The sequence below is a fragment of the Labeo rohita genome, chromosome 12 (genome assembly GCF_022985175.1).
Source record: "Labeo rohita strain BAU-BD-2019 chromosome 12, IGBB_LRoh.1.0, whole genome shotgun sequence".
Classification (NCBI taxonomy): Eukaryota; Metazoa; Chordata; class Actinopteri; order Cypriniformes; family Cyprinidae; genus Labeo; species Labeo rohita.
In genome coordinates this window covers 23860394-24004572 of record NC_066880.1, presented here as the reverse complement: position 1 = coordinate 24004572, position 144179 = coordinate 23860394, and the positions used below count along the sequence as shown (strand labels likewise).

The 144179-nt window shown below is 35.0% G+C and overlaps 8 protein-coding genes and 1 non-coding gene across 18 annotated transcripts in view; 8 read left to right on the top strand and 1 right to left on the bottom strand.

Annotated features, from left to right (window-relative positions):
- The window catches only part of LOC127174353 (cytochrome b-c1 complex subunit 2, mitochondrial), a 9709-nt gene extending 7307 nt beyond the window's left edge, over positions 1-2402 (top strand). For both annotated transcript variants that reach the window (XM_051124752.1, XM_051124753.1), the window contains exons 8-14: positions 189-246; positions 340-435; positions 1058-1257; positions 1358-1438; positions 1599-1675; positions 1757-1910; positions 2180-2402. In XM_051124752.1, coding sequence (XP_050980709.1) covers positions 189-246; positions 340-435; positions 1058-1257; positions 1358-1438; positions 1599-1675; positions 1757-1910; positions 2180-2263 — 750 coding nt within the window. In that variant the 3' untranslated portion in view covers positions 2264-2402. The remainder of the gene's footprint in view (positions 1-188; positions 247-339; positions 436-1057; positions 1258-1357; positions 1439-1598; positions 1676-1756; positions 1911-2179) is intronic.
- A 2227-nt stretch (positions 2403-4629) lies between these two features.
- mosmob (modulator of smoothened b) lies at positions 4630-10239 on the top strand. 2 transcript variants are annotated; one of them, XM_051124841.1, is made up of 4 exons: positions 4630-5363; positions 5507-5738; positions 9407-9619; positions 9712-10239. In XM_051124841.1, exons 2-4 carry the CDS (start codon positions 5627-5629, stop codon positions 9894-9896), a joined length of 510 nt encoding a protein of 169 aa, XP_050980798.1. In that variant the 5' UTR covers positions 4630-5363; positions 5507-5626; the 3' UTR covers positions 9897-10239. The 2 variants fall into 2 exon arrangements, with proteins under 2 accessions (XP_050980798.1, XP_050980797.1); XM_051124840.1 differs by having other exon boundaries at positions 4630-5409.
- Positions 10240-17155: 6916 nt separating this feature from the next.
- On the bottom strand, positions 17156-17237 carry trnal-uag (transfer RNA leucine (anticodon UAG)). Its single transcript has one exon. It is a non-coding gene; the product is annotated as a tRNA-Leu (tRNA).
- An 855-nt stretch (positions 17238-18092) lies between these two features.
- Positions 18093-34996, top strand: eef2k (eukaryotic elongation factor 2 kinase). 5 transcript variants are annotated; one of them, XM_051123910.1, is made up of 19 exons: positions 18094-18411; positions 18773-19063; positions 19936-20001; positions 21247-21347; positions 22873-22933; positions 23049-23086; positions 24784-24955; positions 25036-25185; positions 25274-25406; positions 25480-25607; positions 27375-27567; positions 28612-28649; positions 28757-28834; positions 29209-29265; positions 30159-30293; positions 33504-33692; positions 33778-33902; positions 33989-34167; positions 34288-34996. In XM_051123910.1, exons 2-19 carry the CDS (start codon positions 18800-18802, stop codon positions 34395-34397), a joined length of 2217 nt encoding a protein of 738 aa, XP_050979867.1. In that variant the 5' UTR covers positions 18094-18411; positions 18773-18799; the 3' UTR covers positions 34398-34996. The 5 variants fall into 5 exon arrangements, with proteins under 5 accessions (XP_050979870.1, XP_050979867.1, XP_050979868.1 ...); XM_051123909.1 differs by having other exon boundaries at positions 18096-18411; positions 27372-27567; XM_051123911.1 differs by lacking the exon at positions 29209-29265 and having other exon boundaries at positions 27372-27567.
- A 2550-nt stretch (positions 34997-37546) lies between these two features.
- mki67 (marker of proliferation Ki-67) lies at positions 37547-50039 on the top strand. Its single transcript, XM_051124598.1, has 16 exons — positions 37547-37895; positions 38371-38474; positions 39856-39937; positions 40061-40176; positions 40291-40360; positions 40474-40543; positions 40650-41387; positions 41522-41754; positions 41840-42446; positions 42551-42672; positions 42794-42968; positions 43052-43174; positions 43258-44207; positions 44435-44480; positions 45548-47884; positions 49491-50039. The coding sequence occupies exons 2-16, from the start codon at positions 38386-38388 to the stop codon at positions 49580-49582; spliced, it is 5850 nt and encodes a 1949-aa protein (XP_050980555.1). The 5' UTR covers positions 37547-37895; positions 38371-38385; the 3' UTR covers positions 49583-50039.
- A 1390-nt stretch (positions 50040-51429) lies between these two features.
- On the top strand, positions 51430-60875 carry ndc80 (NDC80 kinetochore complex component). The gene is made up of 17 exons (XM_051123687.1): positions 51430-51636; positions 52041-52149; positions 53123-53203; positions 53337-53463; positions 54814-54986; positions 55126-55228; positions 55626-55715; positions 55836-55929; positions 57261-57361; positions 57814-57958; positions 58050-58255; positions 59307-59453; positions 59550-59639; positions 59820-59912; positions 60024-60154; positions 60243-60345; positions 60568-60875. The coding sequence occupies exons 2-17, from the start codon at positions 52061-52063 to the stop codon at positions 60691-60693; spliced, it is 1899 nt and encodes a 632-aa protein (XP_050979644.1). The 5' UTR covers positions 51430-51636; positions 52041-52060; the 3' UTR covers positions 60694-60875.
- A 780-nt stretch (positions 60876-61655) lies between these two features.
- Positions 61656-69038, top strand: tut1 (terminal uridylyl transferase 1, U6 snRNA-specific). 2 transcript variants are annotated; one of them, XM_051123577.1, is made up of 10 exons: positions 61656-61958; positions 62293-62483; positions 62602-62808; positions 62898-63012; positions 63354-63478; positions 63577-63803; positions 63932-64041; positions 65160-65282; positions 65455-65547; positions 67623-69038. In XM_051123577.1, the coding sequence occupies exons 1-10, from the start codon at positions 61883-61885 to the stop codon at positions 68750-68752; spliced, it is 2397 nt and encodes a 798-aa protein (XP_050979534.1). In that variant the 5' UTR covers positions 61656-61882; the 3' UTR covers positions 68753-69038. The 2 variants fall into 2 exon arrangements, with proteins under 2 accessions (XP_050979534.1, XP_050979533.1); XM_051123576.1 differs by having other exon boundaries at positions 63574-63803.
- Positions 69039-83322: 14284 nt separating this feature from the next.
- pyyb (peptide YYb) lies at positions 83323-87251 on the top strand. The gene is made up of 4 exons (XM_051124550.1): positions 83323-83374; positions 83668-83855; positions 86697-86774; positions 86945-87251. Exons 2-4 carry the CDS (start codon positions 83668-83670, stop codon positions 86964-86966), a joined length of 288 nt encoding a protein of 95 aa, XP_050980507.1. The 5' UTR covers positions 83323-83374; the 3' UTR covers positions 86967-87251.
- A 1089-nt stretch (positions 87252-88340) lies between these two features.
- mpp2b (MAGUK p55 scaffold protein 2b) lies at positions 88341-139921 on the top strand. Of its 3 annotated transcripts, XM_051124800.1 has the most exons (14): positions 88341-88476; positions 88571-88722; positions 100452-100532; positions 123941-124041; positions 126063-126215; positions 126317-126472; positions 127356-127583; positions 131528-131659; positions 132250-132352; positions 135031-135099; positions 135445-135606; positions 136392-136594; positions 138755-138883; positions 138973-139921. In XM_051124800.1, the coding sequence occupies exons 3-14, from the start codon at positions 100502-100504 to the stop codon at positions 139147-139149; spliced, it is 1644 nt and encodes a 547-aa protein (XP_050980757.1). In that variant the 5' UTR covers positions 88341-88476; positions 88571-88722; positions 100452-100501; the 3' UTR covers positions 139150-139921. The 3 variants fall into 3 exon arrangements, with proteins under 3 accessions (XP_050980757.1, XP_050980754.1, XP_050980756.1); XM_051124797.1 differs by lacking the exons at positions 88341-88476; positions 88571-88722; positions 100452-100532 and adding an exon at positions 112481-112913; XM_051124799.1 differs by lacking the exons at positions 88341-88476; positions 88571-88722; positions 100452-100532 and adding an exon at positions 112483-112913 and having other exon boundaries at positions 135046-135099.
- The last annotated feature ends 4258 nt before the right edge of the window (positions 139922-144179 follow it).

The following is a 144179-nucleotide window of genomic DNA, read 5'->3' as shown; positions in this document are numbered from 1 at the left end:
TTGAAAAAGAGCTGTAGAATAGTAAAGCACCAAGTTATTACATTGCATGACCACTGTAAACAACTGTAAATAACAGTCCTGCACCTGCACAAATAAATCTACTAATGGTACAACAAATAGTTGTGTATTAGACATTGCAAATAAGTCACCTTTTAAGGTTCTCTGTATTATTTTGTCCTTTTTCACAGATGCACACCTTTGTTCAGAACAACTTCACAAGTGCAAGAATGGCCCTGGTTGGTCTTGGTATGTTATGAAATTGTCCCCTTATCAAAGGAGAGGATTTAACGTGGCCTGAAAAAGGATATTAAGTCATTTGTACCGTATGTTATTGTGTAGGTGTGGATCATGTCGTGCTTAAGCAGGTTGGGGAGCAATTCCTGAACATCCGCAGTGGAACAGGCACCATTGGTTCCAAAGCTGTGTACCGTGGAGGTAGTGTGGTCATTAATACTAGAACAGTATTGATATTAAGAGTATTAAAATACAAAATAAAAAAACCCAGTACATTTACCTGACATCTAGTTGAGGTCAAAAGTTTACATACACCTATTATCATTATTACTATTGTTGTTGGTGTTGTTTTTATTAATACTACTAATAAAAATGAAAAATATTATTATTATTGTCCTCTTCTTAATCCTCAAACCTCCCCTTGTTCCTGATTAAATTAGTTTGTTTATAATGTTATTATTGCTACTATTATTATTATTATTATTAATAGTAACACCCTAATATTAACACCCTCCATCCTCCACTTATTAATACTGTTGTTATCATCATTATTATTATTGTCATCATCATTATTAATGTTTTCTATTAATAATTTCTTTCTTTTGTACTTTTCTACATGTTCCTTTGTTTATAATCTCAACACCACTTACACAAACACACGCCCACACAAATCGTGTTGGTTGTCAAGTATGCTTTGTTGACCTTTTGTATTTGATTCATCACCTGTAAATAGTATATTTGTTGGCAATAAAATAAATAAATAAATAAATAAATAAATAAAGACTTGTTTTTAATCATGCATAATGTGTTCTGTGTTCTCCAGGTGAGCTGAGGCATCAGTCTGGAGGAGGACTGGTTCATGCCGTCGTTGCGAGCGAAGGTGCAAGTGCAACATCAGCTGATGCCACTGCATTCAGCGTACTGCAGCATGTGCTTGGAGCAGGACCTCGTGTCAAGAGAGGCTCCAACACTACCAGCAAACTGAGTCAGGGCATCTCAAATGTCACCGCTCAGCCCTTTGATGTGAGTACCACCTATGTGACCTTCAGCTTAAAAAAGACTTTATACAAAGGACTTTTTGTAAGTGTTGCTTTTTTTTTTTTTTTATCTTGCTTTGTTGCAGGCGTCTGCCTTCAATGCCAACTACACTGATTCTGGACTGTTTGGAGTTTACACCATCTGCCAGGCTAACTCTGCCAAAGATGTATGTGTGATTTACATTATGTTCTGGTTTTAACATAAATGTATTATTTATTCTATGTATTGTTGTTAAATCTAATCCAGAATCAAATAAAGCTTGTGGTGTTACCCGTGAAAGTAAAAGATTAAGCATGTGTTCCTAAAGTGTTAATTTTTGTGTTCAGGTAATCAAAGCAGCAGTCAGTCAAGTGAATGACATTGCACAAGGAAACCTTGCAGCAGCTGACCTCAGCAGAGCTAAGTGAGTTCAGCAGTACGTTTTATATTTTATTCATTACATGTTTTAATGTAATATTAATGAATTGTCTTTTTGTCTGATCAGGAATCAATTGACGGCGGAATACCTGATGTCTGTTGAGAGTTCTGAGGGTTTAATGGAAGCTATTGGTTCACAAGTGCTTGCAGAGGGTACCTACCATTCCCCCGAGGCTGTGACCCAGAAAATCAATGCTGTGTCTTCAGCTGATGTTGTCAACGTAAGCAACTATTGTTTCTTAGAGTTATGGTAACCCAGTGTAAAGGCCCGGAGATGGCAATAATTTAGAGAATCATGGTGTACGTAATTCCTATATTATCATTTGTGTTATTTATAGCTGACTGTACTGTAAGGCTATTTTGAAAACATATTCTGACAAATAGTAATAATAAGTAGGTAATGTTGACTTTTGATATATCTGTTAGCATATCTGAGTTTTAAGGCTTTTGGAGTGCAGTTTTAACAAAATTCGTCTCATTTGTTTTTCAGGTTGCAAAGAAATTCATGTCTGGCAAAAAGACTATGGCCTCCAGTGGACATTTGGTCAACACACCTTTTGTTGATGAAATCTGAACACATCTGTATTCCCACACATTTTATCTTTAGACAGTGTCTAACTCTTTGTTTCATTATAATGAAATCAGGACGCTTGATTATATTTTATTGTTCCTGTCCAAAAAAACATAAATAAAAATAATAAGGTTGTCATCAACAGTTGGTCTTGATATTTGTAATATTATATAAAGTGGAGTAATCTGAGAGAAGAACTCAGCACTTGTCCAGTTGAAATGTATAGATGTAAATTAATAAAGTATCTTACCAACATCAACAAACATTTATGAAACAAGTTCTGATTTGTGAGATGCATATATGCATATATTGAGATGCATGTTTTGTTTGTTAAACTGCTTTAAATTACTTTGTTTTCCACATCAATCTACATTCCATACACCATAATATTAAAAACAAATTTATTAAAAAAGAAAAAATTAAATGGTTTCACTACTTGAGCTCCCTGATCATATGTGGAGATAGGAGAAATCACTGCAACACTCCATCTATCTGGGCTTTATGGCAGTGTGGCAAGACTCAATCCTCCAGTGAAAAGATATGAAAACAGACTTGGAATTTGAAAACAAACAAAAAAACACACCTGAGGGACCCTCAGACTGTGAGAGAAACAAGATTCTCCGGTCTGATTAACCTCAATTCCAAGCATCATGTTTGAAGGAAACAAGGCACTGCTCATCACCTGCACAGTACCCTCCCAACAGTAAAGTGTGCCGGTAGCAGCCACATCCTGGGCTTGAACGCAATCAGACATTTCTGGAGAAACCTGAAAATGTGGGTATGCCCCTATCCAACCTGACAGAGCTTGAGAGGTAAAGAGGTGAGGAGAAGAATGGCAGATAATTGCCAAAAACTGATGTGCAAAGTTTGTTGCATCATCCAAAAAGACCTGAGGCTGTAAAGGTGCTTCAGGTAAGTACTGAGTTAAGTGTATGAATACTTATGCAATATATTTATTTACAAGGTATAGCTCCAAAAAACTGAAGTGGTAAAAACACACTTTTTGCAAGTGCAATTTGTATATAAGAAAAATACTGATTTTAAAATACTGATACATTGATCATAAAAGACTGGAAAAACATGTCTGGAAAAAATGAGTGATTCACAGTCAAAAAGCTGAGGAACACTTTCAGGAAAAGTTGGTTTACTTTTGTGCAATGTTTATTAATTGTAAGATCACAGAGAGAAATGTTTATTCATAATATACAATGAACAGCACACATGGTTTAAATCACTGGTCTCAAACTCAATTCCTAATAGGCCACAGCTCTGTACAGTTTAGCTCCAACCCTAATCAAGCAAACCTGATCCATCTAATCAAGGTCTAGAGGTCAGCTAATCAAGAGCTGCGGCCCTCCAGGAATTGAGTTTGAGACCTCTGGTTCAAATTAAGCAAAGGTCAGGTAAAAGGGTCATTCCATGAAATCTGTCCCTTTCCACTTGGAAAAACAGAAAAATAAAATGCATTTAAATAAATATTTTTTAAATATCCTTGAAATAAAGACTCCTTAAAATGACAAGAAATTGTATTGTGCCAACTCAGGCTATGTCATTTTTTACTTTATGACTATTTTTCTACCCTTAGGTTTTGTTATTTTTGTCAACTCTGTTACCGACACAAGCATTACTAGATACTATAGTTTAATTAGAACTCATATGCCACTGAATGATATAGGCATTAATATAATAATATACAGAGGCAATAATATACAGAGGGTGACCTTTAAAATGTCTGAATTTGACACATACAATCTTTAAAAACAGGGTCAAACCTAATTAATGTCATCCCTGTTACCCACACGTCAAAACCTGTTCCTCTAAAAACTAACAGGTTGACAGTACCAGATTTGATGATATCAAAGAAATGTACTGATTGCTAGCTAATAGTCAAGTTCACAAAGCACATATGTACAGGATTTTACTTGATATTCATTATATTAAATGTAAGGGGAAAAAATGTTTAAATTTGCATTTACATCACATGGTAACAGGACTGACACTGCATGATGCACCCCCTCAGTCAAGCCTCATAAATCATCAAAAATAGAACATTATAGAGGAGTGAGAGAATGTTGGAATCCTGGTGGACAGATGATGTAACCTAGAAATGATGTCACTTGAATGTACATTATTTTAGAAGGATAACAGAGTAACAGGGCTGACATGAAATCAGTGGACACCAATAAAATGATTTATTTTTTATAGAAAAAATGCATACTTACGCCAAAAACATTGCTTAACAATGAGACTATATTTAGATCAATATGCGAATGTGATTTTAATATAACTTGGACTTTTTTGCAAATTAAAAGTTCTGCTGAATAAGAAAAATTTAGTTAAGGACAGACCAAAAACCCTACGCAGTATTGATGGAAGCATTGTTATGTTTTTAAATTGCACATTTATTTGTTGTTATATTAAATCTAAGTTTGATTATTTCTTGGGGATGCAAAAGGCACCGATTTTGTGGAATGACCCAAAAATATACAAACGCCCTTGTCCAACAATATATAGTTAATAAAATACTGCATTCTTTAATAGCCTTGTTGCGTTTACTACCGTGTTTAAAATGTATAAAATAAAAATAAATATTTTAATCTCTTATTATTGATCAATGATATATACATTGCTTCTACCTAGTCGTAAACATATATTTACAGTATAGTTTATTACATTCTGTGTCTGTTCATATTAAGTCTTTTTTGAAAAAAACGTTTTGTTTACTGACGTTTCAAGTGAGAGCGCACAACTGTCAAAGCAGGTTGGTGACGTCATGCGTTGCGTCATGTTCTCCTGCCCCCTCCGTTATTCCTTACAAAGAGAAAACATCTCGCGAGCAGGCTTGTGTTTTGAAAGGTTCGCGGACGCTGTTTTACGGTATATTAGTTTAAATTGAAACGCGGAAGAACCTAAGACAAGGAGGACAACTGTAGTTATCGTTACAGCACGACGTTCGCCAGCAAATCCGATACTGATGCGCGAACAGACTCCTGCGCTGTGGAATCGTTTTCCCTTTTCAATGATATCCATAAATCAAGAGGGAAGATCCAGCACGGATGTAACACATAGGAATACTTGGGATTTTCCACACAGCCTTGCTCAAGTATGGGCTCACCTTTCAGGGTGTTATTAGTGGAGTACGCTGAGGGGTAATGTTTCATAATGGGATGATGTTCAATGCTGAATGTCATACTGCTGGTGTTTGCATCATAATCCCTCAACTGACATTCATATGTTATCTTCCAGAACTGCATGAAGAGCATCTCCATGAGGTTCCCTCTGAAAAGAGGGAGTGAAAGTTGCATCCATCTCATACAATCCCAAACATCAAACAGACCTAAACTCATGTAGTTCACAGACTGAAGTATGAAAATGGATAAACTCACCATTATTTCAGGATGTCTCTTTCTCGCAGCAGATATCTTCGCAATTGCAAGTATTGCAAATCCAGACTGGATCAATACGGGCGGTCAGGAGGGTAAGAAACTTCATGTTCTGTCAAATACCATGGTAACTCTTTAGGTAGAGGACACGTGTATCTGCATGTGCAATGTTTTTATAACTATTGAGTATGAAATACAATTCAAATCCATTCTGTCTGGCTCTAATGTATTTATTTATGCAATAAACAAGCATTTCCGGCTGTGGTTGTTGGACATAATGTACTCAAACAAGATAGGACAATATTATTGTCCTTTCTCTACACAACCATTTATGGGTACAACATATAAATATATAAAAGCATCTGGCATTAGCTGATAAAAGCCAGCGATTAAATGTTTTGCATTAGTGAGATGTGCAGAAGAACGCTTTTAAGGGAAATGTGTTGTTGATTACTCAGTGTGTTTGTTGCTGTATTAATGAAGTCTGTTGGGAATTGCTTTCCACAGAGATGAGATCTACCAGCAGCTAATTAGTTGGAAAATCGTTCTGTTATGTAAACGTGGGAATAATATTAATAGAATGCTGTTGCTGCAAATTATCTTAGAATGGATCCTCACATTTTCCACTCCACCTTAATGCAAAAACTTAAAAAAAAAAAAAAATCCTTTTATGACTTTTAACACATTAGGGGCCCCAGCAGGGTCTGCATTCGTTAGTTTTTTTGAAGAAGAGCTTTTTTGTTTTTTTTTGACAATTTATTATGAGAATCTCCTCCTAATCAAATGTGACACAAAACAGCTGTTTACCAGCCGTTACTTTATTTTTTGTCCCAAGGAGATGTAGCAGAGAACAAAAAGTACAATGCTCTCTGAATGCTGAAAACATTCACAGCACATTGTGAAGAATAATGAACACTTGAGTTACTCCACAATATAACAGATAAAAATCTGTCTATCTATCTATTTATCTATCTATCCTGTATAATTGTCCATTGTCTCTGACAACCTATGTAGCTGTGCTATGTTCATCTCTGTCCTATCACTCAATCTTTCCTCCTTTTCCCATAATGAAATAATTCAAATCAATATTTCATGTCCTTAGAATTAGCCATAAAAGTAGCCATGTAATAAACTTTGCATTGGGCATATACACATTTGTATTGGAAAATGTACACTACCAGTCAAAAGTTTTTGAACAGTAAGATTTTTAATGTTTTTTAAAGAAGTCTCTTCTGCTCACCAAGCCTGCATTTATTTGATCGAAAGTACAGCAAATACAGTACAATTTAGAAATATTTTTGCTATTTAGAACATTTTTTAGCAGAATTACTCCAGTCACATGATCCGTTAGAAATCATTGTAATATCTGATTTATTACTATTGAAAACAGCTGAGTAGAATTTTTTCAGGTTTCTTTAATGAATAGCAAGTTCAGAAGAACAGCATTTATCTGAAATCGATATCTTTATAAATAATAAATGTCTTTGATCAATTTAAAGCATCCTTGCTAAATGAAATTGTTAATTTCTATAATTTATTTTTCAAACATAAAATTATACTGACTCCAAGCTTTTGAATGGTATCGTGTATAAAGTTACAAAAGCTTTGTATTTCAGATAAATGCTGATCTTTGGATCTTTCTATTCATCAAAGAATCCTGAAAAAATGTACTCCACTGTTTAACGAATGATGATAATAAAAATAATAAAAATGTATCTTGAACATCAATTCAGCATATTAGAATGATTTCTGGAGGGTCATGTGACACTGAAGACTGGAATAATAATGCTGAAAAATTAGCTTTGCATCACAAGAATAAATAGAAATTTTAAATATATTCAAATAGAAAACTAAATAGTAAAAATTTACTGCTTTTGCTGTACTTTGGATCAAATAAATGCAGGCTTGGTGAGCAGAAGAGACTTAAAAAACTAGTTATACAGTTATTAAAAGTTATACTCTTATTTTACACAATGTTTACACATAAATATAAAATGAATAATAAAAAAAGATGGCTGATGGTGAATTTTGAGCCAAGTGGGTACACATGAGATAAAATCATAACTGTGCTTTATGGCTTCACTCTAAAGATGTGTATAGGGAAAGAACAGGATATCCTGTGGAGTGACTTTAAATGGAGTTTCCCACGGTAAAGCTGGATTTGGCAGTTTTTCAACTAATTACTCATATTTTTTGAAGAGTTGATGTCCAGCAGACCTCCATTACAGAGAGATACTGATATTAATCTTTTATGTAGTTTAATTAAAGCTTACCCCTAAAACCTACTATATCATATTTGATACACAAATTTCTAAGTCCTCTAAACATGATCAAATTTTAAAAAATTATACTTCTTTAGTAAAAAAAATTGTACTTCTGTAGTAAAAGCCTTTTGTTCATCTCTCAGTCACCATTGTATTTCATTGCATTATATGTTTTGCCCTCACAATAAAAAATACAGGGTTTTGATCATAAAACTAAGGCTTTAGAGATGTCTGCTTAAATTAAATGTGACCCTGGACCACAAAACCAGTCTTAAGTCGCTGGGGTATATTTGTAGCAATAGCCAAAAATACATTGTATGGGTCAAAATTATTTATTTTTCTTTTATGCCAAAAATCATAAGGATAATAAGTAAAGATCATGTTCCATGAAGATATTTTGTAAAATTCCTACTGTAAATATATCAAAACTTAATTTTTGATTAGTAATATGCATTATTAAGAACTTAATTTGGTCAACTTTAAAGCCGATTCTCTCAATATTTTGATTTTTTTTTTTTTTTGTACCCTCAGATTCCACATATTCAAATAGTTGTGTCTCGGCCAAATATTGTCCTATCCTAACAAACCATACATCAGTGAAAAGCTTATTTAGCTTATTCAGCTTTCAGATGATGTATAAATCTCAATTTTGAAAATTTGACCCTTATGACTGGTTTTGTGGTCCAGGGTCACAAATAACAAAGTTACAGGCTAGGCTTAATTCTAATGTCCTGAGTCACTAAACTTGCAAAGACAGAATGATTTTAGATATACTTTAATCCATTGTTGGTGTATTTTTAGAAGTAGACTGTGTAGCACTTTAGTGGATGACTCAGTTTAGTGTGGAATCCTGAATATTATAGGAGGAGACTCCTTATTTTTGAAAACTCTCAGTTCTTCATGTCCTTGTCCATGTTCCAAGAAGGAATTCACATCAATCATGATCCTTTTTTTCTTACTGTTAGTGGTGATGTAGCATCATAGTTAAAGCCATGGATTGAAGTGGTTGTAGAACTGCAATGCAAGTATTGATATCATCATTATGCCTATTTGTAAAGTACTTACTTTTGTGATAGTTCACCCTATATGATTCTGCTGTATATACAAAAAGGATATTTTGAAGAATATTGTTAACCAATCAGTTTTGGTTTCTATTGACTTCCGTTGTATTTTTTATCCATACAATGGACGTCAAAGGGAACTGAAACGGTTTGGTTACCAACATTTTTTAAATATTGTGTTCCACATCAAAAAAAGATGCCAAACTGGTTTGGAATAACAGGAGGTTGAGTAAACAATAGTAGCATTTTATTTTGAGAACAACTATCCTATTAAAAGAACATGATATTCAAAAATGAAAACTTACTCTTTATTTACTCACTCTGTGTCATTCCTGTATGCTGTTTTATCATCTTCTAGTCCAAGATGTGTTATATGGTGCTAAATGAAGACTTGTTTTCGCTATACAGTCACAAATTTTTTGTGTGTTTTGCACCTAGGAGCTCTGACGGTGGGTCTAGTCAAGCAATGCCAGACCATCCATGGTCGAAACAGGGTATGTATCTCCCCAAGCCTTCCTCCAGAATGGATCACTACCCTGTTCTTCATCATCTTAGGCATCATCTCGCTCTCTATCACATGTGGCCTGCTTGTGATCTCACACTGGCGGCGAGAGGCTACAAAATACGCCCGCTGGATCGCCTTCATGGGAAGTATGTTACCTTAAGGAAATTCGATATGCACAAATAATCCAAATCTCTTTAGTGTTTTAAACAAAACTTGTGTTATTTTGTGTTTTTTGCAGTGGTCCTCTTCTGCATGGCCGCTCTAATATTTCCAGTTGGATTTTACATCAATCAAGTTGGAGGACAACCTTACAAATTACCCAATAATACGGTTGTTGGGTCCTCATATGTACTGTTTGTTTTATCAATATTTTTCACAATAGTTGGACTTCTTTTTGCGGGTAAAGTCTGTCTGCCTGGCTGACAAATCTGGCTGTTTTTTTTCCTGAAGATTTTTTATGCTACGTATTTGACTTTTTCAATGCTGGTGTGGTTCAGCTGATGACAAAGGAATGGTTCCACTTTAAAGGGATGACTCACTCACACAAAAGGGCCTTTTTGCAGTGGATGTTTTATTAGAATGATATTGTGGTCATTAAAAGACTTACATAAGCATTAATGTACAATCAGTCAGCCATTCAGGCTAAATAAATCATCCTTGTATCATCCTGAGGTGATTTATTTTTGAATAATGACTGGCAGACTGTACAATATCCTGCTTATGGCAAGGCTACTCACCAAATAAATAAATATATGGACAAATAACATTGATTTGAGTTGAGGTGATTTTATAACATTTTACCTGCATATTACTGTAAACAGTCGACTAAAATATACTCAATCTCAGGTCATCCAATATGTAGATGAGTTTGTTTCGTCGTCTGAACAGATTTGAAGAAATATAGTATTACATCACTTGCTCACCAGTGGATCCTCTGCAGTGAATGGGTGCCGTCAGAAGGAGAGTCCAGACGGCTGATAAAAACATCACAATAATCCACATGACTCCAGTTCATCAATTAACATCTTGTGGAATGAAAACTGTGTTTGTACTTTCTCCAGATTTCCTACACACTAATGAATAAGAAAAATCATCTGAATTATGTACACTTACTGTACTCATGGTAATTTTCTATCCTCATTTTTCAATTCGGAAGTAAGCTGTTTTCTGGTAATGTGTTAGACTTATAAGCCATCGTACGGAATAACAAAGTGCAGTAAACAGTAAAACAGTTTGCATTACAAACCACTGTGTTCATAATTAAGATAATACATTACAATAATATGTGACCCTGGACCACAAAACCAGTCTTAAGTCGCTGGGGTATATTTGTAGCAATAGCCAAAAATACATTGTATGGGTCAAAATTATTGATTTTTCTTTTATGCCAAAAATCATTAGGAAATTAAGTAAAGATCATGTTCCATGAATATATTTTGTAAAATTCCTACTGTAAATGTATGAAAACTTAATTTTTGATTAGTCATATACATTGTTAAAAACATTATTTGAAGAACTTTAAAGGCAATTTTCCTGATTTTTAAATAGTTGTATCTCTGCCAAATATTGTCCTATCCTAACAAGCAACCATCAATGGAAAGCCTATTTATTTAGCTTTCATATGACTGGTTTTGTGATCTGGGGTCACATATGGTAAGACATACCAGTTTGCAATGTCAAGCAGCAAAACGAGCTGTTTTGTAAAGCTACAAACAGTTGGAAACAGATGAGACCGGAAGCCAGACACATTAAATTTACAAATGGCCGTGCCTGCTCTTACAGAAAAAAAGAGCAGTGATGCCCAGGTTGCTTTTTTGTGGTTGGATGGTTAAGGGAATTACTTAGTATCTTACTTAGCATCAGTGTAATTTACATTAAACTCAGAGAGATCGTGCTGTAGCTTCACAATCGTGCACGTCGGTACTAATGAATAACAACGATGCTAACGCTAGACATACACCTGTACACCTTCTAAATACATCTTCAAAGCTTCCGTTATGGAAAAAAGCCCGCCCATTGCAATGTATGTACAGGCTAACTACTAAAATACTGCAAAAAATTGCCCATTGCCATTGGTGATGGTGTATATCAGGACATGTCAGACCGCTGGGTGGCGCAATTGACCAATTCTCTGTATTATTTCTCCCTTCTTATAGCTACATGGTGAGTAGAAAGGTAAAGTCTGTCTGTTACTTTAAAGAATGTCATTACCAAACACCATTTTTTTACACTTTTGGGAGTTATTCAGTAACATTTAGCTTTAGCGTGCGTACAACAGTTCAGAAATGTGCTAGCTAACGATGTGCTGATTAGCTTTTTTGAGCTAGGTTCAAAAGTACCTAAAATTGTCACTATACCGTCACGATCAAAACATTTGGTGAATAAAATAAAATGTCATCATTGTTTCAAACGTGAACACATTGGTCTTTATTTAGAGGACATAAACAAAATATTAGTACAGTTATGCATTTTTTTGTATTTTAGTGTTTTAGTATGTGGGTCGCTACCAAAACATTGCTGTCACTAACTAAAATGTGCTGTCACGACCAAAACATGGAATGTTTTGTCAAAAATAAAGTATACTGAATCATCAGTTAAGTTGTTAGTTAGTGTTAGTGTTAGTGTGACCCCCTTGTCATCCAAGATGTTTGTGTATTTCTTTAAAGAAACTGTTCCTTGAGGAAAAAAATTCAGTAACGTTCTCCATATAATGGACTTCTATGGTGCCTGGAACTTCCAAAATGCAGTTCAAATGCAGCTTCAAAGTGCTCTGAATGATCCCAGCTGAGGAAGAAGCAAAACGATCTGTTATTTTCTAAGAAAATGTATAATTTATATACTTTCTAACCTAAAATGCTTGTCTTGTCTAGCTCTGCGGTGTGCATCCGAACTCTGTGTAATCCGGGTCAATACAGCTGGATTATGTCGGAAAAACTCCCATCTCATTTTCTCCTCCAACTTCAAAATTGTCCTACATCGCTGTTTTACCTTTTTTTGGTAAAGGATATTTGACCCTCCTTACACGTTTGGTGAATGTGAATTTACCAACTACAACATGTTAAAACATTTCAATCAACCAGTCAGAATTGAGGAATAACTTTTCAGGAAATGTCAGTTTTAGGCTTATGATTTTCTACACCCTTGTTAATCAGCTATCATTTCTATCTGATATTAGGAATAAATTATGGCTAGGGTTAGGTTTAGGGGGAGGGATTGGGTTAAGTCTATACTTTTGGAGAGTAATGTTGATCCAGGAACATGTCTTACTTTGCAAAATCACGGCGACCCATAAAGCTCTAGCAAGCAGAAATACATCTTGCCATTTTGTTGTTCACTTCAGTGTTTAGACATTTAAATTTTGCATGTGAAAAGCTATGTTGTCTGTTGTCTAAAGAAACATCAGTGCACCAGAGACCAGTCAATAAGAAAGTGTACCGTACAATACGTGTTTCAATAAATCATAATTCTGAAGGTTCTTGACAGCAGCAGCACCAATTTTATTAGCAAATATTTGTGCTACATGAAAACCAGGAGCCAAGAGCATTAAAAAAGCCCATATAGTATTTAAATTATTTAAAGTCTTTAAATTCAGTACTCTGACACAGAGACACACACTCTCAACCAATCAGCTTCTGCAGGCAAGTCATCATCTTCAGAAAGTAGAGATCACAACAGATGACAGAAGAGTCACCAATAAGTAAGATTTTAAATGAATGCAAAGCAACATATACTGTATACTTCAGTTAACCATGAGAAATAGCTGTCAGATAAGATATTTTCAAACTGAATCCTTAAAAATGTAAATCAAAATTAACGCACATCAGTGTGTAAAACAACATCTCTCCAATATCAACTCAATGCTTCTGCAAGCATGTCACTGTCAAGAAAGAAGAGACCATGGTAGATGACAAGAGTCAGTCACAAATAAGATTTTAAATGAAAGCAAACAAAGAAAACCCATTCAGTAAAATAAGACTAGGTTTAAGTATAGGTACTGTATAAGCAGTTGTCAAAAGTTATTTCCTTACAAACTGAAGTGAATCCTTGAATTTGTAAATCACATTTACATTTGTACACACACATCAGCATGTGATACAACATCTCTACTATATCAAGTCAAGATTTCTACAGGTAAGTAATTATCATCAGAAAGATGAGACCAAAACAGATGACAGAAGAGTCACCAGCAGGTAAGATTTTTAATAACTGAAGTTTAAAGTGCTTCCACAGGGAATGGGCAATGCTGTCAGTTCACGCCAGTTACGCACTTGGAGTTAGGACTAGGGTATGTCCTGTAAGGTTGTGGTCATTGAGACACAGGGCGCACCCTAGGTTACCAAAAAATGACAAATAATTAAAGAACAAAATCCCAACCATTTTGCTAACAAATATAAATCTGAAATTAACTAAGCAAATTGTACAAAAACTATATAAAACAAAATCTTTGACAAATTGGCCTTTATTTTGATTGGATTGGTTCCTAGCACCGGGTGCAAAACTGCAGACTGTTACAATCTGCATCCAGGAAACCTGTAAACGCCTGTTTATTTAGGGAGAGGCCACCCTTACGGGCCAGGGAAGCTCTGCTGAACGAGGCATCGGTTTACTGTCCGGATTTGTCATGGCACATTGTGCTGCGCCAGACCGCATCCAGTGTAGACAGCATCAATGATCATAATGGTTTCTACACCGGACGCAGTATTTGTTATGATCTGTCGCACTTTACTGCAACAGTCTGCATCCAGGAAACCTGTAAGCGCCTGTGCATTTAGGGAGAGGCCACCCTTACAGGCCAGGGAAGCTCTGGATGGGGTGGCGAGCAATGGACCAACAGCGCAACTCTGTACATTGCACACCTTGGTCACCTGGAAAATTTGGGCAAGGTTGTGAGTTTACCCCAGAGGAAACACTTGGAGTTAGGACTAGAGTGTGTCCTGTAAGGTTGTGGTGGGTGGGACATAGGGCGCATCCTAGGTGCCAAAAAAACCCCAGACAAATAAATTTTTTCAAAAGAAAATCCTAACCAATTTGCTAACAAATATGAATCTGAAATTAACTAAGCAAATTGTACAAATAATCTGTGACAAATTGACCTTTCTTTTGGTCGGACTGGTTCCTAGCACCTGTGCAGAGCTCTGGGCGGGACAGATCAGCTTTGTGTCCATAGTGCAGTCTGTTATAGTCTGCATCCAGGAAACCTGTAAGCGCCTGTGCATTAGGCCAGGGAAGCTCTGCTAAACGAGGCATCGGTTTACTGTCCGGGATTTGTCGTGTCATATTGCGTTGTGCCGTGCCGCACCGTATCCAGTGTAGATAGCATCAATGATTATAATGGTGTCTACACCGGAGGCAACATTTGTTGTGTGTCGTGTCGTGTCGTGTTTTCACCAAATGGACAAGTTGAAATGAGAAGTGACATACTGTACTCGGTCAGCTGCAGTGTTGGTCTACCTCTATCAGTGTGAAGTGAATTGGCCTTAAAAATAAAATAAAAATCACAAATAAAATTCTAATCATTACTTGCTGTGAAAGATTTTTTATAATTTTTTTCTATACTTTTACAAAAAGTGCTTACTGAAAAAAAGAAAAAGAAAATAAATTGCTTACTTTAAATGATTTTTAATCTTAGTCAAAGAAGTCAATTTAATTTGTTCACTATGTTTCTTATAAGTAACCAATTATCATAAATTATCAAGTTAAATTACACTGATGTTAATTAAATTTAAACTGTTCACTAGGTGAGGTAATTTGCTTAGGTTGTCTGAAGCATATTAATGAATATATGATACATTTTGCTTATTGGAAACACTAATGAACTATAAAAATGAGCTGAAACTTCCTGAAATGGTTTCAATTATATAGATTTTATATAGATTCAAATTTACAATAAAAATAAATAAATTTACATTTAAATAAATTTAAATGTATAATATAATATAATATATAATGGTCTTGTGCTTATCAGAATCATTGATAAACTGTAAAAATGTATGAATGTGTAACTGCCTGAAATATATAAATGTAAGTAAACAGAAATTTAAATAAGCATAATATAATATAATATAATATAATATAATATAATATATATAATATAATATAATATATAGGATTCTCTCTGTTTAAAAATAAACAGTTGAATAAGAAATGTATATATTTAAACAAATATGAATTTATACTAGGTGAGTATAGGCAATTTGCTTTATTGCCTAGGTTTTGTGAATCATATTAATATAATATATAATGGTCTTGTGCTTATCAGAATCATTGATAAACTGTAAAAATGTATGAATGTGTAACTGCCTGAAATATATAAATGTAAGTAAACAGAAATTTAAATAAGCATAATATAATATAATATAATATAATATAATATAATATAATATAATATAATATAATATAATATAATATAATATATAGGATTCTCTCTGTTTAAAAATAAACAGTTGAATAAGAAATGTATATATTTAAACAAATATGAATTTATACTAGGTGAGTATAGGCAATTTGCTTTATTGCCTAGGTTTTGTGAATCATATTAATGAATATATGACAAATTCTGCTTGTTAGAAACACTGATGAACTAGAAAAAATTAGTTGAATCTTCCTGAAGTGTATTCATTTATGTACATTCAAATTTATAATTAAAATGAATTAATACATTTACATTTAAATAAATTCAAATGTATATTTCATGCAATATAATATAATTATAATATTATAATAATTATATTATAATAATATTAAAAATTCTATAATACTAGAAATATAATAAAATGTATGAGTTTAAATAATTTCAAATTGAAGTACATTTAAATGTAAATTGAATCAAATGTGTACAATATAATATAATATAATATAATGGTTTTCCCTTTGCTTATCAGAATCATTGATAAACTGTAAAAATATATGAATGTAAGTAAAGTGAAATTTAAATAAGTAAACTGAAACTTAACAATGTCCTTACTACCTTTCTGGGCCTTGAATGTGTCAGTTGCGTTGCTGTCTATGCAGAGTCAAAAAGCTCTTAAATTTCTTTAAAAATGTCTTAATTTATTTTCCGAAGATGAACAAAGGTCTAACATGTTTGGAACGACATAAGGGTGAGTAAGTAATGACAGAATTTTTATTTTTGGGTGAACTATCCCTTTAATGCACATTGCTGTACTCTAGCAAGATCACCTGTAGAAATGTGTACCTTGGATAATTTGCATACAAAATTTGTGGAAAAAGACAAGATATTTCCAACTCTGACTCTAAACCAATTCTGTAGAATAGCCTACCATTGTTAGAATCAAGTGAAGAGAAATAATGTACAGTATCCTTAAAAAGGGGAACAGGTTTGTATGTTATTAAATATGACAAACTGTGTGGCATTTAATTTACACTTTATATGTAAAGCTTCAGTTTTGTATGCTTTATAATATATTTATATTTTATGCAAATTTTATTTTGTAGATGGAAGATCCTTAAGACATACATTCAATTCAATTCAATTCAAATTTATTTGCGCTTTTCACGATACATATCGTTGCAAAGCAACTTTACACCAAATTAACGTTTTTTCAGTATATGTAGTAGTAGCTTACTAGTGTTGACTATGTCAAGTTGACGTACATATGGCAGAGATGTATGGTAAAGATCAATCAAACAGACAAAAGAACACCATATAGTCGAAAATATATTGGCAGCGGTGGGATTCGAACCCACGCCATCGAAATGACTGGAGCCTAAATCCAGCGCCTTAGACCACTCGGCCACGCTACCATAAGACTTCAGTCATAGACGGTTAGCCTTTTAAAAATGAGCCTTATAAGAAAACTAACATTAACATATATTAATAATGTCTATAAAGTTATGCTCAATTTTAGTTAATTTGCTTAAGTAACATCTCAGAATATTAGCAATTCGTAATACAAGTAGTTTGATACAAATATTCGACAGAACGAGTTAGCCTTTCGCTAATAAACACATCTCGCAAATGTCATCAAACTGAATCGTTTGAAATGTCTCAGAACAACTGTAAGCGTCACATTTGATGACGCTGACACTGGCAATAAAATGAAAACCACGAACTCGAAACTATCCACTCGGTGTGCAAGCCACATGATTCTGGATGGGCAGATCTGTCCTTTTTCACAGTGACTACGTGCAGCTAGTCCTCACCAGTGTGGATTCCTGCCCTGCCCCCGAGAACATGCGATTCTACTACGGCGAAGAGTCCTCTCATGAATATTAATGACGTAACGTACTTGCCTACTTCATTTGATTTTAGAATGTGGCCGCTTGAAGGCTTGGCTCATAAATATTAATGATCTCAACTGCTCCGTCCAGGAAACGTTAGCGCGAATACATTAATATTCATGAGGCATGCCCTCGCCTTAGTAGAATTCGTTACATTCCGGCTGAGATCGATAACAACATGAGCTCTCCCATAAAAGGCCATGTGATTGACTATGGCACATGCTCTCTATGAATAATAATTGGACGTTTTTGCCTTGTTTTCTTAATGCAAATCTATTTTGTGTGTTTAAAATATTATTTATATGTTGATTTTTACAAATTTAGATACCTATTATTTTTCTAAAATGAAATAAGCATGAATGTATTTTTGATAAAGCCCACTAGAGGGCTAAATATGCAGCGCTGTCGTTGTCCTGAGTTATGCGTGGTTGGAGCCTGGAGGAATCAACATAAGGGAACATTTGCTCGCGGTCCAGGACACGTAGTACACATTTGTGCAGAGGCACAGTAAACCTGTCACTGGCCAGTGAGCTTGAGACACAACCGCAGCTGAAACATCCGCTCAAACGCTGCAATTCATTGATGACTCGGTTTCCTTTTTAGAAAGGGTGTGATGGCGATTCGAGATAAGTGAGAGTATCTGTCTTCTGTTTTCGTAATGTCTTCAGTCTAGCAGCTGTATTCATCTTAACGTAAGGTATGCACCTTTGATTATTTTTGTGCTCTGTACCTTTAAGATGTTATGGTTATGCTTTGTTGTTATAAGTATTTATGTAACACATTGAATCAGAACTTAAAATGAATGATGGTGTAACTTGAATGTATTAAAATGAATTGCATTTGTTGATGTTTTGAGTGTTTTAGTATTTTACGGGTCAGTGGAATGCATAAACAGGAACAGGTTTATGTCGGACTGAGATTAGCGAATACCTTCACTTTGGATCAACCTGTTCTCGATCATTCATTTCCCAGTTCATCTACAACGTGTTTGCATTTTGTTACAATGCATCTGCTGATGCAGCAGTATTTGACACTTACTCCAATGTGCTTGTTTATAGTTTTGGTGCACAACACAGTGGGACATCATGGCTGAGGAGGAGCTCATGTTTAGTATGGAAGAGGTGGGAAGTCCTCGGGATGGACTTAGGAATGGATGTGCTAAGAGCAGAGTGGCTTTCCAAGATTCCAATGCAAGTGATGATGATGATGAAGAAGATGACCTCCGTATCTGCCCCATCTTCACTGACGATCCCGTAAGCCCAACCAAAGGCTTTTTTGACTACCCAAAGAACGTCGTTTGCAACCAGCAGCTTTCTAATTCATTGCCCAAAAACTCCTTCACGTACAGGGTGAGTCTCTCCCAGTTAATCTTAAGTTGTAAGCGCCTTACTGTAGTTTAAATGTAGTCATATGTACAATACAGCATGGTTTAGAGTGCCTCATTGCTTTTATAAAACGGTTACTACACAATAAAAACATTAATTACAACGTTATTGTATTAAGCAAATACATAAAGTAGCATTTCCTGGATAAATATAGTCTCTAACATGTAAACAAAGGCTATTTTTTGAACCAACCCCTCTTAGTACTATTTCTGTAGTACACAATATGTTTATCGTGTGTACTATCAGAATTGCATGCTATTTTTACAAAAGGTCCAAATTACATAGAAATTACATGTTATTAATATAGTCATAGTGATTGAAAACATTGCATAATGCTTAATATTTCACATGCTATTTCATACTTTTACAACAGCTACATTTCACATCAGAGATGCATATATTGTGTATTTTAACATGAATGTAATACTATATCATTACCAGAACTGGAATTATCGTTTTCATAAAGGTATTTTGATGTATATCCAAGAATGTCATTATCTTGTTCTTATCCACTTAAACAATGTCCTCTCTGTAATGGTAAAAGAGATTGTCTGTACCACACTGAACTAGTGAACAAATGTCTTTCTTATCCACAAAGCTTTCTGTGCTGTTACCAGAGGCAGCGGTGCACTAATGTACTGTATGCAAAAATTGTTTTTCTTCCATCTCTGTGACACACTCACTTCCATATATGGAGCTCTCTCAAGCTCTAATGATGATATGACTTCCTTAAAGTCTTGTACTGTAAATCATACTGTAAATACAGTAAGTCAGGTTGCTTTTATACTAACATGTTTGTGTTTAAACAAGTGGGTTTGTCTATTCCTTCAATTTAGAACAAAAATGAAAACGAGCAGGATGGGCAATCTGTCAGGTTTGGCTCTTTAACTGAGAAAGGCCGGGTATGTGTAGAAAAGTTTCAATTTTCACCCTTCACCTTTACTTTTGCTTTCTTTCCCAGATTTTATTAATCCATCTTACCCTGTGTCATTGTGGGATCTTGCCTGGAATGCATGCTTTTTCCATATATCTCCTGTCGCCTTATTTTCCCTTTCATTCCTTCTACTTTTGCTCGCTTTAAAGAGAAAGACATCTGTTAGGGATTCAAGGAATTTATGTCTGATACAGATGGCAATATTTCATATGTTATGGCTAATATGATGGCTAAAATTGTAAATCCAGTGCACTTTAATTTCTATTTTCTAAATGCATGTTAAAGATCTCTTTTTTAACTATTTATATGTGCACATATTTCATTTTTAAAAACGGTTTATAATGTACAGCAGAGAAAATGCAACTTTGTAGTGCTTTTTTAACCAAGCACTTAGCACTCGGTAATATATAATTAATTCAAGTGAAGTGAGTACTCTTTAGGAGATGCCTATGGATTATGAATATCTATGTCACGTTATGTCTTATGACACATGGGTAATGTTTCCATACTTTAGGGGTTCCCTGTAAAGAGAAGCCCACACTTTCCTAGTGTCTGGCGTATATTTGAACTCACTGTCTCACTGACCTTTCGAAAGGAAATAAATAATTGGCTGGATGTACATGTCCACAGGATCTACGTTTACTAGTTATTTTGAGATATGGTGTCATGTCTGCCGCACTTCAGGTTTACTTCACTGATGACACTTGTATCATGATGAGACTTGTACTACAGTATAGTAGTACAGTAAACTAGACGTCTTACAGCTGTTATTCAGAATTTGCAAAGCGCAAAGTTCAGGAAATAACCAAGCCCGGTGTTTGCTCCTGACAAATGCTTATCAGGATCACAGAACAGCAATTTGTTGTTGGAGTACCTGTCCAACAGGAACGGGAATCAAGGAATGTAACAATTCTGGTTCCGATTCTGATTTCTGAAGGGAACAGGGTGTCACGATAATAATTTTTATTTAAACTCCCTAGCCTAATGTCCTAAATTTTTTTCAGCATTGATTCAAGCTTTTCTTTGTGCTTTTATTTCTGCATGACCATTGACATACCTCTTTTCCTCCAGTAGCTTCTTTCTTTTCCCAACCATTGTTTTGTGCTTGCACACAGCCCTAAAATATAGTGTGGATCTCTGCCATCTTCAGTTCTTTAACCCATACAGACAGATGTGAATGTTTTTCGAACAACTTCAATTTTATCTTGCTCAGGCAACTTGGAAACATGCTATTCAGAAAGCCAAAGCCATGCCAGATCCTTGGGCTGAGTTCCATCTGGAGGAAATTGAGACAGAACGCTGCACTCGATACAGGTGAGGCCTTTTGAATTGTTAACCTACTATTCAAGCCAAGGAATGAAAGTTTGAATGCATCAAGTGGCAACACCTACACTGTAAAAAACAATTTGTTGAGTCAAATTATAATAATTTGTAACATGGCTGCCTTAAAATTTTAAGTTCAGTCAACCCAAAAAAGTTTATTCAAGTTGAAATGTTAAATTATACTAAGTGACAACTTAGATATTTGAGTTGAATCAACTTAAAATTTTAAGGCAGCTGGGTTACTTACTCATCTGGTAAGTTTAGCAAACAAATATCTAAGTTATTGCTTAGTACAACTTAACATTTCAAGTTGACTAAACTTATTTTAGTTGACTGAACTTAAAATTTTAAGGCAGCAGGGTAACAAATTATTTTAAGCTGACTCAACAAATTGTGTTTTTTATTTTTTACAGTGTAGGCAGTGTTGGAAAAGCTGATTTGAGTCTTTAGACAGCCGAGCCACAAGCTAGGTCAAGCTGTTCTTTGGGAAAAGCAGTATATTTAGCTACACTACAGACTAGCAACAAAAAGCAGCTACAGGGGTTAAAGGGTTAAAACATTCCAGTCTTTTGTTTGTCTTCAGAACACAGTTAAAGATATTTCTGTCCATCCAACCAAAACTTTGACTTGAGTTGAGTGGTTTAATCCAGAGGCAACTACTTCAGTGAAAATATATCACATATAAAAATTAGGGTTTTGAATAAATTAACAATTTTGGTTACAGTGACAGAATCCATCAAAATCTAGAATGTTACTGCACTATTTTGAAAACACCTTAGCTACTCTCATGTTACTGAAAAATGTGAAATTTGTAGCATTGCTGCTTTTAATTGGTGAGTCCCCAACTCTGCACACGAGATTGACCCTTGTGCCCTATCATCACTGAACTTTGGTTTTTATCACAATGCCACATCACTTGACACAACTCTAAATCAATCTCAGATGAATTCAGAACGTCATTGCATGTTAAATAAGGGACACTGAACATATAATGTCAGATGGATACAAACACAAGGGGTCCAATCCCAGTTTCAAGACTCTAAATTTAAGCATTTGTAACTTCACACCTCTAAAATATCCCTTGACTCTCAGCCAACGGCTGTGTGTGCCATTAAACAACTGTGTCTGATGGGTTGGTCCACATGGTACACAGTGTTCTGGGCCAGGGGGAAAAAAAAGCAGCACTTACTTGTGTAAATACTGGCTGTTCGCTTTAAGGACTGTGCCTATTGTGCAGTAGTTGCTTCATTAACTCTTTCATTGACTGTTCCAGTGAATACAAATAATTACTTATATATAAGTAATAATAATAATTATCCTCATAATGTAGAAGATACATTTTTAAGGGTAAAATGCATTTACATTGGATGAATTTGCATCTCTATGTAGTCACACATTTGAGGCTGATTTTCAGCTGCTGCTGTGGAAAAAGTTTGAGAACTACTTCCTGAGAATGAAAGGGAATAGAAAGCTATTTTTAAGATGATTCAAATGTAAATGTGTTTTTGCTCTTTAGATACAATGCAGTTACTGGTGAATGGGCAAAAGATGACATATTTATCAAGGTTTCCTCTCAGGTATTTGGCACCATAATACACTTGTTTTCTGTGATTGTAACACCAACATAAATATGATGATGCTGATTATTTATGTTTTTTTTTTTTTTTTAATTCATTTATATTTCTTTCACAGCCATTTGGGAAAGGGGCCATGAGGGAATGCTTTAGAGCGTAAGTCAAGCCAAATTAAAAATACATACCTTAGACTAGGTAAATATTAATTTTTATTAATGAGTATTGGTTTGAAGTGAAAAGTAAAATTGTACCATTTCTTGTCAATGTAATCACGTTTTTACACAGATTTTATTAATTTCTTTTTAATATAGTCTAGTTTTTACAGTTTTTATTACTTTCTTGTTAGTGTAGTTCAATTTTTCCACAGCTTTTATTACTTTCTGGTCAATGTAGTCAAATTTTTTCAGTTTTTATTAATTTCTTGTCAGTGTAGTCAAGTTTATTCACAGGTTTGGTTAATTTCTTGTCAATGTAGTCAAATTTTTCCAGTTTCTTATTAATTTCTTATAAATGTAGTCAAGCTTTTTTCCACAGTTTTTATTCTTTTCTTGTTAGTGTAGTCAAGTTTTTTCAGTTTTTTTTTTATTTCTTTTCAATGTAGTCACATTTTTTCAGTTTTTATTAATTTCTTATCAGTGTAGTCAAGTTTTTCCACAGTTTTTGTTAATTTTTTGTCAGTGTAGTCAGTTTTTCACATTTTTTGTTAATTTCATGTCAGTGTAGTCAAGTTTTCCAGTTTATCAATTTCTTGTCAGTGTAGTCACATTTTCCAGTTTTTATTAATTTCTTGTCAATGTAGTCAATTATATCAATTTTTAAATTAATTTCCTTTCAGTATATTCAAGTTTTTCAACAGTATTTGTTCATTTCTTGTAAATGTAGTTGTTTTTTCCAGTTTTTATTCACCTTTTAACTTTTTTCAGTAATTTCTTATTAATATAGTCTACTTTTTACAGTTTTTATTCTTTTCTTGTCAGTGTAGTCAAGTTTTTTCACAGTTTTTTAAATTTCTTTTCAATGTAGTCACATTTTTCCAGTTTTTATTAATGTAGTCAAGTTTTTCCACAGTTTTTGTTAATTTTTTGACAATGTAGTCAATTTTTCCTCAATTTTTGTTAATTTCTTGTTTTCCAGTTTTTATTAATTTCTTATCAATGTAGTCAAGTTTTTCCACAGTTTTTGTTAATTTTTTGTCAGTGTAGTCAATTTTTCCACAATTTCTGTTAATTTCATGTCAGTGTAGTCAAGTTTTCCAGTTTTAATTAATTTCTTAAAGTTTTTTTTTTATCAATGTCTTGTCAATGTTGTCAAGTTTTTCTACAGTTTTTATTAATTTCCTGTCAATATAGTCACATTTTTCACAGTTTTTATTCATTTCTTGTCAATGTAGTCAATTTTGTCCATTTTTATTAATTTCTCATCAGTGTATTCATGTTTTTCCACTTTTTGTTCATTTCTTGTAAATGATGTTGTTTTTCCAGTTTTTATTCACCTTTTAATTTTTTTCAGTTATTTAAAAAAAAATAATTAAAAGTACAAATCCATGTAAGTGTTTAATTGCTGTCAAAACTGCACATTATAACAATAAAATCATTAGAAATATGTTAGAATAGTTCTACTTGTCACACTGCATGATTATTACTGACACTTTTACTGAAGTCATATCACCACATTAACCAGCATGGTTTTAAAATGTTTAGTTATGCTTTATAAAATATACATCCCTTCTAGTTGGTACGTCCCTTTTTTAATGGTTTATCTTCCATTTTTCAAGTGATAGTTTTACAACTCTCATCTTGTGTTTTGAAGTGTTTTTTGCTGACCTGTAGCTTTCTGTTCACTTTCGTTTACAGGAAGAAGTTGTCAAACTTTTCCCACAGCAGCAACTGGAAATCAGCCTCCAACTACGTGGCTAAAAGTTACATGGAGACTGTGGACAGAGAGGTTTACTTTGAGGATGTGAGGTTACAAATGGAGGCTAAATTATGGGGTGAGGAGTTCAATCGCCACAGGCCACCCAAACAGGTACTTTATTGGTGGACGTACTTTGTGAACGAGGTTTGACCACTCAAACAATAATATATATGAAATTTGGTTGAAATTAGGTTGACATCATGCAGATGTGTGTTGTGGAAATGATTAGTCGCCCAGGGAGCCCTTTGTTTCACCTTGAACACTACATTGAGGGGAAGTACACAAAGTACAACTCCAACTCTGGTTTTGTGAGGGACGATAACATACGGCTTACACCTCAGGTATATTGCGAAGGATATAACAAATCTGAATTTTGTTGTTAAAGTTATGTGTTATTATTAATTGGCAATTATGTTTTTGTGGCTTTAGGCATTCAGTCACTTTACATTTGAGCGCTCTGGACACCAGCTGATAGTGGTGGACATTCAGGGTGTTGGGGACCTTTACACAGACCCTCAGATCCACACTGAGAAGGGGACCGACTTTGGAGATGGCAACCTAGGTATTTATCATTTTTGCGTAGAAATTTGAAGAATTTGATTTCACCGTTTGTCATGATTATCTATGTGTTTCAGGTGTGCGTGGCATGGCTCTTTTCTTCCACTCCCACCTGTGTAATAAGATCTGTAGGAGTATGGGCCTCACTCGCTTTGACCTTTCCCCTTCTGAAATTGCACAGTTGGACTGCACCAACAAATTGCTGGTTTGTACTGGATAAAAAAAAGTTTCTAATATAATCATAACCAGGGCTTGATGATAGGGTGGCCTGGGGTTAGTGTAAGAGATCTGGGCCAGCTGATGGAGCTGCTCAATAGGGACATTGTTATATTTATACAGTATAAAATGTTATAAAATGCCAACACAGGAGTTAGAAAAACCCAATAGGATTTTTTCATCAGCTTTTAGATTGTTAAAAAATAAGATCTGTGACCAACAAAAATGTATGATTCTTAGTTCTGTTCATCACAATAATCTTCACAAATGAACATAACTTTTAAGAATTTCGAAGCCTGAATACAACTGGCAGAAATAATAAGCTAAACAGCTGCTATGCACGAGCTACACCACAATCGCATGACTTAAACACTATTAAGCTCATTTTTCTGACTTTATTTAAAAACATTTTCTCTGAAAATTTGAGTTATAATAGTTTGTAGAAGAGTGATTATGAACACAATGGGGCGATTAGTGAATTAGTGAGTAGATACAGTTGAGGTCAAAAGTTTACATACACTTTGCAGTATCTGCAAAATGAGTATTTTACCAAAATAACAGGGATCATACAAAATGCATGTTATTTTTTTTTATTTAATACTGACTTGAATAAGATATTTAACATAAAAGATGTTAACATATATTTCACAAGAGAAAATAGTAGTTGAATTTATAAAAATGACCCCATTCAAAAGTTACACATGCTTGATTCTCAATACTGTGTTGTTGCCTTAATGATCCACAGCTGTGTTTTTGTTTAGTGATAGTTGTTCATGAGTCCCTTGTTTGTCCTGAACAGTTAAACTTCCCGCTGTTCTTCAGAAAAATCCTTCAGGTCCCTTAAATTCTTTGGTTTTTCAGCATTTTTGTGTATTTGAACCCTTTCTAACAATGACTGTATGATTTTGAGATCCATCTTTTCACCCTGAGGACAACTGAGGGACTCATATGCAACTATTACAGAAGGTTTAAACACTCACTGATGCTTCAGAAGGAAAAACGATGCATAAAGAACTAGGGGTGTAAACTTTTGAACAGAATGAATATGTGTACATTTTCGTTCTTTGCCTAAATATCATATTTTTTCCATTTAGTACTGCCCTTCAGAAGCTACAGAAGATACTTACATATTTCCCAGAAGAAAAAATAAATTAAATTTATCTTGATCTTCAAATTCAAAAAGTTTTCACCCCACTGGCTCTTAATGCATTGTGTTTTCTTTCTGAAGCATCAGTGAGTGTTTGAACCTTCTGTAATAGTTGCATGTGAGTCCCTCAGTTGTCCTCAGGGTGAAAAGATGGATCTCAAAATCATACAGTCATTGCTGGAAAGAGTTTAGATCAGTACTAAATAAAAAAAAAATAACAACAACAACAACCTCTCAACCTCCCAGTCCCAATTAGCCATTTGTTAGCAACCAACTTTTGCAAGATAATTAAAATATTGTATTACTTATTAAAAGCAGGTATTACTGTTGTATTGTATGATGTAGAACAAAACATCAAAATATCTTGAGCTTGTGTCTACCACAGCCATTTACCCAAAAACCCATTCAAAAATCTCTTTGATGTCAGGATGTTGCAACTGGAAGTGCTAAAATGCGAACTACAAAATATCATCCTACAGCACATGTATAGCTGAAATACTGATGCACCATTTTTCAATGGTTAACAAAAAAAATGCTATACTACAATATTATACTTTTGTTCTGGTAGTTTTTTGGTATAAAAAATAAATTCTTTTTTCTAAAAAGCAGTCAGCTCAGACTGTCCTCCGTGGATGTGAAGAGCATTGTGGTTCACCCAGGGTCCGGACAACCTCTCTCGGCCACATGCCTGTTCTCCTCTCCCGGCTTTCTGAGAATTCCTCGGTTGATGAAAGCAGTGACACAGACTCTGTTCCCTGTTCACCACTTAGTATGGGCGTCTCTGCAGGCCGATCACCCCTAGGTAATACTGTACTAACCCAATACTATGAGAATGCGCTTGAGTGGCAGACAAAACAATGAATGAATCTTTTTTTAGGGACTATTAGCTGTCAGGATGTTGCAACCATCTGGAAACACTTTTTAAAATATAAGTATTTGTACGATAAAGTACAAGTAGTCCCTGCACTTGTTGTCAGCTGGCCGAGAACTTAAGTGGGCCTTTGGCTGGCTGTTTTTGATGTTACTAAAATTACCAGCTCTTTTCAATAGGAAAATAAAAATAAATATTCAATGAATTTGGCTATTTTTAGAAAGGATGTACTCTATGCTTTTTGACACAAAGCACAACCATCTTTTTATATTTTGATACCAATATGGATAACAGAAAACTGCAGTGAAAATAAGGGTTGCTCTGAGCATGTATGTCTGCAGCAGTGTCACTTTTCTAAACATAGCCACATTTATCAGAAATTTCCCCACAGAAAGGTAACTATGGTAGTTAGGGTTTGTTTTCCCAAATGCTCATTTATCTTCCTCCCTAGAGTATAAGTACTGCTGATGGTATCTGTAGTTCACTTCATGAATATTAATTAGCTGGTGTTGAAGTTGCTAGGTGACCTGGGCCAGTGTGCACCAACCTTTTGTTGTTTTGATCAGTATTATAAGCACACACATCCTAACTAACATACACAAGGCTTAAGTGGAGTATATACTTGTTTGAAATATCAAAACAGTCATGTTGAATATTTAATACTTTGATTGGAAACCGCATTAACAAAAGTGTTCAAGAAATCATCAGCATCGCCTTGATTTGGTAGTACTGCATATTCTGTTCAATCAAAACACATTGAGTTGTTTAAGACATTTTCATTTTGCTCTATTCATGTGTACAAATGAAACCAACCACAACATATTTCATTTTCACATCTGTCTGAAATGTAAAGTTTGTTCTTGTATTTCATATTCATACAGATTTAGCAGTGCATTTTTTGTTTTTGGACAATTGAGCATTCATTTGTATTCAGTTCACCTGCTACTCTGTCTTTCTGTCTATGTGTGTTTGCAGGCTGGTCATATATGAATGAAATGAACACAGATCACAAGGTCAGTTTATAAAGAAGAACATATATCCGCCATTATATTTTGTGGGAAGCTGATTATAGCAGCAATGCAAAGCTGATTTGTACTGTAAACTGTACTTACATTAACAGGACTCAGAGAATGGAGGAGACAGTGGTTATCCCAGTGAGAAACGCAGTGAAGGAGACTCAGTTGAACATCACAGTCAGGTACCGATTATCATTTATAATCTTACAAAAAAATTATATTACAATTGTTATATATTTACAATATAAAATATGTTATATTATCCACAGAAATGAGAGTTTTTAATGGTTGAGCCATTTCTTTGAAAGTGTCAACATTAAACCCACACATTTTAAACTAAACTAAGAATTTGCAACTGTTGTATTTAAATATGAATTTGAAATTAGATGCTATTCTTGCTTGTTTTCTTTGTTACTCCCAAGCAAAGTTTCCTATCTGTTAAAGTGCATTATAAATGTCTTGTTGTGTGCTGTGCTTAAATGCATCATAAAATGCAGCAGTAATAGTTTTTGGGCTCCTGAGATATTTGATGGTAGGTTTTTACATCATCATTTAGGGACGTCCCTTCTACAACAGACATTACTCAGAATCGGATGAGGACAGTGTTCGCCGGGTAACTACGAAACTATTGATAAACTCCCTGTGTCTAATCATGATAGAGTCACCCATCACCCATTGATTTCTAATCTGTTTTCTTCTCATAGATCATAGATTTAGAGTGGTGCTGTCTTGTGATCCACCTTTTATCTAAACCTCTAAACCTTTTCATCTCATTCTTCTTTCATCTAAACTCTAACCTTTATCTCATCCCACTTTGAACTGGTGGCAAGCTCTCCTTTCCCATACTGTAATCCCATATGCAGCGTTCCCACAGTCAGAAGGAAAACCTTCTAATGTCAGGAAATTCAAATCTGAATTTAAATTCAGATTTTGAATGGCATGTAAAACTCATGTCAAAATTGAAATTTTCTAGTTGTGACAAACAGCTGCTGTTTATGAGTACATGAATGACTAGAGAAGTCGTGGAAGTCCTTTAGTCAAAATGTGTGGGAACCCTGCATGTGATTTCCTGCATGCATTGCTTTTCTTATGCAGCAACATTTGAATTGTTTATTTTTGTGGTTTTCCTCACAGATGTTAGTTCTGCTGCTTCCCATAGATATGTTTTATATATAAGACAAAAACAAACAAACAAACAAACAAAAAAAACGAGACCAACAAGAGACCAGTTACATGTAAAGCAGTTTGTCAAATGACAAACTGTTTTCACTGACAATAAAAGAACAATTTACAGATCAGCTGTCCACTTTATTTGATAATTTGAGATCACAACACCAATGTTGTGAGCTATGTATCATCTATATGCATAGCTTGGTTTTGGCCAAAAAAAAAAAGATGGACATAAGACATAGTTGACTTTTGGGCATGGGACAAGTCAATGATGTTGTAATGTTTTGCCTGTTATTACTCTGGGTGCTTAATAATACACTTTTTTGTTGTTCTCAGCTGACAGAAGAAAAATGGACTTTCTACCATTCATCTCGCTCCCACATACACAGACCCTCCTGTGTGGCAATGGAAGTGGAGAGACTTAACACTATGCTTCTTGAAAGGAAGATTGGTAAATCTATCCTAGGCAAGGTAAGAAATAGTGCCATGTGTTTACAAACCTGTTCCTGAAACTGACAAATAATTTTATCTTATCATGGTTATGTCATTCCTTGGTTTTGTCAACCAAAAATTAATATTCTGTCATTGTTTACTCATCCTTGTGTCAAACACATAAGACATCTTCGGGACACAAATTAGGATATTTTAGATCTGAGAGGTTACTGTCCCTCCAATTAAAGTCAATTGCAACCAAAACTTTGAAGATCCAAAAAGATCTTAAAGATGTCGTAAAACTAATCAGTTTATTCTAAGTCTTCTAAAGAGATTTAGTTCACTCCTGAATTAAAATTCCCTGTTAATTTACTCATACCCATGTCATCCAAGATGTTCATGTCTTTCTTACTTTAGTCGATAAGAAATAAAGGTTTTTGAGAAAAACATTCCAGAATTTTCCTCCATATAGTGGACTTCAGTGGTGGCCCAATGGGTTGAAAGTTTAAATGGCAGTTTCAATGCAGTTCCAAAGGGCTCTAAACAATCCAAGCCAAGGAATAAGGGTCTTTTCTTGTAAAACAATCTGTCATTTTCTACAAAAATGTTTTAAATCTATATACTTTTTAACGACAAATGCTCATCTTGCACAATTTTGTCAGCTATTTTCAGTTTTAGTCGTAGTCCTGTGTTAGTCACTGTCCTTGTTAGTTTTTATCATATTTTGTCAACCTTATTCTATTTTATTTTAGTCATTTTAGTCGACTAAAAAGTCTCAGCATATTAGTCTAGTCAATGAAATCTTCGTCGATTAAACTGATCAAAAAAAAAAAATACACTTTCACCAGTAAGCACAAAGCAATGTGGACTCATACACATGATTTGTTTTACCTCATCTAATGTACTGAGTTATTATAGGCTAATTTTTATATAAATTAATATTAAAGACTTACTGCACGCTCTGTGTCTACACTATGAAAACTGGTAAAACAAACGAAAAATATTGTAACAGTGAAATTCCTAATTGTAATTCCAGTAATTACAAATTGCAGTAGCCAGTGTTTCTCTATTAAAGGGGGGGCCCCCATCAGAGGCCCCTTTTCTAGAAGTTGATATGATTCTTTAGGGTCTTAATGAAATGCCTATAATATACTTTGGTTAAAAATTTTCAATGGTAGTGTAAAACAACACCCTTTTTACCTTGTCAAAATGAGCTCTGCAAAAATCGTCCCATTCTGAGGGATTGTTCCTTTAAATGCAGATGAGCTCTGCTCGCCCCGCCCATCTCTTCTCTCTGCTGCTCTGAGAAATTGTTTACTTTAGCTGCATTTAGTGCATTTAGCTGCGAAACTTGCTAACTAGCATGTTATTAGGAAAGGTGATTGCAGAGATTCATAAAAAACCCGTATACTCACTTGTGGTGTAGGTGAAGCTGGATCACGAATGATTTGCACAAACATAGATGCATTTATGTAGATCGGGAGGCGCATTCCCTTCACAAACAAACGTAATCTACTGCATCTTCAGCGGCTCAGATGTCGGGAGTAAATGACGACCACTATGTTCATCATTACATCCAGCAACACAACACCTCAATCACTCAATCTGAGATATTCTTGTCTAACTTACATCCCTGCTTCGGCATCAAAACAATAGAGGTCGGACTGTTACAGCTGACGCCACACCGACAAGCATCTTAGAATGGCTCGATTTGAAAAAAGGGGTATTATATTATTTTTACAGATTAATTAAAAACCACTGCATGGATTTTTATCATTATAGGGTAGATTTGTACATACACTGCCAACACACATTAATGTTCAAACAACATTTAAAAGTGAACTTTGCATCTGATGACCCCTTTAAAACAACAGTGGTTAAGTAAGTGTATTTATTCAGCAACCACAATCGCAAACAATATAGTCAAGATCTCATGACAGAAGACCTGGCTGAGTGACACTTTCAGTTAGATTGCTAAACTCCAGCTTGTTTGTCGGTGTTTTCAGATTGACAGTGGCGGCGATTCCACAATGAAGAGCATGCGCACTCATGCACATGGCTGCCAGATTACAAAAAATAAACAAAGCACTGGGCAGACAATGTATCATTGTAACAGAGAAGCTCTGATTCAGGGATTTGAACTCTGGCAACTGCACACATGAAAGCTTGGGTAATAGTGGCGTGTACAGAAATCTGCAATAATATTTTGTCCTCTTTTTTTTTTGATGAGAATAAAAAGAGATTTGGTAAAGCTTTTATTTTTTAAATACATTTTAGTCTTGTCTTTTATTGTCAACAAATTGCATGTTGATATAGACATACACTGCCCTCCGAAAGTTTGGAAACGCCCTGGAGAAGTGGGGTTTTGGACAATATTGGCATGAATCCTTTTTAATGTGTGATAATTTTGCACTGATAAGGGACAACACAAACTACGAAAACATATTTTATTACATAAACAGTTTATACATAGAAAAAACTTAAATTTTCAATTTAACAAAATATACACCATTAGCAGCTATTACAGCTCTGCATAATCTGGGCCTAAATTCATTGTATTCCAAACTTGATTGGCAATCAGTTGTTGAAGCTGTTAAGGTGAGCTGACCCAAAAATCTTTTAAAAACCTGGGCCAAGTTTAAACCAGCCATGTCTGACTTTGACATGTACATATTGCCATTATTATGTAATCAAAATTAAAATGATTATTGCTTGTCTTCAATGATAATGTCAAGTTAATTTAATGTATTTGCACCATGCTGATATCATCCAAAACCACACTTTGCCAGGGGTGTTTCCATACTTTTGGAGGGCAGTGTAGTTATCATTTATTGACCTTAATGTCCTCTTGTCTTTGTCTCGTTTTAGTCCTGGGAAAAAAGCTTGTCAACGAACATTTTTTGTCATAGTTTACCTAAACAAAATGAACACTGCTAATCATTTAAATACATTGGAAATGTCATGTGTGTTAGTTTTTTTTTTTGTCTGTGTACTCCGGTTCAGAAAAGAAGTGTAGGGTGAAAAGCTCCATCTCAATTTCTCCTCCAAACTACAATTTGGACCTTAAACCCATTGATCCCCATTGAAATCCACTATATGGAGAAAAATCCTAGAATGTTTTCCTCAAAAACCTTAATTTCTTTTCAACTGAAGAAAGAAAGACATTTTGGATGACATAGGGGTGGATACTTTTTAATTCTGCTTGCATGAATAAATATTTGAGCTTTCATGTTTACCACACCCTTTAAGGTACATCTAGCCATGGTACGCTACCACGAGGCCGGGCGTTTCTGTGAGAAGGATGCACCATGGGACCAGATTTCTGCAATGTACCATTTGGAAAGGGCTGCCATGTGCGGGGAGCTTGAGGCTATAGTTGCCCTTGGCCAATGTTACCTTCAGCTGCCACATCACATTCTACCGGAGATTGAATTAGAGGTGCTTTCATTTCCTAATTATCGTACGGTTGGTGTGGTGGTCGTGCTAATGCTTCCTCTGTCATGCCTGTATTGTTTCATCTCAGGCGTCTGAGGAAAACAGCAGGAAGGGTTTCCGCTTTCTGCTGCAGGCTGCTGAGGCAGGGGACCGGCCAAGTATGATTCTAGTAGCACGAGCATTTGACACGGGTTTGAACCTCCCTTCTGATAGGTGAGAAAGGCATTGATTGAATTTTTATCTGTATGGACCAAGATGTGTTAGGAACATAAATTTTATTTTGGACTTTGAAAATACAGGGCTATGGACTGGAAACACGCTGTCCAGTGGTATGATTCTGCCCTTAAGATGACAGACTACGACGAGGGGGGAGAATTTGATGGAATGCAGGATGAGCCACGCTACCTTCTGTTGGCACGATTGGCTGAGATGTACCAGGAGGGAGGGCACAACTTAGATGCAGACCCCCAAAGAGCAGGTGAGTGTATCTCGTAAAGTCAAATTGGCAGTTTTGGTTTTTGGATGTGTCCTGAATTTGTTGTAACATTTTAAATTGGGATTGTATGCACATGAGTCATGATGTGATTACATTTTGTAGGTGATCTTTTCACTGAAGCTGCTGATGCAGCTATGGAGGCCATGAAGGGGAGACTGGCTAATCAGTACTACATGAAAGCAGAGGAAGCATGGTCTATGATGGAAGAATGAAAGTGCTGGTGTGCAAAAAAAGCATGAACATGGTTCCTATTGTGCACCCAGCCCGTTTACATGCTGTTTTCAATGCCTTATGTTTTCTTCGGGTCCTTTTGACTTTTAGAGAAATAATGTTGATATTGGATCAGTTTTCTAATGAATGTGATAAGGGCATACGCTGATTCTATACTGAGGTGCTACATACACATACTCTTCTGGTTCATTTTTCCTTAAGAATAGTTGCACAGTGTCTGCATCCTGTTCAGGTTGCTTCATGGGAATATGTGCATTACCTGTCAATCATTTCTTTCTCTTGTTTCTGAAAGGACAACTGGACGTTTATTTAAAAAAACATGTTGTGACTGTTAAAAATGGCATTTAACTTCAGTAAAATATATTTGCTACTATTGTTAGATCTGATCATGTCTAAGAATATTAAGCATCAACAGCTATCGCTGTGAGATTTAAGATGTTTTGTGTTGACTGTCTAAAACTTTAATAATTCACCATAATGAAGGAGAGTAGATGTGAGTGTGATAATTTTTGGTGGTTATTTTTCAAATGAGAACAAGATTGATTACAAAGACACAAACAATAAAATAATTTGTAAAGAATTAAGTCTCATTAAACATTATGCTGTTGTCTTTAAATTCATACCAAGATATCATTGCACATAAATTAATGTTAAGAAATAACAAATTATATAAAATGGAATTTCAGGCATGGCAAGGACTAAAATAATTATAGTAATTTAAGTATATGATCAAATATAAATTATGATAATGTACAGACAGTTGGATATTATCACAAAACAAACCCTTCCCTGATAGCACACATACATCACTAAGACGTCTATTTGACGTCTACATTTACATCTGCAAGACGTATGTTTTAGATTGTGAAGACGAAGACATCTGTTAGATGTCTTTAAGATGTTTATTTAGAATGTGTGTAAAACTGACATCTTACAGACATCTGTCAGATGTTTGTACACCACACTGATCAAGTGATCTTTAACAGACATCTTAAAGATGTACAGGTGCATCTCAATAAATTAGAATGTCATGGAAAAGTTCATTTATTTCAGTAATTCAACTCAAATTGTGAAACTCGTGTATTAAATAAATTCAATGCACACAGACTGAAGTAGTTTAAGTCTTTGGTTCTTTTAATTGTGATGATTTTGGCTCACATTTAACAAAAACCCACTAATTCACTCATCTCAACAAATTAGAATATGGTGACATGCCAATTAGCTAATCAACTCAAAACACCTGCAAAAGTTTCCTGAGCCTTCAAAATGGTCTCACAGTTTGGTTCACTAGGCTACACAATCATGGGGAAGACTGCTGATCTGACAGTTGTCCAGAAGACAATCATTGACACCCTTCACAAGGAGGGTAAGCCACAAACATTCATTGCCAAAGAAGCTGGCTGTTCACAGAGTGCTGTATCCAAGCATGTTAACAGAAAGTTGAGTGGAAGGAAAAAGTGTGGAGGAAAAAGATGCACAACCAACCGAGAGAACGGCAGCCTTGAGAGGCTTGTCAAGCAAAATCGCTTCAAGAATTTGGGTGAACTTCACAAGGAATGGACTGAGGCTGGGGTCAAGGCATCAAGAGCCACCACGCACAGACGTGTCAAGGAATTTGGCTTAGTTGTCGTATTCCTCTTGTTAAGCCACTCCTGAACCACAAACAACATCAGAGGCGTCTTACCTGGGCTAAGGAGAAGAAGAAATGGACTGTTGCCCAGTGGTCCAAAGTCCTCTTTTTAGATAAGAGCAAGTTTTGTATTTCATTTGGAAACCAAGGTCCTAGAGTCTGGAGAAAGGGTGGAGAAGCTCATAGCCCAAGTTGCTTGAAGTCAAGTGTTAAGTTTCCACAGTCTTGTGATGATTTAGTGTGCATTGCCATCTGCTGGTGTTGGTCCACTGTGTTTTTTGAAAGTCACTGCACCCGTTTACTAAGAAATTTTAGAGCACTTCATGCTTCCTTCTGCTGACCAGCTTTTTAAAGATGCTGATTTCATTTTCCAGCAGGATTTGGCACCTGCCCACACTGCCAAAAGCACCAAAAGTTGGTTAAATGACCATGGTGTTGGTGTGCTTGACTGGCCAGCAAACTCACCAGACCTGAACCCCATAGAGAATCTATGGGGTATTGTCAAGAGGAAAATGAGAAACAAGACCAAAAAATGCAGATGAGCTGAAGGCCACTGTCAAAAAAACCTGGGCTTCCATACCACCTCAGCAGTACCACAGACTGATCACCTCCATGCCACACCAAACTGAGGCAGTAATTAAAGCAAAAGGAGCCCCTACCAAGTATTGAGTACATATACAGAAAATGAACATACTTTCCAGAAGGCCAACAATTCACTAAAAATGTTTTTTTCTATTAGTCTTATGAAGTACTCTAATTTGTTGAGACAGTGAACTGGTGGGTTTTTGTTAAATGTGAGCCAAAATCATCACAATTAAAAGAACCAAAGACTTAAACTACTTCAGTCTGTGTGCATTGAATTTATTTAACACACGAGTTTCACAATTTGAGTTGAATTACTGAAATAAACTTTTCCACAACATTCTAATTTACTGAGATGCACCTGTATGTGTGCCATCTGCCATGAAGTATCGGTACATTAAGTATAACCTTTGATTTATTTTATCTAATTTCTTTTATTATATATTTTACCCGCTTTGTATACAACAATGTTGGATTTGTTAATGTAAATTATACAATAATTTTTAAAAGAAATTAAAGAAAACAAGCTAAGTAGTTTTATAATGTGCACTACAATAAGGCAAGAAGTTGAAGAAATAATCAATTTAATTTTGTGCGGCTTAAATCGTATTTTTAAATGTCAGCATATTACGGATTGTGCGCATAAACACATCTCTAGTTTTCATAGCAGTGTTTCACTGCTTCCGCTGTTTTATCAGGTTAGGGCGGGTCGTGTCTAGTTTAAAAGAGCGGTTGCGCATTTAACGTGATTTAATTGGCCATCTCTCCTGTCGCGTTGCGTCAACATAAAATCCTATTGGCTATGAAAAGCAGCAAGTAATACCACTGGCCAACCAGAAGCCTTCGCGCGGAATTTTGAATAGTTTTCAAACATTGGTAGTTATCCGTCTTATACTCCTCCGCAGGTTGACAAAGAAAGTAGTCCTTGATTTTTATAATACATTACATGCTAAATTAACCTTTGAATACGGCTCCAATTAGCTTGATCCATCCATTATGTGATAATATGTTTTATTTGAGTAAATAACTGGTAGTTGTTTTGTTTTATGCGGAGGGATATATGCCCACAGCCACGACGGAAACACGCGCTGCCTGTGTCGATGGACACAGTGTGCTGATGTTTGGTAGTAAGTTAGTAGTTTGAGCTAGTAACGGCGGGAGCGACCGGGACGATAATCCTAATGCTGGATTAAGCTGCTTTTAATAATAAAACCAGGGTTTGACATCGATGGAATATATTTGATCGTTTTGATTTACGCAACCTCAGGTAAAGATGGGATCTTTTTCCATTTCAGTGATACAAATGAACTCCTCAAACATTATTGACATACTACGATGTCGACAGATCCGAAGTTACAGTTAACAAACAAAACATTGGTATCTTTAATTTCAGTGGATGTGATCACAAATATTGTGCAATTCCATTCTGTCACTAAAACTATTAAACGTGAATGTATACCCTGTGCTTTTTGCATATTATGGAGTGTTTTAAATGCCTTTCGCCATGTGCTGATCTCCTTTTCTCAAATTTGAATGTGAACGTAAATCATATGCTGAAATTATGCATTAATACAAGATTTATAGACGTGATGTTCTTTGTATAACGTTATTATGATGTATATAACAAGAAGTTCGATTTCCAAGAAATGTTAACTTACAGTAAAATATTGCATTTACGTCGAGGAAAATTCACACTAATCACGAGGTTGTTCTTTTTTTGTCTTTTGTGTTTGCTAAACAAGGTAAGTTGATTTGAAATGCCTTTGCTTGGGAAGATAGTAGTGATCAAGAGAAATGGAGGAGATGGCACTGAATTCCCCCTCACGACGTCTTGTCTGTTCGGAAGGTCAGTAACATTTTATAATCATGAATTGCATGCTTAAGGGATTTACTTATAATGCAGCCAAGTACATATAGTTGAGGGCTATGAAAAACAAATAACATTTGACTACTACTATAACACACAGAAACTGTCAGTGCAAGTAACATTAATGTGTACTTGCTTAACGTAAACATTTAGTTAAATTTATCTTCTAGATTTCAATCGACACAAAGAACTGTAAATGTATAGGACATGCGCTGTTCTGCTCATCTGATGCCAGGCGGGCTTTTCATTGATGTCAAATTTGACGCAAACAACCACCGCAGCCAATCAGAATACGCTATACTACATGACATGCATTCATGCTCCCTGTATAGATCGCGGGACAGCGTGTAACTCCTGTATGTCTGTTTATTAAAGTTACAGTTATGTTTTGCAAAATATCTGGTTGTCTTAGTTGTTGCAAGTTGTGGTTGGATGAGAAAATTGACTTGTGTTAATATTTCTCACATTTTCTATGCATATTTGTAATAGACAGGCAACTTTACAACACCAGATGTCAATGAAACTACTTCTATCACAAAAAAACATACTTAATATTTTGCATGCTACTGTACATTAAACAAGATATTACAGAAATATAAAGTGTAAAGATTTGTTAGTGAAACAGCACCTACACTACTAGTCAAAAGTTTTTTTTTTTTTTTTTTTTTAAGTCTCTTCTGCTCAACAAGCCTGCATTTATTTAATCCAAAGTAGTACAGCAAAACAGTAAAAATACTATTTACTATTTAAAACAACAGTTTTCTATTTAAATATATTTAAAAATATAATTTGTTCATGTGTTCAAAGCTAAATTTTCAGCATCATTACTCCAGTCACATGATCCTTCAGAAATCATTCTATTATTCTGATTTGCTGCTCAAAAAACACTTATGTTGAAAACAGTGGTGGTGATTACTGATCTTTGAGTAGTAAAGAGTTTAGTATAATTTTGCCACAAAAAGTTTTAGAACTTATATGTTAATGTAAAAAAAAATCATGTGTAATATAACTTGTTTATTTGTTTGCTGATTTTTATTGATTTTTCTTTGCTATACTTATTTACGTATTTTTTTTTAATTGTTTTTGCCATGAAAATAGCTACTGATGGCTACTCATGGCATGAAATAAAAACATACTACTACTACTCTTTGAAGAATAGACCGAACAGCATTTATCTGAAATAGGAATCTTTTGTTACATTATAAATGTCTTTATGATCACTTTATGAACAATTTAAAGCAGACTTACTAAATAAAAGTATTGATTTATTATGTGTTATACCACATATATCATATTTCACAATCACCAAAAGGCAAATGGGCATAGAAGTTTTAACGTGGAACTTCCTTACCTCTTTTAGGAAGCTGGACTGTGATATTCGGATTCAGCTGCCACAGGTGTCTAAAGAGCATTGTAAAATTGAGCTGAATGAGAACAAGGAGGTAATTATATTTTATTGTTGAACTGTAAGTTTAAATTTGTCTTGTTTTCGAAAAACTGTTTGCTTATGCAAACAAACACATGACATGCTGTTCATTTATTGTGACTTGTCTCTCCTATTTAAGCTCATTTTGACCAATTTGAGCTCTGTGAACCCCACACGTATAAACGGAGAAGTTCTTAATCAATCAGAACGTTTAAAGCATGGTGATCTCATCACAATCATTGATCGTTCTTTCAGGTGAGTCAGATGTTTATTACTATTATTTTAATTCTGGAAAAAAAAAGTTCACTGGAGAATCCTTGTTTGGTAGATTAATTTGTTTAATGTGGTTTATTCTTGTCAAAATGTCAGGTTTGAGTACCCACCTCAGAAGACACCGAAGAAGGGGCTGTCCACACCAGGAAAAGACAAAGCAGTTCAGGTGTGTACTTGATGCGAGTCTTGCAAGAAGGATAATAGTTTTTTTTTTTTTTTTTTTTTTTTTTGTTAATTTATCATTTATTTCTGTTAAATTGTGGTTCTTTTTTCTTGTAGGCTTTGCAAGAACAGCAGGAAAAAGGCACACCTGTTTCTCTAGACAAGAGGAAGTCAGATCATTCGTTTGGTTAGTGATCATGTTATTTTAGTAGTAGTAGTAGAAAGATGGTGATAATTAATATTTTTAAAATATGATTTCACATCAATAATTGTCACGTGTACTGTATTTACAGACACTTGTTTGAAAGATGGGTCCAATTTGCCACCATCTGTGGAACAAACAGTTGAGACTGAACCAGAAGATGGCAAACCTAAAAAGGACAGTATGTCACCTTTTTGTGAGCTCTACCAAATGGTCAAACAGGACCTTGTTGCAAAAACACCAAAGAAGTCTGAGCTACCGAAAACGCCCCTTGCAAGACCTCAGGTTGGTCACGAGAATGTCCCCACTTCAGATGTTAAAAGTACTCCTAAACAGGTCACAACCCCATCTACCAAGAAGCGAAGATCCTCGCAATCCAATTCTGATGATACAACTGGACCAGCTACACCTAAGCAGTCTTTGAATACAAATGTGGAAGAAAAACTCACTGAAGATGTGCCATCTGCAGTGTCTGCCACCCCCTCACTGACACAGAAGAGTGTAACTCCTGTCTCCCAGAAGAAGAGAACACCCTCGAAAACACCTCAGAAGTTCAGTGCTGGTGAGGTAGTCCAGCAGATTCTCTTAGAGCCACAGTCTGAAGAGAAAACTCCTAAATCCCCAAAAGGAAGGAGAAGTGGTGCCTTGGATCAAAGCCTTGCTCAGCAAATGCCTTCAGTCCAGCCTCAGACTCCAGGCTCGAAGGATAATAACGCCGAAGTGAAAATGTCACCAAGAACATCCCCAAGAGCAAATGCTGGCAAAAGGTTTCAAGTCCAAGACGTTCCGCCTGAAATTACGGCTACAAAATCAGCTTCTAAGAAGAAAGGTGAGACCGCTTGTTTTTCTCTGTGTGAATGGAAGTGTCTGGATGCCGTATCCACTATTTGTCATTTAGGAAAATGTTGCAGATATGTGTGGCTATTTAAGTCCTATTCATCATACTTTTGTTTTGTCCTACAGTTGACACTTCAGTTAATGAGCAATGTGATGGAAATGAATCACAAAATGAAGTAGCCTTTTTAAAAGCAAAGAAAAAGCGAGTGTCCTTTGGTGGTCAGTTGAGCCCGGAGCTGTTTGACAAACGCTTGCCCCCCAATTCCCCCCTTCGCCGTGGAGCAACCCCTCGACGCAGTTTGGGTCCTTCTCAAAAACCCCAGTCTCTCCTACGACGAGCATCCACCATTGGTCTTTTGGTAATGCTTAACACAGCTTTTTGAGGACTATTAAATCTTTGAAACATCTGAGGGCTTTTAATTCAGTATTTTCCTTCATTTTTAGGCTCTTCGACTTGAAGAAACTGTTTCAGAGGCTCAAAAAAGTTCTCCAAGGAAAGCTTCACCCAAACGGGCAGCATCACCAGCAAAGACTCCATCACCTGCCAAAAGGACACCAAGTGCGAAGGCTAAAACACCATCACCTGCCAAAAAATCACCAAGCCCCAGGGCTACAACACCATCACCTGCTAAAAGGTCACCGAGCACCAAGGCTAAAACTCCATCACCGAAACCTCAGAAGTCACCATCTGCTTTAACCAAGGCACCAACACCATCATCTACTCGTGCAACACCCAGAACGCCTGCATCTGCTAAGAGAGCCTCAACTTCAGCAATTGAGGCTGTCGGTGATGTGTCTTTAACTGCAACACCTAGGGTGCAGGGGCGGTTTTCCATCTCTCGTATCAGTACTCCATCACCTGTCCAGGACCAGGAGGACAAGCCTGAACCACAGTCAACAGACGTGCCCCAAAACTGCGTAACACCAAAGATACCCTTAAGGAGGAAGAGCATGAAGTCTTCTGCAAGAAAAACACCCAAGAGTGCAATGAAAAGCGCACTTGATGTCATACGTTCAAGACGCAGTGGAGCATCACGTGCTAATCTAAAAGGTGAAACATTTCAGACTGGTTATGTTTATGCTTTGCTGTTTAGAATACTAAATCTTATATTGGTTTAAATATTTCACTTTTTTTTTTTGTTATTTTCTTTAAAGTGCTGACCTCTTGGGCTGATATTGTGAAGTTTGGTCAGAGCAAACCTCAAACGGAAGTTACAACTAAGAAAAAACCTACAAAGAACATTGTAATGAAGAGAACTGCAGTGCCAAAACCCAAGGTAAAATGCATAAGATTATCAGTGTCAAAATGTTTTTTTGTTCCATTGTTCAGTTTTCTGAATGGCTTATTAATTTGTGGCTTTATTACAAACTGCATTTAACTCTTGGTTGCCTATGCAGACACCTGCAAAGAGGCTGAAAGATATTGTCAGCACTGGCCATGCAGCATCTCCGGTCACCATTGTTGTTGGCAAAGCCCATATGAGGACTAACCAGTCTGTTGGTGCTGCACCTAAAATAGTGCAGAACATAGCACTATTCAAGAAGGACATGAAAATGGACGAGGACTTGACAGGTTTGTTCAGTGTTCAAGCAAACAATGTTTGTAAAAGCTTTTAATTGTTATTTCAAATTCTTATGTTGTTTGTGTGTTATTAGGTGTTGCAGAGATTTTCAAAACTCCAGCCAACACCAGGTCTAAGAATAGAGTTCCTGTGACTAACGAATGTCCAGAGATTCCTCTGGATGAGGCTTCAGTGATGAAAACACCAGAAGAGTCAGGTAAGAGTGTCAGACATATCATACTGCGTGTTGTTTTTATATAACTCCGATTTCATGCCCTTGTTTTTCCACTTCCCACACAGGTGAAATGATTGTGTCGCCATTAAGTGTGGTCTCTACTGCCAAATGTGGCCGCTACAATGATGAAGCAGTAACACGACTACTTCTGGACAACCAGGATGGTAGTTTGTTAGAAGACAATGACATTGTTCCAGATGTAGAGACAACCTCTGATGTCCAAACAGAAGAAGAGGAAGCTGCACCTGAAACAGTAGTCAAAACCCCAAAACAGAAAGCTGCACCATCCTTGTGCCTCACTGGAGTCAAACGACTCATGAAGACACCCAAACAGAAGGCCGAACCAATCGAGGACCTAAGAGGAAAGCTGCTCAAGACCCCCAAGGAGTATAAACCACCCCAGGAGGAAAGTCTAGAAGGCGTTAAGGAACTCCTAAAGACTCCCAAATACAGGGGAACCCCAGTAGAAGACATGGTTGGAGTGAAAAGAGTGATGCAGACCCCAAAAGAGAAGAACAATCCTGTACTCTGTGCAGCTGGTCTTCAGAGGCTTATGAGAACACCCAAAGAAAAGGTTGAGCAACATGAAGACCTCACTGGTGTGAAGGAACTGATGAAAACCCCAAAAATAAAGGGAGACGTGGTGGAGAACAAATTAGGGCTGAAAAGATTGGTGAAGACGCCTAAACAGAAGAAAAAACAAGTTGAGGAGGACCTAACTGGTGTTCAACATCTGATGAAGACCCCTAAACACAGAGGAGAACCGGTTGAAGATCAAATGGGTGTAAAAAGGCTGATGCAGACTCCCAAAGAGAAAGTTGAACCTGTAGAAGACTTATCTGGTGTGAAGCAGTTAATGCAGACTCCCAAGCAAAAAGAACCTGTCACCAGTCAGTTTGGAACCAGTGAACTGATGAAGACCCCTCATTTAAAAGAAGCAACTGGCCTTAAAGAACTTGAACCAGAGAACAGCTCTTTACTGACAACAGAAAGTAGTGTGACTGAGCCTACTGAGGTAAATGGCAAGGTTACCCCATTAAACACACATGCCATGTTTACAGAGTAGATCATTTAGCTGACAGTGCAAGTTTTGTCACAGTGCTTGCTTGCATTGTAGATATGTAAACCTTCTTTGGATAGATGCTTTGCTAACATACTAAACGTTCAATAATGTTTTTGTTTTTTTTCTCCACGTTTTTATTTCCTACCAATATAATTAACTAAGCCTTGTTTAATTTTTAGATACAAGAACCCATGGAAAGTGGCTCAGCTTTCATGCCAGCTGAAGGTGAGTTAAAACTGGGTAATGCACATTTGTTCCAGGGTTTGTACAAGGTGCTTAAAGTACTTGAATTCGACTTTTTTTGTTTTGTTTTGTTTTTGTTTTTATTTTTTATATTTCTTTAATATCTTTTCAAGCAAAATTCATGCCATTTAGAAAACAAAATACTTTTTTTGCTTCAGTTGATAAAACCTAAAAAAAAAAAAACCCTATTAAAACACAAAACTAATGAGCTAAGCCAGTAGTAGTACTGACACTGTCGTGTAAACATGGCTAAAGACACTAAAGTGGTTATGCTGAAACTGCTCCGATTGATTCAAACTTGTGACTACAATCAAACATTACATGCGATGCACTTAAAAAAAAAAAAAAAAAAAAATCATTTTTGTATTTCGACATTGCTTGCAACTATTTTAAAATGCACATAGTGATGGGTGGAAACTGATTTTTTTGAAACTTCACATGAGTTAAGCCATTGCGTTGCAAAGTGATTCACTGCTCCAATTGGATCGTGTATCATGAATAATTTGATTCAGATCACATATCACAAATCATATGATTTAGATCGGGACTTCAGAGCGGGTTCGCAAAATATTTGATTCAGATAGGGACTTCGGAGCCTGTATCACAAATCATTTGATTTTTGTTTGGAACTTTGGAGCAGGTTTGCTTCACATCAGAGCTTTGGAGCGTGGATCGCAAATCATTTGATTCGGTTCAGGACTTCGGCGTGTGTATCGTCAATCATTTGATTTAGAGTGGACCTTTGGAGCAGTTCCAAACATAACTAAAAGAAAAAAGTATACACGTATACAAATCCCTTACCAAACTTAACCATGGTTTTATTTTGAAAGAGAAGACATCTCTTCACTGATTGAAGTCCTTGAAAATAAAAATAAAAAATAAAGTGCTTGGAATTTTATTTTACAGTATATGTACAAACCCTGTTGTTCTCAATGTAATCTGTTTTGTTGTTAACAGTCCAAAAAGTTGGGAGATTAGGTGTTTGCTTATTTTTAAACATGAGAGAACTGCTTAGATTACTAAACTCATGAACTTGTCTTGACTTGTAGGTTTGGATGTGGAATGTGACAAAGAAAATGTCTGCCCAGTTGAAACCGTGGAGACTGAAGTTGTAAAATCAGTGGATCTCCAGTGCACAGCTGAAGCAGTTGAATCTATTCAGAGTCCAGAGATTGTTTCAGTTGAAACTATTGATGTCTGTTCTTCTGGGGCAGATGAGAAAACCCAGGAGCAGTCTGAAGAACCTGTATGTGTAGCTGATAATACCACTGCAACAGTTGAAGCTACCCCAGCTTCATCCACAACTGAGCAAGAGGAGCTAATTAAGTCTTCACCTGCTAACAAAATTCAACGTGGCACTCGAGGAAGAGCAGCACAAAAGTCTAAAAATGCTAAAGAAGTGGCCAAAGCACCTGCTGTATTGTCATTAATTGAAGAGGAGAATATGAGTAGTCCACTTCCTGCTAGCCCTACCAGGGGAAGGCGAGGTAAAAAACCTCTTGAAATTCCAGAAATCACTGCCAGCCCACTCAGAAAATTAGCTCGTGGTAGAATTCCCAAGAACAGCGTTGTGGAAGAAGAGGTAAAGAGTACCGAGGCTCCCCAAGTGCCCGTAGAGTCCATGAATACTGAGATACCAGACTGCCTGCCTATTGTCACCAAAACCAGAAAAGGAAGAAAAGCTAAACAAGATGATGATGATGATGTTGCAATTGTGCCCACTGATGCTGCAAATGAAGAGCAGGTTCAAGCCCCTGTTGTGAAACCAAGCAGGAGAAAGAAGATGGATAAAACCGAAAGCCAACCTTCAGAAGAGCCTGAAGTTGTTTGCGAGGAAACTGCTGTTGTACCAGAGGATGTCAAGTTGCAGACTTCACTGGGTACTGAGACCGTCTCTGCAACTAGAGCGAGGAGAGGAAGACTAGCAAAGAAGGAAAACCTGAAAACCGAGCCAACCCCTGCTTTGGAAAATGAAATTACAAGCACTCCTGCTGTTGTAGTGGCTGAGAAGCCACCGTCACCTGTAGCAAAGTCAGGGCGAGGAAGGAAAGGCAGAAAAGAAACTGTCAAAGACCAACCCGTGAATGAAGATGTCATGGATGTTCCCAAAACAGTGGCTGAGGCAAATGTTGACCATAAGGAGGAGCCTGAAACACCTGTGGTCAAGTCTGGCAGAGGACGAAAGGCTAAACAGCAGAAACCACAAATGCCTGAAGAGGTTGTTGACCAACCTGCTGTAGATGTCAGCGCACATTTACCTGTGACGGAAGAACACACTGAAACAGTGGTGAAATCTGTGAGAGGGAATAGGAAGACAAAGCAGTCAAAGGTGACCGATTCAGTTGAGGTTGAGGAGAACATTGTCAGCCTGGTGGAGAAAGCAGAGACCCCTGTTGTAAAATCTGGTCGCAAAAGGGCTGTTATTGCAAAGGAAACTGAAGTGGTGCCAGATGTTTCTGTCAAAAGAGGTCGCCGTGCTGTGGCAGACCCTGCACCACCAGTTGCTGTGGTGAACAGCCGTGCACGTAAAGCAGTTGCAAAAGCTGAGTCTGAGGTTACCGAGGATGTCGCTTTATCAGAAGAGCCAGTTAAGCCTGTTAAACAAACCAGGAGAACGGCAAAAGCACCTGAATCTAAGAAAGAAGAAAATGCCATGACACAGGCAGGTTCTGAAAATACACCAGTTGTTACACTGGAGAAAGTGGAAAGAGGAAGTCGTGGGAAAAAACAGAAGGATTCAACTAAGGATGTCCCAGTCAATGAGTCCGCTTCAGCTGAGGAAGCTAGTGAAACTAAATCCTCAAAAACGGTTAACTGGAACCCAGATTTGGTTGTCTGTAAAGACATTGAAGAATCCGAAACTTCTACAGATGTAAAAGAACCACAGCCAAAGAAATCCAAAAGGTTAGGCAAATCGCCAGCTGAGACGACCTCCACAGAATCAAATCCACCAGCTGATGTTCCACCCAGAGGCCGCAGAGGGAGAGGAGCTAAAAAAGAAGAACCTCCAGTCGAAGAGTCTCAAGAAGAAGCAGCTCAGATGAAAGCCAAGCCTGTGAGAAGAGGAAAGGTAGTGGCTCCCTCTGCACCCAAATCAGAGCCCACTGATAGCAAGACATCAACCCCTCTCAAAAGGAAAAGAAATGAGGTGACTGAGGTAACGGATGAGTCGGTAAACAAGGAACCTTTGCCAAAAAGAAGAGGCAGAGTAGCCAACAGCGCTGAAGTTGCAGCAGAGGTCTCCAGCAAAGAAAAAACGCCTGAAGTTGAACCAGAAAAGGCTGAGCCTACTCCCAAGAAAACTGGTAATCGAGCTGCAAGAGGACAGAAAAGGACAGCCCAGGAACCAGATCCAGCACCTGCTAAGGCTCAAGAGTCTGTTTCAGGTAAGGATAAAGTAAATGCTGTCCTTGGTGTATTCCTGAAGGGTTCAAGAACTTTACAGTTGGGTTTAGTAAGAAGTGGGTGTTGAATGAACCTGATTGTGCAACTTGGGGGACTTTAAAATGATTATAAAATAGTATCTTTCAGTGAATTTGTTTAGTCACAACAGTTTGCTGGTAATAGCCATCAAATGAGATACTAAATACTTTGCTGCCAAGAGCTCATGGTTTAGGGGATGACTTATGGCCTTAGGGATCTTATACCCAAAATTAACTTTTGATGTTTATCTGCTTACCCCCAGGGCATCCAAGATGTAGGTGACTTTGTTTCTTTAGTACAACGCAAACAAAGATTTTTAACTCAAACTGTTGCAGTCTGTCAGTCACACAATGGCAGTCAATGGCTACCAAATCTAAAAATTGGCAGTCAATGGCTACCAAATCTAAGTAAAAAAAAAAACATACACAAACAAAACCAAATTAAAACCTGTGACTCGTGACGATACACAGATGTCCTAAGACACAAAACGATCGGTTAGTGCAAGAAACTGAACAGTATTTCTATAATTTATTTTTTTTTTAAACCTGTGATTCACCGCTATGTCCTACTGTCCTGAGTGCATGCACAGCATCTGGCGCGTTATACATAAGCACCGGAAGATGTATGTATGTTTACAAATCCTACCAATGTTTTGTAGTAAAACCATGGTTAATAAAAATTGAACCATGGTTGTGCTTCTAAAACCATAGTTTAAACATGTTGGCTGTATTAAAACAGTGGTTATACAAATGGAAGTCAACCACTAAAAAACATGCGTTTACTACATCAAAACTTTAATTTATTCTCATAAGGGCACCTTTACAAATAAAAAGGACACATACAACGATCTTGTTCACATACTTCTGTTCGATGTAGAAAAAAACCATAGGCACAGCTGATGATATCAGTCATAGGTGATCCCCTCCTGGGTCTCTAAAATCATCAGGGGAAAAATGATCGCTGCAGACCCCCCCACAGTTTTAGTAAGTTTATGGGTGTGTTGATATCCAGCTGAAGAGCAAGCAACCGTAACTTTAAGCGATCAGGCTCAGAAGTTGGGAATCGTTGAAGTGTCAACAATCCTGCATGAGTTCGTGCAAGAAAATGTAATCTTTTAGCTTTATCAGTTTGAACAATCAGGATAAGCGCAAGTAATTACCATTTTGAATAGCCGTCATACCCACAATCTCAGTGTGGTGTAAACAATGAGTGCGTACATGTCACACGCCAGATGCTGTGCATGCGCTCAAAGATTTGGTAGCCATTGACTGCCATTATATGACTGACAGACTGCAACAGTTCTGAGTTAAAAATCTTCATTTGTGTTCTACTGAAGAAACAAAGTCACCTATGTCTTGGATGCCCTGGGGTAAGAAGATAAATGTCAAATCTTAATTTTTGGGTGAATTATCCCTTTAACAGGTGCCTTGATGGTATACTGTTCAGACCCATGTCTTATGTACATGCATGTGTAATAATAATTCGGTTTTCTTCTTTGTGTGATTTGTTTTCATTCTGTGCTGTTCACCTGTTTAAAGTGTAATAGTAATATTTTACGTATTCACACAGGAACCACCACTCGAAAAGGAAGGAGTGTGAAGAAAGTAGAGGAAGTAGTCCCTACAGAGGCAGCTCCTGTCAGGCGCACCAGGAGGAAGTAAAGCACTGATCTTACAGAGTGGTCTTAATTATCTATTCTCTGTAATCTCTGGAAAAAAGTTTTAGTTTTATATGTTTGTAATATTTCATTATGTTTTTTTTCTAAACATTTTTCAGTGTAATTTTAGCTGCTTTTATCGTAGGAAAAAAACTCTTGTACACTTATAAAATGTTCTTTTATGGGCATTAAAACATGCAGGCAACTTTTTACTTCAAGAAAATGTTTAAAGAGTTTCTACATTTGAACTGTTAACTTCGCTGAAAAACATTTATCTTTCATATTCGCTTTTGTGTTTTTGTTTTTTTTATATACATGTACTTTTTTTTAAAAGAATAAAATGAGGGGTGCAAAACCAGGCTTAATTTGTCACAATTCTTAAGCCCAAGAAAGTGTAATGTGCTGTAGTGGTACATGTGACATTCTTGAAAGTTTTCATTAAAAATATTTTTGTCACCTCATGTTTGATTTGATTGATTGATATTTTTTTTTATTATTTTTTTTTTTCTCTCTTGTTAAACATACTGTTTCACTTGAAGATGTTGAGATCATTCGCTGCATAAGTTGTAATGCAATGTTGATTAAGATGTGCCAGAGAACAGCAAGTAGGTCAAAAGTACTATACTTCACCTGTGGGGAGGGAAAGCAACTGTAATGGAATTTTGATTACAATTACAGCAATTAAATTAGCATGGTATATTGTATAAAATGGTAACTTAAGCACAAATTATATGCATCATAGCTTGAATGAGCTAATCATGCCTTGAGCAGTTTTTTGTCCTTTCTGATCTGTACAGCAGGGGAGCAAACATATGACAACAAAGGAGGTACAGTATACAACAGACAGCTACTGTTGTGGAGCAAGCAATGGTCTTCTCAAAGCTCAAAAAGCAGAGTTCCAGATGTCAAAATAAAACTACTGAACAGCAATAAAGCCAAAAAGTCACAGCATCTGAGTTTTTGTACTTATACCTTATTCTTATCAGTCTTTTCAGCTAAAAAAAATGGCAGTTTGGCCTCTGACTGGTCTTACTCAACTAGTTTTGCTACAATTCTTATTGCTCCTGGCTTTATAATTGTAGTATCCTGGTTCCTCTGTTTTTAAATAAGCCTCTTCTGCTGCACCAAGCCTGCATTTATTTGATCCAATGTACAGCAGAAGCAATATTAATATTGTGAAATAGTTGTACTATTTAAAATAACTGCTTTCTATTTGAATATAATTTATTTCTTTGATCAAAGCTAAGTTTTCAGCATCATTACTCCAGTCTTCAGTGTCACATGATCCTTCAGAAATCATTATTATCAATATTTAAAACAGTTGAGTACAGAAGAACAACGTTTATCTAAAATGTGAAGCTTTTGTAACATACACTATACTATTCAAAAGCTTGGGGGGGGGAGGGATTATAGAAATTAATACTTTTATTTAGCAAGGATGCTTTAAATTGATCAAAGATGATGATAAAGACATTTATAATGTTACAAAATATTTCTATTTTAGATAAATGCTGTTCTGAACTTTGTAATCATCAGAGAAGCCTGAAAAATCTCTGATTTCTGCAGAAAAATGCGACTGGAGTAATGATTCAGCTTTGAAATCACAGGGATAAATTACATTTTAAAATGTATTCAAACTGAAAACTGTTATTTTAATTAGTAAAAATATTTCAGAAGTTTACTGTTTTTACTGTGCTATTTAATAACGCAGTAATGAGACACTGTAGTGTAAAATGTCTAATAAATTATTTATTTGTCGAAATTTCCGGTCTTCATGCACAGCACAGTCTCCGCCTCACCAGCAGGTGGCAGTACGGCGCTCGGCTGTTCAAACGGAGGCGGTGACGTGATCAGAGTGATCCGTTGAACAGCGGTCGCGGAAATTTTTGAAATTCAACCGTAGCGACGGAAGAACATACTAGTATAGTGAACTACATATATACTGTAGTATACCTTATACATAAGTATACTTTATACATTTGGTATGCTGATATACATTTTCGGAGTATAAGTTCTTATAAACTGAGAATCGTCCTCCAGCTGAAGTTTATATCGGAGGTATTGTTCGGTGCACAGTTCTCATTTATTTCGTTACTAACATATTAGTAATTCTTTCGTTATTTAGTTAACACTTTTAATGTATTTCGAAACGTTTGTTTATTTCTCGAATGTTTTAGATGATTCTTGGTGTTTATCTTTGGGTGGGCGCATGTGCGTGTGTTTAAAGCTTATTTTTCTCGAGTGTAAACAAGCTACATATTTATATTGCTAACATATTAGGCACGCAATGCAGTTACACTATAGTTTTGCATAAAAAAAACAAAGTATTAAGTGAGTCTGTGTACTTTTGTTTTTACACATTCATGCTACAATAAACAGTAACTGACGCTCTCTTGAATCTTGAATGTTATTAACATGGTCAAGGTAATAATGTAAAAAAAAATTTCCTGTCCTGCATGTAGGGGTGTTTATAAAGGTCAAAATGAGTCGGCGACCCAGCAGCAGATATTCTGAGATGCCAATGCGAGTGACAGACAACAGGATGAGTCTGGTCAATGCCACCCCTCAAAAGTACAACCCATTTATCTTTTCTGTTATATTACTTGAGAGCAGGTTACATGAGTTATGTTGCTATATATATATATATATATATATATATATATATATATATATATATATATATATGTGTGTAGTACTGTGCAAAAGTCTTTGGCCGCTAGTATTTTCACCAGCTAAAAAATGGTTTAAAGTATGTTATTTCTATCTTTTGCTGTAGTGTGTCAGTAGGAAATATCAGTTTACATTTCTAAACATTCATTTTGCCATTAATTGTAATAATCCAGTGAGATTTTTGACAGGCTGTTGTCAGACTCCTTGTGCAAACAGAGATCTGATCTCTCCGTCATTCAATCCAGTCTGTTTTAAGAAACAGAAAAAACGGAGACAGACTAAATCCAGAAAAACTGTGGCAACATCTCCAAGATGCTTTAAGAGACCTACACCTACAAAGCTACAGTACTGTTAACATTTTTAGGCAGTTAGGCACATAAAATGAGGATGCTGTCAAAACAATGTCATAAATAGATTTTCTTTATCAATGAACTTCTATCAACTATCAACTATCAATGTGCACTTGTGCAGAGTTTTTCAGGTAGCTTTGCAGGTAGGTTACTTGAAACATCTTGGAGATGTTGCCACAGTTCTTCTGGATTCTCAGTCTTCTCAGTTTTTCTGTTTCTTCATGTCATTCCAGAGACAGACTGGATGATGGTGAGATCAGATCTCTGTGTGGAGCACTGGCTGTTGTCAGACTGCCTGTGCAAACAAAAATCTCACAAGATTATTACAATTAATGGCAAACAGAATGTTTGGAAATGTAAACTGATGTTTCCTACTGACACACTACAGCAAAAGAAATAACTTACCTTAAACCATTTTTTAGCTGGTGAAAATACTAGTGGCCTAAGACTTTTGCACAGTACTGTGTGTGTGTGTGTGTGTGTGTATATATATATATGACATATCATCTTCAATTTCATTACAGTAAGGACAATGTCTTTGGCAAGCTGAACATACCTAAACCTCAGTCTACCACATCTGAGAGACGAACAAGCTTTTTTGGAAAGTGAGTCTGAGAGTGAAAGTTAAACAAATATTGTTGCATGATCATGCTTTTGTGATTTGTCACTGTGCACTGTAATTTATAGAAACCTTAATTAGTTAATCATGTAGTCTACCATCTCTCTACCTCTCCACAGAGGCATGGGGGCAGGTGGCCAGAGGAACAGCATGTTTGGTGCTTATGGGGGCCCAGAGAAAATGAAAGACCCCAGACCCCTACATGACAAATCTTTTGTCCAACAGTGTATCAAGCAGCTTTGTGAAGTATGATACTATGTGTACATTAATGGAATATTTTGGGTTCAGTACAGCACAACAAATAATTTTAATTTGGCTTTGTTTGTTTCAAGTGGATGTGAATGAGCCAAATATAGCTTGAAATTTAAAAGCTTGACATTTTCTTGAAAGCATTTATATAAATTCTGTATGTAAAAAAAAAAACCCTACATTGACGAAAGAAAAAAACAATATGACTAAATTGATTCAGGGCTTTCACCATAAATGGTTTTCAATAGTAAACATTGTTTTTTTTTTCCAGTTATCTTCAGGTCTAAATATATAACAGTGTCATTCAAAAGTTTGGGATCCGTAAGTGTTTAATATTTTTTAAAGATGCTCATCAAGGCTGCATTTATTTGATCAAAAATACAGAAAAAGCTGTAATTTTGTGAAATATTATTGCAATTTTTTTGCAATAATTAATTTTTTTGCAACAAAGTTTTCTAGTTTTCTATTTTAACATACTTTAAAATATAATTTATTCCTTATTACTGTGAAGCAAAGCTAAATTTTCAGCATCATTACTCCAGTCTGCTGTGTCACATGTTCCTTCAGAAATCATTCTATTATGCTGATTTATAATCAGTGTTGGAAACAGTTGAGCTGCTTATTGTTGTTTGGGACCTGTGATACTTTTTTTCAGGATTCTTTGATAAATAAAAAGTTAAATAGAACAGTGTTTATTCTTCTGGTTTGGGATTTGGGGTCAGCAATTTTTTTCTTTTCTTTTTTTTTTAAGAAATTAATACTTTTATTCAGCGAGGATGTATTAAATTGATTAAAAAAAGTGATAGTAAAGACTTACATTGTTAGAAAAGATTTCTGTTTTAAATAAGTGCTGTTCTTTTTAACTTTATATTCATCATAGAATCAATGAAAAAAAGTATCACATGTTCCAAAATATATTAAGCAGCCCAACAGTTTCAAGACTGATAAAAAAATCAGCGTATTAGAATGATTTCTGAAGGATCATGTAACACTGAAGAATGGAGTAATGATGCTGATAATTCAGCTCTGCATCACAGGAATAAATTCTATTTTAAAGTGTATTAAAATGGGAAACCAATATAAGAAATTGCAATGATATTTCACAATATTACGTTTTTTTTTTCTGTGTTTTTGATCATATAAATACAGCCTTGATGAGAAGGGACTCCATTAAAAAAAACATTTAAAATCTTACTGATCTCAGACTTTTGAACGGCAGTGTACATTACATCAGTTAGAAGATGATCTTTGAGGAAGCAGTCAAAAAACTTTCCTGTAATCATGAGCAGCAAAAAATCTGAAATTAACTGAGCCAACACCCTGGTTATGTTCTCCTGTTATTTCTAGTTCCTGGTGGAGCGAGGCTTTCCGGGCAGCATCACAGTGAAGTCTCTCCAGTCTCCATCCACGAAAGAGTTTTTAAAGATATACGAATTCATCTACACTCTCCTGGAGCCGTCCTTTCAGATGCCCACTGCCAAAGTGGAGGAGGAGATCCCAAGAATGCTCAAAGATCTGGGGTAACCACAATTAAAAAAAAACAAAGCACAATAATTATATTTCATTACTACACCCTGTTCAGAGATTATAGTTTAAAGTCAAACACACCATCCTATACTCTGTCCTAATCACTGAGAGATGATTATGGTTTCGTTTCAGATATCCGTTTGCACTCTCAAAAAGCTCCATGTACTCCATTGGTGCTCCTCACACGTGGCCTCAGGCTCTTGGAGCTCTTATCTGGCTCATTGACACAGTCAAGGTGACTCTTCTCCAGATCTTTAACAGGGTTATGTGATCTATAATCTGTTTACAAAACTGTTATGATATAGGGGAAACCTAGTTATGGCCAGTCAGTGTCACTTCCACTTCTCATACTTGGGGTTACGGGTTTGTTCAAATCCTTCTCATGCTGTCTGCATGAGGCATAACAGTTTGAGGCTGGCAACACTGGATGTGTCAAGCCAAACATACATAAATATATGTACACTACTATTTAAAAGTATCCTTTTTAAAAAAAACAAACAAACTGCATTTATATGGACTGTTTTCTGTTTCTACAAGAAATGTGAGAATGTAGCTTTCCTTACCAGATTGTAGATTAAAATGCAACAGGATACATTATAGCATTGCATGACATTAAGGTTTTGTGTCTACAGCTCTTCAGTGGTCCAAGAGAGCAGGACCTGCTGTTTTCTGACTTCTCGGATGAACTGTGTGATCTAGAGGAAAGGGCAGAGTACAACAAGGTATCTTGTGAGGCAAAAAGTCAGCTTTAACAGTTTCATCATTTATTTTGTGTATTTAACTCCTCTGCTTTGTAGACACATTTGCTAAATTTGTGTATGTGTGCTGTGTTATCTCTGTAGCTGTTTATAGAGCACTGCTCTGACACCTACAATAAGTTCATGCAGGGAGCAGATACATTTGAAGATGAGGATGAAGACTATCTTAATAAACTAAGTAAGTCACGATGCAGATGAAAAGTATGCATTGGGTTATTTGGATGGGGGCAAACTTTGACTTTAAATTAAGGGGATAATTCACCCCAAAATGAAAATTCTTTTGTTCCAAACCTGTGAGTTTTTATTTTGTTGAACACAAAATATGATATTTGAACAATGTTGGTTAAACAGAGAGTTGCTGGTAGCCACTGACTTCCATAGTATGTAAAAACAAACAAAAAAAAGTCAGTGACTTCCAGCAACTCAGCAGCAGAAGAAAGAAACTCATACAGGTTTGGAACAATTTGAGGGTCAGTAAATGATGACAATGCCCATCATGTGCCAAATATCAGTAAAAATAGAACAAAGTTAAAGTCAGCATGAATTAAAACTCACCCTGACTATTTTCTAAATTCATGTTATAAATCTTATTCATCTACATTTATACATGCATATGTATTTTTGTTTTGTTTCTGACCTAGTAAAGTTATTAACTAATTAATTAAGTCTGCTTAAACTACAGCCCTTCAAGCTTGTGTTTATCTTGCTCCACTTTTGAGTGCATCACTCAGAATCTAATCAACAACTGATGAATAGAAGCAAGTCATTGTCATAGAATTGTATTTTTTTATTTATTTGATAATCTTTTACACTCAGATGTATGTCATGTTGTTTTCTTCCAGCACTATATATGGTGACATTTATGTGGCATATACCTCACATTAAAGGGATAGTTCTCCCAAAAATAAAAATTTTGTCATGAATTACTCACCCTCATGTCGTTCCAAACCAGTAAGACCTTTGTTCATCTTCTGAACACAAATTATGATATTTTTGATGAAATCCAAGAGCTTTCTGACCCTCTATAGACAGTAAAGGTCCTACCGCATTCAAGGCCCAGAAAGATATCAAGAACATTGACAAAATAGTCCATGCGACATCAGTGATTCAACTGTAATTTAATGAAGCTTTTTGTGCCCCCCAAAAAAAGTTACCATCTTCTGCCATTATTGAGAGTACTGTGCATTGAACATGGTAGGACCCTTACTGTCTATGGAGGGTCAGAACTTAGAAAGCTCTGGGATTTCATCAAAAATAACTTAATATGTGTTGCAAAGATGAACAAAGGTCTTACGGCTTTGGAATGACATGAGGGTGAGTAATTCATAACAGAACTTTCATTTTTGGGTGAACTACCCCTTTAAGCCACCAAAAATGAAAATAATAAGAGGGGAAAAATATCACTTGTTTGTATGTTTTCCGTATAATAATATTTTATTGTTTGAATGTTTTAATGAAACTAATGCAAAAAACTGTTTCATGGCTGATAAATTTTCTGAATTCTCTCAGAGAGGCTGTACAACGTGGATGAGGCGCTGTTACAGTCCCAGCATGAGAAACACGCAATGCTTATGGAGCATGTGGAGAGACTTGAAAGAGAAAGCCAAACTGTGAGTCTGTGCATATTTTCTTCTTGTCATTTCTCAGGCTCAGTCAGATGAGAATTACTACTTACCAGAATCTACTCATTAAAAAAATGATATGATATGACTAGATGTCAAAGAAAAAAAGTCATGTATTGTGAATACTAGGGTTGATGTGACATAGGACAATTAAAGGGATAGTTTGTCTTCGGGACTCAAATTAAGATATATTTTTGATTAAATCATGGTATTCCAAAATGGTGCTAGGGTGATGCGGAGGAGAAGAATTGTTAAATGAAGTTGATTATAATAAAAAATATCTTAATTTGTTTTCCGAAGACGAACTAAGATCTTACGGGTTTTTAACGACATGAGGGTGATTAATGACAGAATTTTTGGGTAAACTATCCCTTTAAGGTCTTAAATATACAAAAGAAAGAGTTTACACTAATATTGGGACTATGTGTGTATGTTGACAGGATCGTTTAGTAGGGAAGAGGACCGAGAAGCTCAGATTACAGGCTGATTTGCAGAAGCTGCAGAACTATCGCTGTACTCTGGAGGCTCATAAAACTGGACTGGAGAATAAAGCTGCTGGTCTAGCTGAGGAGCTTGAGGCTGCTGGTGAGAGATTACAAGATGCAGATACAAATACCTTGACGTCGTAAGTACAAAGGTGGAATTCAGTTGCTTAATTTTCCTTTTCTTTGTGCAGAGATGCAGTTGGAGAGTCTGAAGCAGGAGAGGACGAGGCTGCAGCACATCCTGGAGAATCAGAAGTTCACTCCAGCTGATATTGAGCGTATTAACAGAGAGAGGAATGAACTGCAGCAGACCGTTCACATCTTAACCCAGAGTCTAGAGGAGGCGGAGCAGCTGGTGTGGAACGAGGAGGTCAACCTGTCCAAAACCAAAGAGAAGGTTAGCCAGTCTGTAAAAGAGCAGTTCATCCAAAAATGAAAATTACCCCATGATTTACTTACCCTCAAGCTATCCTAGATGTGCAGTTGACATCAAAAATTTACATGAACCTTGCAGAATCTGCAAAATGTTAATTATTTTACCAAAATAAAAGAGATCTTACAGAATGCATGTTATTTTTTAGTACTGACCTGAAAAAGATATTTCAGATAAAAGATGTTTACATACAGTCCACAAGCTGTGCTTTTTTTTTTTTTGTTTAGTGATAGTTGTTCATGAGTCTCTTGTTTGTCCTGGACATTTAAACTGCCTGCTGTTCTTCTTTTCACACTGAGGACAACTGATGGACTTGTATGCAACTATTACAGAAGGTTTAAATGCTCACTGATGCATTAAGAGCTGCTCAAATGTTTATATCCCTGGCTCTTAATGTATCATTTTTCCTTTTGGAGCATCAGTGAGCATTTAAACCTTTTGTAATAGTTGCATGTGAGTCCCTCAGTTGTCCTCAGTGTGAAAAGACAGATCTCAAAATCATACAGTCATTTTTGGAATGGGTTCAGATACACAAAAATGCTGAAAAAACAAAGAATTTGTGGGACCTGAAAAATTTCTCTGAAGAACAGCAGGCAGTTTAACTGTTTAAACAAGGGAATCATAAACAACTATTAAAAAACAGCTGTGAATCATTCATGTAACAACACAGTATTAGGAAAAGTATTAAAAAAATCATTATTATAAATTTGACTACTATTTTCTCTTGTGGACTACATGTAAACATCTTTTATGTGAAATCTTATATATCTTATTTGTACGATCCCTCTTATTTTGGTAAAAGAACTAACATTTTTACAAATTCTTAAACTTTTGACCTCCACTGTATATGACCTTCCTCTTTCAGATGAATGCAGTTGAAGTTATATTAAAAAATGTCCTTGCTGTAATGGCAGTGAATGGTGGTCAAGATTTTGAAGCAAAATAAAGTGAATCCATCCTTTGACTTGCAGGCTAAAGGATAAAAGCATTACAAAATGTTTACATTTTGTTGCAGGCGGAGTTGAAGGTTGCTGAATATAATAAACTGGGTCGTAAGCTGAAGCTCATTCCGCAGTCAGCGGAGAACGCCTGCGGCCATGACTTTGAGATCAGAACAGATTACAGTGCCACTACCATCACACAGTACAAGACACAGATACAGGTACAAGCACTGCAGCTGTCCATCAAAGAGGCTTTATTTTTGTAACAATTAATAATTGTTCTTATTCTTTTCTTGGACTTGTCTTAACTCATACAGAATCCTCTGAAGAACATGATGGTCGATGTGGAGGATGAATACAGCAGACTCACAAATATGAAGATGAGTTTGGAAGAAACTGTTGAACAGGTGCAAGACTTTTATTTGACCTCTTGTGTTAATGGTATTAAATTTGGGGATTAAATGGGGATCTTGCTGCATGAGCGCTGCAATAAATTCCACACATTTATGCCAAACAGTTGTTAATGATCCACTCTTAATAAATTATGACAGTGTTTTTACTTTATTGTGACTACATCCTTCTCTTAGGTGAAGTCCAACATCAGTGATAAGGAGAAGGACATCAAGCATCTAAAGGAACAGATTCGCAAAGTCGACCAACAGCTTGAGTATGACATGCAGGTACAAATGCAGGATTTCTGACTTTAATCCGGCTGAGAATATATTAGCCTGTATGGGCTTTTAAATTGATTGTCACTCAGCACATGATTGAATTAGTTATGATGTGTGTAGGAAATTGCACAAGAGGAGGAGAAGTGGGCAGCTGAGTTAGACTCCGCTGAAACTCACAAGAAGCGTTTGGAAAAAAACGTTACGCAGGGATGCGAGGAAGCGGAGGAGGAACTCAAAGCTGCCCAGCAGCAGTAAGCATGTTTTCCACATCATTCATTCATTCATTTTAATACGTCACCTTTTCATCTTATTTTACATGTTTTTGAACTTCTCCATCAGGTATCACGTGGTCGTGCAGGAGACTAATGAGGAGAACCGCATGGTGTTCAAGAATCTGACTGATATCTTTTCTTCCGCAGTAAACCTCCTGTGTGAAGTTGAAGTATGTGATGGCTTTTGCCTGCAATTACCAGAAACATCTTTGAACACAGATTTTGAACACAAAAATGTATCGATGCTACCTGCAACTTTTTTTTAATAAAATAGAGAAATTAAATTCATGTTTATTAAAATATGAACTTTTTTACTTTCATATTTGAAAAGGAATATGACCTGCTTTGTGTACAATCTACATGTTAACAAAAAATATCTTTTTGTGTTTTAGAAACACTGCAGCGAGCAGCTAAAAAGGTTTGATAAGCTGAAGGAAGTCATTCGTGAGGATGAGACTAACATGGAACAGCTGACGGATCTAGTGGAAAACTTCATGAAGAAAGTGAACAGCTGTTAATGCCGGATAGCCCGGATTTGTAAATAGTTTTAATGTTAGATTTTTTTTTTTTTAACTGATGTGTCAGATTCTGGCCATCGAGTAATTGTCATTTTCTTTGGAGACAGAATCACACTTTGTGTATTTATCCTGTATTTACATGTTTGTTTACTAAAAAAATAAATATGTTTTGGAAAATTGTAGATCAAAATGTGATGTTTATTGTAGCAGTTTGAGACTATATTAAAATGGCATTAGTTTTACTTCCTCTTTGTAAAATAAAACATTCTTTTTTTCGACTTATATTTGCTGGGAACATTGTCTGATTATATATCCTTGGAAAAAATCAGATATAATTATCCTTGTGAAATTACACATTTGTGAAAAAGCACACAAATACTTTAGTTTCCACCTTATTCTTTAACACAGAAGTAAGCCTATGTTTGAGACTTCTGGTTCATTAGCTGTTATAGGGAAATAACGAGAAGAATAACAACATGTAAAGTAAACGGTAAAACTGTTTGCACTGCAAACCAGTGTGCTCATAAATAAGATAATACATTAAACTAATATAAGACAGACCAATTTGCAATATCAAGCAGCCACAATGGCCGACTTTCCGGATTGATGACGACGTGAAAACACTAGGAAAATGAGGAGAAGAATAACAAGAAGCAGTAAATGGTAAAACTGTTTGAACTACAAACAGGTGTGCTCATAAATAAACACATTAAAATAATATGGTAAGACACCAATTTGCAATATCAAGCAGCAAAACTAGCTGTTTTGTACAGCTAAAAATAGCTGGACGCGATGAGACCGGAAGCCACACCCATAAAATTTACAAATAGCCACGCCCACTCTTACGGAAAAAAGGGTGGTCACGTGTAACACACACTGTGATGATGCCATGTAATACAATACAATCCAATAGTGTAGCACATGCTACAGCTTCTGAAAAATCTAGTTTCGGTTGAGTATTTTTTTGTTCAGTAAAAGTATTTTTACTGTATACTCTAATTATACACACAAATTATTAATCAAGTTATCAGGCAACCCTACGCTGCTGAAAGGCGGAACTGAATTTCCCCGCTCAGGGTTTCTGTTGGAAGAATTGAGGGGACGGACGCAGAGGAACATCATGGAGGGAGATTTGAGTAGTTTCATGTAACGTTAACAGCAACTTTGGAAATATCAGTACAGACTCACAATGGAGCACGATAAAGACATCCAGACGACGCAAAGAGGATTTCACTGTAACCTCTGCATCGTTAATATACCCAACAGTAAGTTGTGATAAAATAAAAACATCAGCGTTAACACAACTGAGACTTTTTTGTGCTCTTTGCAAATGTGCTATAATACAGCAGTTATATAATACAGAAATTGCCACCATATTTAGGGCACTTTAGCCAGAAGTTCATTTGTTTTAAACACTTTCTATGGGAGTACCACGGCATTTTTATAGGTGAAGTTAATATGGTAATTATTCAGGAACATGGTATACACCCAAGTACAATGGTATAATCCTCTCATAACGTCACTCTACCCGTTTTTTGTAATCTGCTTAATGTACTCCATCAATTTCCTTTCACTTTTAACTGAAATATTTCTGTTCAGAGCCAAGTCTGGAAGACCATGTCAAAGGAAAGAAACACCAACATCTCCTACGTCTCAGAGCTCAGCGTAAATCTCAGGAGGAGAACAGCGTGTTTGTGAGCGGCTTCAAACCAGACACATCTCAGACGGATCTGAAGGAGTATTTCACACAGTTTGGACCAGTGTCTGATGTGATCATGGACAAGCAGAAGGTTTATATGCACACTGTCTTTACCCTGTGGAAGTAATTTAAGCTTTGTTTTGCTTGCATCTTAACAGATGTAACATTTCTAACACTATATTAAATGTGGGGTTTGTGGTTCTTTGTAGGGCGTCTATGCTATAGTTGAGTTCGCCGAGCCGCAGAACGCTCAGGCAGTTCTGGCACAACTAGAGCATCAGCTCAATGGTCTCAAGCTCCGTGTCAAGGCCAGAGAGAGGAAAGAGTTCAAACTGGCCAGCAGGGGGAAACAAGACTCCAAAAACACCCAGATCAGCCTGGACAAACTCAACTATGAGCTCTGCAAGGCTACATCTGTGAGAGAGTGTTTCACATTCATGCAGCATAAAGAAAAGCACGTTTTCTTGTGTAAAAAACGTTTTAATGTTCTTTTTGTGTGTAAAAGGTCAACGAGCAGACGCAGAAGGTGGTGGAGAGTTTCGAGTTGAAAGAGAATGAGAAGAAAGTGAGAGATCTTCTAGTTCAGCTGCTACAGGAAGTCTTCACAGAATTCTTTCCAGGTTCTCTTAACTGAAACATTTACCAGACGAAATATAAGTGGCATAAAATAAACATTCACCCTGTCTATTTTCTAAACTTCTGTGCATGCTTCATTTTTCAAAAATGAAATCCAAACAACAACTTGCGCACTGAACCAAGTCCTGCCCTACATTTTAGTTTTTTCGATAATCTGTTACGTTCAGTTGTGCTTTGCAATACAGAAAAAGATTTGTCGCTATGTCTGATTTTAATCAGTACAGAAGAGTGCAACGTTGTTTTTTATATTTTGTCCTGCTCATTTTGTAGTGATTTAAAAAAGATTCTTCAAAAAGTTGCAAAGTTTTTGTGTTGCGTGTTACAGATTGCCAGATTGTGCCTTTTGGCTCCTCTGTGAACACATTTGGGATTCACTCCTGTGACCTTGATCTGTTCCTCGACCTTGAGAACACCAAAGTATTTCAAGCTCGTGCCAAGTCTTCTGAAGCGGTGTGTTAGCACTACTACTGTGACCTCATCCTTTAAATGATTTAACTATTTACTTCTGCCAATCTGTAAAAATCTGTTAAACTGCCCATTTTCAGCAGACAGGAGAAAATCAGTCTGAGGATTGCCATTCTGAAGACTCCATTTTGTCTGACATTGACCTGTCCACTGCTACTCCTGCTGAAGTTTTGGAGCTGGTTGCTGCCATTTTGAGGAAGTGCGTTCCAGGCGTGCACAAAGTCCAGACGCTCAGCACTGCTCGGCTTCCTGTGGTCAAGTTCAGTCATCGAGAGCTCAACCTCCATGGAGACATCACCATCAACAACAGGTTGAGAACATTTGTTTTTGGCCAATTTGTTAAATGAACAACTAGTGTAGCACTCCACTGGACAGTTCATTGGACTTCAGATTTACATACTGATGTGTCCTTCTATATTGTTTTTCTTTCTGCACCAGATTGGCTGTAAGAAACACTCGATTTCTTCAGTTGTGTTCGGGCATTGACTCCAGACTGCGACCCTTAGTCTACACCATCCGATTATGGGCCAAGCAGAAACAATTAGCGGGTAATAAAGTTGTGCATAACAATTATTTGTGAACATCAGATTTAAAAAAATACATGAGTGAATACAAAAGAATACATTTTTAATCATTTACCACGGTTGAATGTATTTTTTTCAGCTGTTAAGTTTTTCATTGTGACAGAACATAAATACGTACATTTGCAATGTGAAAAAATTCTTAACGTGACTATAGTACAGTAAATTATCCTGTCTAATATATGTGTATGTGTGTGTACACTATCAGTCAAAAGTTTTTAAACGGTAAGATTTTTTGCCTACATTTATTTGATCAAAAGCAGTAATATTGTAAAATATTTTTACTATTACTATATCTTTCTATTTAAATATATTTAAAAATGTAATTTCATTCCTGTGATCAAAGCTAAATATTCAGAATCATCTCTCTAATACTCTAGTCTTCAGTGTTACATGGTCCTTCAGAAATCATTCTAATATGCTGACTTCTTCTTTTTCTTCTTCTTCTTCTTCTCAATATTTAAACAGTTGAGTACATTTTTTTTTTTTGTCAGGATTCTTTGATGAACAGAAAGATCCACAGATCAGCATTTATCTGAAATAAAAAGCTTAAATAATAAAGACATTTATAATGTCACAAAAGATTTCTATTTCAGATAAATGCTGTCATTCTGAACTTCCTATTCATCAAACCTGAAATAATTCTACACTGCTGTTTTCAGCGTAATAATAATAATAATAATAAATGTTTTTGAGCAGCAAATTAGAATATTAGAATGATTTCTGAAGGATAATGTGACAGGAATGCTAAAAATTCAGGTTTGAAAACAAAGAAAATATATTTTAAATAGTAAAAATGTTACTATTTTTTTGTGTACTTTGAAGGATAAATGCAGACTTTGGAATGCTTTTAAAAATTACACTGTTCAAAAACCTTTGACTGGTTTGAAAATAAAATAATTGCAAAGAAAATGTATATTTTGCCCTTTTAAATTTACAGAATAACTGTATTAAAACAATTTATCTGGGGTTAAAATTGTGTTAAATTAAAAGGTGTTTTTTGGTAATATACATGACCTTGACATTTCACATGCCGTTTTCTCAGTTAAACCTTACACTTTTTTTTTTTTTTTTTTATATTATAGGGAACCTTTCCGGTCCTGGGCCATTGTTGAACAATTACGCTCTTACACTCCTGGTGATCTTCTACCTTCAGAATCGAGACCCTCCTGTGCTTCCTTCTGTGAACCAGCTCAAAAACATGGCCTGTGTGTTAACTTTATTTAACTTCTTAATAATTAGTTTTATCTGTATTTTATAATTTATTACATATTTTGTTGACTGTTTTTATTAAATGCAGAATTGAAAGGATGTCAGACTAAACAGTACCTCTATCAAAGTGCATGAGATGCGTATTAATAATGGTTTTTGTTTGTGCAGGTGAGGAAGAAGAGTGTGTTATTGAGGAATGGGATTGTACATTTCCTAGTCAGCCATTTATTGTACCATCTAGCAAAAACACTGAAGATCTCTGTGAGTATCTCATATGCTTTACATTATTATCACCTTTTTGAAACAAGTTATGCTTGATAGGCTGACGAAGCGTGTGGTCATGTAAACATGTTAAACTATTTTCTTGATCTGCGCATGGTCATAAATGGCTTCAGCATAAGATGATCAACACAGCTAGATTTTTGCCCAATTTCGTCTGACATATAAGTGCCTTAATTGCCATTCTGTCTGCTTATAGGCCTTAGTGCTGGCGCATAATGATTTTTATGCAGAGGCTGTGAGGGATAGACTTGGTGTCTTTACCTTAGTACATAGTTTATGAAGTTGCTAGCTCACATAATTTTCACAACCTGCAGCCTTCAAAAATGTTTTATGGAGCCATTGAACACACTGTAGTTCTTTCATTGTAAAAAGAAATATTGCCTATTAAAGTGCACATCTGACTGTATATTCACATCCAGCAAGAACTGAGAGAGTTTCACAATAGAGGAGGAGACAATAAATTATACACTGTGTTCTCATGCAGCAGAAGATGATGTTGTACAGTCAAAAACTCATGGTGTATCTCCAGAAATGTAGTAAAATATGAGTCCATACAGGTTTCTTGATTTTTGGAATAATTTTTATTGCTTTAACATTGCAACTTGCATAACAAATGTAACCTTCAGAGTTTGATACAATGTCAGTTACTTTTTGATGTCACAAATGTATTGTAAACCTGCTGTTTCAAAAAATTTAGTACTGATGTGCATGTAAACATGCTCAGTAGCTCATTTGCTTTTTCCCCCCAAACCCTGATGTGCTCCCTACCTAGATATTATCATAGGTGTCCAGTAATATTGTGAAATAATATTCCAATTTAAAATAATGGTACTTTTAAAATATTTATTCCTATGATGCAAAGCTAAATTTTCATCAGCCATTACTTTAATATTAAGTGTCTCATGATCTTTCAGAAATCATTGCTGATTTATTTTTAAAATTATCTATGCTGGCAACAGTTGTGCTGCCAAATATTTTTTTGGAACCTGTGATACTTTTTTCAAAATTCTTCAATGAATAAAATGTTGAAAACAACAGCATTAATTCAAAATAGAAAAGTTCTTATCACTTTTTATCACCAGTTTATCAATTTTTATCAATTTAACACATCATTGCTGAATTAAGTATTAATTTCTTTCAAAAGAAAAAAAAAACTGGCCCCAAACTTTTGAACAGTAGTGTGTATTGTTAGAAAGGATTTCTATTTTAAATAAATGCTGCTGTTTTTAACTTTTCATTAATCAATCAATCCTGAAAAAAGTACCACAGGTTCCAAAAAAAATATTGAATATTAATAAAAATATTAAAATGTGTCATGTGATACTGGAGTAATGATGCTGAAAATTCAGCTTTGATGACAGGAATAAATTAGACTTTAATGTATATTAAAATATATATTTTAAATTTTATATTATAATATTTCACAATATTATTATTATTTTTATATTTTTACTGTATTTTTGAGGAAATAAATGCAACCTTGATGCATAAGAAACTTCTTAAAAAACATAAGTCTTACTGATTTTACTGTAATCTTACTGATATTTCATCTGAAATGTCATTCCAAACGCGCAAGGTGTTCGTTTATCTTCAAAACACAAATTGAGATATTTTTTATTAAATCTGAAAGCTTTTTGACCCTGCATAGACACCAATGCTACTAACAAGTTCAAGTCAAAGACTAACATGAAAGAGAAGAACTGGATCCAGGAAACCTGTTTTTCAGTATTTATTGATTTAAGCTCTGCCTGAATTTCCAGTGCTGGCATTTCCATTAAATATCCTATTGGGAGCATTGTGCTAGAATAATAAAATAATTAATATACACAAAATTATTTAATTTCTGAATAAATAAACCAGTAGCTGGTAGTAAATATCATAGTAAATATCTCACAGCCCTGTTGTGTACTACCAAGTGGAACTTTGAGTGCTCAAATCACTTGAATGTGCTGCTGTCTGTTCAGACATCAGTAAACATCACATGCTCTGTGCTAGTCATGGACAATCAAATTCTGTTATTCTCCCTGTAATTTTCTGTATCTCCTTTCCCTCAGGCACTTTGCTTTTTGGATTCTTCATCTTCTACTCAAAGTTTGATTTCTCTGCATCAGTGGTGTCTCTACGAGACGGCCATGTATTGCCCATCACAGACTTCCTTCGAAGTAACGAGGAAGAGGTAGACACCACAGAGGCCTCTGGTCCCAAACCAAAGCGCTCATCTACCCCTAGACTGGGGCCTATGAATGTCCTGGATCCATTTGAGCTAAACCACAATGTGGCTGGGAACCTTAATGAACGAACGCAGAAGAACTTCAAGCGAGAATGCTGTGAGGCTGAGAAATACTGCCGTAGTTTGCAGTATCAGCGCAAATCAACCAAGGGCAAATCCTGGGGACTCGTGCGGCTCTTTGCACCACTGAGTGAAGCCGGACCACGTGCACAGGTCGAGACTGAGAAGATTATGGCAGTTAGCATTCCCTTTAAGGCAGCAGTTCTCCCAGAATCCTTGCGTGCCCAACTGGCATTGGCTGGGAAGGGTTTTAGAGGTCTTTGGTTTGCAAAAATCTGCTCTGCTGTGCACACGGTGTTTCATGACATTTTACAATGTTCACCTTTAGTGGAAACTCAAACTGTAGTTGCAACAACTCAAAGCAAAGCAGACACAGATGAAAATGAAATGGAGGTGAATAATAATAAGAGTGTAGAAGATTCTGGTGTTCAAGTCAAAGGTGAAACTGGTAAGAAGAGGCCTCTTACGGTAGAGGATGAGGGTCCTTCGACTTCCACCATTATAGAAACTAAAAGACAGAGACTAGATGTTGAAATGGAGCACCCAGAGCCGGTTCACTGGACTTGGACTCAAAGGAACCGCGTTTGGGCAGGCCGACGGAAAGTACGGCGAGATCTCTTGAAGACTAGTGATGAGACTTCCAAACCTGAAGGAGGATGCGTTGACATTGAGAGTAGGGTGACTCAGAGCATCGTGGAGAAAGAGGAGAAACTGCAAGATTTGCTGGAATTCAAAGTGGATGCTGAGGTTGTTGGAGGGAACGAAAGCACCAAGGTTGTCCTCCGGTTTCACCCCAGCCATGATTCCACAGGCGTCTTTCAAGACTTCTTCCATTTTCTGGAGTCCTTCCTGCCTAAGATGGCAGAAACAATTCTTGGGAGGGCAGGGTCATAATTTTTTTTTTTTTTTCAAAATTTAATTTGTGTGAAATCTGCATAAACTACTTTCAAACTGAGCTTAGAGGACTACCTTTCTAAGGGGAAAAATATTTTAGTGAATTATGTTTTGGGAATATAACAATATATTTTGCTTATAGAATGGCCTGAGTTAAAATTTAATTCCTGTATGAATTAGGTTTTGTTTGTTTTGTTTTTTTTGTTGTTGTTTTTTTCCCTCATCATTTAGGCATGTTTGCCTCTCCATAATGTAAATATAATGAATGTGAACATTCACATTAAAGTTTGAACTGAAATCTATAGCCTACAGGTTCTTTTATAAACGATATACATGTATCATTGTGGGACAATTCTTTACATTTCTGTTATAAACTGTAAATTGTATAAAATCACTTAAAAGTGAACTAGGGTTCTACTAAAACTTGATGAATAGTGTTTTCAAGACGCATCATCAAATCGGCCATATTGGCGGCACTTAACGTAAACAATACTTCTGAGCCAAATGAAACTTGCATATTTTCCTGGTTATTGCTGCTGAAAATGGTCAATTATTGTCGTTTTGGGCTGTACTAATTTTGTCGGACCAGAAAAAACATTTGGAGTACTATAGACTGCTGAACCAGGATTTCCAGGACAAGAAAGTTGACAACATTCATATTTGTTCTTATCATTTCTGGTCAGGTATGTGAAATATTAGGTTAATATCTTAATTAATACTGCTCTTACATATCTTTACCACCTATTAACTTTAGTTTGCCAAAGTATTGTGCCAGTTCCTGCTTACTCTGTCATTCTCTATATGATTTAGCAGCTTCCACACATTTTCTTTTTTTGGTTTAGACAGCATAATTTAGCAGAACAACTATTCAGTGGTACATGATGCAATCAATGCTGTTATTAACATCTGAGTATCGTGCATTTGGTTAACTGACCAAACCGTGAAGTATAAACTCTCTATTGGGAAATGGCAAATATAGCATAAAATGCTCTTTTAGCAATGACTGCGTGATGTCAGACAAGGAAAAAAAAAATGTAACTTGTGATTTCAATAAACCCACATTAACCCCCAAGGTTAATGTGGGCTCCACAGCTCATTATTGTTGTCTTTTCTGAGGTAAATCACATTACATGACTATTTAAAAGCTGTTTGACTGTATAAATGCTTGGAAATAATATTTATGTTTTCAAGTCTATTATTATTTTTGTAGTGTGCCAGCCATCCAATAATGTGGTGGAAAAAACCCTCAGATAGCTATGGTGCAGTATAACACTGCATCTTAAGGACATTTCTTTTTTAAATTTAGCCTATAAGGCAAATTCAAATAAATACAGATATAGTTTACTTTATCCTTTGTTTAGATCATAATTTAAAACATTTTAAATTTAATTAAAAGTTTGTAGAGTGAAGAATATAAACTACAGTATGCATAAATGATAAACATAAATAAAAATAATGTGACTTTCACAAACAAAGGAATTTTTTACGTTTAATAAAACAATCGGAAATGACCTACCTATTGGATTTTTTTTTTTTTAACGTCTACACCTACCCCAACCCTAAACTTAGCCCTTACTATAAAACAAAAACAGTTTTATTGTTGTACAGTGTGACAAAACTAACGTTAGATTGATGTGCGCATGCCCAGTAGCCAGAGCTGTATTCTTTCTAGCATTAACCTTCCCTGGGCCTTCCGACTTAAAGTGATGTCATAAAGAGCCTTCAAAGCAACGTTCTAAATGACTCTTGGTAGATTCAAAGCTTAAGTTTGGTGGATTACTGACACTTTTCTCTGTTGTAGCTCCGTGGTACTTTACCTGCTGACCGGTAGTTTGCACCCTTCAAGTGTAGACCCCCTGTGGTATGTAAAAGCACCTGAAGTCGGTCGGTATAGTTGCCCCCCCTGCCGGGCTGTGGTGAGCTGTAGGTGGGCACGGGGGGCCGTGTAGAGTCGTAAATGACCGGTGTGGTGTGGTGTAGTGTGTTGTGTGTGGTGGGGGGTGTGACACAGTGATTGACAACAGGAGGCCAGGGTGGTTATTCTGTAATTCTGTAATCAAATGAGCTTTAATGGTTTATAGCAACCCCACCGGACCCTGCCCTTCATTAATAATGGTTGTTAATCACTGTTATCACCTGCTATAAACCATATGTATGAGTAAATATAAATCAAATACATATACAAAGTAATGAGGAAAATAAATCACCAAAGAGTTAAAAATACATTCAGTGAAATGCAATAAACTCAGTGCTGAAACGGAATGATTCTTGTGTTGTCTCATGATTTATTGTCTCATGAACTCAAATCCAGCAAGATGTGATGCAGCATCCAAAGACTTCAGTGCATGTTTACATAAATTTATAAAAACATACTATTGCAAAAATCACTCAACCCTGTTTATTTCGACCTGATCACATGATGAAAACATACCTGTGGGATCTTTTTCGCAAGATGAGAAATACATACCAATAGGTACATATCACTGCACTTTCCAACAGAAATGAACACTAGAGACAGTAAAACAGCGAGCATTTGTTATTGTTTTGTACACAGTTATGATTACAGCTCCATATGTTTCACTTTCCTGACGTAACAAACTTGCTCTGTAGCTCAGTCACCACTGAATTTGACAGGATGTGGAAAACCAAAAAAAACCACAAACACTCTTTTAGCACCACTCAGTGAACATTTCACATCAAATATGTCACGAAACGTTCATGGCGGCAAGTATTTCGCATCTTGCGAAAAAGTTCCCACAAGTATGTTTTCGTCATGTGATCAGATTGGTTTTATTGACCGTAGAAATATTTCCCTGGTGAAAAAAACAGCATATGCTGGTAGGTATGTTTTGATGCTGGAATGCTGGTTAGGTAGTTTTTCATGCTGGTTTAAGCTGGTCCTTTGCTGGTTTATGCTGGTCCTTAGCTGGTTTAAGCTGGTCCTTTGCTGGTTTTTGCTGGTCATGTTGCTGGTCAAGGACCAGCATGAACCAGCAAAGGACCAGCATAAACCAGCAAAGGACCAGCTTAAACCAGCATCAAAAACTACCTAACCAGCATCCCAGCATCAAAATATACCTACCAGCATATGCTGTTTTTTTCACCAGGGTTGGAAATAATATTTAAGGTTTTTCAAGTTATTATTTGTGGCGCGCCAGCCACCCAATAATCGCAATTGCGTTTTGTTAGGCCTACTTTTAATATAACACAAATCATAGCCTTAAAATTCTGACAATTTGATCACAAAATACAAACAATGAGTTTTTCCACTCTTTAATGTGGTGTGAGATCACTGTATTTGCCTTAGTTCAAGCAGCATGTGAATCAATCTTCTTTTCCTCTTTTCTACTAGTTACAGCACAAAATAAACAGGAATAAATATCAGAAGACATGTTGAAAAAAATCAGAACAAAATGAATGTTATTTAACTAATAAATCAATCAGTGTTTGAAAATCGTCCATAAAACAGTTTGTAAATAGCATATCAGTCCTAGCCTCAGAAACGCCAACGTTACTTTGCCAAATTATTACTTTGCCAACATTGTTTTATTACTTTCATAAATAATATATATATATATTTGGACTAGGTGGAATTTTCTCAGTGATCAGCTTTATTCACGCAACACAGCAGAACTTTAATCTCGTGATTTTGATGTTATTCTACAATATTACGGTACTAAAACACTTTACTAAATTACTTAATGCAAACACACTTATGGCACAGCGACGGAAACACAAAAGACAAAGAAATTAAAAAAAAAATACTCATTACTCACGTTTTGTTTTAATTAATTTATTTTATTTAATTCTTTATGCAAATTCATCCACAATGTCCTTGGTTTTTAATGTAAGGCTTTGTGTATTCTCAGTGGAAAGAATGGCTACCTTTGATAGTCCTTTGATAAAAGAGAATTAAAATAAAAGAAATAGAATTAAAACAGTCCAGGTGTTGCTGAAGCTAGATGTGATACAGTCTTTTCAACTATCTAGCTATCAACTTCACCGTTTTTTTTTAAATTATTAATTATTATATTATTTGGCCGTACAAGGACTGTTGAAAGGAAAAATGTTGTAGGATTTCAATATAAACCAAGAAGAGACTGTTTTTTCTTTGCTGTAAACAACACTTGGTTCTCGTGAGACTATACTTACATCCTACATCATCTGCTGGAACACCACTCTCTTGTGAACGTCAGTCAGTGAAAGCTAGAGATTACGGTTTATAAAGCTTTAAATATGGATATTTTCTTACAAAAATGCATCAGTTTGCTTCAGAAGGCCTTTATTAACTTCCTGTAGCTGTACTTTTTAAGCTGGATGGATGCACTTTATTGGACTTCAAAGTCTCAACACACATTTACTGCCATTCTGTTTTATTATCATTATGGCCTTTTTTGTATTTTGATAGAAAGGACAGTTGAAAGATGACAGGAAAGCATTGGGAGAAGAGAGGGGAGCAAGATCAGCAAAGGACCTCGAGACGGGAATCAAACTCGGGTCACCGTTAGCACAGTTGCGCCATGTGTCGACGCACTAACCACAAAGCTACTGGTGTCGATATTCACTGCCATTCTAAAGTTTGGAAAAGCCAGGACAATATAACTCTGACTGTATTCGTCTGCAAGAAGAAAGTCATATATATCTAAGATGGCTTGAGAGTGAGTAAATCATGGGGCAATTTTTGTTTTTGGGTGAACTTTTTGCAGCTTCCATGTTAATGTTCAGGACCTGTTCTACTCATCAGCCTGCTGTCCATAAGGTGGACGTCATGGCCGTAAGACATGCTTAGAGTGAAAAAGCTGTGCATGCCCTGGAATGAGAATTGAGAGGCGCGTGCAGAGATAAATGACTGTAATTACACAATGAGGCATGCTGCTTCATTACAGCTGCTGTATATGACACTGGAGGATTAGTCACAAATGAACAGCACACATCCTGCCTTATGCTATCAGATGTGCATGCAAAAGTAATTAAGAGATAAAATTGAGAAGGCAGTTAAGTCTTACAGTAGGATTTTTTCCCTCATTCATATTGTTGAAAAACAGTCTGTGGGAAATGTAGGAGAGATACGCAAAAACAGCTTATATTAGCTGGTGTGGAATTATTTTTAAATAAAAATTTGGATGACTATTTATGACTCAACAAGAAAAACCGAGAGGAGAATATAAAAATCGCCTCAAATATTTTCTTCCAAAACTGAAAAATGACAAATGAGACATTTCTACCTCATAATTATTTAATGATAACAACTTATTGATTCTGAACCAGATGCATTTAACCTTTAAATCTTTAACGGCACATCAGCTGGTATTTATTTGTTTTAATGAGATGCTAACTGGAGAAGAAAGAGTTAAGTGGTTCTGTAAGCTGAGGTCAACTCTCTTGGGAAATCAGTTGTGTTGTGAGGCATTGTGAGTCATATAAGGTCTTATATCATTTATAGTATGCAGTTGAGACGACAGATTTGTTGTTAACTGTTATTTATCTCCCAGAGGAAGAATTAACATATGTCATGTCAATAAAACAGCTACACACACTCTAAAAAAGGCTGGGTTAAAAACAACCCAGCGCTGGGTGAAATATGGACAAACCAAGTGACTAGGTTGTTTTGACCCAGCAGTTGTGTTAAATATTTAACCTATCCTTCTGGGTAGTTTTATTTAACTCAACTATTGTTTCAAAATTACTATATGGCTGGCTTAAAATGAACCCAAAATATGTTGTAAATTAAAAATCAGACACATAATTACTAGAGGCATCAGCAATAATCAAAAGGTGAACATTTAATAATAAGCAATTTAAAAAATGTTTTATTATTTAAATATATAAAAAATCATAAGTGTTAATTTCCAACCTATTTTGGGGTCATTTTAAGCAAGAAATGGGAATGTTACAAATATATATATACAAATATATTTTTGAAATATTTCCATTGCATAAGTATTCATACCCTTATCTGGGAATTCAACTGAATAGTTACACATCTTAATAAAAAAAATATATATATATTATTATTATTACTATTTTTTTTTTCAGACAAAAGTTCCTGTTTATTTCTATTATATTTAATAAGATATCATTTAATCAATTTAAAAATATTTTAATTGTATCTAATTTTTAAATTTTTATTTACATTACAAATTAAAATACAATGTTGCTTGTATTTTTTCAAAATTTTCTATATTTTTTCATGTTTTATGCTGCTGCCTTGTGTTAAACTGCTTTAAAATTTCACATCAGTCTTCACTCCATACACCATAATGGCAAAGCAAAAATGTTTTTTATTTTTTAATATCTTTGCAAATTTATAAAAAAAAAAAAACTAAAATGATTCCATTGCATAAGTATTCATACCCTTATCTGGGAATTCAACTGAATAGTTATGACTTAGAAAGCAGACACATCTTAATAAAAAAATTAAATATATTATTATTATCATTATTATTTTTTTTTCCAGACGAAAGTCCCCGTTTAATTTCCATTATATTTAGTAAGATATCATTTCATCATTTTTTCATCATTTAAATCAATTTAAAAATAATTTAATTGTATCTAATTTTTACATTTTTATTTACATTACAAATTAAAATACAATGTTGCTTGTATTTTTTCAAAATTTTCTATATTTTTTCATGTTTTATGCTGCTGCCTTGTGTTAAACTGCTTTAAATTACTTTTTTTTTTTTTTTACATCAATCTTCACTCCATACACCATAATGGCAAAGCAAAAAAGGTTTTTAACATCTTTGCAAATTTATAAAAAAAAAAAACTGAAATTTTGCATAAGTATTTATACCCTTATCTGGGAATTCAACTGAATAGTTATGATTCTCTAAATCACTTTCTTTCTTCACAACCTGTTAGGGAAATAATATTTCCACCTTTAAAAAATGGTTATATCTTGACAGTATTTACAGGTTTGACATCATGGTTCAAACAAAACTTAGTTTCTCTTGCAGTGTTGATCAGTATTACATTGTATTTACATCTAAATTGGCCTTGTCAAGCTCAAATAACTCAAATAAATCACAAAAAAAGAGCGTTTTTTGAAATAAATAAGTAAATACATTCCAAACATACTGTGACAATGCTATGTTTTATTCTTAGTATTAAGGTTAATAACTCTAAAAAAAAAGTGTTTGCAAGGCTGTTATCACATATTTAAAGTTATTAATAATACTTAAAGAATCAGTCTGTGGAAAAACATTTCTTCACCGCTATTTCGAATAGTTGAATGGATGTATCCTATATTTGTGATCCCTTGGTGGTGGTTACGCCTTTGTAGTTTGGAATATGAGATTGGAAAACATGAGTTTAGCAGTAACCCTTTTTAAAAGAAATTATAATGAAACTTCCTGAGAGTCTATTATTAGAACTTTAATAAAGATGAAATCAAATCAGTGCAGCACTACAATACTTCTAATGGGTTTATAAAGTTTTGTAATTAAAACAGTATCAGTTTTCACTATGACCTTCATCATTTTAGCATGTTAAGCAGCCTATTAAAAACATGGCCACTTACTGAGGTCTGTGTTAAGTTTCACATATCTGAAATGCCCATTAAAGTCATTCGACGCACCGTGTTCAACTCAGTGGAAATGTTCTAATGTCTTATATTAAGATATCATGCTATCAGTCTTATAGTTTGTCTCTCTCAGGTCATCTTTCTGAACTGAATCAGCTCATGTAAACATGCTAGGCTGCTACCAAAGCACTCTGCTTACATTAGCGAGGCCATAACGCATGATAAGACCGATAATAATTCCATGTTTTCTTCTGACTCCCTGTAACATTATCCTGAGACAGGAGGACGGTCATAAATGCAGGAAGTTTTCAGGATTTTGTGCGCATAAGTGGAAGGCACGCTGTAGCAAAGTTAAAAACAATGAATCATTGCAGCTTTGCGTAAACGGTTGTAAATGGCTTTTAACTGTACAGTTCTTCTCTTTGGCTCCTTTCAGTCTGAGAGATGGCAGTGAACTTCTCTTGCCTCTGTCTGTGTGCGTCTGTTTGCCATGTGTCTTTTTTATTTGCTATAGGCTTCACACACAAACATGGCCTAATGCATGTGTTCACTTTAAACAGGTTTTTAGAAAGCTTAACCTTTTTTTTTTTTTTTTTTACCATTAATGTTTTTTAATGGATATAATAGAAATTTGCTTAAAAATAGGGCCCATTCTACCATATTGATTTTTCACATGTGTTTTACTCATAATTTGAATTGCAGTTTATCAGTATTTCATTACATTTATAAGTATATTGGCCTTGTGAATCTCAAAATTTCAATAAGTTCTTGTAATAAATAAATAAATAAATAAATAGCAGTATTTTATATACTCCAAATAACAAATAATAAATGTACAGTGCCGTGCAAAAGTATTCACACCCCTTCATTTTTTTTCACATTTTATGTTGCTGCCTTAGGTTAAACTGCTTTAAATTACTTTTTTTCGCATCAATCTTCACTCCATACACCATAATGGCAAAGCAAAAAAGGTTTTTAACATCTTTGCAAATTTATTAAAAATACAAATTAAAATTATACCATTGCATAAATATTCATACCCTTAGCTGGGACAGTTGAAATGTAGCTCAGGAGCATTAATACTGCTTGTACCTGTTACTACACTTCAAGTTAAAGGAGAAGTCCACTTCCAGAGCAACAATTTACATATAATGTACTCACCCCCTTGTCATTCAAGATGTTCATGTATTTCTTTCTTTAGTCGTAAAGAAATTATATTTTTTGAGGAAAACATTTCAGCATTTTTCTTCATATAATAGACTGATATGGTGCCCCGAGTTTGAACTTCCAAAATGCAGTTTAAATACAGCTTCAAACGATCCTAAATGCGGTTATAAACAATCCCAGCCAAGAAAGAAGGGTCTTATCTAGCGAAACGATTGGTTATTTTCATAAATATAATACAATTTATATACTTTTTAATGTCAAATGCTCATCTTGTCTTACTCTCCCTGAACTCTATGTATTCTAGCTCAAGACAGTTAGGGTATGATGAAAAACTCTAATCGTATTTTCTCCCTCAACTTCAAAATCGTCCTATATCGCTGTTTTACCTTTTTTGTTAAGGGTGTTTGATCTTCTTTGCATGTTTACTTTGAAAGACTGAGTCAGTACTTCTGCAGCGATGTAGGATGACTTTGAAATTATTTTTGAAGTTGAGGGAGAAAATATGGTTTTTCGACAGTTTTTTGACATACCCTAACTGTCTTGAGCTAGAATACACAGAGTTCAGGAAGAGTAAGACAAGATGAGTGTTTGAGATTAAAAAGTATTTAAATGGTATTTTTTAATGAAAATAACCGATTGTTTCACTAGATTAGACCCTTCTTTCTCAGCTGGGATCATTTGGGATCGTTTGAAGTCGCATTTAAACTGCATTTTGAAAGGGGCATCATAGCAGTCCATTATATGGAGAAAAATCCTGAAATGTTTTCCTCAAAAAACATAATTTCTCATTTCTTGGCCTCCTGGCCAAACTGAGCAACTGATGGAAAAGGGCTTTGGTTGGACTGGTGACCAAGAACCTGATGGTAACTCTAGTTGAGCTCCATGATTATATGTGGAGATAAACGAAACCTACAGAGGGACAAACATCACTCCAGTACTCCACCGATCTGGGCTGTATGATGGTGTGGCAAGACTTAATCCTCTTCTTAGTGTAGACACATGAAAACACACTTGGAATTTGCAAAAAAAACTCTTAAAGGACCTTCAGACTGTGAGAAACAAGATTCTCTGGTCTGATGAACCTCAATTCCAAGCATCATGTTGGAAGGAAACCAGGCACTGCTCATCACCTGAAGAGTATCATCCCAAAAGTAAAGTGTGCTAGTATCAGCCTCATGCTGTGGGGCTGTATTTTAGTGGCAGGGACTGAAGGACTCCTCAGAGTAGAGGAAAAGCTCAATGCACCAAAATATTGAGATATTGAGAGTCTTAATGAAAACCCAGTCCAGAGCATTTAAAACCTCAGACTGGGCAGAAGGTTCACCTTCCAATTGGACAATGTCCCTAAGCACACAGCAAGAGTGGCTTATAGACAACTCTGTGAATGCCCCTGAGTGTCCCAGCCACAGCCTGGGCAGGAACTAAATCAAACATTTCTGGAGAAACCTGAAAATGTGCGTCCACCCCCATCCAACCTGACAGAGCTTGAGAGAGAAAGAGGTGAGAAGAAGAATGGCAGATAATTGCCAAATTCAGTTGGGCAAAGCTTGTTGCATCATAGCCAAAAAGACTTGAGGCTGTAAAGGTGCTTCAGCTAAGTACTGGATTAAGGGTATGAATACTTACGCAGTGTATATGTTTCAGTTAAACATACCAAAACATGAAAAAGGGGGTATGAATACTTTTGCAAAACACTGTAGTTTAAAGTCATAATACTGCATCAAATTTTAACATAAGAAAATGTTACAAAAATGATAGTGAAGCAATTCAGGACAGCTGCTGTGTCACACTTGATGAAACCCATTAGACATTTGGTGTAAACTGTGTTTACTTGATATATAATTAAACTTGTTTAATCAAACAAGAAAGATGTGCTCTATAGGATGCAATAATGTAAATAATACAGCAATAAACAAACTATTTTCTCTTTTAACTGCCATGTAAGACATTTTACTTCTTCAATTTTGTTTTCCTGTTCTAATCTGTTTATTCTGTCATGCCTTTTCTGTATACCACTCCCTTTCCCCACATATAGTTTTATGATTCTTCATATATTTTCATTTTACGCCTAGTGGAATTATAACACACAGTCCCACTAAAACCTAAAATCAATACAATTACAACAAGCTCCATAGTAAAAAGGTGTTCCATTATTGATCAGAAAATATAACATCATTCATTTTCATATAAAAGTATCTATATTCAACATTCAAAAGTGTCTTCTGTTGAGTTGAGTTGAGTGTCTCTCTCATCCGCGGGACAATCACCGCGTCAAAGGACATTATTCACGGTCTGGTATTTGTAGAGTTATCATAGCGTAAACGCTCTTCCAATCAGTTTTTGCTTGTATTATCTGCCATGGCTTTCTCAGTGTTTATTCATACTGATAAGCTGAAGTGTGAGTATCAGTATCTACTGTGTGTTGTTTCTCCTCATTGACTTTTATGGTTGTACAGGTTGAGCGACCAGGAGTGGGTGACTCCAACCAGATTTTACAACAGAAGCTTTAGTAAATGTTCCTGTAAACTATATGTGTAATATAAACAGAGAAATGAGCAATCTGTACCAGCAGATGAGTTCTTACACGCTGTCGGCTGATCATATTTATATTTGATAAAGAAAATGTCCTCAAGAAAAAAGCAATGTGCTGAAGACCACTGACATTTATGCAATTTGTAGTCTTTATGCCTTTTATTAGCAGCCAGGACTTGAGGATTTACACTTTAATCTATTCCTGCATTTATAGGAGCTTGGAGAAAAATTGCCCATGTACCTTTAAAAACAAATATAAAACCTGATTTCACAGGGAAATGTAGCTGTTTTATGAGGTGGCAATTTCAGATAAATTCATTTGATGTGAATTGTATAAAAAAGGGATTTTTGGGGAAAAAAGGTAAGCAGGAAGATCCATCCATAAACAAACCACTACGTGTAGGTATATTAAAACAAAAACATATGAATAAGATTGTTGGCCAACAATTCATCAAAACGTTACGAAATGCAATGAGACTGTATTGAACTATTCTACGTGCAAAAGATGCATTCATATGTTGGAGGAAGATCTAATATATAGTCTAAAAACAAGCTAGAGGACTAATTACTTAGTTATTGAGTGAAGAATAGGAGTTATTAGTAGAGTATAATTAATTAATGAATCAAGGAGGTTGGTGAGTGGGAAAAAATAGCAATTTTAGCTACTATTCATAAGAAGAATGCAGATATATATGTACATGACTGTACCTGATAATTAATTATGCCGTTATAATAAGCAATATAATGCTGCAGGGATGACATATTTTTGTAGGTATTTTAGCAGTTATCTAGTTTCATTGTCCTGAAGTTAGTGGGTTTTTACTTTTTTAATGGTTTTAAATAGTTTTTGGTTTAATACTTTTTTTTGCATGTTTTATTCTACAGCATAGAAACATCAGTAATACCACCTTGTAATTTTTTAAAAGCTTTAACCAGTGCCTAAATTTAGATGGTTTTCAGGGACATTAAACATCATAATCCAGGATCTATTTACTAGTCTGCTTTCACAGCCTCATTATGTTTATAATCTTGTAAACTACTCTAACTCAGACTTTCAGGGAAATGTTACAAAAAACAAAAAAACAAAAAAACAAAACTGACATAACAAACACATAAGAATCACAAACTTTTGTTGGACACAGACTATTTACTGTAATAATCAAAAAGCCAATGAAAAAATCATATTGGGGGTTTTGAAGAGGAAACCAGGGTGATGCTAATTTCTTGGTTGACCCCAAAAAAATCACTGCAACAATCTATTAACACTGTAAACCAAAAAAATAAAAAATAAAATAAATAAATAATAAAATAAAATACAGAAATATGTCAACTCCAGCCTGATTTCATGAGAAAATGTAACTATTTAACAAGGTGGTGTTTGCAATTGAATTTGTATTGAATTTGTATGAAATCATGCTATTTTAGAAAAAAAAAAAAAAAAAAAAAAAAAAAAAAACATTAAGCATGACAGTCCTAATTGTCAGTGGGGTGTGAACAGGTCGTACAAATTCATATGAATTATCCACCAAAATGTAAAATAGTTATGAATTATCAAAACAGGTCTTACAGGAAAACAAAGTATGATTTAGTATATTCTTCACCCCTAACCCTCCCTTAATCATATCGCTGAGGCATAAGCAGATCATACAAAACTGAACTACTCAGAAATTAGACACCAATTCACTAAAACCAAAAACTAGTTACAAACTGCCATGAGATTTTGTTGATCTGTTCATCCATACTATTAGCAGATTATTAAATTTCCCACTTTCCCAACAGTTACAATACAACAGAATTGAGTTGTTTGTCAATATTCGTAATTTGAAGAATCTGATAATTAGGGTGGTCTCATTAAAACACTTAAAGATTAATTCCACTGGCTAGTTAACTGATCCAGATATTGATTAACCTCCCCCTGCCTTCGTTAGTAATCAATGGCGTATAATTAACATTTCCAGATCTCATTTTCTTCCTGATTCTTTATTCTAAATGAATGTTTGTTATTTATAGATTTGAGAGAAATTCTTTTCATCAAAAGCCCCATGTGCGAAAGGACACGTTCACACACAAAAGATCACTTATTTATCCAAACAAACGGTTTTATCACATCCTTTGTACTTTTCGGTTAATGTCGTGGTTTGTGATACTAAGACAATAGTGTACAAAGATTGGAATTGTACTTTGTTGGACGCAATCTGGATTAGCGAAGGTCAAGCGGAGTCGAGCCACGTTCGCTACGTGTTGCACGCATTCAGCACGCACTGTGTCCGCTCAGATGCGCTCTCTAGCGGGTTTTATATGAGCAGTTTTCTATTAACTTATTTAGCGGGAACTTTAATACAACGTGATTTATGAGTATTGCTTATTCTTAACCTCTAATATTTATTTTCAACTTTTCATATTTAATTTACCTTACCTGGGTGATGATTATTCATCTGACGCAACATGATAAAAAAAAAGCTGTTTTATTTAAAATTAGACGTTATATTTGTAAATTAAGACAGTATGGTCCTAAAAGCCCCATTTATATTTGCAAAATATAAAATGGTGAATAAAAAGGTGTATAAACCATCAAGGCCGTGTTTTGTTTTTCCACATTATAGGAGTTTTTATAATCTCAGTGCTAAAGAATTTAATAAAATCAAAGCATATTAAAAATAAAACAGTGTTTTGTTTCCATAGAAGGTAGCCTACTGTAAATTTCGACTGATGTGTCTTAAAACACTGATCTAATCAGAATTGAGTATGAAATGAAAATACTGTTTTTCAGTTCAGGTGCGTATTGGTTAATAAATCATTCCAAGTCGAAAATACAGTACATAGACACCATTGACAACTATTATCCTACATATTTACATGTCATAGACCACATCTTCTACTGTGAAAATGGCAGTAGCATGGTGAAGGCACTTGAATACAGCATTGTGAATATGCTCATGTGTGTTGAGTTTAACTAGTGCCCATTATGATGATATTCACAATATTTACCTTATTGCTGAATTCTGAAACAAACTGACAATACTGTAAAAAAAATGACAATACTCAATTAATTTCCAATCACCAACTGTTGAGATTTATTGTTGAAAACTATTGGCTGGATCTGTATTTGAATTACCTACTCTCAGTTCATTTAATTTTAATCCATATTATACAGCAGTCTTGTTAATGTTCAGAGTACTATAGATATTGTGATCATATGGTTGAATAGCTTGTGCCAGTGACTCATTAGTTTATCATTAACACTCTGGTTGTGTGTAAGTGCTGGGTGGGGTTTGGACCTCCCTCTGTGGTCTCATGAGCTATAAAAGCATCATGGTTTGGTGAGAGAGAAACAGATCAACGCCAACGACCAACATCAGCTTTACGCAATCCATCTGGGCCTAAACATCTACTGTAGAGTAAGTAGTATTCAGCTTCTTTCATTCTTTAAAGCAAAGAAATGAAATGACATTTTGTTGATTATAACTTAAATGTAACTGCACTGGAATCAGGACCATGGATAGCTCCATAACAAAATGCATCAAGTGAACTTGACAAAACTGTTTAGCGTTGAGTTTAATATCTGTTGAGAATATCAGTTTGACATGCATTCAGTTTCTGTAGACTTTAGCACTTGCTCTTCAAAGTCCATCTGAATCAAATGTACACCTACTTGTATGAATCCCAAAGGTTTTCTGTCTGTGTCTTGCAGATGGCGAGTGCACTGAGATCCTGGACCGTGCCTCTGGCTCTTGCGCTGTGTGTCATAGTGTGTCTCAGCAGCCTGGCTGAAGCTTACCCGCCCAAACCAGAACCTCCAGCGGGAGATGTGGGTCCAGAGGAAATGGCCAAGTACCACACGGCTCTAAGACATTACATCAACCTCATTACACGACAGAGGTGAGGCTACAGTTACCTATGCATTACCTGTGTATATTTACATGTGTCAGAGCAGACTGTGGCAGATCAGTCAATATTAGAGACTAATAGTTGCTGATTACTTAATAATAACTTTTGTTAATAACACAGTCCTGCATTTTGAAAAAAATAAGCAGATTTGCAAAAAAGGCTAATATTAAATCATTTGATGGTGCCAAATTCAAAAATATCAATAAAAAGTTTCCATCTTGTACTATATTTTTAAAATTATATATATCAGCTGTAATGCATTTATCAAAATAAAAAAGCAGTCAAATGTCAAAGGTTTAAGTTTTAATGACAAAAATAAGTATTCAAATTGTACTATCTGTTAAGGAAGGGCAGAAAGTAAATAATTAAATGTCAAAGAACTATACATATACAAAATCTGTAATTTTCTATCACTGTTTGTTTGTAGTAAAAATAACATAGATGTAGCAGAAAAAAATGAGACATGTTTGCATGTTTTTTTCTGTCATTGGCCATTATTTTAACCTTGAAATCAGAATTAAACATTAAATAATACCTCATTCATAAATATGAAAATTGTCTAAGATTTGTACATGTAGTTGTAATCTGACTCAGAGAAACATAGGAATCATATCGAAAGCACCAGTGCTATAAAATGCACATCATACAGGCTTTATTTTTGGAATCAGCAGCCCAAAATTAATCAAATTAATGGATTTCATTCAGCAAATATGATGGGTGATGTTTTTGTTTGAACATTATAAATGCAATACTCCAGAATGTACATTAACTAAATGGAAATGTCATGAAACTTACATTTTTCTTTCATACATTTGGTAAAACTATTTGTTAACATTGTTTAATACATTAGTAATCATTAATTATTAATAAACAAAGCTTTTACAGCATTTGTTAATGTAGATTAATGATAAATTCTGAATATGTACATTTAAAGTTATATTATAAATGAACATTAGTTCATCTATTAGAAATAAACATCAAAGATTGAAAAACAGTATTTGTATTAAGTAACATTAACTTTAATTAATAATGTTATTAAAAATTGTTCAGTAGAATGAATTTTGTAAAAGCATCTTGAATAAATAATCACACTGGATTAAATGTGACAAAGTACGTAAGAGGCATTTTACAAACAATTTATACAAGAAATTTTTCCCGCTCATGTTTTATGACCGAAGCCCATTCAGATGATTCTTGAAACATGATTCTGTAGAAAATCATCACAAAACAGCTAATGGCCCAACAAAGATTGATGATAATGGAGAGTATGATGCCTATATTAATGGCACCATTTCTAGCACATCTCTCTCATATTGACGTCATTTACGGAACTACTGTATTGCAGTTTTTTATATCCTATTTTCCAGTCACTGGGTTTTTACTTCAGCCTGTATTACATTTGTTATGCAGGTACAGTTATAATATTAAATATTAATACCATAGTAAAAAATACATAAAAATACAAAAAAAAAAAAAAAAAAAAAAAAAAAAAAAAAAAAGAAAAGAGAGATATTCAGCTAGCAGTCAACAAAACATTTCTAATTTTCTTTTAGTTTAAGTTGATGTACTAAAATAACTAAAAATATTGGAATAAAATTATATATATTTTGAACAGTAAGATTTTTTAAGGTCTCTTTTGTTCACCAAGCCTGCATTTATTTGATCCAAATAAAATTGTGAAATATTTTTACTCTTTAAAATAACTGTTTTATATCTGAATATATTTTAAAATGTAATTTAAAAGCTTTGATTCCAAAGCTGAATTTTTAGCATCGTTACACCAGTCACATGATCCTTCAGAAATCAATCTAATATTCTGATTTGCTGCTCAAAAACATTTATTATTATTATGTTGAAAACATAGTAGATTTTTTTTCAGGTTTCTTTAATGAAGTTATCTTTTGTAACATCATAAATGTCTTTATCATCACTTGCTAAATATATATATATATATATATATATAAAACTGACTCCAAGCTTTTGAACGGTATAGTATATAATATTCCAAAAGCTTTGCTGTATTTTGGATCAAATATATGCAAGCCTTGGTGAGCAAAAGAGAATTCTTTGAAAAAACATTAAAAATCTTACTGTTCAAAAACTTTTGACTGGTAGTGTATAGACATTAAAAAAAATATAAAAATGACAAAAACATTAACAATATTTGAACAAAAATTGCTCTTGGTTCCTGCTAAGGTTCTCAAGGTTCTTATTGTTTATAATGCTCTATTATTATTAATCTGCTTTGAGGAATGCAGTGTTATGAAAGCACTACACAAATAAATAGAACTGATTTGAATTTAGTCCTAATGTCCCAGGCGAATAAACTCCATCTATTTTCCAGTTTAAACAAATCCACGTTTTTCAGCGTTAATGGTTTTACCAGACTGTGCGTTGCTATAGTTTTATCTGAACACTCACACGTGTGCGAGGGGTGGGCTGAGTTGCCAGATATCCTTCAACCTGTACGCAACCCCTCATTATTGTGCTGCGCGTTAAGATAGATTGTTATTAAGTGGGATTAACATGTCTGGTAACGTCTCTGATGATGCATGCTAGAGATGTACCCTGATATTTTCTGCAACGAGTTTAACCTTAAAAGGCAGTAATTAAATGACGATCATGTGTTATTTTGGTTCTGTTTCTTGTTGATTTCTTTATATTTGTGAATTGATCTACAATTATTGGGAAGATCACTCTCTTTTAGTTAAATCAGAATGTTGGATTGTAATTGTTTTTAGTGCTTTTTGTTCAAGCCAGAATCACTAAGCATATAACTTGTGCTACAGACTTGAATGACACATGAATTAATGCACAATTCTCATTTGTTAGATATGGGAAGCGATCCACCCCTGAGGCCGCTGTGGCTGAACTGCTGTTCGGCGAAGATGAACAGGACGTCAGGCCCCGGTGAGCACTGAGGGAACATGCTGGAATATCTTCGTTTTTGTAGTTTTCTATCACTGCATGTTGTATTTAATCACAGAGATACAGATGCTCAGTCAGTCGCAGCCAGTCCGGACATATTCAGACAAACCCCTGGTGGAGATATTAAAATGATTGTTTTTGTTTCTGTGCAGGGTGGAAGACTTGTTATGGTGATGTGACTCCTCTCTCCTCTATAGCTGGTGCCAGGGCTTTCTTCATCCATCCATCTCTATGATAATAAATGAGTTTACTGAACAGCAGAAACCAGCATGAGCCAAAACCTCATCAAATGAGGCTCCAAAAACACCTCATGATCTGTACATCTCTGTCAGTCTCTTTCTCTCTCACTTTCTTTTTTCTCTCTCTGATGATTTGATTTATGCTTTGGGAAAGACAATTGTAAATAATTTATTATTCAACGACAAAATTGACAATAATAAAGAATAACTGAATGTTGAACCCTTGATTCTTCTCTTCATTTATACTTTTTCCTTTTTGTAAGCTGTTTCTAAACTGGTGTCTAAACTAGTACATCTGTCCACTAGATGGAGGAAATCAACAATATTTCTACATTTTAAATATTTGACCATCATGAGTGTTTAATGAATCACAGTTTGAAACTTTTTTTGTTATTGTTATGAGGTAAATGAAACTAATATATAAAAATAACATTTCACTGAACAAAAAAAAAAAGAAGAAGCATATTTTATGAACATTCTTTAAGGCACATTGTAAATAACCCACTGTGTTTAAATACGTCGTATAAAATGTAAAAAAAATAAAAATGACGACGAAAATACTATCAGTGAAAATAGTCCACGGTTAATAATCTTCCATGCTATTACCATATATTTGGATATAATGGCATGGTAATGGCATTTTTTATGTCAAGTAGCCTAACTAAAGATTCAGTACCATGGTACTCCCTGGTGAAAAAACTAGCATATGCTGGTAGCTATGTTTTGATGCTGGTTAGGTATGTTTTGGTGCTGGTTTAAGCTGGTCCTTAGCTGGTCTATGCTGGTCCTTAGCCGGTCCTTTGCTGGTCTATGCTGGTCCTTAGCTGGTTTAAGATGGTCCTTTGCTGGTTTATGCTGGTCCTTAGCTGGTTTAAGCTGGTCCTTTGCTGGTCTATGCTGGTCCTTAGCTGGTTTAAGTTGGTCCTTTGCTGGTCTATGCTGGTCCTTAGCTGGTTTAAGCTGGTCCTTAGCTGGTCTATGCTGGTCCTTAGCTGGTTTAAGCTGGTCCTTTGCTGGTTTATGCTGGTCATATTGCTGGTCAAGGACCAGCATAAACCAGCAAAGGACCAGCATAAACCAGCTAAGGACCAGCAAAGGACCATCTTAAACCAGCACCAAAACATACCTAACCAACATCCCAGCATCAAAACATAGCAACCAGCATATGCAACTTGCTGTTGGTTATAATTGTTATTAATGTAATTTAATAGTATGTAAAGACGGAGAGACTGCGGTATATGGTGAATCGCTTTTAAAGCCGTAAAGGTCTGAGTGATTTGTGACTGGGTAGAAGAGGTGATGTGATGGGGTCCGCAGAGAGGCGTGGAGTGTGCTGCCCCTTTAAGACTCACAGCATCTCAATACAACAAAAGCGCATCGCCGCCGGTCACAGACGTGATGTAAAGCGGTTACACAGATTGTTTAAATCTTCGTTTAGTTATCAGGTGATGAGAAACTGACTGAGTAGATGATTTAGTTGAAAGTGTTCTGTGTGATAACACTGCTGTCTGTTAGACTCACTGGTTGTTGTGTTATCAGGTGTGTTTGCGGTAAATAAGACGTCAGTTTATTGTTGGGTTCGAGAGCTCATGGATTGTACGCGTTAATTCAGCGACCGTCATCATGACCATCGTCTGCAAAAAGTGAAAGACGTGCACTGCTGGTTTATTTCACCCTGTCAGACATCACAGGTGAGTCAAAGACGTTCATGACAGAAACAGCTCATTACACCGCTTTCAGCGAGGGACGCGACAAACAAGTAGGCTATAGAGTTTGACCCGGACTGAATCTGAATCTTGTTTTACTAAAATAAGTGTTTATCCGAGATGCTCGCACAAAAATACCATGGTGTTACATGGGCTTTCTGGACGTTTGGTAATTAGATTTTTTGAAGAAGGCTATTGGAAATTATTCAGTACCACTGAAATATGTGCTTTACTGTCCAATATAATCACTGTACCATACCTCGAATAACTAAATACGTTTAGGCTATTTTAAAAGGAAAAGGATATTACTCCGAGTATGTATGTATGAATGATGCATGAATAAATAAATAAATATTGCAGTTAATTAACTGTTGGGATAATGCACAATGACGTCACCTGAAGACTTTGTAAGATTTTTTTTTAACACTGGTTTTATGAGCTTTTATTATATTTTATTCGTTTTCCCTTCATTAGTGGTTTAAAAAAGACCATAGCTGTTGTAAATTGCACAAATATCAACAGCTTTACTGCATAATGCTAAGTCCAAAGTTTGTTTTAATGGACTTTTTTTCTGTGATTATTATTATTATTATCATTATTTTCAAGCAACTTGTTGTTATTGTTAATCCTTAATATATTTTGTTCCATTTTATTTTATCTTTTCTCTTACAGTTCTGAGACAGTGTCAATAACTTTTTATGTTATTATTTGTTAAGTTGAATTGAATTATATGTATTTGTATCAGGGTCATAGTTAACTAAAAAAACTTTACAAAAAATTACATTTTAAAGTATATCAAAATAGAAAACAGTTTTAAATTTTAAAATTTTTAAAATTTTAAATTTTAATATATATTCATTAAATATATATATTTAGAAACCCTTAAACTTATTTGGCTAGTTGGACAACATTTTGAATTTTCAGTTAGTTTAAAAAAATAAATATATAAATAATAAATTATATTTAATAATATATATTAAATTGTATAGAAACCGTTAAACTTATTATGTTTCAGCTAGTTGGCAAGGCAACATTTTTTATTTAGTTTAGCTTGATACTGAAATGGTAAAATAACTAAAACTAAAAATGAAATGTAAATTTCATGAATATGTGACCATATATTTGTAGCAATATCCAAAAATACATTTTATAGGTCAAAATTAGTCATTTTTATTTTGTTCCAAAAATCATATTAAGGATATTAAGTAAAGATCACGTTCCATGAAGATATTTTGTAAATGTCCTACCTTAAATATGTCAACACCTAATTTTTGATAAGTAGAATGCATTGCTAAGAACTTCATTTGGACAACTGGACAATTTTTTTGCACCCTCAGATTACAGATTTTCAAATAGTTGCCAAATATTGTCCTAACAAACCATACATCAATGGAAAGCTTATTTATTTGTGTATACATTTCAAAACCCTTTCTGACCCTTATAACTGGTTTTGTGGTCCAGGTTCACATATGAACATATTTTACAACAAAAACTAATAAAATTCACTAAACAACAAAATTTGAACTAAACTTTATCTAAAATTAAAATAAAAATGGATATATAAAAACTAATTCTAAATATTAATTAAATTATATTAATATTTTAGTCATATTAAAATCAAACATTTTTTAATACTAAAATAACACAGATTTGTATTTCTATTATTATTTTACTCTTATTATTTTTATTTGATTTTTTTTTCTCATTTTGTTGTAGTTTTTGTCCCGATGTCCTATTTTGAGCTATTTGAGTCAGTTGTCTGGTCTTTTAACATGTGTTTGCTGGCTTGCATGGGAAAGTCGACACCTCTTCAACTCCCACGTTCATTTCTGTGTCTCATTCATAAACATGACATGACCTCTCTGCTTCTGTTCCACTCTGTGTGTGACAGCTTTACCCACGTGTGCAGCTCCAGGGACTGTTTCCATGAAAACTGGTGATGTATCAGTGCACTCAATAAAATGAAGTGACAATGCAAGATGTGGTATTTGACCTCAGAAGGTCTAAGCTGTTATAAGCTCATATTTCAGATTCGATTGATTTAGTTTTTATTGTAAAATGAGTTTGGTTGCAAGTCAATTTACGGTACACGTCTTCGTCTCTTCGAGTGATGAATACTATACTGTGGGACATCAACATGTCACTCAGTTGGCACATTTTTGTACACCAGGTGGCACAACAGCTGCCCAAGAAGAAAATTTGCTTATTTAATTATCTGTATGTAGACACACAAAAACAGACCGTGAACACTTCTGACCACAGTTCGTCCTGAAACCGCTTACTTGAATAATGTACATCACGATCACGTAACACAGAACATCAATTGCATTTCTAAATGACATGCCTAAGCGCAAAGCAGCACTATTAACAAGATTTACTCTCTAATTTTCTAGTTCTTTTGCTCCATTCAAATACCCTACAGTACAAGCTCTTGGGATTTTGTGTGTTGCCAAGCAACCGTCGCTGCAGCTGCGCAGCCGGAGAGCTAATGCTACAGTGCTGTTAGTGCTGACCTCCCACTGTCATCTGCTGTCCTGACTACTTTTGGTTAAGCTAATTGAGCTTATGTGTGTAACTGTGTGTGTATCTTTAACACAGCTGTAGCTAATTTAGAAGCACTTGTGCGCAAGTCATGAGAAAATTCATGATAAATTATTGTACAAGGAATACAAGGAATCATGCTGAGAGGTTCTTGATATAAGTAGAAATTATAATTACTGCCTTGCCTTTGGCTAACAGTAGCAAGCAGCAAATCATGTGCTGTCAGTGTGTATTTGGCTGCTCAAACGTGTATAAATTTTCCAGCAATATGTTGATTGCAAAGGATGTTGCTGGAATTATTTATTTTGAATGTTTAAATTTCAAATAGCAACATTCTAAATTATTGTTCTAAAACAAAACAGTTAGTGTTCTAAACTAAAGACTGAATTAGGAGCTTAATAAGAGCTATTGCTTCTTATTAAAAGAAACAAAGGTAACACTTTATAATAACGTTTGTTGATTTGTAAGCCATTTATAAGCAATTAGTTAATGATGAAATAATCATTTACAAAACATTTATAAAAGATTACTAAGTGATATGCTAACAATTTGTGTATGATTTGTTAATTCATTTACAAGTAATCTACAAGTTAATAATTAACTAATCATTTACAAAACATGACTACACATTCATAAACGATTCATAAGTGATATGTTAGTATTTTTACCTATGCTTTGTAGATTAAGTTATAAAACATTTACAAGTGATTAGATAATGATGAACTAAAAATTTACAAAACATCACTATAGGTTCACAAATGATTAAGTAATATGCTAACGATTTACAAATCTGTCGTAAGTTATCTTTAAAAAAATAGCATATCATGAAATAATCAAACAGATCCTTAGTCAATGGTTAATACGTTACTAGTTAATATATTATTAATCAATTATAAATAATTGAAATGTCAATCATTGAAATGTTTACCCACCATTGAAGATCACATCATGAATAAATCATTTACAAATCTTTCTGCATCCCCTAATGCAGAAACAATTCATCAGTTGCAAATGTTTTACTCATCATTCGTAGATCTTTCCCCACCAGTGTGTATACCCACACAACCTGTAACCGGCAGGTTTGTAAAACATATACAACTGATGAGTAGCTTACACTTTAGATTAGGGGATGCAGAAAGATTTGTAAATGATTTATTTATGTGTTTACACAACAGGTTTTGAATATTTGTTTTGTGTACTGCAATGTAAGGGCTGACTGGTGAGGGTAAAGATGGTAAACACATAGAGTATTTTAGCTCTGTGCACCTGATGTGATCTTCAGTGGAGGGTAAAACTGGTTTACATTATCACTAGATCCCACACACTCCACACAGAACACAAGTCTGTGCTGATGAGAGAAAGGGTTTACACGTTTATTCACTTGACAGCAAATCATTTATTATTAAAAAAGGAATAAAAAAAGAAAATAGTTTTAGAGTAATTGCATTTTTTTGTGCTTTTCAACATATCACTTATTAATCATTTATATACACATATAGTCATGTTTTGTAAATGATTAGTTCATAATTAACTAATTACTTGTAAATTAACTTGTAATTGACATGTAAATGAATTAACAAAACATACACAAATTGTTAGCATATTAATCATTTGTTAATGTTTTGTAAATGATTATTTTATCATTAACTAATCACTTATAAATGACTTACAACTGAACGTTATTATAAAGTGTTACCGAAACGAATAGAAACAATTGAATGTGAATGGAAACATATGATTTTTTAGAAAACTACCTTCAGTTCCTGAAAAATGTAAAACCCACATAAAGTTCATTTAAAATAGTCTGCAAATATGCACTTGCAGTATATTACTTAAATGAACATTCAAGTCACTTTTATGTGTGTTCACACTAAGGTTCACTCTTTACAAGAATTAAACTGTAAAACGTACAAATGCTTATTCAAACCCCCAAGCTTTTAACATTTCCAATCCTAAAGCTTTTTTTTTTTTTTAGAAGGATATTGGTGAAATGCTGTAAACTTCGGTCCAAAATATGAAATTATGTGAATGTAAATTGTGAAGTGAACCAAGTGCGCATTGCATTTTTAGCTGCGTGTTTAACTCGCAGTGTTTGCAGAGACAGAGTTAATGAGAAGCAGCATTTACTATGATCTGAACCGCTCTGAGGGTACGTTTTTGGATGTTTCATGCACAGACAACAGCGTTGTCAAAATGATCCTCATTTACGCAGATCCGCGAAAAACAACTAAAAATGCTGTATTATGCATGGCAAGCCTGTAGTTAGCGATGTCACATTGTAAAGAAACACAGAGTGCGTGTGCACATATTATGGAAGCACATTTCCGCTACTAAATAAAAAATAAAATAGGTAATTGTGACTTTTATTTCACAATTCTGTTTTTTTTTCGCAATTACTAGTTTACATCTTGCAATTCTGACTTTTTTCTGAGAATTGCATGATATAAACTCGCAACTGCGTCATATAAAATTCTGAGACATAAAGTTGCAATTCTGAGGAATAAAGTCGGAACTGCAAGATATAAACTTGCAAATCTGACTTTTTTTCTCAGAATTGCATGAAATAAATGCAGTTGTGAGTTATAAAGTCAGAATTCAGACTTTTTTCTCAGATTTGTGAGTTCTCGAAATTGTGACTTTACCAGTCTTTTTTTCCCCCTCAAAACTGGACTTATATCTCACAATCAGAAAAGTCAGAATTGCAAGTTTTTAACTTCTAACTTTATTTCTAGCAACTGTGAGTTTATATCAAGCAATTCAGAAAAAAAGTCAGAATTGTTTTTATATCTTACAATTCTGAGCAAAAAAGTTAGAATTGCAAGATATAAACTTGCAATTGCAAAGAAGTCAGAACTGCAATATAGTATTGTAAGTTTTATCTCGAAGTTCTGACTTTATTCCTTGCAATTGCAATTTATATCTTACAATTGAGAAAAAAAGTCAGAATTGCAATTGCAAAAAAAAAAAGTCAGAATTACAAGATATAAACTCGCAATTGCAAAAAAGTCAGAATTGTGAGTTTTTATCTCGCAATTCTGACTTTATATGACGCAACTGCAAGTTTATGTCTCACAATCCTGAGTTTGTATCATGCAATTCTGTGAAAAAAAGTCAAAATTGTGAGATCAAAAGTCGCAACAGAAATAGGCAGTGGCAGAAATAGGTGTCCATGACATATGTACATATGCCTATAGACTGAACGTGTAATGTTCAGTAATATGCGGATGACATCACCATATTCACAAACTTGCGTTCTGTAGTTTACATGGAGCTGATGATGATATAATTTTCAAAAATGTGCACTTTGAAACCTGTTTTCAAAATTCAGCCTTTTTAGGCCCCCCAAAACACTGTTGTCATGTAAATAGATGGCCAGAACACATAAAAAGTTGACCATTTTTAGTTAAAATTTATTTTCTCTAAACACCCCCTGAAAACACAGAATTATAAGCTGTGCATGCACAGCCTTAAATTTGATCATTGTAATTTAATAAGATATGTTGCAATTTCAGTTGTATTTGAAATAGTTGTGCTGGCTCATTTTTTATTCTGATATTGCATTTTATTTAATTATTAGCTTTTCAACAACTTACAATCCCCCCTTTGGAAAACCCCTCTGTTCTAGTGAAAAAATGATTTTCTTTGTAAAACATTTGAATAAATCCTTAATATTTTATTTAGTAGTAACTGTTTTATAAACGGCATCTCATGTTGTGCTAAATTATGAATGTAGTAACTTTTTTATAGTAACTTTTTGAAGTAACCCTATTTATTAGAAAATGTACCCCACATCTTTTGCTCAAAAACCACTGCTTGATGTAGATTGTAATTACTATTTAATGCAGACCCTGTTGTTGCCATGGCAAACCGGCACAAAGGAAAAAAAAAAAAATAGAAGCTGCGTGTGTGAGAGGCGCTTATGGTTGTCTTGGTTACAACCATTCTCCCATGTAAAGTAATGAGAAGCCCAACCTGAGGGAGCTGCAAGGAGCTATTTTTAGCCCAGATTCACCAGTACCTGGGGGTTTTTTGAATGTTGGTTTCTTTGTGTCCTTAAACGGAGCTAAAATTGATTGTGAAATTTGTCCATGTTAAACATAATGTGCAGTCACTACTTGAAGTAAATCATTTGTAGGTGACCTGTTTTTTTCCACACAGTGACGGGCAGGGGGTCGGTTTAGGTAACCTGTTTGGAACCTTGGCTATGTTGTGAGACTCAAATTGGATTGGTCAGAGATTGGCCAGTTCACTTAAAGGTTGCAGATTGCACAGGGGACCTTAGAACTTTAGTAGAACCAGTAAATGTCAAGGAGCAAATAACAGATGAATCACAGACTGGCGGTCTGAATTTTAGATCCTTACTTTTTACTTCCTTTTTTTACTCACCAATATGATTCAGTTTGGACTGTCATATAAACCCAGTATGTATACTGAAGAGTACATCATACAACAGCAAATCTGCCTCATCATTGGAGTGTTTGTATTTGCACTTAAAGGAGAAGTCCACTTCCAAAACAAAGATTCACATATAAAGTACTCACCCTCTTGTCATCTAAGATGTTCATGTCTTTCTTTCTTAAGTCGTAAAGAAATTATGTTTTTTGAGGAAATTCAAATGATCCCAAATGCAGTTGTAAATGATCCCAGCCAAGAAAGAAGGGTCTTATCTAGCGTAACAATCGTTTATTTTCATAAAAATAATACAATTTATATACTTTTTAATGTCAAACGCTCGTCTTGTCTTACCCTGCCTGCACTGTTTTTTTCTGGTTCATGACAGTTAGGGTATGTCGAAAAACTCCCATCTCATGTTCTCCCTCAACTTCAAAATCATCCTATATCGCTGTTTTACCTTTTTTAAGGGTGTTTGATCTTATTTGCATGTTCACTTTCCAAAGACTGTGTCGGTACTTCTGCAGCGATGTAAGATTTTGAAATGATTTTTAAAGTTGAGGGAGAAAATACGATTGGATGCAAAGTTCACTTTTAGATGTTGTTTGAACATTAATGTGTGTTGGCAGTGTATGTACAAATCTACCTTATAATGATAAAAATCCGTGCAGTGGTTTTTAATTAATCTGTAAAAATAATATCCCCTTTTTCAAATCAAGCCATTCTCAGATACCTGTGGCGTCACACCGACAGAGGCCGCTCCCACTATAGTTGATTGACATGAGCGTCTTACCTCAGACCCACCCTAAATCAGCTGTAACAGTCCGACCTCCATTGTTTCGATGCTGGGACAGGGATGTAAGTTAGACAAGAATATCTCAGATTGAGCGATTGAGGTGTTGTGTTGCTGGATGTAATAATTAGTGGTCATCATTTACTCCCGACATCTAAGCCGCTGAAGATGCTGTGGAATACATTTGTTTGTGAAGGGAATGCGGAGTGTTGTTTTGCACAACCATTAAGAATTTTTAACCAATGTATATTATAGATTTTTCATTAAGACCCTAAAGAATCATATCAACTTGTGGAAAATGGGCATCTGATGACCCCTTTAATATATAAACATAACATATTTTTCTCAAATATATCCATGCATGTGTGTATTTATATGTACATAATAAATATACACAGTACACACACATATATTATGTAAACAAAAACTTAGATCTGATTATCGTGATTAATCATTGCACAGCACTAAATTGTAGTTTTATTACTAAATTATTAGTGTTTTGTCATTTTTATTAGTTTAAAATTAAGTGTTTACATAGTTTTTATTTATTTTATTTTAGTTGTAGTTATTTTGATACTTCAAGTTAAACTAAATGAAAATGAGAAATTTTAAAAACTAGCTGTTTATTTTATTTCAAGTAACGAAAATGCTTTTTATGGTTTTAGCTAGCCAGCCCAATCTTAAGAAAAGATATTTTATGAGGTAGTGATTTCTTATTCAGTTCATACAATGTAATTTGTACAGACATGTGTGACTTTTGGAAAAAAAGTTTCACCTCTAACCTAATCTCTAAACCTTACCGTCAGTAGATTGTATAATACTGTACTAATGAGATCAAAGGAATTTATATGAAATATCCACTAGTCTGCCAAAAGCTAAAATAGTTTCAGAATGCCACAAGACTATGTTGAGTTTTTATAAAGCAAGTTATTTAAACTACTGAATCTGGAACAATAAGACCGGGAATCTCATTTGCTGACACTAATGGCACAGACTTCACTGTTTTTGTAGAGATAACTGAGCTTTGTTAAGAATTAATAGAGTGTGTCTTAATTGAGATCAGGATTGTTTCAGGATGTACCCTGTATTTTGGCTTCTTTCATTGCTTGAAGAAAGAAATGCTATTCTCGTCTTTCTCTTGTGTTAAGAGATGTAATTTTGTCTATCACTCCTGTGTCTTATCTCTCACTTGTCAGTAACACACACACAGCTGTGTCCAGGCTCCTGCTCTGGCAGGAGGAGCTGATTGCTGGGTTTTCAGCCATTAAGGAAAGCCAGTGTCACAACAGACATGTTACAGAGAGAGACGGTAACAGACAGATAACAAAGAGGTATATCGCTCAGTGTTCATGACTCTGGCTAAATTTGGAGTGCCATAGAAATAGTTCTCCAAAAAATGAAAATTTGCTGAAAATAAATGCACTCTAAGGCCATTCAAGATGTAAATGAGTTTGTTTCTTCATTGGAACAGATTTGAAGAAACATCACTTGCTCACCAGTAGATCCTCTACAGTGAATGGGTGCCGTCAGAATGAGGTGGCATTTTTAAAATTCAAACTGTTGTTTTTTGGCTCAAATATGAGTCCTGTTCATAATATTGCTTTTTCTAGTGATACAGTTGTCTTGTCTTAATCAGGAGACAGTGTTTCCCCTAGGTTTTTTTTTGGTATTTTTCTCTCTGTATAATAACTAAAGCATTTATTTCAGTGAAAAAAAAACCCCTCTCAATTTCAACATTTTGAACAATAGGGCCCTACAATCTTTTTCTTTCCTTTTTTTCCAGAAATTTTTGTGTTTTATTTTTTTCTGATAATTAAATGAAGGCATTAAACCTTTTTTTTTAAAACCCTTTTATTTATTTATTTATTTTCAAATAAACTGAGGTTTACTGTTAAAATTAATACACTGAAGAAAATTTGTGTGAATATTCTGTTAAAAAAGTTTTAATAATAATTGTAGAATTAGTGTTAGAATTAGAATTAAGTGGTTAATCTGGTTGTAATAATTATTTTTATCATTTAATTGTTTTATTTAAATTGGCCAGAAATAGAAATATATAAAGACGTAAATTATTCTGTACAAAAGTAATACAAGAGTAATATATTTCTGTTACGCGTAAAACCATACTTTTATTTTGACAGGTTGCCGTGAAGTTTCTGTGTTTATACACCATGATATGATACTAGTTTTCTCAAATGAAACGGTAAAATTCACATGAAATGACTCTCACAGCAGCTCTGGAGATGAAGTTCATATGTTCACGTCGTCGTATAATGAGACGCAGAGGCCAAAAATCACTGTGAGCCTCACGCGTGCTTCAGTATTGTGTAGTAAACAAACCCGTGTTTCCGACATTCATACATACAGAGCCAAGCGGAACATGCAGGATTCATATCTAAATAGTCTTTTACGTTTTAATATTCACAGACATTAGTTCATATCGCAATTCGAATTAAGTGACAGACTCCATTTTGATCTATTCATCCAAAAATTGATGAATTCCGTGGCATTCTGCGCTATAAATTGCGTTTTTATGAATAAACTCCGCGATCCCGTTCGCGTTTTCGCTATAAAATGACATGCCATCGTGTAAATAAAATAAATAACATAACACAATTTAGATTTTTTTAAAATAACAGTAGAAGGTATTGACCTGTTCTATAGGAAAGTTAACCTTAAATGACATTTGTTGTGATCTGGCACTATGTAGAAAATAAAATTAATAAAATTAACTTGACCTTCAAGGGGAGAGGGGCGGTATTGACATTTCACAAACATTTGTTCATATCATGATTCGAATTAAGTGATTAAGTGATGTATTGCTAAATTTCTCCAAATTTGTTGTGATGAACAAGCAAACTCATCTACATCTTGTACGTCCTAAGGGGAAGTAAATTTTCAGCAATTTTTATCATTTTTATACAGATTCAAATAACTTGGACTATGAATTGTATTCTTTTATAGTGTTGACTGAGGGCAAAAACACTGATTGTTTGTCTTGTAAACCAAAGGCAAACGTCTTGATTATGTTTTGATGTAATCATTCATTTTACACCCTGCTCATGGTCTCCCGAAACACTGTATTACCATGTTCACAGTTCTCCGTGCTCATATGCTGTCATATTTCTGTGCTTAAGGTTTGGTTTTGACAATAAGCTAAGCAGACTGGTAAAGTGCATTGGAGCGTAACACACACACACTTAAACGATCTCTTTCTCACATACACATTCAACTGGGTTATGCAAAGTCTTGCTGAGGTGCACAGTCAGAGTTTAACAGCTTCAGTGAGAGCTATATTTAACACAGTGTGTGTGTGTAGATGTGTTACAACGTAAGATAGTGCCTTTAAACTCCCTGGTATAAAGTGCCATTTAACAGCGTTTGCATCTAGGTGTGCAGCTAAAATAGTGTGAAAGAGCTGGCAAATTTGTGCATGGCGTCACGTGTTGATTTTCCCACTAGGGATAGTTTAACGCACAACTTTCTCAAGAGAAAACAAAAGACTGCATGTTGTGATGATTTCTGTTTATGTGAAAACGTGTAAAGTCTATAATAAATGTTTGTTTGCTTAGCTGAAATTGGATGATTTCTACAAAGTATGATTTTAAAATGGAAACATGCATCTGAATTCATGTATAAATTGAAAAAAATATTTTGTCAAAAAGTATTTATAATGTTATGTTTTTGTTTCCTGCGTTCCTGCTTTTCATTACTGCCAGGAGCTTTTCTCTTGCGATTTTTGGTTTATCTTATTGGAGTATCTCCTTTGTATTTAGATCCTTCCTCCTTGTTTCCCTGCTTATTAGATTACTAACTACAGTTTTCGCTGTGTAATTTGTATTCAGTAATGAACTACAATTTGTAAGTAATCTATCCAGAACTGAATGCATTACATCTCTCTACAGAGAGGGTGGATTTGGGGTAAATACTTGGGCTGACCATGTGATTTTCACACAGAAACTCTCTCCCTTTCTCTCTCTCTATTCAGTTGGCCTCTGACAAATTTGGTACGTGGACAGACGCTCAAAGAAAACGAAAATGCCAGTAGCATCCGCCAGCTCTGACTCAGGTAAGATGTGTTATCTTAATGATTTACTGAACGTAGAGTTTGTTACCGGTCCAAAACAAAAGGGTTTTGTGATCTAATGAGGAGGGAAAGTCAGTGACAACCATAACAAGCCAGTCAGACATTTTTGGCTGAAACCCCACAATAAACTGGGATTAAATGTTTGTGCTTCACTGAGTATCCACACATCTGCCAAGCTTCAAACCTAGGCTTTCACTGGAGAGACACTTGAGTCAATATCATTGCATTTCTCTGGACAGCTACACAGAATAAAATCAATGCATTGTTCTGTTATGATGTTCTTTTGTTGAAACAAAGACAAAAACTGAGAGATGATCTTATCCTCCTGTACAGAAGCTATTCTGAGACCAGGGGAGATGGTGCTGAGAAGGGATGATGAAAGACAAGTAACATAAAATAAGCATTTGGAAATTACAGCAGGTTTAAATATCAAAGAATGAACTAAACAATAAAAATGAATTAAGAATACATTTAATATAATTTAATCAAATAAATGCTGAAAATAGAAACTGTACACTGTAAAAAACAGTTTGTTGAGTCAGTTTAATAAAATAATTTGTTACCTGGCTGCCTTAAAATTTTAGGTTCAGTCAACTCCAAAAAAGTTTACTTAACTTGAAATGTTAAGTTGATTCAACTTAAAATTTTAAGGCAGCTGGGTTACTTACCCAGCTTTTAAGTTTAACAAGCAGAAATATCTAAGTTGTTACTTAGTACAACTTAACATTTCAAGTTGACTAAACTTATTTGAGTTGACTGAACTTAAAATTTTAAGGCAGCAGAGTAACAAATTATTTTAAGATGACTCACCAAATTAAATAAATAAAACAACAAATTAAAATAAAATAAAAAGTTTTTAGTTTTTTTTACAGTGTACCTATAACTCTAATATCATACAGTAAATAGTAAATACTAAATATTATGCAGTAAAAAGTATATAGGTATTCAATGTTTTCGATTTTTGGAATTTCACATCATAATTAAAAGAGAAGCAATTTTTGTAATTCGGGATGGGAATGTTTTTTTCTGAACAATGTAAGATGGGAAAGTGTTTGAAACATCTTTTTTGCAGCTGTGTTTTTTTTTTTGCCATTTAATAACTCAATGTATTTTAGAAGGGAGAAAATAGAATCATACATTGATTTTTTTTATTATTATTTTATTTTACAGTTATTTAATAAGCAACACCTTACAGTACTTACAAAAGTTCCATTTTTTGTTTGGTTCAATTAACTGCTAATTGTAAGCATGAATAAACAATGAATAGCAGGATATTCATACATTAATTAATCTAGATTAATAAATTGTTTGTTCATTAGTAGTTTCTAATGCCAAATATGTGGACTAAATGTTAAAATTAAAGGAGATGTCCACTTCCAAAACAAAGATTCACTTATTATGTACTCACCCCCTTGTCATCCAAGATGTTCATGTCTTTCTTTCTTCAATCGTTTTTTGAGGAAACCATTTGTGCATTTTTCTCCATATAATGGACTGGTATGGTGTCCCGATTTTGAACCTCCAAAATGCAGTTTAAATGCGGCTTCAAATGATCCCAAATGTGGTTGTAAACGATCCCAGCCAAGAAAGAAGAGTGTTATTAACTTAATAACGATCGGTTATTTTCATTAAAAATATATAATTTAAATACCTTTTCCTGTACTTGAAAAACTCTAATAGTATTTTCTCCCTCAACTTCAAAATGATTTCAAAATCATCCTACATCACTACGATTTTGAAGTTGAGGGAGAACATGAGATGGGAGTTTTTCGATGTACCCTAACTGTCATTAACCGTAAAAAAAACAGTCCAGGCAGAATAAGACAAGACGAGCGTTTGACATTTAAAAGTATATAAATTGTATTATTTTTATTAGGGATGCAACAATACAGTTAGTCCACGGTTCAATACGTACCTCGGTTTTTAACCATGGTTTTCGGTTTGGTTCAGTTCTGATATCTTGCCACTTCAGTGTTTGCTTTTTTTGCAACAAATTAACAAAATACTCCCGTAAACTTCTGTACACTAGAAAAAGCGTGGTTTAGTATATGTCTGCTTAATTTTTCTTTTGAGAGAGGTATTATTTTTTCGATTTTTATGCAAAATAGAATGGGTTTCATTCATACTGGACGCCAGAGGGTGCCCTCGTGCAAAAAACCACATATGTGTCAAAGAAGTAACACTGATTACGTTCCGTTCCAGCTTCTCTAATATGGATAAAAGCATCGCTATTGCTGTAACTGATTAAAAACAAGATATAAACGTTGTAAGGACAATAAACACTGCAATAATATATGGTTTGTCTGTGTTCTTCAAGCCATCTCGGGAATTTTCATAAGCCATTGCTAATCGACATGTGAATTAAAAACAGGTTATAATGTTTTTTATAACTTTTGTTTTATAACTCTTTTGTTGGATAACAGGTTTAGAAAGGCTTATCACTGCGTGTCATTAGAAGGGAAGATGCTCTGTGTGTGTTGCTTTTTCAAATATAAGCGGGGAAGCGTTTTCTCATTTCAGCACGTGAAATCACGGGCACATATACAGCAAATTCCGAGAGAAACAAAACAAGTTATTTAAATGTAAAACCGAAAAAACGCAATTCACAAGTGCATATTGAACCGTGGATGTCGTACCGAACGGTTCGATATTATATTGAGTATTGTGACATCCCTCATTTTTATTAAATTAACCGATCGTTACGCTAGATAAGACCCTTCTTTCTCAGCTGGGATCGTTTACAACCACATTTGGGATTGTTTGAAGCCACATTTAAACTGCATTTTGGAAATTCAAAATTGTGGCACCATATCAGTTCATTATATGGAGAAAAATGCTGGAATGTTTTCCTTTAAAAAAACATAATTTCTTTACGACTGAAGAAAGAAAGACATGAACATCTTGGATGACAAGGAGGTGAGTAAATTATATGTGAATCTTTGTTTTGGAAGTGGACTTCTCCTTTAAGAACTTATTGTAAAATGTTACCAAAGGTACCCCAGAGTATATGCTTAAAGTATCTTTTAAAGGGGTCATTGGATGCCCATTTTTCACAAGTTGAAATGATTCTTTATGGTCTTAATGAAAAGTCTATAACATACTTTGGTTAAAATTTCTTAATGGTAGTGTAAAATAACACTCTTTTTACTTTGTCAAAAACAGCTCTGATCACAGCGAGCCGTTTCAGTGCATGTCCCTTTAAATGCTAATGAGCTCTGCTCACCCCACCCCTCTCTGCTGTAGGGTGACAAGCAGAGACTGTTCTCTGAGAACTTGCTAACTAGCACATTATTAGGAAAAGCGATTTGCAAAGATTCATAAAAAAAACTTATACTGACTTCTTCTGTAGGTGAAGGTGCATCATGAATTATTTTGCATGAACATAGACGCATTGATGTAGATCGGGGGGCGCATTCCGTTCAAAAATGAAAGTAATCAACTGCAATGTTCATTATTACATCCAACAACAGAATACCTTAAATACTTAGGAGACATTCTTGTCTACTCCTGCTCCGGTGTCGAAATGATGGCAGACTGTTTACAGCTCACTCAGGTGTAGTTTTGTGCTAAAACACCAGTGTCAGTCAACAGACGTGTGCCTGTGTATGACTACGTCACTCTGCCAAGAATCTATGGCTTGATCTGAAAAAGTGGTTATGATTTATGGGGATTAAAAAACCCCACTGGGTGATTTTTTATCTTATAGGGTGGCTATGTTTTCACACAATGCCAACACACATTTATGTTCAAACAATAAGTAAAAGTGAATTTTGCATTCGATGACCCCTTTTTATCAGCATTACCTTGAATTGTATGTCTTTTCACAGACATAACCATCCTTCTGTCATTGTGCAGGTTTCTGGAATTAAATGAATGAGCTCTTAGTGCTGACCTGCAGTCATGAGAATACACACATTGTAATCTCCTACACTGCACAGAATCTTGGCTCTGAGCCGATACTTTCAGCTCTGTGACCGCACTGAATGGATTGTGCACACAGACCGAAAAGAGACCAAGAGCCCGAGAAAAATGAGGTGAACTTCCCATTTGTGTGAATAACGAATGGCGCAACCTGGGACACGTTATTCTTATTCACAGGTTAGCGACCCAAATGTTGAGTTACTCCCTCTGGGGCTGCAGATATACTACCTACCTCAGAATGTTTGTTTTGGCTATGTGCTATCTGTCCTCTGATGTCTACTCAGGAGGTTTTGTAGACTAAAAAAAAAGAAACAAGAACTTTAGACCTGATATTTGCAAATATTAACATAATCCTGTCATTGGAAGTGCATAGAGGCTCAATTGGCCTCTAAGCTAGATTACGAAACAAGCTAGAACAAAGGAGAAATGTACAAGAAAGAAACTGAACGAGAGTAAATTGGTTTAAGGGTGTGGGGTGGTTAAGTGCTGGCGGAAAAAGTGTGTCTTCAGCTGCTTGTTGAAAGTTGTGATGGTTTCAGCAGTTCAGGTGGAGGTTGGCAGCATATCTGTCCAGAGAGGTGTGGTGAAGAGTGAAGGTTTTCGAAAGGGAGCTCATGCCTCATTGTGAAGGAACAACAAGACGCTGCTCAATTAGTAACTGCAGCTGGCGGGAGGAGAATGCGCTTGTAGAAGCAAAATGAGGTAGGGAGGTGCAGTTCCAGTGGCAGAATACACCCCTTCTGTAAAGAGCTTTTCAACATTTCTTAAAGGGGACACCTTTTACAAGATGTAAAAAGTCTCAGATGTCCCCAGAATGTGTCTGTGAAGTTTCATCTCAAAATACCCTACAGATCATTTATTGTGTCATTTTGAAAATGCCTGTTCTGAGTAGAAGCAGAAACATGCTGTTTTCGTGCATTTCTCTTTAAATGCAAATGAGCTGCTGCTCCCCGCCCCTTTTCCAGAATAAGGCTGTGTCTTTACAGCTCGAACGTCAGATACTCTGCCAAAAAACATCTGTTTGGTTTTGATTATAATGTCTATCACACTGAAATCATGTGTTTTAAAGCCATAACTTCTGATACACATCCGAAGCACGTACAAAAAAGGCTGCTGCCACATGGCATGTGAGTACTAAACTAAGTTCTCTTTCATGTCTTATTGCACTTAAACTGTCAAATACACACTATACAAGTTTGCGTTAAAAACACACATGAGTTACAAAAACAGTCGGTTATGTCTGTGAAGGCAAACAGTTGGGAAAGAAATCAAATGTTTATATTAGATCTGTGTGGCAGCGGCATAATATACAGTAAATAAATCAATAATTCCAATGCTGTCTTGTCTCCTCTGAGGCTGGGACTCTAAATAGTATTCTGTGCTTGTTTGTACAGCCAACAACGGGACAGTTAACATGCTTTGTTCAAACTTTTGCCATGGTGTTAGAACTGGCACATCAATGTCGCTTGTGAAAACAGAATTATGGCGGTGATAAGATCCCATTTTTACGTTACGGGGGGAACGAAATCTGAACGTCTTGTTTTTTCACAAGCTTGCAGAAGAAGGTTTTCTAAAACAAAAGTCACTGGGTTGTTTTTTTTTTCACATTTTCTGGGTTTGTAGATGCACCAGGGACCTGATTATAGCACTTAAACATGTAAGAAAGTAAGATTTTCATTATATCAGGGTTTGTATAAAGTGCTTAAATGGCTTGAAGTACTTGAATTTGACTTTTTGAAATTTAAGGCCTGGAAAAACCTTGAAAATAGCAATATTCTTGAAGAGGTACTTGAAAAGTGCTTGAATTATTGAAAGACAATCTATCTATGAATTTTTTCGATAAGCACATATCTTTTCATGCAAAACTCACACAATAAAAAAAAATCATACATTTTTCGCTTATTTCAGTTAATGCCAGAAAACAATCAAGCTAAGCCAGTTGTAGTACTGACAATGTCATGTAAACATGGCTTTTTGTTTTTAAACATTTGCTTAGAAAATACAAATGTGAGAAAACAGATGCCAAGGAAAAAATGCCAGGGGTTCAGAGATGACCAAACAATACATAGCAGTTACAATTCAAAAGAATTAAAAGGAAAAAGAAAGAAAAAAGATATAAGTACGTAAATAAATGATTACAAAAAATAAAATAAATAAATAAGCAGATCACATAACAATAAACATACTTTTCTTTCAAAACATAAATTACCAAATAAAATTTATACAAAAACACCAAAGAGTGAGCATACATCTTTTAGTTGCCTTTTTGTTACATGAGGCAGATAATGATTTAAAATAGATTTTAATGTCTTCTTGAAAGTAAGAAAAGTGGGGCATAACTTTCATAACTTTGCATTTGTGGATAAAATATTTTGCAAGCAAAATAATTAAATTAGCAAATCTTTTGATTCATATTTGAGCTTCGGAGCACGTATTGTGAATCATTTGATTTGTATCGGAACTTCGGCGCGAGTTCGTGAATCATTTTGTGAATTGAATGATTTGCAATCTAAACTTCAGAGCAGGTTTGTGAATCTTTTGATTCAGATTGGAACTTCGGAGCATGGATTGCAAATCATTTGATTGATTCGCAATCCGAACTTCAGAGCGGGTTTGTGAATCTTTTGATTGAGATTAGAACTTTGAGCACGGATCACGAATCATTTGATTCAGATTGGAACTTTGGAGCATGGATCATGAATCATTTAATTCAGATCGGGGGTTCGGAAAGCGTATTGTGAATCATTTGATTTAGTTCAGAACTTCGGAGCAGGTTCGTGAATCATTTCACAAATTGAATGATTCGTGATCCACGCTCCGAGTCCTGATCTGAAATGATGGCTTGTAAATCATTATTCAGATCGGGACTTTATCTATTTATCTTTTTAACATTTGAAAGACATTGTTTGATAAGATCTCTGTTTGAAGTCCTTGAAAATCAGAAAAGTAATACTTGAAAAGTCCTTGAAAGTCTTGAAATTTCATTTTACAGTATCTGTACGAATCCTGTTGTAGTCACCTTTAATTAAGTAATAAACTAAAAAATGTCAGTGTGATACAGTTGTCCTGATAATGAAAAAATGGATCATTAAATGAATAAACTCTTGAAAAGAAAACCTTATTAAATTGCCATTTTTTTTTTAGTTTCAAAGTGCTTTACTAATTGTACAAACTGAAGATGATTATTCAGAATCATGCAGCAAAACATAAAACAGTAAATTATAATAGAGGACCCTGTACATCCTCATGACTTGTGTCAAGTTAAGTTAGTCTCTTAAAATATCAGATAATTTCAGACCTTTAAAATATCAGACCTTTTTATGACAATGCAAGGTTAGTTCAGATTGTAAAATGTCATGTGGTGTGACTCACAAAAAAAAAACTTTTAAAAATATATACATGGATATTTTTTAAAATAAAATAAGAGATAATTGATGAGATAAGATACTGTATGCATGCACAGGTATTCAAGTTGTAAAGAAAATATGTTTACTTAATGATTATAATATATGACCATATAGTCATAGATACATATATATAACAGAAAGATTAGAGTAATAACTGTTCTAGAAATGTCACTGTACTTTAAGATGCTGCTCAGGTTTTAAACCTGTAGCTTTACCAGTCTGTAGTCTGCATGCCTTTCTGCATTGTGGTCTGCTGAGGGAGCAATAACATTACAGCAGATTGTAAGCAACTAAACATGCTGATCCAGAAGGCCAGCTCAATTACTCACTGAATGAAGTGGTGCTTGACAGAATGTCTTGGGCTGATCTAGGTTGTAAAGTGGGTTAGGACAAAAGTGTCCATGCTCTTCATTATAGGTGATGTCAGTGCCTCCAGTTTTTGGCCAATGGCACTAGCAAAGATTTTTTCTAAACACTAGAAAGACCCCAATGAGCTTAGATGCTGAGCACTGACCCTAAAGACTTTGGTATATCATCACAATTAGGACCTGTTAGCTTGACCCAGTCACTTAAAGAAACAGTTTTTCTCGCCATTACTTAACTGTCAGTGTCATCCATAGCTCCTCATTTAGCTCTATCACACATCTAGACCTGTCTGAAGGATACAAGCCTCATATCACCTCAGTTGACATTTGTGATAATGAGGTCCACTTAGCCACATGTAAACACTGGCTGCCAACATCATGACAACAAGCTGATCATACATACAATTCATTTAGTCAGTTGTTGGAAATGTGCACAATATGGACTCTCCAGTTTGTTTTGTGTAGTATTTATTCATTATTGCAAGGTTTAGATTTACAGTTTGTTTACAGTGTTGATGTTTACAAAGTAGCCTACACTGTAAAACATTTGCGTGAATTGGTGTGAGTGTACAGTGTTTGTTGGATAATAGTTCTTGTACTTGCATGATCATTTTTACAGCAGTATTTCTACGATGTAAAACAATTAAATATAAATAGTTTACTGTGACTTCACATTGAACAGAAACAGGGAATAATTGATGTAGAAGCATTGCGCTGTAGAATCACAGTGTTTGTTTGTGTCTGTATTACAGACATCTCGTGTTTATTTACAGATTAACTGTAGTAGTGTGATGTCCACAGTACCATACTGGCGCTTAGGTTTCCAGCATGCATTGCAGCATGAATACAGTTTCTGCCTCTTAGTTTATTTTGCTGTTGCTGGTTTTGTTGTCTCTTTAAGGTACCTTGGTATAAGTTTACCACAATGTACATTTGTCTATAATGACCAATGCATACTGATATACTTACATAATTTAAATATTTCAAGTTGTATAAATTTACAATAGTCAATGTATTCTATACATTGTATACATCTATATTTTGTAAAGTGATACATAAATAAAGGTGATCTGTAGGAATTGTGCATGAAATACCATCTATGTTTGCTACTGTCCACCATGTTACCTTTACTGGGTAACACAGGTGGCAGGTAACTTAGTTGACATTGTGTTTTGGGCCTATACTCAACATGGAAGCTTAGAACTACTGAGCATATGGTATGTTTAGAAATATATTTTAATAAACAAAACATAAGTTTTAGTTAAATTGTCTTGTTAAAATTTGCAGCAATAAAACTTCTGTAACACTGTTGACAGTCAATTAATCCACTCTTGACACAGGTTTGCTAGTTTAACCAATATTAGGGGAAAGAGAGAGAACATAACTTCTAATGTTTCATCCATGTGCTTCTAGAGGAAACTAGAATCATACTGTGCAAATTATCCACCAATGGGACAAACCATTCCTTTTTGAGGGTGGGATTTCTAGTGGGTGACTTAGTTGACAATGGTTTTTCGGAAACAAATAAAACAAGTTATATCACAATAAACACATATTATTTTTGAAGTGCACACCCAAATGTTTTACTGAAGGCAAAAGTGTGAAATTAATTTATATTTAAGGTAATTCTCATGCTTAAATGCAGAGTAGAATGAGCAACTTTACAAAATCTGACAGCTGAATACCAGGGTTGTATGTGATATGAACATCATTTTTGAACAAAAGATATGGCTTTTTCAACATATAGTAGTGTAATTGGAAAAAATATAGTTGTGTACTAGAAAATTAAGCACTGGGGCTTTATATTGATGAAAATATATTAAAAATATACTTCACGGACATGAGATATACCCACAATTATAGAATGACCCATAAACATATAATAGCCTATGTATATACATTTGCATTCAAACTTATTCAACCCCCTTGACCTGCAAGACATTTTGCTGCAGAGACCAAATTTTGTGAAAACAATTCAACAAAGACGTCAGTACACTATTAGTTTATTGATACACATTTAAGTAATTCTGAGAGTGTAAGTTGATGCATAATGAAAAAATATTAAATTGGTTATAAGCATTCATGTTCAAAATTATTCAATCCTCAAAAGTCAATTTTGGTGCAGAATCTTTTATTCTTTAAAAACCACCAATAAACGCTGCTTGGAAGTGCTTAAAAACTTCTGTCAACTCTCTACTGCAATCTTGGCCCATTCTTTGCCTGAAAAAGCTTTCAGATCACTGATAATCTTTGGTTTTCACTTTGCCACTGCTTTCTTCAAGTTAAACGAAATATTTTAAATGAGAATTAAATCTGGAGATTGAACAGGCCACTCAAGAACATTCTATTACTGATCCCTGGACCAAGCATAAGTAGATTTTGGGATGATTGCCCTGCAGGAAAGTCAGTTGATCATCAGCTTCAGTCTTGGCACTAAAGCCATCACAATTCTTGCCAAAATGGCCTGATATGAATCCATGTTGTCGCACATACAGTCAAGATTTCCTCTTCATGCAACACTAAAAGAACCCCATAACAAGACTGGTCCACCTCAATGTTTGACTATGAAGATGGTGTTCTTCTGCTCATAATTTTTGCCTTTTTTGCACTGGACATACTGCTGATCCATGGGTCCAAAAAGTTCCAGCTTGGTCACAACACTCTATAAAACATTCTTTCAGAACTCCACAGGTCTATCCAAATGAATTTTAGCATATTCAAGTCAGCGTTTTATGTTCTTCTTGGTCAAGAGTGGCATTTGACAAGATGCCCCAATATGAAAGTAATGCCTGTCTTGTGTTCATCTTATACTCTGTATTGAAATATGTTTCCAGCTTCATGGGATCATCTTGAATGGGCTATACATCGCAGGTTTCTCCTTAGTTGTTCTGATCAAACATTTTATGATATTGTGCTTTTTCTTCAACACCCTCAAGGGCTTTCTGGTACAATACATTTTAAACTTAGGAATAAGGCTGCCAGCTGCGTCTCTAGGAATTTTTAATGTCTTGGAAATCAACTTTCTAAAGTAATACAGTTATTTCTTCTCTATAGCTTCTCTATAGCTTTTGTGAGAGCTGTATTCACTTTGTCATATTAGCTACTCAAATTTCAGCACATGCATGGGCTAACCGTATGTATGTGTAACAGCTTAAGCTAATTCTGTTTTCTAATAGAGTTTCTAAGTTTAACTGTGTTTTAAGACAATTTTGTTCCCCACCATACAAATAAGTGACTGAAAAACAGCAGTTGAATAGGGGTTGAATAATTATGACTGCTTAAAAATATTACATTATATATTGACATTATCACTTTTAAAATGCCGGTTATCTATTTCAGATGCAATTTTTTATAAAGTCCTGGATCTTCAGAAAAGCTTGTATTTGTAAAGTGCTGCAGTTTCTGGAGGGTTGAATAATTTCGATCGCAACTGTACATATATAAGTTTACATTAACCTAGGTTAATAAATGCTGAAAATATGTTGTTAGTTGTCAATGATATCTAATGCATTAACAATTTTGTCTTTTTAAAATTATTGTAATGTGTAATTTCACTTGTTTTGTCATTTTTTAAAATCTAAAATTATTTTTAGTTATTTGTGGTTTGTCGGTTGTTTTTATATGCAGAGTGTTGGTATTTTTGCATGCCTGGTTAACTTATATTTAAAGGTCACCAGCAATAACAACTGCTCATCTCATCACAACAGCACTGCTAACACTCCACCACTTTAACTGTTTATGAAAGAATATATTATTTATTTAGTACAAAATTACCACCTTTACTGTAGCTAACAACAAAATAAATGTGCATGGGATCATTCAGATCATCGTGGAATCACGAAATGTGTTTCAGACTGTAATTTCATATTGTTCTTTGATTGCAGACATATCTAGGCAGGGTTTGAGACATTGCTGAGAGCTCATCTAAAACATTTTCTCAGGAATAAAACAACAGAGATCCAAGAGACTTAAATAAGTCTCCACTTTCAGTGTAATTTCATAGAAGACACATTTAAGCAGATCATATTTTATAGAGAGCTCCCAAGCGATTCTTCTTTCCTGAGGAGAATTTGTGAGACATTTTCTCTTTCTCCTCTTTTGTTTTTCTCTATTCTGTCTCTCTCTTTTACATTGTCTCCTTTTATTAGGTCTCTGCGTTTGGTATTACAGCTATGTTGAGCGTTCTTGGTGAGTCTGTCACAGTCTTCAGCAGCTGAGAGGGAGTGATGGGGAGGAGGCTGAAATTCTCTGGCAACCTGTGTATCTGGAATCTGTGTTGGTAGAGTCAGATAGAAGGATATTAGGAGGCAGAAAACCCAGCCGTTTATGCTGTCTTTAAACTTACAACAGGAGAGATGAAGAGGAAAGACAAACATGGGAAGAACAAGGAAGCTTGAGGTGTCACAAAACAGGGAGGGAGCAATCAAGAAATGAAAGATCTAGGAAGGGACACGCAAGAGGAAGAATGAGAGGTGGGGAGGCTTTCTGGAAACCGATGCTGACGTCAAGGAGGTGAAAAAAGTGGTGGAACAGAAAAGAGGGAAGGAACGCATGTAAATTATAGAGGCAGGAAAAGAGGCTTCAGAGAGATTGAACTATGGCTGGGAGTCTCTATAACAGAATGTCCCTAGAGGAGATTGGATCGATCAGCTCTCTGGAGGGGCCAGGAGGTAAGACTCAGAGAGAGTAAGATCAGCTCAGCTTTTTAAAAGCATGCTGTGATTTGACCGGAGGAATAGGGGCTTCAGTTTTTATTGTGGTTTTGCAGTTAGAACAGCACATGCTACTGTAAGGATGGATGAACTGACTGATATGCCTATGAAATGTAAATTAAGTTGGTACTGAGAAGCATCATATTCTGATTGTAGTTTATAGCATGATCAAAGGAATGATCTTTCTGAAGAACTGGAAATGTAAAAATTATTGATTATAAATATTGAAAGGCATATCGCGAAGTATTATAATGTATTATGATGTATTATGTATTATGAAATAACAATAAGAATGCATTAAGCATACACTTATATATAGAAATTGTCACCAACATTTTTTACATCCCTCTCTAGCACAGAATGCGTGTGTGCATGTGGAAAGGAAAGACAGGGAAGGGTGCATTGAAGGAGAGGTGACAAACTAGTGTCCAATTAGCTTTGTGCATAAGAGCACATCCTGTGTTTGTTACAGCTGCCTGGAGAGAATGAGTCTGACAACTTCCTTTATTTCCAGATTTCCTTTCACTCTTGACTCACTGTCTTTGAGCTTCAAAATGCAGTCGTTTATAAGTGGAATACATTCCATTGCATCTTTTCACAGTGCAGTTTCTTTACACTTATTTGAACAGTTTCCTTGGTCATAAAGCAATATTATAAGACTGTCTGCACAACTTTTTATTCTGGAATGAAAGGGATAATTCTGTCATTAATTAAAGCTGCAAGCAGCATTGAAAGGGCCCTTGCATCCGGACTCACCGGATGCCTTCAAGCCAAGACTCTGATCGAACATATGAAGTTTGGTGCAGATTAAACATGATATGTTTGAGTTAGTGTAAAACATGACATATCCTGTTGCCTACAGGTGGTGCTATGATTATAACTGAATTTTGGCCTTTAGATGTTTTCAGGCCAGGATTCTTACCAAACATGTGAAGTCTAGTGCAGATTGGACGCTGCATGTTTAATAGAGATGCAACAATACAGTTAGTCCACGGTTTAATACGTACCTCGGTTTTTAACCACGATTTTTGGTTTTGGTTCTAATAGTTTGCCACATCAGTGTGTTTTTTTTGTAACAATTTAACAACAAAATACTCCTGTAAACATCTGTACACAGAAAAAAGTGTGGATTATTATATGTCTTCTTAATATTTCTTTTGAGAGAGGTATTATTTTTTATATTTTTATAACCCATAATGATTAAGTATATTTGTAAGCTATTGCTGATCGACATCAGGTATACAATATTGTCTGCCTCATTCTGTGATACGAAGCTACATCAGATCACATAAGGAAGCTATTTTAAACACTCGACTGATGTCGTGAATTAAAAACAAGTTATAATGTTTTTTAAAACTTTTGTTTTTATAACTCTTTTGTTGGACAGCAGGTTTAGAAAGGCTTATCATTGCATGTCATTAGAAGGGAAGATGCTCTGCGTGTGTTGCTTTTTCAAATATAAGCGGATAAGGAAGCGTTTCCTTATCTCAGCACGTGAAATCATGGGCACACACAGCAAATTCCGAGATAAATAAAACAACAAATTATTTAAATGCAAAACCGAAAAACCGCAATTCACAAGAGCGTATTGAACCGTGGATGCCGTACCGAACGGTTCGATATTATATTGAGACTTGTGACATCCCTAATGTAGTGTAAAACAAGTCATTTCTTGTTGCCAGCAGGTGGCGCTATGATTATAATGGAATATTGGCCTTGAGATGTGTTCAGGCCAGGATTCTTATGTGACTCTTATCAAATGTGATAAAATGTTTGCGGCAGATCAGACATTGTATGCCTGAATTAAAACAACATCCTGTTTCATGACGAAACATTGAAGGTTGTCAGGTCGCCATGGACATGCCCTCCAACGAAAACTCAAGATCTTTGCAATTTAACGTCACAAAGGGCTTTAGATTAGATTGACCAAATTTGGTGTTGATCTGTTTAAATACAACGCCTGAAAATGGCACAAAACTTTCAGAGAAAATTCAAAATAACAGACTTCCTGTTGGGTTTCAAACGTCATACCGGAAACTTTTTTGTAGGCATTGGTGTGTTACATGTGTCTATCGAATTTTGTACATGTATGTGAAACATAGCTCAAGGGGCACTTTGTTGAAATTTTATAGGTGGCGTTATCGAGCCATTTTGCCACACCCACTTCTGAAACCCATATCAGATGTAAATTTTCATTACTTCTGGCACGTATGCAAAGTTTCATGAGTTTCTGAGCATGTTTAGGCCCTCAAAAATGCGATTCATTTTGGAGAAGAAGAAGAAATCATCACCATCGGTGGTCGGGTCCTAATTACTCACCCTCATGTTGTTCCAAACCCGTAAGACCTTTGTTCATATTTGGAACTCAAATTAAGATATTTTGGATGAAATACGAGAGCTTTCTGACCCTGCAACTACCATGTTAAAGGCCCAGAAACGTTTCATTTTTGGGTGACCTATCTATTTAAACTCTATTGCCGTGGCACTTGGGTCGCTGACAATATATCGACAACACATCTTTCCTGAATACAGTAAGCAGTGTAGACCTCATGAATATTCAGTTTGCTTGTTGAATAATGCATGATTACATTTAATCACATGCTTACACACCTGTGGGCCGGCTGTGTATATTGCATGAATAGCAGAGCTGACAGCTCCAGTCCAAAACATGAGCAAGAATGACACATTTATGAGAGATCAGAATGAGTCTTTTAATATTGTAGGTGTGATTTGTCCTCTGTTTATACAAGCTGTTGAGAAATAAGCGGAGAGAATTATGTGTGTAATGACAGATTGTGTCTACGAACTCAACGATTGTAATTCACTACTACAGTGAGATGGCAGATGGAGCGAAGGTGATTTGATCAGTTGTTCTAGTGGTGAAATGTGATTTCACACAAGGAGAAATGTAATAACATAATGCTGTGTGGAAAACCTTGTCAGAAACATCAGTTTCATTCCTCCGGTGGTTTGGTGGTTACCTTGCAACAGTCATATGGTGCTTTACATTACTTTTATTCATTTAGCCCACGCATTTATGGAGTGATTTATAAATTAGGAAAAATAAAAACATATAATGATAGTGGTAATCCATGCATTTATGCCGCCTCTGACCAGCATTAAACATTCTACTGCCAAATTTACACTGCAAAGGTGGCACAGAAGTGTTTCTAAAGTGGCATTTAGGTGCACTTAAGAAAATTATGGTCTGTTTTCCAAAAGCATTGTAACTTTAAGGTGAAGTATGCAGTTTCTGTGCTACTAAAAAACAGAATTACAAAAAAAAGGCAACCCTTACACTCATCATGTCTTTTCTGAAACCCAAAAATTCCATTACGTTCCACCACCTTGTAAAATCACCACTATGTGTTTATTGTTTTGCCATGTTTTCTGTCTCTGCATTTTTTGGCATAGTCTGGTACAAACAAACTTGTGGAATGATTTTGAAATTATTTTTGGTGAGATGCACAAAAACATTACAAATGATTGTAATCTTGCATGTAAGATAACTCTTCATTAGGTAACATGGCCCAGGATAGATAGACAGATAGATAGAGTATTAGTAGATAGCTATTAGTATTAGTAAATACATTTTTGGCAGTCTTTTTATTTGGTAAGAGTTTTTAAAGGGGTCATCGGATGCAAACTTCACTTTTACGTGTTGTTTGAACATGAATGTGTGTTGGCAGTGTATGTACCCTATAATGATAAAAATCCATGCAGTGGTTTTTAATTAATCTGTACAAATAATATCCTCTTTTTCAAATCGAGCCATTCTCAGATGCCTGTCGTTGTGGTGTCACACCGACAGAGGTCGCTCCCACGATAGTTGATTGTCATGAGCGTCTTACCTCAGATCAGCTGTCACAGTCTGACCTCCATTGTTTCGATGCCGGAGCAGGGATGTAAATTAGACAAGAATATCTCTGATTGAGCGATTGAGGTGTTCTGTTGTCGGATGTAATAATGAGCCGCTGAAGATGTATTGGATTACATATGTTTGTGAAGGGAATGCACCTCCCGATCTACATAAATATGTCTATGTTTGTGCGAATCATTCGTGATCCAACAACAGCAGAAGTGAGTATAAGGTTTTTTTTTTTTTATGAATCTCTACAATCACCTTTCCTAATAATGTGCTAGTTAGCAAGTTTTGCGGCTAAACACTAAATGCGGATAAAGTAAACAATCTCTCAGAGCAGCTCGTCACTCCACAGAGAGAAGAGAGGGGCGGGGCAAGTAGAGCTCATTTGCGTTTGAAGGAACAATCCCTCAGAATGGGATGATTTTTGCAGAGCTCATTTTGACAAGGTGAAAAGGGTGTTGTTTTATACAACCACTGAGAATTTTTAACCAAAGTATATTATAGACTTTTCATTAAGACCCTAAAGAATCATATCAATCAATCATCCAATGACCCCTTTAAAGGTAGGTTATGAGTGAATACCAAATGCACAAACTAAGATCATTAGTAAAAGATAAGATGAAAACCTTAAACCCAAAAAATGATCAAGATTAAAGCCTGAAAGATTTAAAGACGGTCCATTAAAACCCATGAGGGGTTTAGAAATCTGTAATTAGAAATTGAGTTGAGGCATCTTTGTGCAAGTAAATGAGAACAGGAAAAAATGTGAGCAATAATTTGGGCTCCAGGGAATGAACAGACTGCAATTAATGGATCACTTGGAGAAATGAGGTGCAGGTTTAAGTGACTTGAGTTTTAATACGCTTGGTTGATATGCTGAACACCCCTGGCAAAGTGTGGTTTTGGACGATAACGATCAAAAATCCTTATCATTTTTGGTGCAAATAAATTAAAGTAACTTGACATTATCATTGAAGACCAGCAATAATAATTTTCATTTGATTACATAATAATGGAAGTATATACATGTCAGACATGCCTCTTTGCCAGCTGTGATGCCTGGTTACTGGTTTAAACTTGGCCCAGGTTTTTAAAAGATTTTTGGGTCAGCACACCTTAATTAACTTCAACAATTGATTGCCAATTACGTTTAGAATACAATGAATTTAGGCCCAGATTATGCAGAGCTGTAATAGCTGCTAATGGATATTTTGATGAATCGAAAATATACGTTTTTTCTATGTATAAACTTTGTTTATGTAATAAAATATGTTTGTGTTGTCCCTTATCAGTGCAAAATTATCACAAATTAAAAAGGATTCATGCCAATATTGTCCAAAACCCCACTTTTCTAGGGCGTTTCCAAACTTTTGTAGGGAAGTGTATATTAGTGCAAATAAATGAAAATGATTCAGTACAATTATTTCTTCTGTTCATTTAGCAAACTTAACTATTAATTGTACATTAAATGTATTAAAAATACATTTTCTATTGAATAACATAATATTCTAAGCTTTTATTAAAATTGTTAGGTAGCAAGACGTTATTTTTAAACTATATTTTTACTACATTTTTTTTCTGTTTTACTTAGAATAAAATTGGCAGCAATAACTGATTGAAAACACAATTTTAAGATATTTAAGAGTAAATACTGAGACAGCTCAAATTATGATAGCTATGTTTGGTTACTTATGCGATATGAAATATTTGCTTATTTGCCAATTGCCATGCATTTTTCCTCTGAAATGAGGTGAGCATTGACAGTGCAGGCTGAATATTATTAGGAGAAACAATCAGTCATAGAGTTTGAGCTCCAGGTGAGAAAATGAGCATGGTAAACTTCCTCAGATGAAAGCAAAAATTGTAGCAAAATTTGACAGTCGAACGTCATGGAATGATTCAGTTAAACAGATGAAGAAGTAGAATTTGATGTGACTGTATGCAAGCTAAACTTTTTTTGTCAACCAGGCTTCATGCAGAGCTTGAATTAGTGTGAGTGAATGAGGAGGTTAAAATAGGTTCAGGAAATGACCGTTGTACTTAAGTAAAAACTAAATACTACAGGCTTTCTCTGTTTCTGAAGGAGTGGTGGAATGGAAATGAGTAAGAAGCCAAACACTCAGCGGTAGTCCTGAGCTGGGAAAATAAACAGTAATACAGTTCTTACATCAAGATAAGCATTACAGAAAGCTGTGACTTGAATGTGTCCAGTGCTACAGTGAGCTGCTTCAGTGTTAGTGACAGATGCTTGTTGAACATCAGAGCATGTCCTTCAAGTCATTATGCAAAAGTTAGTCACATATAGTCTATACAAGTCTATACAAAACATGTTTTAGAATTCTAATCAACCATAGCTTAAAGGTCTCAGGGGTCAGACTTAAAACATGTCTGTGTGTATCTTTGGTGTGTCCTTTCAGCTTAAATGTCACTCAGTCTCGGCAGGATGTCGACCCAGAGTTAGTAATGAGCTTGACCCTGCCTCTCAGAGACAGACCAGTAGGACGTGTTTCCATGGAGATATACATTACAAAGCTTCTTGTGGTATTAATTATACCAAGAAGGTCTATAATACCTGGAGAGAGCTATTTGTTAGAACTATTTCTGTTCATCTCAATGGTAGTTGCTCGGCTGGCATAGGACTCCCCCCAGACTGTCTCTTAGCTCATGGGTAAAATTTTAATAGGATTTTTTTGTATTAATGTCAACAACAATAAAAGAATCTAAAAGTACTGTGTGTGGCACCAGTAGATAAAAAAGTTTATAGCAAAACTCCATTAGCTGCTTTGGATGTTTCTCACATCACTCATTAGAAGCTAGAGCTCAATCTCTGTTTCAAAGACTAATCAGTTGCTGCACTTTAGCTACTTTTAAAAAAAGCACTAATTATGGAAATAATATACTTTACAGCACACTAAAGTGCAATCTGCATTAAGTGATTTAAAGTTTAAATGCATGTTAATTGCAACTTATATTAAATAGAATTAGTAGATCTTAAGAGTGCTATAATCTTACATATTTACAGTTGAGGTCAAAAGTCTACATACACCTTGCAGAATCTGGAAAATGTTAATTATTTTACCAAAATAAGAGGGATCATGTAAAATGCATGCTATTTTTTATTTGGTACTGACCTGAATAAGATATTTCACATAAAAGATGTTTACATATAGTCCACAAGAGAATTTATAAAAAATCACCCTTTTCAAAAGTTTACATACACTTGATTCTTAATACTGTGTTGTTACCTAAATGATCAACAGCTGTTTTTTTTTTTTTTTTTTTGATAGTTGTTTATGAGTCCCTTGTTTGTCCTGAACAGTTAAACTGCCTGCTGTTCTTTAGAAAAATCCTTCAGGTCCCACAAATTCTTTGGCTTTTCAGCATTTTTCTGTATCTGAACCCTTTCCAACAATGACTGTGTGATTTTGAGATCCATCTTTTCACACTGAGGACAACTGAAGAACTCACATGCAACTATTACAGAATGTTCAAATGCTCACTGATGCCTCAGAAGGAAGAACGATGCATTAAGAGTTGGGGGGTTTTGAATTTGAAGATCAGGGTAAATTTTATTTAATTTGTCTTTTGGGAAACATAAGAAAAATAAAGCAAAATAAGGAAAATGTACACATCCCCGGCTCTTAAAGCATTGTGTTTCCTTCTGGGGCATCAGTGAGCATTTGAGCCTTCTGTAATAGTTGCATATGAGTCCCTCAGTTGTCCTCAGTGTGAAAAGATGAATCTCAAAACCATACAGTCATGTTGGAAAAGGTTCAGATACACAAAAATGCTGAAAAACCAAAGATTTTCTCTTGTGGACTATATGTAAATGTCTTTTAAGTAAAATATCTTATTCAGGTCAGTACTAAATAAAAAGTAACATGCATGTTGTATGATCCCTCTTATATTGATAAAATAATTAACATTTTGCAGATTCTGAAAGGGGGGTGTAAACTTTTGACCTCAACTGTACACGTATATATACATTTTACATTTATTCCAAAATAATTAACTAAAGGCAGTAACAATATAAACAATATATTTTATTTGTGAACTTATATTCAGCTATTCTGTTAACTTTTGACAGTTTTTGATTTTTCGGTATCATCAGTCATCAACACTTATACGCCTTCTAGATATGCTGGCTGCTTGCTAATTTAAATGGCCAACCTTTGTTTTGCTTTCCATCACAGAAGGAGATCCAGGAGGAAAGAAGAGGTTTATTATCTTGAATGTGACTTATCCCTATGAGAATACCCACACACACACACACACACAGAGATCAAGAGTTTACCTCACATCCACTGTCACTGCTTAGCAACAGTCTTGGAATAGCGGTTGACCTTGAGCATATGCAGAGGTTAATGCACTGCTTTGTGCTGTGAGAGTCTTTATTTCACCTCATGACAAAAACTCATAAAAGATGTATGGATCTCTTTAAATCCATGAAATGAAAAATGGCAATGTTTGTGTTTCCCAGTGCTGAAATGTATTCACTGAGTGAATAGACACCTACGCATACGTTTTAATATTCTGATCCTGGAGCATCTCCAATACTGTTACGTATGTGTCCCCTGTTTGACATTCCCAATTCAGTCTGTGAGCACTTTACTGATGAGATGAGTTGAATCAGGTGCGTTAGACATATCCAAACATCCAAAATGTGCCCAATAACATGATTGCCCTAGTGAAAAATAGAGAGGGTGCTCACTGTAGAGCCAAATGGGAAGAGCTGGAGCTCTAGCTCCCCCTCGCTGGAGGTAATGGGTGGAGATAGACATCTAACCACACCCTAACCCTACCCCTTACTCTATCCTAAACATAACTCCACCCATTAGTTCACACAGAGGTGGAGCTGAACATCCAAAGAGGGGGAGCTGGAGGCCATTCGGCTCTGCAGTGAGCAGTACTTGGGAAAATTAGTAGACTAAAATGCACTTAAAATACATTTATTTCATGCTAGGTATACTATAAATACATTACATATTATGTACTTAATAAAAATGCATTTTAGAATAAAAAGTATTTAAATTGTATTTTTTAATGTAAATATCCAATCGTTTCACTAGGTAAGACTCTTCTTCCTTGGCTGGGATCATTTACAACTGCATTTGGGATTGTTTGAAGCCGCATTTAAACCACATTTTGGAAGTTCAAAATCGGGGCACCATATCAGTCCATTATATGGAGAAAAATGCAGAAATGTTTTCCTCAAAAAACAATTTCTTTACGACTGAAGAAAGAAAGACATGAACATCTTGGATGACAAGGGGGAGAGTACATTATATGTGAATCTTTGTTTTGGAAGTGGACTTCTCTTTTAATGCACTTTAATTGAGCGGAAGTAGTGATGAAGTCCAACTAATGAAGTAAATTTGATTGTGCTAAAGTGGAACTAATGCAAGTATACTTTATGTACACTTAAAATATTTCGCATTTAAAGACCGATATTATTTAAAAAAACATACAATTCTCATCAACAGTGACATTAAAACATATTTTAGGCTTATTGTTAAGACGTGCGTTGTGCACAGGTAGTACTCGAAATAAAGTTTAATTACAGTTTTTATATCAGTAAGTCTGTGAGTAATTATGTTAATAGACTTGAAGTAGATTTAGTATAAAACAAATGCATTTTTAATCTATTACATTATTACTAGGATGGGAATAATGGTTTTAATAAAAATTTATTACAATATAATTGTATAATTCCATATATATGTGATGTTGGTGTCATTTTTGGAATTTTATGCATTTAACATATGCTTCTACTCAAAGCAATATTTCTTTCAAAATCTACTTTTTTTTAAAGGTCTTGCAACTTCTGTAAAATGTTTGCAGGGAGACTCGGGTGTGAATTGCAATCTAATAAATGTTATATATACGCAAAATAAACCAAGCTAAATCTTTCCTGAACTTGATGCCTTTTACATTTGGATAATGCTTAATTTAATGTCCTCCTCTACCAAAAATAAATAAATAAATAAATAATTTCCATGCAACAAATAATTAATTATAATAAATAATAATAATTATTATTTTATTTTTTTTTTTTTACAAGAAACTACAATTCTGAAAAGTGCTTTCACTTTTTAATTCAAAATTTAACCTTCATTTCTTCTTTAAAAAAATGACGTACACTTGTGGATTCCTCATAATCCTCCAGCATTGACCAATCCCACAAAACACTGCATGCTCTCTCACACACCATTTTATGTTTTACCCTTTTTGGTTTGAAGTAGACTATACAACTGAAAAAGGAATTAGAGTTGAGAACACAAGGGAAACATGTACGTGTTCTGTGTGAGTGATGCAGATTGCTGCAGGGGGATCTTAAGAGAATTACATAGGAGGCATGAGGCTCCCATGGATCTTTCTAGAAATATCCTTTCATGAAACTCTCTTTGAGGAGATTCAGTTTTGATGGTTCTCCACTGCTCTGATTTTTTCTCATGTTTATTTAAGTGCTTCCCAAGCAAGAAAATAAATATTTCTTTTATCTTTTTTTCTAGCAATCTTAAACATGTACAAACAAGGACTTCAACGGATAAATAATGAGGACTATTCAAGCAATTCAAAGACATTATTTTAGCAAAATGATTCATGGAAGGCTATAAATCATCTGCTGTCTCTCTGATCTTAAATGAGAAGATTTTAATTAGGTTTCTTTTAATAAATGATTTGCTTGTTTTACACTAAAGAGGAAAAACTTTGTCTTTGATCAGTGGGCAAAAGTTGAAAACAATACATTTATTTCCCATTAACATTTCTGTCATTTGAACAGTGTATGGTGGAGTGCTTCTGAATTATCTCAATATCATGTTTTATTCATGCATTTTGCCAAAAGTGCTTGTCGTTTGAGTGCACACTCTATAGTTTGAGTCTGTGTTTCAAAGCTTAATCAAGTATTATGTATGAGACTCCATCAGTTTGAACCTTAGACACCAGTGGGGTCAGTCACTAGCATAGACTGTCTAATAAACCTATGTAAAAAACGTTTTTGGTGTGTAAAGGTGGACTAATTTCTAATGTACTCTTACTTGAGTGGCCTGTTCCTCTATGAAGGGATGGAGTCTTCTTTCTAACCTGTGAACCCTTTTGTTTTCTCTTGTCTTCTCAGCAATGCAGAGTCTTCTAGACACCTTGAGTGACAGCACCAGCTCCACCACAGCCAATGACTTGGACCTCATCTTCCTGAAAGGAATCATGGAGAGTCCAGTGGTGAATCATCTGCTTTCTTAACTTGACGTCTATGTGTCCACATGAGGCTTCTTTAATTATGAGTCTGTCAACAGGACCCTCTTTGCAGTAGCTGTCATATTTGATCCATTTATTGAAACTGAAACCTGTCAACCCTTTTTATATTTCCAGGGCTTTCAAAAGTTGTCACAGTTGGGTAAACTTTCATAGTGGTGAATTATAACTACAGCAGATATGTTTTTCCTCATTTGCTGCAATAAAAAAAAACAACAACAATAACATCTATGACTTTCTGAAAGAGGAAAATCATTTTCAAGAGATTGATTACAGTGGCCAAAGGAGAGAAATTGCATTAGAATTGTATTATAAACAATCACACATCAGCAATAGCTAGTTTTCATTTTGTAAATTAAAGACAAAGTAATAAAACACAACATAGTGTTATAAATGTGCATTAATTAAAAAAAAAACATTGTTAGACTTGCAATGTTGATAATAATGAAAACAAGCCATCAAAGTCTTTGAAAAGGCACATTCCTTAATTAGAGTAAAATAGTTTTAGTTGATGATGGATAAAAAAAATGAAATATTAATGCTTCAGAAAATGTACAGGCATTTCTTCCAACACATTTACTGTGCTTTTTGGCCACAGACTGGGATTTGGTGTGTTGTAGACTTGTAAAATATTAATAACCAAGTAAAGTTGCTTGGATTTGTGGTGGTGGAGGATTTTTCCTCAAGGTCATGAAGCTTGTCAGACTTATTATTGCATTCCACATAAATATTAAATGGCAATGTATTGCTGATGTATGGTGTGGGTAAGTTTAATAATTTAAAGACTACCGTTAAGCTAAACTTTTGGCAAAAAAAAGATATAGTGGTGTCAAAAATATAGATTTTTCAACACACACTCTTGCGTTTCTCACACATACACGTTTTCTGCAGTATTGATATACTGGTTGCACTGCATTTTGATTCACAGAAAATCCAGAAAACTGTATATGCTGTGAGTTTTGGAAAATAGTATGTGTCAGTTATGCTTTTTTTTATCACATTTGCATTTTTGTGGACAGATTATTACAGAATTTCACACAGATTTGTAACAAGAAACAGTTGTTTACACATTGTCACAGAAACTTAAAAGGCTTCCTTGCAGTTTTCCACCAAAATAAAACCTTGAGGATTCATCTTTTGCAAATTAAGTCATAAACATTGTAATTGTATTAATGTGAAATGATTCTAAAATGTTCATTTATTTTATTTTACAGTACAGTTGTATTACAATAGTAATATATTTTTTGTCTTAGAAATATTAATATTAATATTACTTACTGTTGTAGCAAATTTTCACTGTTGTATCAGAAAGGTATTACATCAAAGTTAGAAATTCAAGTTTTGTGATAATAATGAAAGTAAGTATAGGCTAGTTAATTATATTATTATATTTAAGAGGTCATTATTTAACAAATAGAAGATTACAACTATCCCATCAATCCTAAACAGGTACATTTATACTAAATACAGTAAAGTTCCTTATTTTACACAACTGAGTTAAAAACAGAACAGGAAATCATATTGGAGAATTGTTTTTATATCTGTTCATTACATGAACCCTCCAAGTGAAATGAGTCACTGGAATTAATCAGACTTTGCAATACTTTAAATGAGAGAGGAGGCTGTTTAGGTGAAGTCATTTGATTATTCCCTCAGCTCAGCGTTTGGTCACGCTGCATGTTACAAAACAGCTTGTTATTTGAAAAGCGAAACTGCTTTGAAAACAGTTGTCACACTACTGAAAAATGTACAGTGGTTAAATTAGTGGCTCAGGTCATTGAGGTAAAAAATAATTTTCAGAAAATATATCAAAATATTATTCTGCATTTTCTACAATGTCTGATATATTAAATGTTCACCACAATTGCAAAAATCTTTAATATTTCAATTTGGTCAGTCCAATCAAATCACACGTCATGTGCTGAAAATTCAGTTTGAAACATTTTATTTATAAAAGTTAAAGAACTATTAATGTTTTGTGTGTGCAGTCTCGTGAACACTATGAAGAGCCGAAGCTGGAGGCGGTGAGGGACAATAATGTGGAGTTAGTGCAGGACATCCTGAGAGACCTCACCACCCTCACACCTCACAGTCAGGCGGCACATGAGCTCGCATGCATCCTCAAAGAGCCACACTTTCAGGTACGCGCAGAAACACTGGAGATTCAGTTGAGCAAAAAATAACAAAAATGTCTTGAATTGTTCATTTAGATTGTCCACAAGACCCGTTTTATTCTCTACAGTCTTTACTTGAAACTCATGACTCTGTAGCTTCCAAAAGCTATGAGACTCCTCCTCCCAGCCCTTGTGCGTTTATGGACCCCGCGCTCAACAACCAGCCTGTGCCTCCTGATGCAGTCAGGATGGTGGGCATCCGCAAAGTGTCTGGAGAGCACTTGGTGAGAGCTGACAAACTACAGTAACATTACTGTTTGCCATTATGAACATGGAATTTGTAATTTTCCAACTCAAAGCATAGTGTTATAAATGTATAGTACATATTTTTTTAAAATAAAATACTGTATTTAAAAACATTGCTAGATTTACAGAGTAAATTATTGCATAAATGCATCATCACTTTGAAAAGGTTACATGGGAGTATTGTTTAGTATTGTAGGAGTGTACTGTAATTTCCTTAAAGGATAAGTTCACTTCCAGAACAAAAAATTACATATAATTTACTCACCCCTTTGTCATCCAAGATATTTATGTCTTTCTTTCTTCAGTCGTTAAGAAATTGTTTTCTGAGGAAAACATTTTCTCCATATAGTGGACTTCAGTGGTGCCCATGAGTTTGAACTTCCAACTTCCTTGCAGCTTTAAAGGACTCTAAACGATCCCAGCCGAGGAAGAAGGGTCTTATCTAGTGAAATGATAGGTTATTTCTAAACAAATTTACAATTTATATACTTTTAACCTCAAATGCTAGTCTCGTCTAGATCTGTGATGCGCATGTGTACTCTGTGCACTCCGGTTCAATACAGTTAGGGTATGTCGAAAAAGATGAGCATTTGTGGTTAAAAAGTGTATAAATTGTACTTTTTTTTTTTAGAAAATAGCCAATCGTTTCACTAGATAAGACCCTTCTTCCTCGGCTGGGATCATTTAGAGCCCTTTGAAGTTGCATTTAAACTGTATTTTGGAAGTTCGTGGGCACCATAAAACTTCACTATTATGGAGAAAACACCTGATATGTTTTCCTCAAAAAATATAATTTCTTTACAACTGAAAACAGAAAAACATGAACATCTTGGATGACACAAATTCTGTTTACTCTGCCAGGGCGTGACGTTTCGTGTAGAGGGTGGAGAGCTGGTGATTGCTCGGATCCTGCACGGGGGCATGATTGATCAGCAGGGCCTGCTGCATGTGGGTGACATCATCAAAGAAGTGAACGGAAAAGAGGTGGGGAGTGACCCGAAGGTTCTCCAGAACATGCTGAAAGAATCCAGTGGTAGCGTTGTCCTCAAAATCCTCCCAAGTTACCAAGAACCACACACACCAAGACAGGTGGGCAACATTCGGATGTATTTTTGGCCTAAGTTTTTGTCCTTTATTGATTAGCAATTATAAATGTAAGTAGATCCTCCCTCAATAAAATCACAGGAGACACATTTGAGGCACGGTAATGTAATTCCATGTGCAAACAATGTGTCTTTCCTTTATGACAGCAGTTGCTTAAAGGAGACATATCATGAAAATCGGATTTTGTCCACCCATTTACCCTCCTCTTGATGTGATCAGCTCCACGGGGGGTGATGTGGTCAGAAGTGGTCGAAAGTGGACAAAAGAAACGAACTGCTATGTGTCTCCATTGTCCACTTGTGATCTGATCGACCAAAACGCATCTTAATACTAAGTGTAAACAAGGCCTTAGTTTAGCACTTAGATACTGTGTGACAGCTGCTTTCTGTGCGCATGGTTCGGATGTGTGCGCTCAGAAAACCCTATATCAGAAGTTTAAACTAATATGGTTTAAAATGCATGATTTCAGTGCAATAGACATGATAATCAAAACTAAACAGATGTTTTTGGCACATCATCTGAGTTACAAGCTGTAAAGGCACAGCCCTATTCTGGAAAAGGGGGCAGGGAACAGCAGCTCATTTGCATTTAACCCTCTGGGCCTCTTCGTTTAGGAGTCACGCTTGGCTCCTTCATGGTCAAAAGTGACCAAAGCCTTGAAATGCAACTTTTTGTAAAATATTTTTGTTCAATAATATTTTTGATTATTATTTAGAATTTTGAGGGGATTTTATGACAATTTGCAATATTTATAAAATTTTAATGAGCTATTTTCCCCATTAGAATTAATATATATTTATTTATATAATGTTTTTTAAATATGTTTTTCAATAAATGCAACATTTCACATTAAAACAGAGTGAACACTTTTAAAATCTTTTTTTTTTAAGTGAGAATTGTGCCATTTGGTGGCATTAAAAAATAAAAACTTGTGTAATGTCATGTAAGCTCCTGTATATCTCCCTATATACATATTATACATATATACAGATGCTTTTGGATTGCCATTGTTTTTTTGACATATTTTATTAGGTTTTGCTTTTAGATACATTTAGACATTCTAAAAGACTGCTATTTGTCAAGGTTTAGATATTTTTGGTTGCATTACGATTACAATCAAACATCAAAATACAAGAAAATTGCTCTCCCCATCTCATATATTCTCAAAATTTGCTCTGTTGCAGTCTTACCACTTAATTTCTGAGTGTGTGTGTTTGTGAGAAAGACTCTTTTGTATTTTTCCATTTATTCCTTTTATTTCGCATGTTCTCAAAATTTGCTCTGCTGCATTTTTATCAGTTCATTTCTATGTGTGTCTGTGTGTGTGTGTGTGGTGTCTGTTTTGCACTCTTAATATTTTAGAGTGTCACCCCTTGATTGCGGTGCACTTTTTTTTCTGCACAGTGGCTGATTTGTAGTTGGTACCACAAAAGATTCTCAGAGTTTTCGTATTTTTTTGTATTTCCCATTCATTTCCTATGCCGGTCATTTTTGACCGCAAAGGAGCCAAGTGTGACTTTTTTTTGCGACCCTTTAACATATCCGAATCATGTCCATGATTTTTTTGTGTGTGTTCACATAGCTAATGCAACAAAAGTCACCAAGCGTCATCTCATTCCGATGAAGCTATGATTTTTAAAATTTCAAAATATAATTTTTTTCGGTCAAAAATGACTGAAGAGGCCCAGAGGGTGAAAGAGACATGCAAGAAAACGGCATGTTTCTGCTTCCACTCAAAATGGACATTTTCAAAATGATATACAGTAATAAATTATCTATGGGGTATTTTGAGCTTAAACTTCACAGATACATTCTAGGGACACCTGAGACTAATATTATGTCTTGTAAAAAGGGGCATAATAGCTTTAAAGCCTTTAAAGCTTGATGGACAAAATGGTGGATAGCAACAATTGACTGTTTAAGCTGGCGTCATTTATCTCCTGTAAGGTCAGTTGGATCTCCTGGGTGCATGTTAATACCAGATGTCACGGGACCAGAATGCTCACATGCTGTCACAAACATGTGAATACACATGTAGCTAACATCTACTGTAATAACCTTGGTTCAAAATGCCTTTAAACTGACATCTTTGACATCAAACTTTGGGCTGCACCGCCGAGCTCTGGCACCTGTCTCCAAGCCAAAGCATGCTGGGAGATTTGGTGCATTATGCCAAAGCCCTTCCTGTTTTTGATGCTGTGCCACCCTACCTATTGAGATGAGACAGAGACAATCTTCAAGTCTGGCCTTTCACATTTTCAGCTGTGCCATAGTGCGGCTCTTACCCGCTTTCTGCATTTCTGAGATATCCCTCTTAGCTTATTAAATGTGAATTAAATGAGTGAAGTTCTGTTTCTCTGCCCATATGGTACCATATTCAGAGTATTCCATCTGTGCCTGTCTTTATTTGATCCCAAAATAAACGAACAGCTTCCTGTGCCTGCTGCCAGTATGGGACTGGACATCACAGTGTCACGTTACTAATGTGATTCACACTTCTATGATGGGAATATTCATGTTTTTGAGAGCTGCTGTAGGTGTTCGTGCTGGCAGATGGTATTGTTGGCATGTGTTGTGTTGTGTTGTGTGTGGAGGATGCTTGTTGTTGACTGTCTGAATGATGTAATCCAGGCATATTTTCTGTGTGTTGACGCTCCAGCAACTAATCGCAACATTCCACTGGACTGCAGGTGACTACAGTTGCCATGACAACAGGATTAAGGCTCTCACACTAAAATTCCTCTTGAAGGGATAGTTCAGTCAAAAATAAAAATCCTGTCATCATTTACTCACCCACATATTAGCTCAAACCCATATGAGTTTCTTTATTAAAAGTTTGCTCAATTTCTTCTACTCCTACATATTTTTCAGCTAGTTTTCCCTTGTGAAAAACAAGTGTGCTTAATTAAATTGAATGCATACTTGTAGTGTACTTCAAATCTTCAAATAAAAAACTGTACTTGCAGATAATATAATATGAATGAAATATATTTAAACTTTCATGTTTCTTAGCACACTTAATTACACTTGTAAAAAGTGTACTTTGTAATAATATAAAACATGACCCTGGACCACAAAACCAGTCATATAAGAGTCAATTTTTTTTTTTAATTGAGATTTATGCATCATCGGAAAGCTGAATAGATAAGCTTTCCATTGATGTATGGTAGAGGACAATATCTGGCTTAGATACAACTATTTGAAAACCTGGAATTTGAGGGTGCAAAAACATCTAAATATTGAGAAAATTGCCTTTAAAGTTGTCCAAATGAAGTTTTTAGCAATGCATATAACTAATCAAAGATTTTTTGATATATTTATGGTAGGTAATTTACAAAATATCTTGATGAAACGCTGTCTTTACTTAATATCCTAATGATTTTTGGCATAAAAGAAAAATCTATAATTTTGACCCATACAATGACCCATACAAAATACTATATTGTTGGCTTAAAATAAACTCAAAATAGGTTGTAAACTTAATTATATAATTACTAGAGGGATCAGCAATAATCAGAAGGTGAACATTTATTAAGAAGCAATTCAATTTCCAATTATTTTTTAGGGTGTAGTTATAAATGATTATTAATCATTAATAAGTAATAATTAGTATTATGGTATAGTATTCATATAATCTGAAAAATGTAAACAACAGACAAAATACAAGTTTTCAAGATTATATCTTTTATTGTGACCTTCATATAACAGGAAAAAGTACTGAAATCAACCTAAAGTGCCTGAAGTTGAATAGCCAGTGTATATTTATGATGTTTATGTTGAGAGATATAAATATGCCCACTTCTATTTATGCTAGACATACACCACTCAAGTTTTCAACAGGCTGTCAGTATGATACTCTGACTGATGGACATATTCAGTAATAAGAACCAAGTGTTTCTCTCTCTCTCTCTCTCTCTGTCTATCTGCAGGCCTTTGTGAAGTGTCACTTTGACTATGACCCCTCTCATGACAACCTGATACCTTGTAAAGAAGCTGGACTCAAATTCAGCAGTGGAGACATCCTTCAGATCTTCAACCAGGAAGACCCTAACTGGTGGCAGGTGTGTGTGAATATATGGTCATGATCCTTAAAGGTATAGTTCACCCAAAAATAAAAATTCTGTCATTAATTACTCACCTTCATGTCGTTCCAAACCCGTAAGACCTTGGCTAATCTTCAACACAAATTAAGATATGTTTGATGAAATCCGAGAGCTTTCTGACCCTGCATAGACAGCAACACAACTGACACGTTCAAGACCCAGAAAGGTAGTAAGGACATTGTTAAAATAGTACTCTCATGAGCGTGGGACAAAGACAGACATGGAAGAGAAGAAATTCTTGAATAAAGATATTATTTTTGTTTTGCAAAAACACACAAAAAGTATTCTCTTAGTTTTATAACATTAAGGTCGAACCACTGATGTCACACGGACTATTTTAACAAAGTCCTTACTACCTTTCCAGACTTTGAACGGTCAGTTGCGTTGCTGTCTATGCAGGGTCGAAAAGCTTTCGAATTTCATAAAAAATATCATAATTTGTGTTCTGAAGATGAACAAAGGTGAGTAATTAAAGAAAGAATTTTAATTTTTGGGTCAACTTCAATCTCTGTATGGTGGTCTTACCTTGACTTTGGTAACACCTGTAGGCGTGTCATCTGGAAGGAGGCAGTGCAGGCCTGATCCCCAGTCAGCTGCTAGAGGAGAAGAGAAAAGCATTTGTTAAGAGAGACCTGGAGCTCTCAAGCACAGGTAGGACACAGGGCACTAAAGATCTACAGTATATAATAAATTCATGTCTTTTTGCTGTAAAATCTTTAAAATGATGAAAATGGTTTAGAATGATGGTTTACTTAATTATCAACAGACCAAAATTTTGAGCATTAAATATAAACTACCATTTAAAGTTTGGGATCAGTAAGAGTTTTGATGTTTTTTAAATAAATATCTTATGTTCATCAAAGTTCCATTCATTTGATCAAAAATATGGAAAAAACTAATATTGTGAAATATTATTACAATTTAAAATATCAGTTTTGTGTTTTATTATCTTTTAAAATGTAATTTATTTCTGTGATGCAAAGCTGAATTTTCATCAGCCATTACTCCAGTCTTCGGTGTCACATGATCCTTAAGAAATCATTCTAATATGCTGATTTATTACTTTTATAATCAGTGTTAGAAACAGTTGTGCTGCTTAATATTTTATTTTGGAACCTGTGATACTTCTTTCAGGATTACTTGATGAATAAAAAGTTAAAACGAACAGCATTTATCAAAATAGAAATATTTTCTAACAATATAAGTTTTTTACTATCACTTTTTATCAATTTTCCTTGCTAAATAAAGGTATTAATTTCTTTCAAAGAAAGAAAGAAAGAACATAGTAGTGTATACAACGGTAGTGTGTATTGATACAAAAGATTTTTAGTAAATATATGTACAAAAGAATAGGGAACACTTATTCACTATTAACTACGACTTTTCCCTCAATAAATTCCTAATTTGCTGCTTATTAATAGTTAGTAAGTTAGTTGTTAAGTTTAGGTACTGGGTAGGATTAGGGATGTAGAATAAGGTCATGTAGAATAAGGTGCTTAATTAGTACTAATAAATCGATAATATTCTAGTAATATGCATGCTAATAAGCAACTAAGTTAAGAAACCATAAAATAAAGTGTTGCCAAGATTTCTATTTGAAATAAACGCTGTTCTTTTTAACATTTTATTCATCAAAGAATCCTAAAATAATTATTACAGCTTGTCAAAAAATATTAAACAGCACAACTGTTTTTAACATTGATAATAAATTGGCATATTAGAATGATTTCTGAAGGATCATGTGATACTGAATACTGCAGTAATGATGCTAAAATTCAGCTTTGCATCACAGGAATAAATTCTATTTTAAAGAATTATTAAAATAGCAACCCGCTATTTAAAAAAGCAATAATATTCCACAATATTACTGTTTTTCTGTATTTTAACTGAAATAAATGCAGCCTTGATGAGCAGAAAAGACTTTAAAAAACATTAAAAAAAAATCTTACTGGTCCCAAACGTTTGAACAGCAGGGTAATATATCAGGCTGTTGATGAACATTCATTTGTTCATCTCTCAATCATCATTGTATAGCACTGCATTATTTGTTTTGCCCCCACGATAAAAACTACAGAGCTCTAAACATTTAAACACCATCTTAACAAGACATATTTTTGAGCAATATACAGTCATAAATGATATTTATCTGCATTTTATGTAAGTAGCCTATTACACTGCTAGGAACTCACTGATTTACCTTACAAATCAGAATTTAATCTTAATATTTTTTGTCATATACATAACAACATATGCCCCAAATTGCACATTTTTGCTCAGTTTATGGCTTTCTCTGAGTACAAGATCCATGTTCTCCTAAAACCTAAAATATGCATACTTTTTTGATTAATACTTTTTTTATGCTTTTCTTGCCAACAAAGTTACCTGTAATGACAATAACAAATTTCCTTTGACTTAATTAAATGTGGACAGAATGATTGATAACAAATATGAAACAGAAATACAATAGAAAAATAAAAACAATATGCATACTTTTTAAAAAGGTTTTCTTTTATATTTCATTTAAAGATTCAATAAGCTGTTCCTGTTTTTTTTAATGCATTTTTTTCTGACTATTATTTCACATGTCAGGCTATAAAGGGTTAATAATGAAATTACCCAGAGGAATAGACAGACGTCAGAGCATCATGTGCTGCACACATCTCCTGTCACCCGCAGCATTTTTAAAAATGTTTTATGTTTTAAGATTTTCACATTTTCACAAATACAACCACAATTATATATATAGAAATTACCATAATCAGCAAATACAGGTGTATGAAATAATATAACATGAAAACTATTCAATGCAGCAGCCAAGTGATGAGCATAAATTTCAGTTGTTTTATATATATATCTATATAATTTTTCATTTCCTTCATAAAAACTATTACATGAATTTTACAATTAAACATGCATTTTGCTTTTCTCAGTCACATAACCAAAAAAAAAACCTACAGGATAGGATGATTCTTGAAAAAAAATAAATCAAAGAAATTAAGATGTTAAGACTGTCACTGACATGTGACTTTAAAACAGCACATCTGCTGACTGCCTAAAGCAACACTGAGTTGAGAGCAGCTCCCCCTGGAGGAATATCAGCGTGATAAAGCAGAACGCTCTGCTATTGGTCATGATTTATTCATCCTCAAATCATTCCAAGTCTGTATACTGTTATTTTACTCTGTAAGCTAAGGTAATTACTAAAAATCTAAAAGCTTTGATGAGTATGGCCTGAGGTTAAATGGACAGTGATGTGTTTGACTCCTGCTGTAGACAGGAGTCATTCTGTGTGTGTTTAGTACTACCAGGATGTGTGCTGATGTCCGCAGGGCCTCTGTGTGCAGGGATTGGGGGTAAGAAGAAGAAGAAGATGATGTACTTGACCACCAAGAATGCCGGTAAAGGCGACTACTGTCCAGTGTGATGGATGCGCATGTGTCGTACACTTGCTCTCTGTTGTGATTGTTGTTGTTGAAGTCAGTTCTATGCGTTTGTTTCACGCTAACACTGTTTAAATGGCAGTCGTTTGTATAATGAGTCTGCAGTCGGTTCCATTTCGGGAGAAGTGCTTTAGGTTCATAAACTGAAATGTGTTTGTGTACTCAAAGAAAATGAGAAATACAGTAAATGGAACTTCAGTAAAAGCCATAAGCTCACAAACTGAACTGGAACTGACAAATGATAAATGTGGATATAGTGACTAAATCAGACTAACAAAAGATGAGATCTTTTCACCATATCAGAGTTCGACCGACATGAGTTGAGGATCTACGAGGAAGTGGCCAAGGTGCCTCCGTTCCGCCGGAAGACGCTGGTTCTGATTGGAGCACAGGGTGTGGGTCGCCGCAGCTTGAAAAATAAACTTTTGGTGTCGGACCCGCACCGTTACGGAACCACAACACCTTGTCAGTGCATATTTATAATTTTTTATTTAAAGGGGTCATTGGATGCCCATTTTTCACAAGTTGATATGATTCTTTAGGGTCTTAATGAAAAGTCTGTAATATACTTTAAAAATTCTGAATGGTTGTGTAAAACAACACCCTTTTTATCTTGACAAAATCAGCTCTGCAAAAATCATCTCATTCTGGTCGAGGCTGCTTTAAATGCAAATGAGCTCTGCTCGCCCCGCCCCTCTCTTCTCTCTGTGGAGAGACAAGCCTGTTTACTTTAGTCGCATTCAGCCGCTAAACTTGCTAACTAGCACATTATTAGAAAAGGCGATCGCAAAAATTCATAAAAAAAACCCTTATACTCACTTCTGCTGTAAGTGAAGCTGGATCATGAATGATTCGCGCGAACGTAGACGGATATATGTAGATCAGGAGGCGCATTCCCTTCACAAACAAACGTAATCCACTGCATCTTCAGCTGCTCAGATGTCGGGAGTAAATGACGACCACTATGAACTTAGCATCCAATGACCCCTTTAAGATTAATGTATTAAATATTAATGTTCAAAACTTGCTTCATGTTGGATGTAATTAAAGTGGGGCCACATTTACTGTTGTTGTTTTGTCACTGTCGGTGACATCCATGCACAACTAATGATTTACCAGTAATAGGACCCCATCAGAAACAACCAACCAACTCAGAACAATCCAAAAAAAAAAAAAAAAAAAGTACTTAATATTAAGAAATAACATTTGCAGTGCTAATGTTAACCTGTCCATTTTGTCCCTCTGGACAGATACATCTCGTAAACCCAAGGTGGATGAGAAGGAAGGGCAGATGTATCTGTTTATGTCTCGCAGCGAGATGGAAACTGACATCAAATGTGGGCGTTTTCTTGAACATGGAGAATATGACGGAAACCTGTATGGCACCAAGATCGACTCTATTCATGAGGTTGTGGACTCTGGCAAGATTTGCATTCTGGATGTCAATCCACAGGTACTCTTTTTAATTTTTCGATATCCTAAAGAGTGCATCAGCGGCTGCCCACTTTTCAGCAGCATTGGTTCCTAAAATAGTTAATTTTTTAAAAACCTTTTAAAAAATCAATAATTGTACCATTTTTGATACCTCAGGGAAAAACTGCAGTAACATTAAGAGCATAACATTTTAGGTTTTTAATGAAAGATATATGCAACAAGGCTAGAACATGACAATAAGGTATATTTTTACCGGAGGCTGTCCTTGTGCAAAAACTTCAAATAGGGGAGAGTGGAGTAAGATGAGACATTTTTTACTTATGTGGTCAAGATAAGGGAAAATGAGGCAGAAATACAATGAAAATATCTAAAGCAATCCTAGGATATTTTGTATAATTTTAAATTATCAAAATGTATCTATAACAAGGGTTCTAGAAATATGGCTTCTTATAAAAAATAAGAATTTATTTGCCCCAGGGTAAGTTTACATGAGTCAATGGGTAAGATGCACCATGTGGATGTAAACTGACCATCTAACTGAATCTGATTCAGTTCATTTTTGAAGATAATTTACCCCTTTTAAAAACTAGTTTAATAATCGGATTTCCTTTTACAAACAGTCATATTTCTTTTCTTGAATCTAACTTAAACAACATAAAAACTAAACTAAATTAAGTTTAAATTTCAGTATCTATAATTGTTTGCATTTCTGAAACAATATGTTAAACACCAAAGTTGTAACCTTCCCAAAAACAGTCTACCCCATAGCTGCCATTTTGGAAAAAAAAACTAACTAGCTTACCAATTAAGGCTAGTAGTTAGCTAAATAATTTGCATGGAATTATACTTTGCTAAATGACCTATATGGGTCATTCTACAGAATTGGTTCAAAGTCAGAGTTGGAAACGTCCTGAAAAAAATGTCTTTTCCAAAAAATTTGTATGTATGTAAAGTGCATAATATTAAAGGAGAAGTCCACTTCCAGAACAACAATTTACAGATAATGTACTCACCCCTTGTCATCCAAGATGTTCATGTCTTTTTTTCTTCAGTTGTAAAGATATTATGTTTTTTGAGGAAAACATTTCAGGATTTTTCTCCATATAATGGACTGATATGGTGCCCCGTGTTTAAACTTCCAAAATGCAGTTTAAATGTGGCTTCAAACGATCTCAAATGCGGTTGTAAACGATCCCAGCTGAGGAAGAAGGGTCTTATCTAGCGAAACGATAGGTTATTTTCATACTGTATTTTCTTCCTCAACTTCAAGATTGTCCTATATCGGTGTTTTACCTTTTTTTGTTGAGGGTGTTTGACCTTCTTTGCATGTTTAATTTGCAAAGACTCGGCTGGAACTTCTGCAGTGATGTAGGATGATTTTGAAATGATTTTGGAAGTTGAGGGAGAAAATACAGTCAGAGTTTTTCAATATACCCGAACTGTCTTGAATCAGAATACACAGAGTTCATGGAGAGAAAGGCAAGACGAGCGTTTGAGATTAAAAAGTATTTAAATTGTATTATTTTTAATGAAAATAACCAGTCGTTTCGCTAGATAAGACCCTTCTTCCTCGGCTGGGATCGTCTACAACCGCATTTGGGATCGTTTGAAGCCACATTTAAACTGCATTTTGAAAGATTAAAATCGGGGCACCATATCAGTCCATTATATGGAGAAAAATGCTGAAATGTTTTCCTCAAAAAACATAATTTCTTTACGACTGAAGAAAGAAAGACATGAACATCGTGGATGACAAGGGGGTGAGTACATTATATGTGAATCTTTGTTTTGGAAGTGGACTTCTCCTTTAAGATGTTCCAGAAAATTGCTATTGTAGCTATTGTAAATGGAAACAAGAAGATAGAAACTGATCAAACATGAAGACAGTAAACCCAAAACTGTGAATATATATGGTTTATCTGTGGTCTTCTGCTGCAGTAGTCCATTCCATTTCCTGAACACAACTATTGCACTCTATTTACAATAGCTGTTCATAGAAATATTCTAGGCTAAATACAAATAATGCAGATTATTTATAGCTTCATATGTTAGTTAACTGGAAGTCTATTGGGTGATTTTACAAATATACAGTTATATACAGTTATATTACAAATCTGTAATACATATATCTGTAATTTTACAATTTACCCATTTCATATGTTGTGTTGTTCTCCTACAGGCACTCAAAGTTCTGCGAACAGCTGAGTTTCTTCCATATGTGGTGTTCATCGAAGCCCCAAACTTTGAGGTTCTGAAAGACATGAACAGATCTGCCATTGAGGCTGGTGTCGTGACTAAACAGCTGACGGTAATTTCTGTCTTTAATCCCCTCAGAATGATTAGTTCCTTGAACGTTGATAAATATTATTATGTCTATCTCATTTAAACTCTCTCTAGGACTCAGAGCTCAAACGGACAGTGGACGAAAGCGAAAGGATCCAGAGGGCGTACAGTCACTATTTTGACCTGAGCATTGTGAATGACAACCTGGACGGAGCCTACCGCAGCCTCAGGAGGGCGCTGGACAGACTCAACACAGACCACCAGTGGGTTCCTGTCAGCTGGGTCTTCTGAAAGCAGTTGGGCTCTTCGGTCTGCATTTCTCACAGTGGCTAGAAGTCTAGTTAACTGCTGTAATCTATGTGAACTTGCCTGTTCTTTAGATTTTTGCACAAAAAAAAAACATGACAATACAAAGCTAGTTTATTATTTTGTAAAGAAATAAAGCTGATCTGTATATCTGTATTTGTTTTAAAGGAGTTCTGTACAGTGCTGTACGTTTGTTATTCCTGTGAGAGTAGGGCTGTATATTTGTATAGAAACTGTAGAATATGTTTTAGCACCCTACGTTACAATGACGATATTCAGAATCATGTTGGATGTATCAATGCTATATGATTACGTAGTGTTTTGCAGGGATCGTTTAGTTTTGATGTATTAAAAGCAGAATCGAAGAGTGTTTTGGCGTGTCATATTCTCGTGCATGTTCTGATTTGTTTGCGTTCCCTCTTGTAACATTTGTTAGTACCAAAACCATTTCAGTTTAGAAAAGAACGACAGCCAAATCTGTCATGAAATACATCATTTAAAACTGATTGGTCTTTATGCATTAAAAAAGGTTTAAAGATTAAAATTTTACTAATCCAATCCAAGAATTCTAGAATGATTCACTGTGACTGATCACTCGCAGCATTCTGTAGTCATCTATTTTTCTATAATGTTGGTAAACTGTATAATTGACCTTTGCTCTAGGAAAGTGATTGCTGACATGGCTGTACTAGTTTCACTGTGTCTCTCGTATCACTCCACACTGTCTTCTCACGTAATAAAACAATATGAACTAAAATATGTAATTCATGTCCATTGATTTCTTTGGCAAGTAGCCAAATGTATATAGATGGTTCTTATAGTTTTTTTTCTTCACATGTCTGACAAAAGTTTTTCAATAGCTTAATATATAATTTCAATATATATATATATACAGTAGTCAACATTTGAAATGGATCAAAATTTTTCAGCAAAGTTGTCCAAAACAACCAAAACAATACCAGGTCTTGCCTTGATTAACTTTTTTGATCCACTTTAAATGTTAACTACTGTATATATATATCCACAATATATCCACAGGTCCCACAATTTTTTTGGTTTTTCAGCATTTTTGTGTATTTGAACCCTTTTCAGCAATGACCGTGCCATGTTGGATGATTTTTGAGATCCATATTTTCACTCTAAGGACAACTGAAGGACTCATATGCTACTATTACAGAAGGTTCAAATGCTCACTGATGCTCCAGAAGGAAACACGATGCATTAAGAGCCAGGGGTGAAAACTTTTGAACAGAATGAAGATATGTACATTTTTTTGTATTTTGCTTAAATATCATATTTTATTTATTTAGTACTGCCCTTCAGAAGCTACAGAAGATACCTGCATGTTTCCCAGAAGACAGAATAAGTTAAATTTACCCTAATCTTCAAACATAGATCTAATTTAAACATGCAATTTATTTCCCAGCTGTTTACCTTCATAGACATAACCGACTGTTTTTGTAACTTGTGTGTTTTCAGCAAACTTATGTGTATTCGACAGTTTAAGTGCAATAAGACATGAAAGAGAACTTAGTTTAGTACTCACATGGCGTGTGACAGCGCACACACTCAAAGCATGTGCACAGAAAGCGGCTGTCACTCAGCATGTAGATACTAAACTAAGTTCTCTTTCATGTCTTATTGCGCTTAAACTCTGTATCAGAAGTTTAAACTAATATAGTTTAAAACGCATGATTTCAGCATGATAGACGTTATAATGAAGACCAAACAGATGTTTTTAGCAGAGTATCTAAGCTACAAGCTGTAAAAAGACAGCCCTATTCTGGAAAAGGGGGTGGGGAACAGCAGCTCATTTGCATTTAAAGCCACATGCACTATAATAGCCTGATTCTGGTTTAATTCAAAATAGGCATTTTTAAGATGATATAATAAATAATCTGTGGGGTATTTTGAGTTGAAACTTCACAGACACCTTCTGGGGACACCTGAGACTTATATTACATCTTGGGCATAATAGGACACCTTTAATATATAGCAATAATTTTGTAGTTTACCTGATTGCACTTTATTTCGATAGTCAACTTTAGAGATTTTACAAACTCTAAGTATCTTTGCAACTTCATGTCAACAAACTCTAATTAATTTGAAACTATACGTAAACTGTTTGGTTAGGGTTAGTAGAATAACTTGTAGGGGAGACCGGGGGCAGTTGTAAATTATTTTACATTTCCCTTCATAACTCACAGACTATTTGAAATACACTAGTCATCTTTTGATACAAGAAACAAATATAGGGGACGTAATTAATAATACAACTGGTATAGTTTCACTAACAGGAACAAGACTATAATATTAAAGGGGTCATTGGATGCCCATTTTTCACAAGTTAATATGATTCTTTAGGGTCTTAATAAAAAGTCTATAATATACTTTGGTTAAAAATTCTCAATGGTTGTGTAAAAAAACACCCTTTTTACCTTGCCAAAATAAGCTCTGCAAAAATCATCTCATTCTAGTCGAGGCTGCTTTAAATGCAAATGAGCTCTGCTCGCCCCGCTTAGGCTTCATATGTATTCAAAAAGTCTATTTCTATTATTGCCTAAGAGACTAGGCAACTATTCTAGTGGTAACCAAATTGTAATTATTTAAATATATATATTTTACTAAAATACATTAGTCAGCTGATGAGTCAGCAACAGTCATTAACCAAAATGTAATGAAATGGTACAAGATAGACATATTAACTCAATAACTCCATGAGATCATGTGGAGATAATACTCATTTTATTTTATTAAAAGACTTAAAAGCAACACACTGTTTAATGTGTAACACTAATATTTTTTAAATGTAGTTTTACATTTAAATATGTTAATTTTCTAACATAAAAGTATGTCAAAAAAGACAAACAAGGTGCTTACAATGGGCCATGTGGCTTGAGGGCAATTGTAACACAATGCTAAAATTGCCCCTGATGTTGCAGCCATGATAAAAACTCATATGCTAGCTATCCACGCCTATATTAGCATAGGTTGTTCGTGCTAATTTAAATTTTTTTATCAGTAATCTAGAGATGTAAACATGTTTAAATTTGCAGTCATCTAAACTTAATACAGCAGAAGAAAAATACTGTACGTCCAAAATACCTCAAAATCAGTATTTTGTTGAAATGACTGTGCTCCTTTTCCACAGGCAGAGAGAGAATCCTACTGAGCATGTGCAGAATTGCATAGGTAGAATTGAATTTATTCCAGTTATTCAGGATTTACATAGTTACATAAAAATATGGTTAAACTTCAACCACTACTTTTGACATAATTTGCAAAAGCAGTAAATTTTTTGTCCTTAAGATAAGAATTATCTCTGACGCAAAACTTGCAAAGCTATAATGTAGGGACTGTTAAGTAACCATGTGACAGACTTATGTACTTAGGTACATTAATATGAAGCAGCAACTTATCTTGTCTGATAAGACTTTTTAAGTAGTTTAAAGTTCTGAATGACTATTCTGGAAAATTGTATCAAGTTCCATGGAAAATCCAACTCATCCTGCCTATTTGGCATGAAATTTCACATCCACAATTCAATTCAAGAGAATAAAAAGATGATTAGTTATTCTAGTTCTAGTTATCACACCTCCAAAAATACATATTCAGCAGTGTTATTGCTCATGGCTGGACATCATACTTAATGGTGGGCTGTACGGTGGAGGTGGTATGTTGGATGTGTCCATCTCTGAATCTGGAGGCACTCGATCATCAGAAATATTTAATTTAAAGCTGGACTGTAAAAACAAAATCATAAAAAAGTATTAAAGGTCTGCTGAATGAGCATTTCAACATACATAGAGAGATACATGCTGTAGATAAAACCAGCTGAAGCTGTCCAAAATAGGTCATAGTTAGTTATTAGCATAGTAAGCTAATGCCAAACTCTGATCAGCTGGAAAGTACCCAAAACCTGCCTAAAATCAGCTTTCTAGATAGACAGGGATAGATGTACCTCTGCATATGACGGTGGTGGACCCACTAGCTCATACGGTGGTGGTGTAAACTCAGATTCATAAGGGTACGTCTCATCTCGTTCGTCTCTCTCATCGCCCATGTGAATGGGAATCACATAGACATGGTCGCTGGTTGACAGGTCCAGATCTGAATCAGAATCTGAGGTTTTACCGCAGATTCTGCAGCAGAACTTTAGTATACACAGACTCACGGTCAGAATCAGCAGCGGCGTCAGCCACGTCCTGCACATCAATATATTGACAAACAATGTATTACCTTCATGCAAAAATATCTTATGAAGATCTTATAAAGTGTCATACTTACTGGATATAGTATAATATATAATCAGCCATAGAAGTGTCCAGGAATGTCTGCAGAGAAAAAATAAATATTAATGTACATCTGTATCACTTTTTTGTGTAGAGATCTATGAATTTATTAAAAAATGCAGCTGATACAGACACAGTTTTGAATACACCTATAGGGAAAGTTTTTTATTTCTGATTTAAAATTCATTTAGATTTTTTTTGTTTTTTAAAGCTTAAAGTTAAAATGCTAAGATGGTGTATAAAAATAAAAATCTTTATAAAAAACTGAAATTAAAAAAAAAAATCTTTCAGATGCCATCAACCATCTTTATGTGAGGGATTCTCAAATTTTAATTAAAATATATTTAGTTTCTGTTACATTAAACTTTTCTACTTACTTTTCTTCTGTATGTGTGTGTGTGTGTGTGTATATATATATATATATATATATATATACATATACATATACAGTAGTCAACATTTGAAGTGGTTCAAAAGCTTTCATCAAAATTGTCCTAAAATCAAAAAACAATACCCGTTCTTTTCTTAGGACTACTTTGATTAACTTTTCTTTCAATCCACTTCAAATGTTGACTACTGTATGTGTATATATATATATATATATATATATATATATATATATATATATATATATATATATATACACACACACACACACACACACGCACACACACTTTCTGCATTTTTACTTTCTCAAAAAATCTCATTCTGTATGATTTATAA

Excerpts from the sequence above, each read along its gene's own strand:
- mki67 (XM_051124598.1), top strand. The coding sequence starts at position 38,386 with ATGCCTTTGCTTGGGAAGATAGTAGTGATCAAGAGAAATGGAGGAGAT. Across the intron at positions 41,388-41,521 it reads ATCAGCTTCTAAGAAGAAAG|TTGACACTTCAGTTAATGAG; the intron begins GTGAGACCGCTT and ends TTTGTCCTACAG. Across the intron at positions 47,885-49,490 it reads GGCTCAAGAGTCTGTTTCAG|GAACCACCACTCGAAAAGGA; the intron begins GTAAGGATAAAG and ends GTATTCACACAG.
- mosmob (XM_051124841.1), top strand. The coding sequence starts at position 5,627 with ATGAAAATGGATAAACTCACCATTATTTCAGGATGTCTCTTTCTCGCA. Across the intron at positions 5,739-9,406 it reads CAATACGGGCGGTCAGGAGG|GAGCTCTGACGGTGGGTCTA; the intron begins GTAAGAAACTTC and ends TTTTGCACCTAG. Across the intron at positions 9,620-9,711 it reads CTGGATCGCCTTCATGGGAA|TGGTCCTCTTCTGCATGGCC; the intron begins GTATGTTACCTT and ends TGTTTTTTGCAG.
- tut1 (XM_051123576.1), top strand. The coding sequence starts at position 61,883 with ATGGAGCACGATAAAGACATCCAGACGACGCAAAGAGGATTTCACTGT. Across the intron at positions 61,959-62,292 it reads CATCGTTAATATACCCAACA|AGCCAAGTCTGGAAGACCAT; the intron begins GTAAGTTGTGAT and ends ATTTCTGTTCAG. Across the intron at positions 65,548-67,622 it reads CAAAAACACTGAAGATCTCT|GCACTTTGCTTTTTGGATTC; the intron begins GTGAGTATCTCA and ends CCTTTCCCTCAG.
- ndc80 (XM_051123687.1), top strand. The coding sequence starts at position 52,061 with ATGAGTCGGCGACCCAGCAGCAGATATTCTGAGATGCCAATGCGAGTG. Across the intron at positions 53,204-53,336 it reads CGAACAAGCTTTTTTGGAAA|AGGCATGGGGGCAGGTGGCC; the intron begins GTGAGTCTGAGA and ends ACCTCTCCACAG. Across the intron at positions 54,987-55,125 it reads AGAATGCTCAAAGATCTGGG|ATATCCGTTTGCACTCTCAA; the intron begins GTAACCACAATT and ends GTTTCGTTTCAG.
- mpp2b (XM_051124797.1), top strand. The coding sequence starts at position 112,841 with ATGGCTGGGAGTCTCTATAACAGAATGTCCCTAGAGGAGATTGGATCG. Across the intron at positions 112,914-123,940 it reads CTCTCTGGAGGGGCCAGGAG|CAATGCAGAGTCTTCTAGAC; the intron begins GTAAGACTCAGA and ends TTGTCTTCTCAG. Across the intron at positions 127,584-131,527 it reads AACCACACACACCAAGACAG|GCCTTTGTGAAGTGTCACTT; the intron begins GTGGGCAACATT and ends GTCTATCTGCAG.
- eef2k (XM_051123909.1), top strand. The coding sequence starts at position 18,800 with ATGGCTGAGGAGGAGCTCATGTTTAGTATGGAAGAGGTGGGAAGTCCT. Across the intron at positions 27,568-28,611 it reads TGCAGGCCGATCACCCCTAG|GCTGGTCATATATGAATGAA; the intron begins GTAATACTGTAC and ends GTGTGTTTGCAG. Across the intron at positions 29,266-30,158 it reads ATGAGGACAGTGTTCGCCGG|CTGACAGAAGAAAAATGGAC; the intron begins GTAACTACGAAA and ends TGTTGTTCTCAG.
- pyyb (XM_051124550.1), top strand. The coding sequence starts at position 83,668 with ATGGCGAGTGCACTGAGATCCTGGACCGTGCCTCTGGCTCTTGCGCTG. Across the intron at positions 83,856-86,696 it reads AACCTCATTACACGACAGAG|ATATGGGAAGCGATCCACCC; the intron begins GTGAGGCTACAG and ends CTCATTTGTTAG. Across the intron at positions 86,775-86,944 it reads GAACAGGACGTCAGGCCCCG|GGTGGAAGACTTGTTATGGT; the intron begins GTGAGCACTGAG and ends GTTTCTGTGCAG.